Source organism: Hyperolius riggenbachi, chromosome 2 (assembly GCF_040937935.1).
Source record: "Hyperolius riggenbachi isolate aHypRig1 chromosome 2, aHypRig1.pri, whole genome shotgun sequence".
Taxonomy (NCBI): domain Eukaryota; kingdom Metazoa; phylum Chordata; class Amphibia; order Anura; family Hyperoliidae; genus Hyperolius; species Hyperolius riggenbachi.
This window is the reverse complement of record NC_090647.1, coordinates 226,604,521-226,748,699: the sequence shown is the minus strand read 5'-3', so window position 1 is coordinate 226,748,699 and position 144,179 is coordinate 226,604,521. Positions and strand designations below refer to the sequence as shown.

At 45.2% G+C, this 144,179-nt stretch overlaps 2 protein-coding genes and 1 long non-coding RNA gene across 4 annotated transcripts in view; 2 read left to right on the top strand and 1 right to left on the bottom strand.

Moving 5' to 3' along the window:
* The window catches only part of IL18RAP (interleukin 18 receptor accessory protein), a 23,885-nt gene extending 3,653 nt beyond the window's left edge, over positions 1 to 20,232 (top strand). The window contains exons 3-9 of the mRNA XM_068266020.1: positions 1,353 to 1,530; positions 4,403 to 4,471; positions 8,913 to 9,042; positions 9,189 to 9,343; positions 13,781 to 13,924; positions 17,933 to 18,121; positions 19,789 to 20,232. Coding sequence (XP_068122121.1) covers positions 1,353 to 1,530; positions 4,403 to 4,471; positions 8,913 to 9,042; positions 9,189 to 9,343; positions 13,781 to 13,924; positions 17,933 to 18,121; positions 19,789 to 20,126 — 1,203 coding nt within the window. The 3' untranslated portion in view covers positions 20,127 to 20,232. The remainder of the gene's footprint in view (positions 1 to 1,352; positions 1,531 to 4,402; positions 4,472 to 8,912; positions 9,043 to 9,188; positions 9,344 to 13,780; positions 13,925 to 17,932; positions 18,122 to 19,788) is intronic.
* Positions 20,233 to 29,024: 8,792 nt separating this feature from the next.
* On the top strand, positions 29,025 to 104,955 carry SLC9A4 (solute carrier family 9 member A4). Its single transcript, XM_068265287.1, has 12 exons — positions 29,025 to 29,360; positions 41,336 to 41,799; positions 66,368 to 66,627; positions 67,111 to 67,328; positions 68,033 to 68,235; positions 76,476 to 76,562; positions 79,485 to 79,555; positions 84,472 to 84,630; positions 89,771 to 89,870; positions 91,005 to 91,124; positions 93,121 to 93,202; positions 104,244 to 104,955. Exons 1-12 carry the CDS (start codon positions 29,162 to 29,164, stop codon positions 104,486 to 104,488), a joined length of 2,208 nt encoding a protein of 735 aa, XP_068121388.1. The 5' UTR covers positions 29,025 to 29,161; the 3' UTR covers positions 104,489 to 104,955.
* On the bottom strand, positions 65,890 to 143,978 carry LOC137544238 (uncharacterized). Of its 2 annotated transcripts, none has more exons than XR_011025792.1 (4): positions 143,918 to 143,978; positions 76,459 to 76,505; positions 66,409 to 66,687; positions 65,890 to 66,163 (listed from the first exon to the last, which is right to left on the bottom strand). It is a non-coding gene; the product is annotated as an uncharacterized lncRNA (long non-coding RNA). The 2 variants fall into 2 exon arrangements; XR_011025793.1 differs by lacking the exon at positions 143,918 to 143,978 and adding an exon at positions 94,522 to 94,606.
* Positions 143,979 to 144,179: the final 201 nt, after the last annotated feature.

Genomic DNA, 144,179 nt, shown 5'->3' with positions numbered 1-144,179 from the left:
CGCACACTCCCATACCTGGTGTTTGTAGATGTTATCAGCGGCAGAGCTCAGCAGAGAATGGCACTTTTGTTTACCATCCGTATAAGCACAGTGCACAGGTGGCCAAACACTTAGCGATTTTAGCGCCCGATCGATCTGTTGGCTGCCATAAGCCGCAGGCCGATTCCGGAATGATTTCAGCATGAAATCTTTCAGTAATCAACCATGTGAGGCTGCCTTGCTGCCCCCGGCTGCTGTTCCCCCCTAGTGTAAATGTAACCCCCCCCCCCCCTTCCCCCATGCCCCTGCATTAATACATTACCTCTCTGTCGCCCGCCAGACTCTTCTTCTTCTTCTGAATGGTCCAGGGTTTGTGCCCTGGACCATTCAGAGGCTTCCCACTACTGAGGTATCTAAACTTTACTCCCCCTCCCCATCACAGGCTCTCTTTAATGTTTGTAAACAGTTAAATGATAATTTATTTTCCTGGATAACAACAGCATAATATATAAATGAAAAGTACCCATATTTTCCCTGAAGCAAGACAAGATTATGATCATTGTAACCTTTTCCAATCACAGCATTTTTGTTAAGTCAGTAGTTTCTGCTTGGAGGTTTTGTTTACAGAAATTCTGTAAACAACAACATCTCTCTTCCAGTGTAACGAGCCTGAAAACCACCCATCGTATTTGTGTCCTGCACTGTTGGACATACGTCAGGAACAGAACATTTGCAAAAATGTCCCTGTGGGACATACGAAGGGCAATAAAATTTCATATTATGTCCTATGAATTGGAATGGATGTGGATATAGTATTATTTTTTATTATTATATAACATTTTGCACAGGCTCCATGCAACACATTGATGATTTTGAACCAAGACTATTCTGATGTGTTTACAGAGACTCTGTAACAAAATTTTCAGCCTTATTTCTTCTATCCTATAAGTTCCTATACCTGTTCTAATGTGGTCTGTCTTACTGCAACCTTTCCTAGTTGCACAGTGGCTGTATTATCTCTGTTATATAATCTAATCTTCTTTCCTCTGATGGCTTTGTCTGGCTCAGGCACTCAGGCAGGGATGTGCTGCTCTGCTGTGATAGGATAGAAGCTATATACATCCGCTTCACGCCCCCTGCAGGCTCTGTATGAGTCAAAGACTTAGCTCCTCTCAGCCTATCACATGCAGTTAGCAGCCATGTCTTTTGTTTGTAAACACGCATAAAACTGGCAATTACAAGCCAGGATTGCAGCAGGGAGTGGCAGAAACAGCACAGAGGGGCCAAGAGAACATAATGAATAGAATGGTATGCTTTTTATTGTAAGAATTTTAGCGTACAGATTCTCTTTAACATTTTTTTGTTCATTTTAGTCTGAAAATTTTTCAACTGTAATCAAACCATCCAGACCTTCTCTAAGCATAATTAATAATGTCATCCAGTTGAATTATACGTACATTCAAGATGCTGGAAATTATACTTGCGATTTTGATGTTTCTATTAATAGTAGCAAATGGACAGTAAGAGCAACTACTGAGGTGCTAGTTGATGGTAAGTGGTTTGTAAAAATGTAGAGCTTGTTTTTCTCTTTGCATAATAGTTACTGTAATAATATCAATTGACCGAATGTGGCAGTAGCCAGGAGTGAGACACACTGCAAAAGCTTTATCAGTGAAAGAACCAATAAAAGACAATTAGAACGACTTGTACAAAAATGGATGCGATATCCAGCTAAAGGATTCTGATTGGATGTTCTGAGCAACTGCTTCACTCCAGTTTTGCACTAGATTGACTCCTATTATCTTTACACTGGTTTTGATAATTGTATAACATTGTCTTAAAGTACCACTATCACGGAAATTATCGTAATACTTCTTATTTGTATGTGTCCGCATGCATTTTAAATTTTTTTTTTTGCGATAGTGGTCTTTTAACCATTTGTGCCCATAACCATTTAAGAGTACCAGTCTAAGGGTGACCATATACCATGCCATGTTTATTGTACAGTTATTGTATGTAGTATGATGGCCAACAGGTTGAAAAAACTTAGAATAGATTGCTTTGGTAAGTATATATTACATGAAAATGGTAAGGTTGTATATTGTACGTAGAGATGGGCCGAACGGTTCGCCGGCGAACGGTTCCCGGCGAACTTCGGTGGTTCGCGTTTGCCTCCCGCAGGCGAACGTTTCCGGAAGTTCGGTTCGCCCCACAATGCACTATGAGGGTCAACTTTGACCCTCTACATCACAGTCAGCAGGCCCAGTGTAGCCAATTAGGCTACACTAGCCCCTGGAGCCCCACCCCCCCTTATATAAGGCAGGCAGCGGCGGCCATTACGGCCACTCGTGTGCCTGCATTAGAGAGAGTAGGGCGAGCTGCTGACAGACAGCCTGTCTGTCTCTCATAGGGAAAGATTAGTTAGGCTTAGCTTTTCCTGGCTGCATACCTGTTCAGTGATCCTGCCACTGCATACCTGTTCAGTGATCCTGCCACTGCATACCTGTTCTGTGAACCCACCCACCACTGCATACCTGTTCAGTGATCCTGCCACTGCATACCTGTTCAGTGATCCTGCCACTGCATACCTGTTCTGTGAACCCACCCACCACTGCATACCTGTTCAGTGATCCTGCCACTGCATACCTGTTCTGTGAACCCACCACTGCATACCTGTTCTGTTCAGTGGACCCGCCACTGCATACCTGTTCTGTTCAGTGGACCCGCCACTGTATACCTGTTTAGTGAACCCGCCACTGCATACCTGTTCTGTTCAGTGAACCCGCCACTGTATACCTGTTCTGTTCAGTGAACCCGCCACTGCATACCTGTTCTGTTCAGTGAACCCGCCACTGTATACCTGTTCTGTTCAGTGAACCCGCCACTGCATACCTGTTCTGTTCAGTGAACAGTTTGGTGTGTCAGTGTGAAGCAGTACCTTAATTACACTCCCTGTTTGATGTATACACATGCAAGATGTTTTAAAGCACTTTAGGCCTGTCATTTAGCATTCAATATGATTTCTGCCCTTAAAACGCTGCTTTACGTCAAATCCAGATTTTTCCCAGGGACTTTTGGCGTGTATCCCACTCCGCCATGCCCCCCTCCAGGTGTTAGACCCCTTGAAACATCTTTTCCATCACTTTTGTGGCCAGCATAATTATTTTTTTTTCAAAGTTCGCATCCCCATTGAAGTCTATTGCGGTTCGCGAACTTTAACGCGAACCGAACCTTCCGCGGAAGTTCGCGAACCTAAAATCGGAGGTTCGGCCCATCTCTAATTGTATGACCAGCCTTGATAGGTATTTCATAGGACAAGAAACTGTGACTTGTCACCAAAATGGAGTAATGTCTGAAAAAAGGAAACGGAACTCACAAAAGGTGGGTTGAAGAAGGGGCCACCAACCTCTTTAGGCAGGTGGAGATTCACATACCCGACTTTACTTTAGTACAGTCAGTGGCGTAGCTAAGGAGCTATGGGCCCCGATGCAAGTTTTACATGGGGCCCCCCCCAAGCACTCTATACATAACAATTGATACGGCATGCCAAAACCTGCCAATGGCAACCACAGTGTCAGAGGTGCAAGAAGAGACTGGGAAACAGTTTGTTAGTGATTACTACTATTCACAGCATCTATAGATGTGATTATTATGAGCACAGGACAAATAGAGAGGTAATAATGTAGATGAGGGAGAGCCCTTCGGGGCCCCTCTGGCCCAAGGGCCCCGATGCGGTTGCTACCTCTGCACCCCCTATTGCTACGCCCCTGAGTACAGTATATCCGCTCCCAGGAGCAAACCAAGGATTTTTAAGGTCAGGGATTCTTGAAAGGCCTCCCTCAGCCACGCACAATACAGTATAATAATATTGTAGGACATCATGCTGGGTACACATAATGCAATTTCCTGTCCAACTGACAGGATCTGACAATTATTTCTTAAATGTCCGATCTGCTTCAGTTTGGATACAGATAATAATGAGGACAGCCGACGTTGCTAATGAAGGGGAAAGTGAATCATTTGCACAGCAGGGCACATGGCTGTGCTCATACCTGACTCTGTTAAGTTCCCCAGAGCTGATCCCTGCTCTTTACACACACTGCTGCTCCATCCAAAGTCACCTGTAGCAGGGAAAGAAGAAAGAAATGGGGCAGTGCTGTGAGCTGCAGGATGCCTGCAGATATTCTGATGTCTCAACTTGTGCCTGGCCCCACACAGTGGACTGGCCCTGGTCTGAGGGGGGATTCTGGGCAGCTGTAATTCCCCCCTGCGTTTGCCTATGGCTCCATTATATGCTAAACATTCATTTACTAATTAACATGGTGAATTTGTTAATTTTAGAGAAGATAACCTAAAAGCCTAATTCAGCAAACAATTTTCATGCTAACTTTGGAATGATTGATGATGTAACTTTATACTTTAGTTCCAGAACGACAACAGCCTCCAGAAATTTTGGGTCCTTCCAATGGAACAGAACTAAAAGTAGAGCTAGGTAAAGAAGCTTTCTTTACTTTTTTTTTTGTAGCTTTAGTTCTAATGCTTTGAGTTTAACAGAATATTTCCCTAATTTATTTTTGCTTATCAGTACTTTATTTTTATTTTGCTTTGGTTCTTTCCATGAGCGGGCTTATTAACCCTCTCCCAACCGCCTAACGCCGATCAGCGGTGGTAGAGTGGCACTCTCAGGTCCAACTAATGCCGCTCCTCGCGAGATTGGCAGTGAACGAGCGCTTGCTCACACACGTTTCCTGCTGTCAACAAAGTAGGGCTGCATCATCAGCCTGCCAGCCACAATCGGAGCTGGCAGGCTGTAATTGTTTTTAAAAAGGCAAACAAACATGTGTACAGTGCTGCGATCTAGCGCAGCTCTGTACAGGGGCCAGCCTTGTCACTTAACTGTCCCTCCAAACGGCTCACAATCTAATTCCTATCATAGGCATATTCCTATGTATCTGTAGTGTAGTGTAAGAATAGCAATCTAGGGCTGATTTGGGGGGAAGGGGAAAATAAAAAATAGGGGTTTTTATTTTTTTATCAATAAATTTTTATTGTAGTTTTGAACATACAGAAAGTTATGCATATAAGTAACTAGGTATTGTCTTATATTCATAGTAGTCGGGTTTTTATTTTTTAAAAAATCATTTTAATTAATTAAAAAAATAAATAAATTGCAGCAACAATCAGAGACCACCACAAGACTGCTCTATTAGTGGGAAGAAAGGGTGGTATAATTAATTTCATAAACTGTTAAAGCTGTGAAGTGCCGGATTGTAAAAAACTGTCTGGTCACTAGGGGGATATAAACCACTGGTCCTCAAGAGGTTAAATTGGTCTGAAGCTCAGCATTTTTAGCAGAACAGCATTTTAACAGTTAAACACAGTACTTAGGAGTTGATTCATTAAGCGGCACTGCTAAAGCAGCACAGCTTAATGAGAGGAGCGCGAGTTATGTACACGCCACGTGCGGTAGTGCAGTGTAGCGTGCACTGCTAACTTACTTGCTGTCAGGATCTCTACTGTAGCATGTTCTGTCGGTTGCGGTGGGACTGAAACCAGCCAGTTCTGACTTATCTGCTTGCATTCGGTTGCGCATTCGCAATAAGTCTCATTGTCATTTGCAATCACTCTGCACTTCAGAGCAGCTCAGGATGCTGCCATGACTCCTCCTATTGCTTGCTGCAGTTTAACTGCAGCCAGATATCCCTGGATTTCCTACATGCATGTTGTTGCATAATATTCCATGTATTTGTTATGAGAGTCCTTCAGCCAGCAGCTTGTTTTTTGATTTCACCATATTTTATGGTGAAATATTTTTTTATACAGATACTAAACATATCTGGTACAGCAAAGGCATAGCTTAGAACATATGCTCAATTCAAAATTAACATAATAACAAAACATGTGTTACAGATCATAACCTCGCTTACATTAGAAGCCATATATCGAGCCGTGTATGCCAACACTGTATCTTTCTTACTGAAGTAAACCCTTTTTCCTCCCCCCTAATTATACCCCATCCCCTGCACCCACCCACCCTTACTCTTCTCTTCAAGTGAACCACCTCTCATATATCTACCAATACCCAAGATAAATCAAACTCTATAAGACTCTTGGCCTCTATATCTACGTATTATCGTCATCCATCGGCGCCCAGCATCATTTGCCCTCTTCTGATTCTGTATATATGTGCCACTTTAACCAAGAATTAGCGTGTGACAGGGATTTACTATGAGACTCCTGCAATAATGTTTCCATATGCTCAATGTGATCTATTTCCACTCTCCATGCTTTAATTGGTGGTGTTTCATTGGATTTCCAGAACCTGGGGATAGTTAGTCTAGCTGCTGTTAAAATGTGTCTAAGCAGAGATTTTTTAAATTTCTTCATTGGCATAGGTATCATCAGGAGAATCAAGGATTCCGGGCTATCCTCTATCTGATAATAAAAACAGTCATTTTTGATTTTTCCGAATTTTATCCCAGAATGGTTTTATACGACAGCATGAATACCAAATATGTACCATTGAACCTTCCTCTACCCCACATCGCCAACACAGTGGGGGAACTTCAGGGTTTATCCTATGCAAAACTAAGGGTGTTCTGTACCATCTAGACATTATTTTAAAAGCATTTTCCTTTCCCCTTCCTGAGATAGATACCTTATTAGCAAAGATGAAAGCTTTGTCCCACTTTTCTTTAGAAAATTCCAAATTAAGTTCTGAATGCCATTTTTCAATATAGGTAGGAGTGGAGTCATAGACATTACTTAAGAGAATTTTATAATAAATCGATAGGGCTTGTTTCACTGGTGGATTTAAGGGGTTATCCCTCACCGTATAACCCTCTTTCAAACATTGCCTTAGAAAGTGTAATAACTGCAAGTAAGCAAATTGTGGGAACTCAGCACCCTCTAGTCTATCTATCAATTCCTGCCTAGTTGGAGGCTTACCCATGGGCAGGAGATCTCTGAGTGTAATATCTTCCCCAAGGACTTGTCGATTTGGAAATCCTTGACTGAGTCCTGTCTGGAATAGAAAATTGTTCCACACTGGCGTTAAGGGGCTAAAATAGGAAGCTATCCGATGCTGACTCAACAATCTATCCCACAGATTCAATGTCACCCTTGTGATTTGAGACCATCCAGTGTGAAATTTCTTTCTATCTATTCTATGGATCCAAACAGCCGCATAAAGTCCCCTTTGAGCCAGTTCGTCTTCCAGGATTGCCCATTGATGTGACTTAAATGCCCAGTCTTTCATTCTATTTAAATGAGAGGCAAGTCGATAAAGTTTAGGATCAGGTAATGCCAGTCCCCCATCTTCTTTAGCTCTATATAATACCCTTGCTGCCAATCTGGGTCGGCGACCCTTCCATATAAATTTAGACCACATAGTAGAGATCACCTTAAAACATTTAGATGGGATATGTATTGGCAATGTTTGAAGTGAATATAGCAAATGTGGCATTAGGTTCATTTTTAAAATGTTAATACGTCCTGTCCACAAGAGAAACATACCGTCCTATCTCTGTAAGTCCTCTGTGAATCTTTTAATAAGTGGAATGAAATTTTCTTTATAAAGTTTAGTGGGGTCCTTCAGCTAGCAGCTTGTAATCAAGCTGGCGCAGGATTGAGTAATTACCATTCAGCTGTGTGGGAATTTGCATGCCTGCATCCATTGGCTGATGTCGACATAAAAGTCTGCCTCCCACTTCAGACTCCACCCGACATAGCATACAGCTCCCTGAGTTGTTGCTGGGTCATTCATGTGAATTGTATATTGCATTGTTTAACCTTGTTTCTTGCTTGGACGTTTGCTGTATCCGCGGGGATATAGCTTGGATTCTGCCATCACCATGTTGGTGATTGGTATGTATTTCAATGCGACTGCCAGACTAACTTAGATACGACCTTAGCTTTACTGACCATTCTCTCGCCTAGTCCTTTGTACTGCAGCTATCTGATCTAACCTCACATGTATGACCTTAGCCTGTTATTGACTCTGATTCTGTCTAGTCCACTGTACCACTGCCATCTGATCTAACGTGTATGATCCTAGCCTGCTACCGACTACGTCTGTTGTGTATTGTATCACATAGCACCTAGCGTGATAGGCGGTATCGGAAGCCCAGAGCTGCAGTTGCTCTGGGCAATCTTGTTCCCTGGTTCATTACTCCTGTGGCCACCTGTGTAGCGCCTTCCATTACCCAGCTACATAGTCTTGAGCACACGTGCTGACCCAGAAAGTATGCCCTCCAAGCATTACACTTTCGCTCCTTCTAAGTTACGGCCGCTCCACTGAACACGCTCTTAGCCCCGGCGGGTCCAGTGACTTTACAGTAATGGACATGATCCCCGCACTTTGATTGGTCTGTCTGGACTGCCTGTCAAGTGAGGTCAAGTAGGTCTCCAAGTCTAACATGTAAAGAAGATATATTTAAATCTGTAAGATGTGTATGTAGTGTTCATTGCATATGGTGTATCTAAATGACTGAAATATGGCTATAAAAGTGACATAAGCATTACGAACGAGGTTGTCAAAGAACCAATATTCTCTTATTTATTTTTCATTTGAAAAATCTCTTGAAATTGCTGACAAGACGTGTGGATACAAGACCCGGCCTTCACTTCACTTAAAAAGACAGTCTTTTTATGTGACGTGAAGGCCGGATCTTGTATCCACATGTCTTGTTCGCAATTTCAAGAGATTTTCAAATAAAGAGTAAATAAGAGAATATTGTTTGTTTGAAAAACCCTTTTCTTTTGTCTGTTTGGAAAGTGTTGCTATATTAGGGGTGGAACCTCTCTATTTTTTTATCCTTGCCAATGATATAAGCTTGACGAAACCAAAACTTTTCACTGACCTAGTTTCTCAAAGCTAGTGCTGTGTGGTTGCATGACATATTTTATTATTATATTATTATTTTTGTGTACAGGAAAGCCATTTAATCTAACATGTAGACTACGATTTTGGTATCAGAGATTTTTCAACCCAGTTATTAAATGGATAATCCAGTATCCAGCTTCTGACCATGAGGTAACATACTCCGGAGGACAAGAACTTTGGTAAGAGAAATATGCAGGTATAAATAAACAATATGGCTGCAGACACAGTGCTACTGCTGGAAATCCCGTTTCTTTTCAAAATCATTCTGAGATTTGGCTCAGATTGCGCTGTTGTACTTTTGACGCTAAAGATTTTTTTTTTCCAGCCCAGATACCAAAAATTATAACGGAACTGAATGCTTCTACACCATTACTTTGAATGAAGTAACTGAGAATGACTTGCAAGCAAAATTTTACTGCTATGCCCAGAGTTCTATAGGCAATGTTACATCATTGGTAGTTTTATCAATGAAAGAAATAGGTAAATATTAGTTATAATATGTATCAGTATAATACTTATTATACTTATTTGATGTTGATGTTAGGACTGACAGTATTGTCATGACAGTTAAAAAGTTTGGGAATGGATAATGTATACTGTACTTTGAGTAATTTCAGAAATATAAACTAAGCATCTGGTAATAATCACATGGCCAGACTTACATGCCTAACTTTTCAAGAGTTCCTGAGACTGAAGCAGATGTAAGTGGAACTGAGAATAAAATGCCATTTATTATTTATTTATTTTATTTATAAACATGTTACGCAGCGCTGGACATTAGTTTAGGTTACAGACAATATTTAGAGGTGACATACAGCAATATGACTATACAGGAATATATGCAAACCAGATCACGCAGCACAGTACGAGTACAAGGTAATGCTTAGTCACTGGATGGGAGCATAGAGATTAGGCAAGTTGAGTTCACTCAAGAGTTTACTGAGAACCACAGGATGGGCCTTTTTCCACTGCACAGCTAAATCGCAAATCGCTAGTGATTTGTAAATCGCTAGGGTTGTTACTTTATCATAGAAATCATGAGAAGTATTTTCCACTATAGTGATTCGATTTGGAAATCGCAAATCGCTTTCTAGAGCGATTTTTTAGAGTGGTAATGCAATGCAAATGAAAAATCGCAATCGCATAACAGTATTAATGAAAAATTGCAATAGCTGGCATTTGTGATTGTGATTGCTAGTGGAAAAGGGCCCGATGGGTGTACGGTAGTGGAGGTGCATGAACAGGTAGAAGACATAAGGAGGAGGACCCTGCCCGAAAGCTTACAATCTTCAAACTCCCGTTACCACAGGATACAGTACAAGGACAAAAAAAAAATGAAAAAGGGGGGGCACTAAGTAAAGTATCAACCATGTAGTCACAGTATTCAGGTCACTCTCCAAGAACGTTCAGAACATTTGCCTCCTAAATTCACTGGCACTGTACTTGTACTGAGTACCGACCAAATCCAGAATTTTAGAAGCTCTTCAGCCAAAAGTCCCTCAAACTGAAACACATTCAAGCTACACTTGTTATGATTCAAAAGCATGTATAAGACTCTGGGCTTGATTCACAAAACGGTGCTAACTGTTAGCACCCTGTGAAAAGTGCTTTGCACGAAATTTCACGTGATAACGGTTATTGCGTGCAAAAATGTGCAAATTTTTCGTGCATTAACGGTCACGTTCGCACGTTAAATTCGCGTTATTGCACGAACGTGAATGTTAACGCCACGGAAAATTTATGTTAACGCACTAAAGTGAATTTTTGCGCGACATAACCGTTTATTGTGCGAAACATATTTTCACGCGAAAAACTTTTTCACGCACTAAAATGCGCGCAAAGCCGTGCTAACAGCTGTGCTAACAGTTAGCACCGTTTTGTGAATCAAGCCCTATGAATTGATAGGAAAACACACTATAGTAATTTTAGATAGGTCCAGTCAAAATCCTGTCTTGAGAGAAATGTTTGTAGTTCCTATAGCTAGTATTTGTTGCTGGAAAAAAATAAAACAAAAAACTTCTAGTGAAGAGAGAAGTAAGAAAAACGATATTAACAATGACGTAAAAACTGCTCTCAGATTATAAAACGAGTAATTATTGCCACCAAAGGTATCACAGTCATCTATGAATTGAAGGGAACAGTTTACATGGCATCTATGGACAATAGATACATTTTCTCCTAAAAGAGAACCTAAAGCAAGAGGGATATAGAGGCTGCCATATTTACTCCCTTTTAAAAATGCATATTGCCTGTCTGTCCTGCTGATCCTCTGTCTTTAATATGTTTAGCCATAGATTATTTATTTATTTTAAGTATTTATATAGCATCGACATACTATGCAGCGCTGTACAGAGTATATTGTCTTGGAACTAAGTGTCCCTCAGCCCCTCTGACACACACAATCTAGTCCCTACCTACCATAGTCATATGTCTATATACTGTATGTATTGTGTAGTGCATGTATTATAGTCTGGGGCCAATTTAGGGAGAAGCCAATTCATTTATCCGTATGTTTTTGGGATGTGGGAGGAAACCGGGTGCCCGGAGGAACCCCACACAGACACGGGGGAGAACATACAAACTCCTTACAGATGTTTACATGGCTGGGATTCGAAACCGGGATCCCTGCACTGCACGGCAAGAGCACTAAGCACTACACCACTGTGCTGAACAAGCATGCAGATCAAGTGCTCTGACTAAAGTCTGACTAGATTAGCTGCATGCTGGTTTTGGGTGTGTGATTCAGACACTATTGCAGCCAAATAGATCAGCAGGATAGCCAGGCAACTGGTATTACTTAAAAGGAAATAAATATGGTAGCCTCACTTTAGGTTTCCTTTAACTTTTATGGTATGTAATGACAAAATCAGAACAGTGCAGTCAATTCTTCATACCGCTGAAGTTATTTGTACAGTGCTATAAAAATTAAAGTGAATGGAAACTTGGCATTTCGACACTTTTACAGATATAATAATAGAAAAAAAGATTTATGCCATACATATCCTAAAATATCTAACTACTATTTTTTATTCACAGAGCCTAATTATTGATATTCCTTAAACTGAACCTTAACTGTGAAGGAAAAAAAGTTTTACTCACCTGGGGCTTCCCCAAGTCCCCTGCAGCTGCCCTGTGCCCTCGAAGCTTCGCGAGTATCCTCCGGTCCCCCGTCGTGGCTTAGTTTCATTTTCGGCCAACTAACAGTCGGCCCCCGGCAACGCATCCTCTTCTTTGCCTTCCCCGCCGTCAAGCACGCCATGCACAGGTGCAAGCATGCTGCGCCTGGTGGGGAAGGCGAAGAAGGGGACGCTTTGCCAGGGGCCGACTGTTAGTCAGATGAAAATGAAACTAAGCCACGACGGGGGACCGGAGGACTTTTTTGTCCCTCACATTTAAAGCGGATCCAAGATAAAAAACGAACTACAGTATAACAAGTAACTTGTCTCTATATCTTATCTAAAGTTTAGATAGTTTACACGGCAAATCTAGCTGCAAACAGCTTCAGCAGTTTATGATTATTTCTTCCTGTGATACAATGACAGCAGCCATGTTTTGTTTGTCACATTACACACAGGCAAGCTGATAGCATCTCCAGCCCTCAGCCTGTAACAAAAGCAGTCCCCTGTCCTCCTCCCTCCTCTCCTCTGCCTTTGAAATCTCTGGCTAGTAACCTCCTCCTCCTCCTGCTCAGACTGAGCTCCCATAAGCCCTTGCAACAGTGCCAAGGCACTCTGAAAAAGCTGTGGGCGGGGCGTGTTTAGTTTATAGGGAATTAGAGTATTAAAACAAAACAAAAAAAGTATTTGGCTTGAGGAGGAATGCCCTATAAACTATATGTAAGGAACACAATTATGCAATGAGTAAAAGTTTATCTCGGATCCACTTTAAGGTTACCTTTAAATAAATCTTTTAGATTTTTTTTTTTTATAGGTGCCATTGGAACATGTGTAAAGCTTTAACAACTATAATGGAAAACATGGAAGCCATTAGTAGACAATGGTCAATCTAAATTACAAGCTGATCAGATGATGAGCTAATTTTTTTTTTAGACCAAGTGGTAATGTTGATTTGGTCTGCATCATTTGAGCCTTAACCGCTTCCAGACTGGGCTAGCTGAGAGCTACGTCCTTTTTATGTCCGCTTATCCCTGCTAGGGCATGATTTCAACTCCCGCATTCGTGGCATACACGCCACTCCCATCGTCTGCCCCAATGCAGTGACGCTGTAACCCGCTCCGTATCTCGGTCAGGAGCCAATTTCATTGGCTCCCCGACTCCATGATCATTGTGAGCCAATCACAGTGATCACTGGTTGTATTTTTTAAAAAGTGTCTGTGTTTTTTTAGGGGCCAGAGATGCCAAGTACGTAAAAGGTTAAAGTGGAACTATAGTCAAAATATCTTTGCTACAATAGGTAAACCATAAAAACCTCTATAAATAAACAATTATTTGTTCGATAATTACTAAAAAGGTTAATAGACTGTGTTTCATTTTGCTCAGAAGCTTATTGGTAAGATGCTGCACTGCCGCACAGCTTCCCAGATTGTAATATGATTACTGATTGCAGGCGATAAAGATGAGCAGACATTTCAGAAAATATTTTTTTATTGCTTACAGTTCCCAGCCCTGCATATCCTATGAGAAGCTTGTGATTTGTACACAGATGTTAATATTTAGAGCCAAAATGAAATAGAATAACAATAAAGGTTAGGAAAGCAAGATATTATTTTATGCCATACTGTAATGTTTTTTGAAATAGTCAGGCAAAACCAAAGCTGCATCGATTCACGCGCTTTTATTATTGACATCTTCTAATAAAGCCAGTAATTTCACATTTGTACTATCTGTGTCAGTTTGTGTAAGCTGTACAATTGGTGTCAATAATTGATATATGTTTTTTTTTTTTTTTTTTTAATAGACATTGTTTTCCGGACATATATACTATGTGCATCAGTGCTACTCCTGATCATCATGCTGTTAGGGAGCGGAATGGTGTATTTTTACCGGATTGAAATAGTGTTACTTTATCGTAATTTTGTGACAAAAGATGAGACTATTGCAGGTAAAAATTCATGATTAGCAGTTTTTACATAATTGATCAGACTACATGAATAACAGTATTACATAAACAGAAAAATAGATAACATTTGCTGTCTTCCATGAACATCAACAACAAATCAATATTAACCACTTCACCTCCAAGGGTTTTTCCCCTTAAAAAAACTGAGCAATTTTCACCTGCCAGCGCTCCTTCCATTCATTCGCCTCTAACTTTATTACTACTTATTGTAACGATTGGTGTCAGCACACAGAGAGAATCTGATTGTTGATGATCTGCAGAATCATCAACAATACAGATGTATACTTGATTATGGATGATCTGCAGAATCACCAATAATACAAGTATGACTAACCTCTGGACACCTAATGAGTAAAGTGCTAGATGAACTGAAGGCTATCTCCCGAGGAGCGGGAGATGTAAATGGCTCGGCCACGAGCCACCTGAGGAGCAGGTGGCCCTGGGCAGTGCAGAAACTATCTCCTTGATAGTGAGGACCTGGTAACCAGGGATAATGATATCAGATGGTAAACTGTACTGCAGCCAGGGTAAAAGACCACTGGCTGCTAACAGGCCGTACTCTCTGAGGGGCGGGAGTCCTGGTTGCAGCTGACACCTGGTGGAATGGGGTTACTGCTAGTACAGTTAGACTGAGCACTCAGGGAGAGTGACAGCTTGAGTGGTCGGGCAGGCCAGATCGACAACACACGAGCAGATCAGGTACAGAGAGAGAGAGACTGATTCGGTAACCGGGTACAGGCGAGTCTGGCAACAGGTAGGCAGATATGCAGAGGTACCGAATCAGAAAGCAAGATAAAGGTCAACAGAGCAAATGGTCATAACATATAAGTATAACAAAGTCCTAGACTGGGGTGTGAGTTCCTTGGTCTCGACACCCTGGAACTAGTCTAGAGTATAACACAGAAATAGCACAATGTTCCTAAGCTGGAGTGTGTGGTCCTTGGTCACAACACCCTGGAACTGGTCTAAAGTATAACACAGCAATGACACCGTATCCCTAAGCTTGGGTGTGAGGTCCTTGGTCACAACACCCTGGAACTGGTTTAAATGATAACACAGCAATGACACAGTATCCCTAAGCTTGGGTGTGAGGTCCTTGGTCACAACACCCTGGAACTGGTCCAAATGATAACACAGCAATGACACAGTATCCCTAAGCTTGGGTGTGAGGTCCGTGGTCACAACACCCTGGAACTGGTCTAACATAACACAAACGTAATCTGGCTAAGTGTGAATTCCCAGGTCCTCCTGGTTTTAACACACTGTGAGATCTGACTGGTCTGAGTGCTCACACGTTAGTATTCGCAATGGCAGACAACCAGCAACTGACAGGCAAGAAGTATATATAGTGCAGCGCTCCTCAGCGCCGCCCAGTCCCACTCCAATCACCCACTGCGCTGGGATCAGCTGATCGTCCTGATCAGCTGATCCCTATCCTATTGGCATAATGGTCCTGCCTCCTAGCGCGCGCGCGTAGCTCTCCATCGGTGTGCACTATTAGGCTCAGACAAACCAGACGCATGCTGCTGTGCGGAAAACCGCCGGTCTGAATGCGGAGACAGCCAGACCGCGCGGCGGTGTCTCCGCAATCCATTACACTTATCACAACAAAACAATCTATATCTTGTTGTTTTTTTTCGCCACCAATTAAGCTTTCTTTTGGGGGTTCTTTTTGCTAAGAATTATTTTATTCCAACTGCGTTTTGACAGGAATAATACGAAAAATGGAAAAAAAATATTATTTATCAGTTTTTGGCCATTATAGTTTTAAAATACTACATGCTACTATTATCAAAATCCACACATTTTATTTGCCCATTTGTGCTGGTTATTACAACGTTTAACATTTTTCCCTAGTACAATGTATGGTGCCAATATTTTATTTGAAAATAAAAGTGCATTTTTTTCAGTTTTGTGTCCATCCCTATAAGCCCACAATTTATAAAGTAACAGTAATATACCCTCTTTATGCACATATTTAATAAGTTCAGTCCCTAAGGTAACTATTTATGTATTTTTTGTTATTTGTAAAAAAAAAAAAATATTTAAAAAAAAAAATTCTGGTAGCTAATGGGGAGTGTGGAAGGTCAGGGGTTAACTTTAAATGTAAACATAAGGGAAAAATATGTCCTTTATTGAAAAAAAAATGTACATGTAATTTTACTATTTGGGCACAAGATGTCCTCGTAGCTGACTTCAGTATGCGTAGTATTACTACGCAAACAGGAAGCAACACGTGGATGGTCTATATGAATGGCAGAGCCATCTCATAGACGGCTGCGGTCATTCACATGGGGACTTAGATGAACTGTGTTCCTATTCATTGATCTAGCCGCTAACGATCGTTGGCAGTAACGAACGTGGGGAGGTACGGGGGGGGGGGGGGGGGGGGCGAGCGGGAACGCACGGCGGGGAGGGATGTAGTAGCTACATTCCTGCACAGTGTTGCGGCATTTTGCAGGTATGTGGTTACTTGACCCGGGGGAGGGGAAGTGGTTAACCTCCCTGGCAGTCTATTAAGATCGCCAGGGCGGCTGCGGGAGGGTTTTTTTAATTAAAAAAAAACTGTTTCATGCAGCTAACTGAAAGTTGGCTGCATGAAAGCCCACTAGAGGGCGCTCCGGAGGCGTTCTTCCGATCGCCTCCGGCGCCCAGAATAAACAAGGAAGGCCGCAATGAGCAGCCTTCCTTGTTTTGCTTACATCGTCGCCATAGCGACGAGCGGAGTGACGTCATGGATGTCAGCCGACGTCCTGACGTCAGCCACCTCCAATCCAGCCCTTAGCGCTGGCCAGAACTTTTGATCCGGCTGCGCAGGGCTCGGGCGGCTGGGGGGACCCGCGAGCAGCGGCGATCAGGCAGCACACGCGGCTGGCAAAGTGCCGGCTGCGTGTGCTGCTTTTTATTTCGCTCAAATCGGCCCAGCAGGGCCTGAGCGGCGACCTCCGGCGGTGATGGACGTGTATAGTCGTCCATACCCCTGAGGAGGTTAAACACAGATTTGTTTCAATTTCGGCTTCATAGATCAAAACAGTGGCCAGTTCCACACACAATAGTGACATCTACAGATGTCAGGAAAACATTTCTCAGGGAATTGCTTACAAGTACAAGTGCAGAGAAACCTGGAGCAAATGTAGAGCAGTTTCCCCAGGCAGTCAGTCTGAACTTGCCTGATAAATGCCTGACTAGAGTGCCCAGGGGAAAATGTCAATAAAAAGAGGACTATGGGAAGTGCAGATTGTTCTACTGAATAGATGCAAGGTAATGAGAAGATTGCTGAAATGGTGTTGCTGTGGTAGTAATAGGCTTCAACCACTTCTGTGGTGACACTGCCTCCATAATATTGTGTGTTTACTGCAGTACTGTCCCCACAATAGTAGTGAAAGCCTATTACTACAATAGGATCACTACTGTGGTAGTTTGCACTATAGCTGTGCACTATAGTTGTGGCACACTCTGCCAGCAGTGTGGTTTTCCCACTACAATCTTAACAAATACATGCAAAATCAGCTGGGAAATTTGGGCCCAGGGTGAAGCCAAAAATAGATTACCCTGTGTTGGCGTTTATTGCTATTCCCCCTCCAGGCCACCATGGACTCAGGGGAAAGATGTAATTTGTCTGCCAGTTATTGGTGGCAGCAGCCAAACTCGCTGATTTTAAAGAAATTTGGATGCTGCCTTTTGACGGCGCCCAAATTACTGTCTCAGCGCAGCTATAGCCATAATTCACATTACGGCCTATGGTGAAGCATGGTGCACCCAAATGTCCTGCGCCGTTTCAAATTTTAACAGTTCCCATTCCAATGAACACATTTACTACAGAGTAGTTTCCAACAATAAGCTCCCACAGGCGGATGTTACTGTATTTATTGACCATACAGCACTACTTTCACGGCTGCACAGCAAGTACTGGAGAATGATGGTCGCATACCAGGAGCTAATATGTAAATGATTTTCTCAGAAATCAATTGTAACAACATTTTCCTTTAGATGGTAAAGACTTTGATGCTTTTATATCATATGCATCAATGAGCGCTGAGTTCAACATGGAGACTTTTGAAAGCTATTCAGATGAATATGATGATGTGAAATTTGCAACCCAAATGTTACCAGGTGTGCTGGAAAAAAAATATAATTACAAACTCTGCATTCGAGACAGAGACATTTTGCCTGGAGGAGGTGAGCCAATTAGGATGTTCTTAAACTGCTCAGCAACGTTGAATTTGTAATGTCCAAGTGATGAAACGCTTTGCATGATAATGAAATGATATGTGAACTCACAGCACAAGTATACTAAATAACCCACCAATTGACTCCTGAACAATAATAATATGCAGCCTACATAATACTATACCTGGCAGCCTACTGTTTGTGAGTACTCAGTGCCGTTTACTTACTGCCTTCTGGTTACCGGCCACACATTATACCTGAGGAACAGAGCTACACTGACCACATATACAACGGGGGTAGGGTGTGGCCACACTTGTTGTTGTTGTTTTTGGGTGGGGAAGCTAATCTAGACTTCAGTCAGAAACATGTGCTGCATGCTTGTTCAGGGTCTAGTCTGTTTTGAAAACTTCTCACAGTACTGTGCATTCATGTCACCATCTTCCTAAGGCTCAGTTCCCACTTGCACCTAGGGGGAGCGGATAATCTGCTCCGATGGTCCGGCTGTAGCCCAGGGCAGATGCGTTACCCCCATAGGCTATATGGCGAACACATCCACCTGCCCGGGATTATCGCAGACTGCAATCCCAAGGATCTGACAGAGTGACAAGTGGGAACGGCTCCTATTTATAACATAGGAGTCGTTCACTGTCCACTTAGCAATGAGCGGAGAATGCACAAAAAATGTCTGCTCTCCACTCAAGTGGGAACAGAGCTTAGTGTTCAGTGCTATAAAATGCATTGAATACATTTGCTTTCTCATTTTCCCCAGTGATCATCTCATTTTCATCATGTTAATGTGCCTATTCCTTCAAACCAAAAACAATAAACAAAAGGAGAAAAACATTTATGAAATACAAATCACATTTTATGTATGCAGCTCTTAATAAAGCCAGTCATTTAAACTTCCTGTTAATTCTCACTTGCCCAAGCTGCATACAGTTTGCATGACATTCCATTGAACGTCTCTGCAGATGACAAAGTTCCTATCTTAAATAAGCAACATCCACCCTCTAAGTTACAATTCAAAACATTCTATAACAAGTGATAAAAACAATATGCTATAATGTCTATCATCATAATTCATAATTTTGCTACCTTTTGTCTATAATAATACAGCAGGGTCATGGTTATCGGGAATTCAAGCAACCAGAAGTCGCAACTAACCGGAAGGCCTGATGGATAACAGGGATCTTTGTTTGGGATGTTCTTGGGGGCTTGCGCTGCCACAAAATATTCATTGAGCCTCCACTGATTCTCCAGTGATGTCCTGCATCACCTCCCGGGCTCCTAGCGGCTTCCAGCGTCCGTGCATGCAAGGCGGTGTGTCACGGTACCTATTGTGGGTCAGCTGACACTCTGGCTTCTGTGCATGGGGAAGCTGGAAAGCCACTAGTAGCCTGTGAGGTGATGCAGGACATCGCTGGAGGATCAGTGGAGGCTTGGTGAGTATTCTGCCTGCACCTGGGGGATATTTGTGCTTTTTTTGGCCAGTTGCTTAGGCAACTGGCAAGCACATGTATCCGGCATCAAGCGATCCCTGCCGGAGGCGGATACTGGTGACTGTGCTGTACTAACAAAATAATAAACTATTTTAATTGTCATTGTCAGATTGCTAATTTATTAGTACGGTATAACTTCTAAGAGTCCTACAAAATTTCATTTCTTTTATTTTGTAGCTTATGTTGAAGATATTGCCACGTTCATGAAGAGAAGCAGACGAGCTATCGTCATTCTGTCTGAGAAATACATAACAGGTCCCCACGTGTTTGAATTGCAAGCAGCTATTACTTGCTCACTAGAGGAACAGGAGTCCCTCAGGGTGATTCTTATTAAGTTAAAACCATTTAAAGAGACAGAGTGCTTGCCAAGCATAGTGAAAAAGGCTCTAAAAGCGCTGCCAATGGTCGTCTGGAAAGAAGATTTAGTAAGCAAGTCTTCTCATGCAATGAAATTCTGGAATAAGATCAGGTATTACATGCCAGTGAAGAGATTACAGAAAAATGACAAATTATAGCTTTCAGAAGACCAGTGATATTACTGATGGTGAGGCTTTCGTCACCTGTTACTATCTATCTAGTTGACATTGTTAAGAATACGTTGTTGCAAAGTTAATGTTAATTGAGAAGTGTATTAAAAGTGATATAGAAGCAAGATGTGGAATTGCACTGTCACTTGATTAAAAAATTATTCTTCCGTACGGCTCTATTTTTCAGTGTATTGTCCTCTAGATGTAATAAGATTTGCTATTGTAATGGCTAGGCTTAAATTTTTCACACCACTAAATCTTACAGAAAATCATTACAAAGGTTCTGATATAATTGATTTAACAGACTCCATCACATGCCCCCTGGTGGCCGGACCGCACAATGCCTTCCAATTGGTTTCAGCACACAGACCAGCCAATCTCGTTGACGCAATCGATGAGCTGAAACCGTTGGAATTTTAGCAGCAGACAGACCAGAAGGAGGCGTGCGAACTATAAAACACAAAATACTAGGCTGCCACCATCTCTGTTTAAATGGGACAGAGAAGCCCACTGACTGACTAGGACCTGCAGACCTAAAAAAAAAACAGTTAAAAGGCTATGCCAGCTAATAACACTTCTCAGTAGCGAATCTTCAGAAAGCTAGGTTTCGTTCTGTGTGGCTGAATAGTAGGTTTAGCCGAGAAATCAATAAATGACTTTAGAGTCTTTTATTATAAATACAATATAAATAATTAATATATACAGAAAATTATTAAAATCAACAATTATAGAGACAATAGTAGTGCAGTATAAAAATAAAAAGGGAAGAGGTAAACGAATACTTAAGTTCAGGTGAAAATGTTTGCTTGGAAAAGAAATGGCTAAGTCCTTGGTTTCAGAGTCAGGGGACTCAGCGTCAAAGTCCAAGCAAGACGGATGCCAGCATGTCCTCAAGCTGGCAAGGATATAATCGGGATGATGTTTCAAAGTGGAGGACGTCAATTGTGGGTCCACTGCCATTTTTATACTCCTGATACAGTAAGAAAGAGTTAGGGCAGGGACCACACACCCCCTTTAGAACCTGAGATGAGCCATCCCCCTTCTCCTGGGGACAGAAAATCATATCTAGCCATATATGGGCTCTATCTCGCAGAACCATACAGGTCAGGGCAGATTTAATAAAATTTTCAGGTCAGTCAGGATTTATCCCACACAATGATACCAAACATGAGAGGCAGGTCCCCTGTGGTATCAGCAGGGTACTTTGAATCTGTCTCACTGACAGCTCATAACTCGGATTGTTCTGGAATCTTCTCAGTACCGGAGCCAGATAAGGTCCGACACACTCTGCGAGTTTGAAGGGCCTGGCAGCTTTGCAACACAGGAAATATGACAAATATAGCAGTTTATGAATTATCTTATAAATAACAGTTCAGCAGGAGTTTAAAGTTGCCAGCTGAAGAGATTGCTGGTCCTTTGAACTTCTCAGCTCAGAGCTCACACGACAATTCCTGCTGGGAATGATGCCAGATCAGCTACACTAAGATCCGCTTTATGAGCTTCTGCCAGCCCGGTGGTGTGGAAACTTGATTTATGGGGCTCCTTAACCACTTCCCGACCGCCGTATGTACAATTGGCGGCCGGGAAGTGCACCCCGCAAGGACCGCCGTATAGACAAATGGCGGCGGTCCTTGTAGGGGCATGGGCGGAGCGATCGCGTCATCCGTGACGCGATCCTCTGCCTCCGCCTGGCGGAAGCGCCGGCGGGATGTTAACCCGACGATCGCCGCATACAAAGTGTATAATACACTTTGTAATGTTTACAAAGTGTATTATACAGGCTGCCTCCTGCCCTGGTGGTCCCAGTGTCCGAGGGACCACCAGGGCAGGCTGCAGCCACCCTATGTCGCACCAAGCACACTGATTTCCCCCCCCCGCCCCAGATCGCCCACAGCACCCATCAGACCCCCCCCTGCCCACCCCCCAGACCCATGTTTGCACCCAATCACCCCCCTAATTACCCATCAATCACTCCCTGTCACTAACTGTCAACGCAATTTTTTTTTATCCCCCCCCCTGCCCCCTGCTCCCTCCTGATCACCCCCCCACCCCTCAGATTCTCCCCAGACCCCCCCCCCCAGACCCCCCCCCCCATGTACTGTATGTATCTATCCCCCCTGATCACCTGTCAATCACCTGTCAATCACCTGTCAATCACCCGTCAATCACCCATCAATCACCCCCTGTCACTGCCACCCATCAATCAGCCCCTAACCTGCCCCTTGCGGGCAATCTGATCACCCCCCACACCAATAGATCGCCCGCAGATCCGACATCAGATCACCTCCCAAATCCATTGTTTACATCTATTCTCTCCTCTAAACACCCACTAATTACCCATCAATCACCCATCAATCACCCCCTATCACCACCTGTCACTTTTACCTATCAGATCAGACCCTAATCTGCCCCTTGCGGGCACCCAATCACCCGCCCACACGCTCAGATTGCCCTCTGACCCCCCCTTATCAATTCGCCAGTGCATTAATTACATCTGTTCTTTCCTGTAATAACCCACTGATCACCTGTCAATCACCTGCCAATCACCAATCACCCCCTGTCACCCCCTGTCACTGCCACCCATCAATCAGCCCCTAACCTGCCTCTTGCGGGCAATCTGATCACCCACCCACACCATTAGATCGCCCGCAAACCCGCCGTCAGATTACCTCCCAAATGTATTGTTTACATGTTATCTGGTGTAAACATCCACTAATTACCCATCAATCACCCATCAATCACCCCCTATCACCACCTGTCACTTTTACCTATCAGATCAGACCCTAATCTGCCCCTTGCGGGCACCCAATCACCCGCCCACACGCTCAGATTGCCCTCAGACCCCCCCTCCCCTTATCAATTCGCCAGTGCATTAATTACATCTGTTCTTCCCTGTAATAACCCACTGATCACCTGTCAATCACCTGCCAATCACCTATCACCCATCAATCACCCCCTGTCACTGCCACCCATCAATCAGCCCCTAACCTGCCCCTTGCGGGCAATCTGATCACCCACCCACACCAATAGATCGCCCGCAAACCCGCCGTCAGATTACCTCCCAAATGTATTGTTTACATGTTATCTGGTGTAAACATCCACTAATTACCCATCAATCACCCCCTATCACCACCTGTCACTGTTACCTATCAGATCAGACCCTAATCTGCCCCTTGCGGGCACCCAATCACCCGCCCACACGCTCAGATTGCCTTCAGACTTCATTGCCCCCCCCCCCCCTTATCAATTCGCTAGTGCATTAATTACATCTGTCCTTCCGTGTAATAACCCACTGATCACCTGTCAATCACCTGCCAATCACCTATCACCCATCAATCACCCCCTGTCACCCCCTGTCACTGCCACCCAACAATCAGCCCCTAACCTGCCCCTTGCGGGCAATCTGATCACCCACCCACACCAATAGATCGCCCGCAGATCCGACATCAGATCACCACCCAAGCGCAGCGTTTACATCTATTCTCTCCTCTAAACACCCACTAATTACCCATCAATCACCCATCAATCACCCCCTATCACCACCTGTCACTGTTACCCATCAGATCAGACCCTAATCTGCCCCTTGCGGGCACCCAATCACCCGCCTACACGCTCAGATTGCCCTCAGACCCCCCCTTATCAATTCGCCAGTGCAATATTTACATCTGTTCTCCCCTGTAATAACCCACTGATTACCTGTCAATCACCTATCAATCACCCATCAATCACCCCCTGTCACTGCCACCCATCAATCACCCCCTGTCACTGCCACCCATCAATCACCCCCTGTCACTGCCACCCATCAATCACCCACTGTCACTGCCACCCATCAATCAGCCCCTAACCTGCCCCTTGCGGGCAATCTGATCACCCACCCACACCAATAGATCGCCAGCAGATCCGACGTCCGATCACCTCCCAAGTGCAGTGTTCACATCTGTTCTCTACCCTAAACACCCACTAATTACCCATCAATCACCCCCTGTCACTGCTACCTATCAGATTAGACCCCTATCTGCCCCTAGGGCACTCAATCACCCGCTCACACCCTCAGAATGCCCTCAGACCCCAGCTCTGATCACCTCGCCAGTGCATTGCTTGCATCTATTCCCCCCTCTAATCACACCTTGAGACACCCATCAATCACCACCTGTCACCCCCTAGCACACCTACCCATCAGATCAGGCCCTAATTTGCCCCGTGTGGGCTCCTGATCACTCGGCCAAACCCTCAGATCCCCCTCAGACGCCCTTCCGTTCACCTCCCCAGTGCATTGATTGCATCTATTTTCCCCTCTAACCACCCCCTGAGACACCCATCAATCACCTCCTGTCACCCCCCTAGCACTCCTATCCATCAGATCAGGCCCAATACAACCTGTCATCTAAAAGGCCACCCTGCTTATGACCGGTTCCACAAAATTCGCCCCCTCATAGACCACCTGTCATCAAAATTTGCAGATGCTTATACCCCTGACCAGTCATTTTGAGACATTTGGTTTCCAGACTACTCACGGTTTTGGGCCCGTAAAATGCCAGGGCGGTATAGGAACCCCACAAGTGACCCCATTTTAGAAAAAAAGACACCCCAAGGTATTCTGTTAGGTGTATGATGAGTTCATAGAAGATTTTATTTTTTGTCAAAAGTTAGCGGAAATTGATTCTTATTGGTTTTTTTTCACAAAGTGTCATTTTCCACTAACTTGTGACAAAAAATAAAATCTTCTATGAACTCGCCATACACCTAACGGAATACCTTGGGGTGTCTTCTTTCTAAAATGGGGTCACTTGTGGGGTTCCTATACTGCCCTGGCATTTTAGGGGCCCTAAACCGCGAGGAGTAGTCTAGAAAACAAATGCCTCAAAATGACCTGTGAATAGGAAGTTGGGCCCCTTAGCGCACCTAGGCTGCAAAAAAGTGTCACACATGTGGTACCGCCGTACTCAGGAAAAGTAGTATAATGTGTTTTGGGGTGTATTTTTACACATACCCATGCTGGGTAGGAGAAATTTCTATGTAAATGGACAATTGTGTGTAAAAAAATCAAACAATTGTCATTTACAGAGATATTTCTCCCACTTAGCATGGGTATGTGTAAAAATACACCCCAAAACACATTATACTACTTCTCCTGAGTACGGCGGTACCACATGTGTGGCACTTTTTTACACCCTAAGTACGCTAAGGGGCCCAAAGTCCAATGAGTACCTTTAGGATTTCACAGGTCATTTTTCGACATTTGGTTTCAAGACTACTCCTCACGGTTTAGGGCCCCTAAAATGCCAGGGCAGTATAGGAACCCCACAAATGACCCCATTCTAGAAAGAAGACACCCAAAGGTATTCCGTTAGGAGTATGGTGAGTTCATAGAAGATTTTATTTTTTGTCACAAGTTAGCGGAAAATGACACTGTGAAAAAAAAACAATTAAAATCAATTTCCGCTAACTAGTGACAAAAAAATAAAAACTTCTATGAACTCACCATACTCCTAACGGAATACCTTGGGGTGTCTTCTTTCTAAAATGGGGTCATTAGTGGGGTTCCTATACTGCCCTGGCATTTTAGGGGCCCTAAACCGTGAGGAGTAGTCTTGAAACAAAAATGACCTGTGAAATCCTAAAGGTACTCATTGGACTTTGGGCCCCTTAGCACAGTTAGGGTGCAAAAAAGTGCCACACATGTGGTATCGCCGTACTCGGGAGAAGTAGTATAATGTGTTTTGAGGTGTATTTTTACACATACCCATGCTGGGTGGGAGAAATAACTCTGTAAATGGACAATTGTGTGTAAAAAAAATTAAAAAATTGTCATTTACAGAGATATTTCTCCCACCCAGCATGGGTATGTGTAAAAACACACCCCAAAACACATTATACTACTTCTCCTGAGTACGGCAATACCACATGTGTGGCACTTTTTTGCAGCCTAACTGCGCTAAAGGGGTCCAAAGTCCAATGAGCACCTTTAGGCTTTACAGGGGTGCTTACAATTTAGCACCCCCCAAAATGTCAGGACAGTAAACACACCCCACAAATGACCCCATTTTGGAAAGTAGACCCTTCAAGGTATCCAGAGAGGGGCATGGTGAGTCAGTGGCAGATTTCATTTTTTTTGTCGCAAGTTAGAAGAAATGGAAACTTTTTTTTTTTTGTCACAAAGTGTCATTTTCCGCTTACTTGTGACAAAAAATAATATCTTCTATGAACTCACCATGCCTCTCAGTGAATACTTTGGGATGTCTTCTTTCCAAAATGGGGTCATTTGGGGGGTATTTATACTATCCTGGAATTCTAGCCCCTCATGAAACATGACAGGGGGTCAGAAAAGTCATAGATGCTTGAAAATGGGAAAATTCACTTTTTGCACCATAGTTTGTAAACGCTATAACTTTTACCCACACCAATAAATATACGCTGAATGGGTTTTTTTTTTAATCAAAAACATGTTTGTCCACATTTTTCGCGCTGCATGTATACAGAAATTTTACTTTATTTGAAAACTGTCAGCACAGAAAGTTAAAAAAATCATTTTTTTGCCAAAATTCATGTCTTTTTTGCTGAATATAATAAAAAGTAAAAATCGCAGGAGCAATCAAATAGCACCAAAAGAAAGCTTTATTAGTGACAAGAAAAGGAGCCAAAATTCATTTAGGTGGTAGGTTGTATGAGCGAGCAATAAACCGTGAAAGCTGCAGTGGTCTGAATGGAAAAAAAGTGGCCGGTCCTTAAGGGGTAGAAAGCCCTAGGTCCTTAAGTGGTTAACACAGCTGGGTGCCTGGGAACCTTCTCTGAGGTGTCTGAATGGCCCTGGCCATTTCTTTTAAAAGAAACCCCCCAAAAAATGTCATTCTGATCGCTGCAATTACTGCACAATCTAACCAGGAAGCGAACAGAAAACCAATTGCGCGGTTCTTCCCGAGTCACCTGCGTTTCTCACGGCTTTTCCGTGACAGACCCATCCTGTGTTTTAATGATGTATTTATTGTTAAACACATCTCATTCATGCATGTAGCATTTACACGTTTCATATTAAATGTAAAAAATGTTATGTAATTGATAAGTTGTAGACTTTACTGTAAGGTAAGTGCCAGTTCATCAATATGCAGGGTTAGGTGATTTTGATCAGTTACATGACATGTAAATAAAATGATTTACAAACTATTGTTTGACATTTTCCTGTTCCCCAGATTAAAATACATTTTTTATTTCATTTAATTTATTAAAATAAATAGAATTATTTAAAAAAAAATCTCTTATATGTATTTTTTTTTCATCTGTAGCATTCTTTCTTCACATTTGTACTTCCTTAAGTTTATCTTCTTCTGTGATTTTCTTTTCTATAAGTCTTTCTTCTCCTTCAAATCACTTGTAGTTCTTCACCAATTCTTCAATCAAATCCTGTCCTAATACTAATCAGTAACCCTATAGGCAGCTCATTTGAATTTCTCTATTGTTCATTTATGTGGACCAATTCCAGGCATGACAGTGCTTGGCAAATACAGTTTTTCTGATTCTGTTTTCAGATTCTGATCTTTAGTTGAGTAACCAAGCAGCTATGGGTGACCTAAAACCACTAGGAAAGTATAGGGGAGTAAAAGAGGCCAAAAAGCCACCCCACTAAAAAGCAATGCTTAGCGTGCTTTGCCATCTTAAAACAGAAGGAATTTGCGATAATTCAGTTTTAAATGAACATGAGCCATAGAGCCATGTGTGCTTGGTGTGGCTCTGTAAAATTTAAAGCTATAGGCTGGGGTCACAATGCCGGAAGCTCTGCTCTGTGTGTCTCACACAGCAGCAGAGTGCAGGGAGGCGGGAGAGCAGCTGTGGAGAGGCAGAGCTGCCCAGTGGCAGCTGGGGATGGGCTTCAGGAATGCCCCCAGTGGGCATTTAGCAGGGAATACCTCTCCTCCTTTCCCCTCAAGGTTGTCGACATGCTGCATGTCGCCAATTTCAGGAATTGATAGCATGGTGCTGGAGGGGGAGGGGTGTATTGGGGAGGTGAGGCAGACAGCAATGTGGGATGACACAGAGGCATGTCACGCTGCAGGGAACATGCCTCTGTTTCCCATCTACCACCTCCTGCGCCACTTTGGGTATACTTGAATAAGCCCCGGACAGTGTGAGTTTATAATTAAAAACTACTGACTACAGCTGTACAACAACTAACTAAAGTGTACCTGAGTGTACCTAATACATAGATTTATACATAATACATGGATACCCGGGGCTTCCTCCAGCCCCATGAGCACCGATGCGTCCCTCGCTGTCCACACGAGTGCCTCTGTTCAGCCACAATCAGTCCCGGTAATCTGGCTCAGTCGAGCCAGATTACCAGGACTGACTGCGGCCAAATGGAGGCACTCGGGAGGACGGCGAGGGACACATTGGTGTTCATGGGGCTGGAGGAAGCCCCAGGTGAGTATCAAATCTTTGTATTACAGCAGAGTTTGCTGTATCACTTATGTTACCACAGAGTTACATTACACAATTATAGTGGATCAACTCCTGCATGTGTCGAAAAACTGCACAATACTTTTTTTGTTACTTTATATGAAGAGTAACATCAAACAGAAGTTTACACAGCTGATCAGCAGGTGGCAATATTATTATGTGTATGGGCACAGGCATCAGACCTGGCCATGGCATGCTGCTTCTGATGTCAGAGTGTGTATCTGTGTCAGATTTCACAATCACACCGAGCCAGTAGGTAACAACTGGGCGGACTAACTCGACGAGAACTAAATGTGGCTTTCATTCTAAGAATATGAATCCTATCTTAAACAAATATTCTCAGCAGGTGACTCCTTCTACAAATAGGAAGACTTGATTTCCAGCACTAGATCGGGCATCTAACGCTCCTTTCACATTTGTTTTTATTAACAAAAACGTAGAGTATTTGTCTTTGGTAATTCATTGCTGAAACTTACTATTTAAATGTGGCAAGATGGTGTTTCATAAAATGCTTCATTACTACATCATGCGGTGATCATTAGACAACCAGAGCTGAAAGGAACTACTGCAAAATGGAATTATTTCATTTTTTTACTGTGCTGATAATATTGAAGCATGCAGGTGGGAGCTCAGGTATGACTACAGGCATCCCAGTACCTGAAAATGCAAACACAGAGGAAAGAATACATGCCATTACTGTGGATTACAACATGGTCCAAATCCCTTATGAAATCACCCTATGGATTATTCTCGCGTCCTACGCAAAAATTGGTAAGTTGTTACTGTGCAAAGCATGCAGTTTTGCAACGTTTTGTACCTCTATTCTTGTCATATATTATGTTCACCTGTAGTTCGCTGAAATAGTTGTTTTAAGGATCTCATTCACAGTTTAATCTACATAAGTTCTTTGATATCAAATGAAATTGATTTTGATATCAAATCAAATTGATCTTTACCCTTACTTATTTTAATATGCACTGTATGTTATAATTATGTTATAAAAATGACACCAGAGCAAGACAATGAATTCTTTATTAAAGAAAAATTCCAGCCAATATAAAATTGTAAAAATAGCCACACACTCGCATCTCTAACTTTTGGAAATATAGCTTAGATAAGAAGGTACAAATACCTTTTCTTTTGTGTTTACAGAAACAGTGGTCACATGACAGCTTTGCCTTAAAGAGGAACTCCAGTGAAAATAATGTAATAATGTCATTTTTACAATAATTATGTATAAATGATTTAGATAGTGTTTGCCCATTGTAAAATATTTTAAATCCCTGATTTATATTCTGACATTTATCACATGGTGACATTTTTACTGCTGGCAAGTGATGTAGCTGCTGCTTGCTGTTTTGCCAGTTGGCAACAGCTGTAAACAGCTATTTCCCACAATGTAACAGGGTTCACAGACAGTAAACTGCCAGAAGTACCTCGGTACTCAGAGCTTCTTGTGGGAGGGGTTTAACCACAATATCAGTCATACAGCGCCCCCTGATGGTCTGTTTGTGAAAAGGAATAGATTTCTCATGTAAAAGGGGGTATCAGCTACTGATTGGGATAAAGTTCAAATCTTGGTCGGAGTTTCTCTTTAACCACATAACGACCGCCCCCAGCCGATGGGCGGCGGCAAAGTCTGGGCCCAAACGACCGCAATACGCCCATCGGCGGGGGCGGCTGCGGGAGTGGCTATGCGGCGATCGCGTCATTCGTGACGCGATCAGCCGCCGGGGACTGGCTCCGCCCCCCGTTCGCCGAAACCCGCCGGCCGTTCGGAAGCGCCGGCGGGTTACTGGCATCCGGATCGCCGCTGCAACAGTGTATAATAGGCTTTGTAATGTATACAAAGCCTATTATACTGGCTGCCTCCTGCCCTGGTGGTCCCAGTGTCCGAGGGACCACCAGGGCAGGCTGCAGCCACCCTAGTCTGCACCAAACACACTGATTTCCCCCCCCCCTGCCCCCTGATCGCCCACAGCACCCCTCAGACCCCCCCCTGCCCACCCCCCAGACCACTGTTTGCACCCAGTCACCCTCCTAATCACCCATCAATCACTCCCTGTCACTATCTGTCAACGCTATTTTTTTTTTAAGTCCCTAATCTGCCCCCTACTCCCTCCTGATCACCCCCCCACCCCTCAGATTCTCCCCAGACCCCCCCCCCCCCCGTGTACTGTATGCATCTATCCCCCCTGATCACCTGTCAATCACCTGTCAATCACCTGTCAATCACCTGTCAATCACCCGTCAATCACCCCCTGTCACTGCCACCCATCAATCAGCCCCTGATCTGCCCCTTGCGGGCAATCTGATCACCCCCCCACACCAATAGATCGCCCGCAGATCCGACATCAGATCACCTCCCAAATCCATTGTTTACATCTATTCTCTCCTCTAAACACCCACTAATTACCCATCAATCACCCCCTATCACCACCTGTCACTGTTACCCATCAGATTAGACCCTAATCTGCCCCTTGCGGGCACCCAATCACCTGCCCACACGCTCAGATTGCCCTCAGACCCCCCCCTTATCAATTCGCCCGTGCAATATTTACATCTGTTCTCCCCTGTAATAACCCACTGATTACCTGTCAATCACCCATCAATCACCCCCTGTCACTGCCACCCATCAATCACCCCCTGTCACTGCCACCCATCAATCAGCCCCTAACCTGCCCCTTGCGGGCAATCTGATCACCCACCCACACCAATAGATCGCCCGCAGATCCGACATCAGATCACCTCCCAAATCCATTGTTTACATCTATTCTCTCCTCTAAACACCCACTAATTACCCATCAATCACCCCCTATCACCACCTGTCACTGTTACCCATCAGATTAGACCCTAATCTGCCCCTTGCGGGCACCCAATCACCTGCCCACACGCTCAGATTGCCCTCAGACCCCCCCCTTATCAATTCGCCCGTGCAATATTTACATCTGTTCTCCCCTGTAATAACCCACTGATTACCTGTCAATCACCCATCAATCACCCCCTGTCACTGCCACCCATCAATCACCCCCTGTCACTGCCACCCATCAATCAGCCCCTAACCTGCCCCTTGCGGGCAATCTGATCACCCACCCACACCAATAGATCGCCCGCAGATCCGACATCAGATCACCTCCCAAATCCATTGTTTACATCTATTCTCTCCTCTAAACACCCACTAATTACCCATCAATCACCCCCTATCACCACCTGTCACTGTTACCCATCAGATTAGACCCTAATCTGCCCCTTGCGGGCACCCAATCACCCGCCCACACCTCAGAACGCCCTCAGACCCCAGCCCTGATCACCTCGCCAGTGCATTGCTTGCATCTATTTCCCCCCTCTAATCACACCTTGAGACACCCATCAATCACCTCCTGTCACCCCCTAGCACACCTACCCATCAGATCAGGCCCTAATTTGCCCCGTGTGGGCTCCTGATCACTCGGCCAAACCCTCAGATCCCCCTCAGACCCCCTTCCGATCACCTCCCCAGTGCATTGATTGCATCTATTTTCCCCTCTAACCGCCCCCTGAGACACCCATCAATCACCTCCTGTCACCCCCCTAGCACTCCTATCCATCAGATCAGGCCCAATACATCCTGTCATCTAAGAGGCCACCCTGCTTATGACCGATTCCACAAAATTTGCCCCCTCATAGACCACCTGTCATCAAAATTTGCAGATGCTTATACCCCTGAACAGTCATTTTGAGAAATTTGGTTTCCAGACTACTCACAGTTTTGGGCCCGTAAAATGCCAGGGCAGTATAGGAACCCCACAAGTGACCCCATTTTAGAAAGAAGACACCCCAAGGTATTCTGTTAGGTGTATGATGAGTTCATAGAATATTTTATTTTTTGTCAAAAGTTAGCGGAAATTGGATTGTTATTGTTTTTTTCACAAAGTGTCATTTTTCACTAACTTGTGAGAAAAAATAAAATCTTCTATGAACTCACCATACCCCTAACGGAATACCTTGGGGTGTCTTCTTTCTAAAATGGGGTCACTTGTGGGGTTCCTATACTGCCCTGGCATTTTAGGGGCCCTAAACCGTGAGGAGTAGTCTAGAAAACAAATGCCTCAAAATGACCTGTGAATAGGACGTTGGGCCCCTTAGCGCACCTAGGCTGCAAAAAAGTGTCACACATGTGGTATCGCCATACTCAGGAGAAGTAGTATAATGTGTTTTGTGGTGTATTTTTACACATACCCATGCTGGGTGGGAGAAATCTCTCTGTAAATGGACAATTGTGTGTAAAAAAAATCAAAAATGTGTCATTTACAGAGATATTTCTCCCACCCAGCATGGTTATATGTAAAAATACACCACAAAACACATTATACTACTTCTTCTGAGTACGGCGATACCACATGTGTGACACTTTTTTGCAGCCTAACTGTGCTAAGGGGCCCAAAGTCCAATGAGTACCTTTAGGATTTCACAGGTCATTTTGAGACATTTGGGTTCAAGACTACTCCTCACGGTTTAGGGCCCCTAAAATGCCAGGGCAGTATAGGAACCCCACAAGTGACCCCATTTTAGAAAGAAGACACCCCAAGGTATTCTTTTAGGTGTATGATGAGTTCATAGAAGATTTTATTTTTTGTCACAAGTTAGCGGAAATTGATATGTATTGTTTTTTTTTTCACAAAGTGTCATTTTCCGCTAACTTGTGACAAAAAAAAAATCTTCTATGAACTCACCATACTCCTAACAGAATACCTTGGGGTGTCTTCTTTCTAAAATGGGGTCACTTGTGGGGTTCCTATACTGCCCTGGCATTTTAGGGGCCCTAAACCGTGAGGAGTAGTCTAGAATCCAAATGCCTCAAAATGACCTGTGAATAGGACGTTAGGCCCCTTAGCGCACCTAGGTTGCAAAAAAGTGTCACACATGTGGTATCGCCGTACTCAGAAGAAGTAGTATAATGTGTTTTGGGGTGTATTTTTATACATACCCATGCTGGGTGGGAGAAATCTCTCTGTAAATGGACAATTGTGTGTAAAAAAAATCAAATAATTGTCATTTACAGAGATATTTCTCCCACCCAGCATGGGTATGTGTAAAAATACACCCCAAAACACATTATACTACTTCTCCTGAGTACGGCGGTACCACATGTGTGGCACTTTTTTGCACCCTAAGTGCGCTAAGGGGCCCAAAGTCCAATGAGTACCTTTAGGATTTCACAGGTCATTTTGCCACATTTGGTTTCAAGACTACTCCTCACGGTTTAGGGCCCCTAAAATGCCAGGGCAGTATAGGAACCCCACAAATGACTCCATTTTAGAAAGAAGACACCCCAAGGTATTCCGTTAGGAGAATGGCGAGTTCATAGAAGATTTTATTTTTTGTCACAAGTTAGCGGAAAATGACACTTTGTGAAAAAAAACAATTACAATCAATTTCCGCTAACTTGTGACAAAAAAAAAAAATCTTCTATGAACTCACCATACATCTAACGGAATACCTTGGGGTGTCTTCTTTCTAAAATGGGGTAATTTGTGGGGTTCCTATACTGTCCTGGCATTTTAGGGGCCCTAAACCGTGAGGAGTAGTCTTGAAACGAAATTTCTCAAAATGACCTGTGAAATCCTAAAGGTACTCATTGGACTTTGGGCCCCTTAGCGCAGTTAGGGTGCAAAAAAGTGCCACACATGTGGTATCGCCGTACTCAGGAGAAGTAGTATAATGTGTTTTGGGGTGTATTTTTCCACATACCCATGCTGAGTGGGAGAAATATCTCTATAAATAGACAATTGTGTGTAAAAAAAATAAAAAAATTGTCATTTACGGAGATATTTCTCCCACCCAGCATGTGTATGTGTAAAAATACACCCCAAAACACATTATACTACTTTTCCTGAGTACGGCAATACCACATGTGTGGCACTTTTTTGCGGCCTAACTGCGCTAAGGGGCCCAAAGTCCAATGAGCATCTTTAGGCTTTACAGGGGTGCTTACAATTAGGCACCCCCCAAATGCCAGGACAGTAAACACACCCCACAAATGACCCCATTCTGGAAAGTAGACACTTCAAGGTATTCAGAGAGGAGCATAGTGAGTCCGTGGCAGATTTCATTTTTTTTTGTCGCAAGTTAGAAGAAATGGAAACTTTTTTTTTTTTTTTTTTTTGTCACAAACTGTCATTTTCCGCTAACTTGTGACAAAAAATAAAATCTTCTATGAACTCACCATGCCTCTCACTGAATACTTTGGGATGTCTTCTTTCCAAAATGGGGTCATTTGGGGGGTATTTGTACTATCCTGGAATTTTAGCCCCTCATGAAACATGACAGGTGCGCAGAAAAGTCAGAGATGCTTGAAAATGGGAAAATTCACTTTTGGCACCATAGTTTGTAAACGCTATAACTTTTACCCAATCCAATAAATATACACTGAATGTTTTTTTTTTTATCAAAGACATGTAGCAGAATAACTTTCGCGCTCAAATGTATAGGAAATTTTACTTTATTTGAAAAATGTCAGCACAGAAAGTTAAAAAAGTCATTTTTTTGACAAAATTCATGTCTTTTTTGATGAATATAATAAAAAGTAAAACTCGCAGCAGCAATCAAATAGCATCAAAAGAAAGCTGTATTAGTGACAAGAAAAGGAGGTAAAATTCATTTAGGTGGTAGGTTTTATGACCGAGCAATAAACCGTGAAAGCTGCAGTGGTCTGAATGGAGAAAAAGGCTCTGGTCCTTAAGGGGCGAAAAGACTGTGGTCCCGAAGTGGTTAAAGGACAACTGTAGGGAGGCTGCCAAGTTTTTTTTTTACTTTTGTGCAATACCAGTTACCTGACTGTCCTGCTGATCCTTTGCCTCTAATACTTTTAGCCTTAGACCCTGAACAAGCATGCAGCAGATCAGGTGTTTCCGACATTAATGTCGGAACTGACAAGATTAGCTGCATGCTTGTTTCTCGTGTTATTCAGACACTTCTACAGCCAAATAGATCAGCAGGGCTGCCAGGTAACTGGTATTGCACAAAAGAGGAAAAAAATGGCAGCCTCCCTACAGTTGTCCTTTAAAGCAGACCTGAGCTCAGAACTTCCTCTCTGCTCTAAAAGATGAGCAACAGCATAGCAACCTTTAAATAAAAACATTTCTTTTTTACAGCTGATACAAATGCTGCAATATATCTGCAGTGTTTCTACTTCCTGCTTTCATTGAAGCAGACATAGGGTTAGCATCCTGTGTTTACAATTTAGTTGGTCTGCTCAGGCTGCTGAGATTCCTGTGCTGACACAGCTGAGAGATCAACTTACAGTGGTGATTAGTCACAGATGAGGGGGAAATAGACAGGCTAAACTCTCTAAATACACACAGGGTATATTTCTATGTTTTTCTTTTGTCCTTTGCAAGAAATCAGGTCCTCTCAGTCCTGGACTGCCAGGTAAAATCTTGCACTCTAGACTAGAAGTTAAGGTGCCCATTAATGGTATACTTTTTAGAGAACAATCATCTTTTTAATCAGATTATCCTGATTGTATTGTATGAAAACAGAAGCTGCTGAGCCCAATCGATCCTGAGCGACCGCATTATCAATTATTTCCTTAAAGAAATTATCGTTTTGCATGGTGGAATTTTTTCATAGATATGATCATAACTGAAGTTGAATTATTCAGTGGTGTGGATGGATAAAATATGATCTTTTCTTTTAATCTGAATTACCTTATTGAAAATATGATTGATTGCTGAAAATTGTACCATTAATTGGCACCTTTAGTGGTATACTAAGGTCTTGCTTTCTGGCAGTCAGTTTGGCAGTACAGCATCACCAGATGCAGTGTCTCCCTTCAGCGTTTCAGAGACAGGTTGAAGAAAATCACAGTTGAGTGGTCAATTGATTGCTCTCTCTGTCTCTGAGAAAAGTTTTTATAACATTATTCCTGTATGATTGCCTAATGCAGCTTGCCTGGGATTTAGACAACTGTTCTGCAGCGTCCCCAAACAACAAGCAGCTGCCAGTGTTTTTTTAACAAGTATGAAATAACTTTTTAGGGGTACTTTTTGTTGAAGTAGGTAATTTGGGTGCCATTTGGCACTTATTTGTAGGTCTCAAGCCAACTTTACTGGTTTATGTTCATTACACAGACTTACAGGAAAGGACAGTCAACTTTAGCAGTCCAGGGAAACACACCTCCTCTCATGTGCTGTATGGTGACTTGCGCCATACATTTTAGATGGAGTGCCTACTCCTAGAACCAAAAAAAGGTGGCACATGAAGGAGGAGCGGATTGTCATGTGATCCAAACTCTTTCACTTAGTACAAAAATGAAATCATTTTTACAGGCAGTATAAGGGTCTGTTGACATTGGAGCAGCTAATTGTAGTGCAACAAAAAAATGGGTGCTGCGCATTATGTGAACCGCGGCTACCAAAAGCGGCAGCCACAGTTTGCCCGGGGAAGGGGTTTTAGTTTCCCCAGGGAGGGCTATTAGTTGTCAAAGGGGAGGGTTATTGGTTGCAGGGGGGTTATTAGTTGGCGGGGGAGGGAGGTTAGGTCATAGTGAAATATCTGCAAACATTACAGAAATTTCACTATATTAATTAAGTTGTAGAATATTGGTACATTTACCGACATTCTACTTCTACAATAAAATGCTCCCATAACCAGTTTTTTTTTTCTTTAATTTACTCTGCATGCTACCTTGGGTTTTGGGTACAATTTGGGCTTTGCAATGTAAGCATTGACATGGGTGTTCTAACTATGATTGAATTGCTACTCTATCATCCCATATAACATTTGGGCAGGAGAGTGGCATTGTTCCACCAGTACAAATATCCATTCGCTTCCAGATTACAGCTGGAGCAATGCCTATGTTCTAATCCTATTCTTTCCACTGCAAAGGTAGTGGCAGACATTGTTATTGTCTTTGTAATGAGAGGTAGAAACAGTTAACTAATCAGTAGGTATGACTGACTCGCCACAGATGCAGCCCCATCAAGACTGCAGGGTTTAAAAAAAAAAGTTTTTGAACTTCTAAAGTAGGGATTTTTTGAGCCTTAGGGTCTAAATATACAAGTAAAATATTTATATAACCATATATCAACCTGTGGGGTTTTTTTTAGGGTAGGGGGTAATTAGGAATATAATTAGGGAGACATTTACGGTATAAGCATCTTGGTTGTACAGTGGGTTTCAACATATCAGTTGGTGAGCTATTTTTCACATCAGATGGTGAAAATGTACAGATTGAACTGAGAGTACACTGTGAATAAAACTGATAAATTGTCTTGGCCTCCCCTTCCCCAGGAGGTTTCAACATCACCCTCAATTAGTTCAACTTTGGTCAGCTATTGTCAAGGTATAAAGGAATTTTCCCAACTTCGATTTTCCCATTAGTTAAGAAAGAGGTGTTTAAGTGCTATAAGAAAGGGATAAAACAGCTACTGCCATCCAGCTGAATAAATAAAAAAGTCTTATAACAGTCTCCTTCACTTCAACAAATTGTAAAAAAATGGTTCACCCACTGTGCCTCCTGTTCCACATTTCCTGGTCAGCGCCCTATGATTTGGACATACTGCGCTGTGCATGCACAGTATGTCCTATTGGGCTCTCTGTGACGGCACTCACCGGTGGAGCGCGCGCATGACGGGTATGTCCTCATGCCGGACATCCACCGGCAAGCAATGTCATAGTAATCAAAATAGGATATACTGTGCATGTGCAGTGCAGTATAGAGTTGGGCCGAACGGTTCGCCGGCGAACGTGGTTCGCGCGAACTTAGGTGGTTCGCGTGCGGGTGTCGCACGCGAACGTTTTGCGGCAAAAGTTCGCAAAAAATCGGTTCGCCCCATAATGCACCTGAGGGTCAACTTTGACCCTCTACATCACAGTCAGCAGGCCCAGTGTAGCCAATTAGGCTACACTAGCCCCTGGAGCCCCACCCCCCCTTATATAAGGCAGGCAGCGGCGGCCGTTATGGCCACTCGTGTGCCTGCATTAGTGAGAGTAGGGCGAGCTGCTGCAGTCTCTCATAGGGAAAGATTAGTTAGGCTTAACTTCTTCCTGGCTGCATACCTGTTCTGTTCAGTGAGCCCTCAGCCCACTGCATACCTGTACTGTGATCCTGCCACTGCATACCTGTTCAGTGATCCTGCCACTGCATACCTGTACTGTGATCCTGCCACTGCATACCTGTTCAGTGATCCTGCCAGTGCATACCTGTTCATTGATCCTGCCACTGCATACCTGTTCAGTGATCCTGCCAGTGCATACCTGTTCATTGATCCTGCCACTGCATACCTGTTCAGTGATCCTGCCAGTGCATACCTGTTCATTGATCCTGCCACTGCATACCTGTTCAGTGATCCTGCCAGTGCATACCTGTTCATTGATCCTGCCACTGCATACCTGTTCAGTGATCCTGCCAGTGCATACCTGTTCATTGATCCTGCCACTGCATACCTGTTCATTGATCCTGCCACTGCATACCTGTTCATTGATCCTGCCACTGCATACCTGTTCAGTGATCCTGCCAGTGCATACCTGTTCATTGATCCTGCCACTGCATACCTGTTCAGTGATCCTGCCACTGCGTACCTGTTCAGTGATCCTGCCACTGCATACCTGTTCAGTGATCCTGCCAGTGCATACCTGTTCATTGATCCTGCCACTGCATACCTGTTCAGTGATCCTGCCAGTGCATACCTGTTCATTGATCCTGCCACTGCATACCTGTTCATTGATCCTGCCACTGCATACCTGTTCAGTGATCCTGCCAGTGCATACCTGTTCATTGATCCTGCCACTGCATACCTGTTCAGTGATCCTGCCACTGCGTACCTGTTCAGTGATCCTGCCACTGCATACCTGTTCATTGATCCTGCCACTGCATACCTGTTCAGTGAACCCGCCACTGCATACCTGTTCTGTTCAGTGAACAGTTTGGTGTGTCAGTGTGAAGCAGTACCTTAATTACACTACCTGATTGATGTATACACATGCAAGATGTTTTAAAGCACTTTAGGCCTGTCATTTAGCATTCAATGTGATTTCTGCCCTTAAAACGCTGCTTTGCGTCAAATCCAGATTTTTCTCGGGGACTTTTGGCATCTATCCCACTCCGCCATGCCCCCCTCCAGGTGTTAGACCCCTTGAAACATCTTTTCCATCACTTTTGTGGCCAGCATAATTTTTTTTTTTTTTCAAAGTTCGCATCCCCATTGAAGTCTATTGCGGTTCGCGAACTTTAACGCGAACCGAACCTTCCGCGAAAGTTCGCGAACCCGGTTCGCGAACCTAAAATCGGAGGTTCGGCCCAACTCTAGGTATGAACAAGTAAAATGACCAGGAAATGAGGAACGGGAGGCACAGCAGGCAAAGCAGGTGAAGCGTAAAAGACACCGGGCCATGGGAGGTGCGGTAAGCCTATGCGCACCTCCCCCCACACACAAAGGGCGACATTTAAATTTAAGTTAGGACTAAGGTATCCTTTAACTTACCCTTGTCACTGCCTATAGCTGATGAGCTTCACATTGCGTTCCATGTCCCTTCAATACTTCCACCTTCTGGATTTGAAGGATGAAGCATTGGAGAGACGGAACATAATCGAATGCGGTGTGGAGCGCATCAGTTATAGGCGGCGACAAAGTTATGTTAATTGCCCCCCTTCCGCAGCCCGAAATCTTAAATTGGAATCTGAACGCCGGAAAACATAATTCAAGAGTGCTTATGAACCTCTTTTTCATGTGTATTGTATGTCTTATTAAGGTTGCATGGTTCTCTGTATTTTAGAGTATAGGGGATTGCAAGATTTCTATTTCTATTTGTAATTGATAGAATTGCTTTTACTAATATGGTTTCGGGCAATCTCAATTAGAAGTTTTCACCAGTCGTACAATGTTATAACAACCACAGCCTGAGGTGGAAAGTTAATCTTTACCAGGGCGTAACAAAGTCCCCCACGAATCGCAGTCTCGGGGTTAGCACAGGGGGCTGAGAGGCCCAGGCTTAGGGTGCAGAGTAGTGCCGCAGAGTAGATTCATACTGTACCTCATTCTGGTGGTGGGACATGTCCTCTTCACTCTCTCTTCAGGATAGCCACCATGCAGCCAATCTGGAGCCACGAGGTGATTGGTGGCATGGTGGCTACAAAGAAGAGGAAGGAAAGGGGACCTGTTCCACTGCCAAGGTACCGTAGGAAGCTCCGCTGCCACGCTACTCTGCAAGATCTGTGGTGGTGGGGGAGGAATCATGTGAGCTGCACACACTGGAGGGGGGATGGGGTGTCAGCACACACACAGCACCAGGTGGGGTGAAGAGGAGTTCTGTAATCTACACTGCCAAAGTAATGTCTGTTTTGCAGAATAACAACTACACTATACTGGAGGGCAGTATCCCCAAATGAAACTAGTAAACAGGAACTAGCCACAGACTTCCTGCCTTGTTTGTTGTTTATTAGATTGCAGGTCTGCTTGAGATACTTACTGAAATCATGGCAGACAGAAAAGTGACTGAGCACAATGAGGCATGTTCACTACAGGTCGATAAACTTTACAGGTGTAGGCAGCGTATGTACAGTTTATTGGGCATTACGCAAATTATGTAGCACGTTACACAATTTGTGTAAGGCCTGGTAAACTTAACGTGTGCTGCCTAAACACACCAATTTACCAACCTATAGCAAATATACCCCAATGTCACAAGTGTGGTACAATTAGCACTGTGTTCTATCACTACTGTGATTATGTGACATTACTAATTACAATTCTATTATTTGGCAGGTTTCCACCTATACCATAAATTGCCAGCGATAATGCCAGAGAGCTGCATTCTTATAGCTATTGGGGTGTTACTTGGAGCAATCATATTTGGAACAGATCACAAAGCTCCACCTGCGATGAGGACCGACATATATTTCCTTTATCTTTTGCCTCCAATTGTCCTGGAAGGAGGATACTTTCTACCTACCCGACCTTTTTTTGACAACATTGGATCAATTATTTGGTGGGCTGTGATGGGAACACTTATTAATGCCTTTGGTATTGGCCTTTCTCTATATGCCATTTGTCAGATTGAAGTCTTTGGATTAACAGATGTAAATCTGCTGCAAAATTTGTTGTTTGGAAGCTTGATATCGGCAGTGGATCCAGTGGCTGCTCTTGCCATCTTTGAGGAGATATCTGTTAATGAACAACTACATATGATGATCTTTGGAGAATCTTTGCTAAATGATGGAATAACTGTGGTAAGACATGTTCTACTATATATAAGTGAACTGCTCACCGATCAACCAGACTAAGCAATTTCCTACAGGGTTATACCATCATGGCACTGTAACAACTTTTGCCAGGAAGTGATCCATAGTTACTGTAAGCCACAATTGTCCTAATCCTTTATTATAAAACCCCTGTGTCTCTGCATCCCGTGTCTGTGTGTATGTGTGTCCCTGCATTTGCGCTACTGCACATGTGCTGCAGGGCCACCCTTAGGACAGGGAGCAGGACAGCCAGAGGGCGGCCAGCCGGGCGAACTTGTGTGCGTGCCTGGCGGACGCGTGCTGGCAGGTGGCGGCAGTGATGGACCTAGCCTGTTTTTAAATGGGCTAAGGTCACTAGTATTTCATAAAGTGATAAAGGGATGAGTAGTGCTCTGATTACATTCAAACCTGAACTAAAATGTAAAGTAAAATAATCAAACTTAATTTGGAAAAGGAGCCCATACAACCCGCTACCAGGCTCTAAAAGTGGACTTTAGTGTGCTGTACTAGAGTGCAGGTTCTACCTGCCCATTAGTGGATCAGACCTACTAAGTATTATTTTGAAAGGGCATAAAGTAGTAGACTGCATAAAGGCTGATAATATTTCACTGGAATGTAAACACTGAAACAAGTTGAAAGGAACCACTTGCAGAAAACAGCAGTGTGCCACAATCCCTGTCCCTGTATCCCAAGTGGCATACACCAGTGATACAGCACAAATGGATCAGCACCACTTCCAGCTTCAGTAATTATGCTCTGTTATTACATGTGGAAGACAGCAGCAATAACAGATGCTGTTTCAGGCAGCATGCCCTTTCTCAAATTGCATAAGCCATGGCCTAACCCTAAGACCACCATGGTGGTGACTAACCTTAACCCACTCTAGTGAGAGCCTAACCTCAAACCCCCCTTGAGGTGCCAAACTTTAACTCCCCCCACCACCATCAATACTTTCCGTATCACCACCGCCAGTGTCTTGTTGAAAAGGACACTTGTTATGCAAACTACCACTACAATTAGAGGGCATACTTTTCAAAAGAATGCGTCTCGAACCCTTTGCAACTGTTCCATTTTTAGGTGCCATCTACACTGAGGGAAAGCTGTTCAGTCTGGAAGATGTAGTTTTTTGCTAGTATAATGAACCGAACGTGACATTGTTATGCAAGATGGACGCATCAAACCCATTTTGTTTTAATTGTGTTTAATTTTAGGCTGTAATTCTACTTCAATGAACCAATAGACAGGCTTACATTTTCAAATGGGAGGGATCTCCTACAGACATTGGGAGCCTTTCTCCAGTCTCTAACAGTATTGGTATTTTCATATATTTCTCCACGGCATAGTTTTGGAGCATAAAAAAAAAATGTTTTGACATGTCATTTTTCAAAAACTGTTAATTCTTTATATGAACTTTATCATCACATGCTCAGTTTATATTACTAAGGTTTTCTTCATGATATTTTACATCCTGCGCTAACATGTTGAAAGCATATAGGTTCAACTTTTTACATCTGCTGCTGTTGGCAATTGCAGTTAAGGGCATAGAGTAGGCACAGGCAAACCAAGCAGATGCCTAGGATGATACCTGTAGAAGAGGGCACCACATAGCTATTCTTAGAACACTGTGTTTTATGAAATTCTTACACACAAGTGCTAGTTGGATTATAATTTTAACACCTAAAATGGGCACTGTTGATTAGCATAGCAAAGAAGACTTGAATACCATACCAATGAATGATATGGGGGTGTTATTGATGTTCTAAGTAAGTTGGAATTGTTTTAGATTTGGTCTGAATTGATTGTGCAAATTTTCTGAATTGTCAGGACAATATTCTGATTTGTAAAAACCCAGGCTGTACATAAACAGTAATATATTTCTTATAAAGTGGTTACACGCCCCTTATAACAATTATAGGAAGGATTTATTATGTGGGTTCGGAGAGTTTAAGCAGGTGAGGTTTCTGGCTTGCTACCAATTTGTGCATTCTTTACAGACTAATTTTGTGAAACAAAATCCTTCATGCATGTAATCTAGTGTAGGTGTCAGTGGTGTAGCTAGGAGCTATAGGCCCCAGTGAAAGTTGACATGGACCACCAACACCCACCATGGACAGCTGTAGCATCAGAAAGTTTGAAACAGGAAGGGAACAGTTTGTTAATGATAACCACTATTGTAAATGCATATAGAGATGATCATTCATCAGGACACCACCAATGATGAGCTAATATGGCAGATGACAGAAGGCCCCTAATGAGCCCCTCTGGTCCAGGGGCCCTGGTGCCGGAGCTACCTCTGCATCCTCTATCCCTAGGGGAACTAAAGGGGTATAAAACTCAGTATTTCCTCTTCACTCTAAAAGATTATGTACAGCATAAAATGTACTATCACAAAAATGTATCAGAACAGCATTCAAACACTTAGGGCCTGTTTCCACCACACGCAGATTGCATTAAAATAAACAGACTCCAATGAATGCCTATGGGCCTGTTTCCACTAAATGCGATTTTTCTGCTGCAGATTTTCCCATAGGCATTCATTTGAGTCCGTTTTTCTGTATCCAATCTGCGTGTAGTGGAAACAGGCCCTTAGGGCCTATTTCCACTACATGCAGGTTGGATGCAGAATTGATGCAGAATGGATGCAGAAAAACTGACTCGAATGAATGCCTATGGGAAAATCTGCATCAGAAGAATTGCGTTTAGTGGAAACAGGCTTGGAGGCTTTCATTGGAGTCAGTTTTTCTGCATCCATTCTGCATCCAATCTGCGTGTAGTGGAAATAGGCCCTTAAGCACAGCACTTTGTTCATCAGTGGATAGCTCCTTTCTTCAGTGGGCAGCTTCTGCCCGCATCCAAAGAGGTGATATTATCTTTTGTTTACATTCCTTTGTCAGATATATTTAGTAAACATTAGCAAACTGAGCTTTACTGAGCTGAGAAGAAGAAAGAGCTGAGAAGTGATCACTAGATAGATTTTGATATATAAATACAGCAGCTGTGCAACAAAATGCAATGTCAGCTTTCAGAGCAAATAAACTGTAGTTTGGGAAAGTGTCATAGTTACATAGTTACATAGTTATTTGGGTTGAAAACAGATATACGTCCATCAAGTTCAAACAGAACACAAAGTACAACACCATCCTGCTCCCTCACATATCCCTGTTGATCCAGAGGAAGGCAAAAAAACCCTTACAAGGCATGGTCCAATTAGCCCCAAAAGGGAAAAAAATTCTTCCCGACTCCAGATGGCAATCAGATAAAATCCCTGGAGCAACACCACTGGGCATTACCTAGTAATTGTAGCCATGGATGTCTTTCAGCGCAAGGAAAGCATCTAAGCCCCCTTTAAATGCAGATATTGAACTTGCCATAGCTACCTCCTGTGGCAATGCATTCCAGATCTTAATCACTCTTACTGTAAAGTACCCTTTCCTAAATAAATGGCTAAAATGTTTTTCCTCCATGTGCAGATCATGTCCTCTAGTCCTTTGAGAAGGCCTAGGGACAAAAAGCTCATCCGCCAAGCTTTTATATTGCACTCTGAGGTATTTATACATGTTAATTAGATCCCTTCTAAGGCGTCTTTTCTCTAGACTAAATATTGTAGACAGACAATATTACTTGAGCACAGAAGAAACATGATAACTGTATGGGTAATATAATGTAGGAAAACACATTTTTATTAAATGTCATGTCAGAGTTTTATATCACTTTAAATTTGGGAGATTGGGCTTGGAAATCCAAGGATTTTTTAAAAGTGTTCTATTTGAACAATGTTTTCCAGTACTTTTCATGTCTGTCTAGTAGAGAATGGATAACACACATATTTATCAAGTCTGGCTGCAATAGGCTTCAGTGATTTCTTTTGTGTAGTTATAAACCACAGTCCTTCCATCATAAACGAACAAAGTGTGTGTGTGTACTTAGTCCAGTTACCTATTGCACTGAAAGAAAACAGACTGAGTGCGCTACCAATGTTAGCTTTACTGCATATAATGAACAGAGTAAGTAATGGTCTCTAGAAACATCACGGTTCTTTTTTGAGTTAGGTGGCTTCTACAGTATATCCACACTTTATTTGTGTTATGTAATTTCTAACTCTTCCGTTAAAGCCTTTGACTTGCCGTGTTTTTATTCATGACTCGTTTTACATTCACAACCCCATCGCGGTACAACAGACGTGAAGGAAAAAAAAATCATTAGGTTAGTTGCAAATAGCGAATGCAAACAGTGAAACTGGCCTATGGCTGTGCCATTATGTGATAACATGATTGTGTGCAGTGTTGTTATCCATTAGTAGTGTTTCTGTTTGATGTGGAGTACCACAATGAAAAGGTCATATACTTTTATCCTTCCTGACGGCTGGTTGGAGCAAGATGTATTCATTCAGTTCAATGTGCACAAATGTCTGCGAAGTTCCAAAGCTCTTAAGGTATTTTTTTAATTAGATATTTATATTTGAAGTAAAGATACAAACAAAACATATTTACTGATAAGGAAATAGTTGGCTTACATTGCAGCCACCTTATTCCTTACCACAAGGATGTTTAGCAGGACCTAAATCCCTCTTTGCTCTCACACTTTCATAATATCTTTGTTTCAGATGCTCTTCTTCTGTACACCTAAACATGCATTTGATTTCACAGATGCCCATAGTCAATGATTAAGACGACTTGACTGGCAGTTCAACATAGGGGAGAGGGATTCCCTGTTTAAAACGCCTGCCAGGGGCATTCCTGCAGGGTTTCCAGAGCTGCCATTGGGTAGCTCTCTCCCTGGCCACGCCCCCTGCTGCTTCCCCGCCTCCCTGCATGCTGGCTAGATAAGAGACAGTCTCTCATTCCAGCGTCGTGACCCAGAGGTCACAAAAGTGAAAGTGGGCTAGTGCAGCCCACAGAAGCTGTGGTTTGGCGGCCGCCTGATCCGCTGAGCCCCCTGGATCAAATAGCCCACGTTTTTTTAAATCTATGAGCCCACCGTGGGCTCTCTTTAAGGTGGCCACACACCAGTGCGTAATTACAAATCATGGCCCCCCAGCAAAACTTTGATGGGGCCCCCAATATTCACACTTTTTCCCTCGCCTGCCCCTGCTGACCCTCACAGTCTGGGATTCATCTTACAAGGGTCATAAAACAAGTGTGGACATCATAATCCTCGTGCCCATAAGAAGTGTAGCCACAAAAACGCCTGATCTGAAGGATTGACCCCTTTATCAGAGGGAGTAAATTTGTAATTGGAGCCCCCCACAGCGCTGGGCTCCCCTGCATTCGCAAGGGCTGCTCCCTTGTAGTTCTGCTCATGCTACACACCATACAATAAAAAGACCAGTTTTATACCCAATCTATAAAAATGATTGGTTGTATAAAAAAAAAATCGAACTTTTTTTTCTATTTGAGCAAGAAATCTGATAGAATTTCCCAATTTTTTCTATATAAGTTAATCGGGAGTGGTGGATTTTTCCAAACATTTTTTCAGAAAATTGAATGGTGTCAGTCAGTTTATTGAAGTATAGTCCCATGCAAGTTTTTCAGCGTTTCCAATCATTTTGTATCATAATTGGGTAAAAATTTAACACGTGTGTGATACACTGATATTGTTATAATCAATCAGAAACATTTATTGGAATTCTCAAATTGAGACACAGTGTTGAGAAACAAATCCAAACCTTTATTTTTATTATAATAATATTTTTCACAAGTAGCTAATCTTTTAGTTTTCTAACAAAATACAACGTTTTCTATCAAAATACATATACAGAGGTGGAAAACAATCCAACAAAAATAATGATCGTTTTGCAAATATCTCACTGTGTGCTTCTCTGATGAAATACAAAGCCAGAATAGTGAAACAAGCCAAAATAATTATTGTTTTACAAGTGCCTTGTTGTTTGCTTCTCTGACAAAATGTAGCAAAAAGTGTGAAACCAACCCAATTTAAAAAAAAAAAATTAATTTTTGTTTGAGTTTTGATGAAACGGGTCCATTTTAAAAAGATAATGCTGCAGTGCTAAATATGTACTAGTTAGGGTGGTATAATAAAAAGAAGATGCTCTGAACAAGACATGAGCATTTAATGTGGAAAACACAAAGTAGTGATCATGTCACTTTCTGTGCAATATACATTATTCTTGCAGCTCTCTGTACTTAGCGTGGGTAGCTAAAATTGTCAGATTGTCTGGTACATATGAGATCAATTACTGTCTTCCTGAATTTGCTATAAAATAAGCTATTATTCCATCAATTAAAACCCGGAGGTTATTTCCAAAATGCATATAGAACTTGGCATGCTTTGAATTGCTAATGTGTTTACAGTACAAAGAATGATTATCCTACTGAATCTTCTCTAATTCAATGAGCACTCTTTTTAAAACAGTATCTGTTGCCCATAGTAACTTCTGAGCGCATTTTTAAACGCTTGCGCTTTGAAAAACGCTTGGCTAATGTATTTGAATGTGATGGAGCGCACCAGAGCGACGAGCTTTTTCCCCATACGCAAACACAGGTCCTGCAGCATTTTTGCTGATTTCTGAGGCTATTCAGCCTCAATGTTAAAGAGAATCTGTACTGTGAAAATCTTACATAAATAAACGTACCAGCCTGTTGTCTTCTCCTAGCCCCCTCTGGGACATTTTCGCAGCTCCCGCTGCTTTCCTGGTGATAAAATCACTGTTTTATTCATTGTTTTTGTAAACAATCAAGATGGCCACCAAACAGGAAATACATCATCAGAGCAGGTCCCCATCTGCAGAAGCTCCTCTAAAATGTGACTTGATTGCTGGAATGTTACTCCCATGCTACATGTTACTCCAATCAGCGGGGAGGGAAGGGACGCAGGCGGGGAGCGGCACTATGGAGGAGGCAGAGGAGCGGTGAGAGTTACACTTCAGAGGTAAACAGCCGGCTGGTGACACACTGCGTGTTGCCAGCACTAGGGATGATCGGAACCAGAAAATTCCGTTCCGCCGGAAATCACGGATTCCATCAGTGTTAAATTCCGTCACTATGAAAATTCCACCGAATTTGTACGAAATTCCGCGGAATTCCAGATTCCGTCAGAAAAAAATTCATTTTCTCTCTCTCCTCCCAGAGGGAGGAGGGTCTCATCTTCCAGGAAATTGTAGTTTTTCAAAAGCCAGCTTACATACCATGTCTCAGTGTGTGGTAGGCAACTGACTTAACCGCTATACCACCAACAACACTACATGCTGAAGCCAGCCTGGCATGTACCATTGTGATATACCCAAGAGAAAAATTAGCTCTCTCTCTCTCTCTCTCTCTAGGACTTAATGCCATTGAACTGAACGTTCAGCTTAAAACCATCAACGGATACCTGCAGAATTTCACAGGCATTTTCGGAATTCTGCCAGATTGAAAAAGCAATTCCATTCCAACCAAACGGAACGGAATGAGCAATTTCCGCCTAAAAATTCTGGAAAATACAATTCCGCGGAAAGCGGTGACCATCCCTACTAGAGAGAGAGAGAGAGATGAATCTACACGGCTATCTGGGGTTCTCTTCGGACAACTGTTGAACACAAAAGGCAAGGCCATGCCTGGCTACAAATCCTTAAGCAAGCTAATTTTTCTCTTGGATTGATCATAATGGTACATGCTAGGCTGGCTTCAGCATGTAGTTTGTTGGTGGTATAGCGGTTAAGTCAGTTACCTACCACACACTGAGACCTGGGTTCAATTCCCAGCCATGGTGAGTTGGCTTTTGACATGCTACAAATCCTTAAGAACGCTACTTTTTCTCTTGGCTTGATCATAATGGTACATGCTAGGCTGGCTTCAGCATGTAGTGTTGTTGGTGGTATAGCGGTTAAGTCGGTTGCCTACCACACACTGGGACCTTGGTTCAATCCCCAGCCTGGGTTAAATTCCCACCCATGGTATGTAAGCTGGCTGTTGAAAAACTACAATTCCCTGGGAGATTAGAGAGAGGGAGTGAGAGAGAGTGAGAGTGAGTTTTAATTCTGGAAAATAAAACAATTTCTGCGGAATTCCGTTTTAGAGGTTTAGCAATTGACCTATTTCCGGCCGGAATCCAGCGAGCATCCCTAGCCAGCACAGCATTTTATTCATGGGGCACAGCAGAGCGCAGGGGGGAGACTGGGGGAAACAGTATAGCAACAGAGGCTGGGTATTATATGCAGACCCAGCCTCTGTGTGCTAATTGGATTCTTAGAACCCACCTTGGGTTCTCTTTAAAAGTTATTTTAAAGAGAATATGACAATTACCTCCTAGGAGATAACTCAGGAGAAAAAGTTAATTGCATATGGGCCCCAGGTCCTTATACACTTTTTCTCTCATTTTTTTCCCTAGGAGATACATTTTCATCTTCTATTTAAATTAAGTTTTCAGCCCTCTGCAATTTAAAAAGTACCAAAAATTAGGTGAAAATGTACTGTCAAATTTATTCTGTAATCTTTCCCATATTCTGTCATCTTTTATAAGGACATGTCATAACAATGCAATTGGATCACGTTTCAAGATTGGCAGGTTAAACAACTGTTGAGACAGATGACGAGGAAGTGGCAACTAGTTTGTTTGTGAACATGATCAGCCCATGATTGTGAATTACGAATTTAGTATGTGGGCTATGGAATCCACCAGCCAGTATATTGCTGTATATTCGAAGATTTCTGCTTTATCTAAAAACAAAGGTGTCTACACACTGACACCAATGTAGGTGGTCCTTGTAATTCAGTATCAGTAATGAAGTTGTTGAGGAGAATAGATGTAAACAAAGCGAGGCAAGTGTTGTAATCGTTTGTAATCTTTTGCCAAGCCACCTAATAGGAATTGCTTTTAAAGGGGTTCTGTGTGTGTGTGTGTGTGTGTGTGTGTGTGTGTGTGTGTGTGTGTGTGTGTGTGGGGGTGTGTGTTTAGGGGTTGAAAATAAAAATGGACACTTACCTGGGGCTTCTAATGGCCCCCTGCAGCTGTAATGTCCCATGCTGTCCTCCAACGAGCGGGGTTCTTCGGCCGCCAGTCCCGGTCTAAATCGTCGTCTGATCCAACTGCAGCAGCACATGGGAGCGAGCAAGAAAACTTCGTACTGCACCTGCGCAGTAAGCTCCCGATGATGCGGGAGTGAGCACTATACATCTTGTTAGACGAATATGGGACAGGCGGCAGGGAACCGAGGGTCGTAGGAGGATGGTGCGGGACATTACAGCTGCAGGGGGACGGTAGAAGCCCCAGGTAAGTGTCCGTTTTTATTTTCAACCCCCCCCCCCCACACACACACACACACACAGAACCCCTTTAAGGTAAGAAATAAGTAAGCATTGGGAATGAAAGTGTGAAGCGGAACTTATAGCGTTGCAAAGCTAGCGAAACAGTGATAAGATCTGCATAGTGGCACGCAGAATACAAATGAGAACTTGTATTTCTATTTTCCACCTGCAGTGCAGGGATGGGTTATCCAAAACAAGATCTGATCCCTAATTAAAATTCAGGTTACACGATGCGTAATATTTTAAACGTAGCCTGGCTTCACCCCGCCTCTATAATTATGTTTGTCATTTCAGTAATTAATTCTACATTAATCAGCATAAATTTATATTTATAAATCAAACTTTATTTTGTCAATAATGATACTCCAAATACTTATAACTTATTATAAGTATTTTGTTCGATAAATTGTCCCCCATGCACTGGCTTACACATGGTAACACAATCTTGACATACAGTATAATAAATCAGTTTTCATGCTGTTGATTAGCACACTAATATTTGAATTAGCTAGGCACTTCCTGTTGGATTGCAGCTCCACAAGGCGCTGTTTTGCATGGTACAGTCTTTTTAGTCTGTTTCATTTGCAAACACACAAGGACAGAATATTGATTTTGGGAAAGTACAGCTATTAGAAGTACAGCTATAATGAACAATTGCTAAGCAATAGCTTTGAGATATAATGAAATAGAAGAAGGAAATATCATCTGGGATTAGCTTGCTACTTAGTGAGTACAGACAGGGTTGGACTGGGACACTAAAGGCCCACAAGGAAAGCTTTAGCCTGGGGCCCGCTGCCCCCCCCATTTTGGGCTCACATATGCGTGTACTCTAGAAATGTTGCACTATATATATATATATATATATATATATATATATATATATACACCGTCTTTCCCTGAAAATAAGACAGTGTCTTATATTAATTTTTGCTCTAAAAGATGTGCTAGGGCTTATTTCAGGGGATGTCTTATATTTCTATTAGGAAGTGTCTCTCAGGAGAACATTTCCTGTTCCTTTGTACTGTCATGTTCACGGATTTGAAAGTATGCTACTGTAATGATCAGGCGCCTACTCTGTCATCCCTGCACACAGCTGATAACCTTGCTGTGTGCTGGGATGACAGATTCAGTGCCCGATTGGCACTGCACCACTGTGTCCCCACTTACTGTCTGCCTCTTCCTCCTCTTTAACTTCCACTAGGGCTTATTTTCGGGGTAGGGCTTATATTTTAAGCATGCTCAAAATTCCAGCTAGGGCTTATTTTCAGGGTAGGTCTTATTTTCAGGGAAAGAGGATAGATATATATATATATATATATATATATATATATATATATATATATATATATATACTGTATATGTATATATAAAAACACATGATTTTGTAGGACATTAGATTATGGTAGAGAATAGATTGTGAGCACTTCTGAGGACAGTCCCCAACAGGGAAATGTCCACATGTGGCGCGCGCAGTGCACCACAGCAAAAATAAATGGGTGTCACCACGCACTGGAACATGGACGTAGTCATGATGGGTCATGAGCAGACTTAAAAATACACAAAATAACAAAAAAAATACACAAAATAAGTAGCGGTGTTATTCACAGAGAGTAAGTCCGACCAGATACATTTTAGATAAAATAATCAAGTAGCTACATGCCTCATGATAATTCATCAAGTAGTCAAATGCCGCAAAAAAAAATTATTAAGTAGTCCAGTGCTGTCCAACTTCATGGGCATGGAGGGCCATTTTTTTTCCAGACCACATGGTGGAGGGCCGACCCACCAAAGAAAAAAAAATCTAGCAGCAGTTTCCCCACAAAATGTAACCAGATTGTCGGCAGATTTCCCCTCAAAATGCAACCAGATTGTCGGCAGATTTCCCCTCAAAATGCAACCAGATTGTCGGGTGATTTCCCCTCAAAATGCAACCATATTGTCAGCAGATTTCCCCTCAAAATTCAACCAGATTGTCGGCAGATTTCCCATCAAAATGCAACTAGATTGTCGGCAGATTTCCCCTCAAAATGCAACCAGATTGTTGGCAGATTTCCCCTCAAAATGCAACCAGATTGTCGGCAGATTTCCCTACAGAATGCAACTAGATTGTTGTCAGATTTCCCCTCAAAATGCAACCAGATTGTCGGCAGATTTCTCCTCAAAATGCAACCAGATTGTTGGTAGATTTCCCCTCAAAATGCAACCAGATTGTCGGCAGATTTCCCCTCAAAATGCAACCAGATTGTCGGGTGATTTCCCCTCAAAATGCAACCAGATTGTCGGGTGATTTCCCCTCAAAATGCAACCAGATTGTCGGCAGATTTCCCCACAAAATGGCAGATTGAAGAGCAGCACGGAGGGGGCAGTCTCCCCCCCTCCCTCTCTCACCTAGGGGCCCCCCCTTTCGCCGCTCCTCCCTCCAGGCTAGAATGTGCAGCGGGCGGCAGCGAGCGGGCAAAAACAGGTCTACTCACTATCTGTGGGGAAATCTGCCGACAATCTGCAAAGAGTTTGTATGTTCTCTCCATGTCTGCGTGGGTTTCCTCTGGGCACTCTGGTTTCCTCCCACATTCCAAAAACATACGGATAAGTTAATTGGCTCCCCCTAAAAAATTGGCCCTAGACTACAGTACTTACACTACATAATATAGACATATGGCAATTGTAGGGATTAGATTGTGAGCTCCTTTGAGGGACAGTTAGTGACAAGACAATATATATATATACACTGTACAGCGCTGCGTAATATGTCGGCGCAATATAAATACTAAATAATAATAATAATAATATTTCCTGCATCCCGCTCTGCCTTCCACTGCTCTGGTCTGGTCTTGTCTGCTGTCCAATCACGCTCTCACAGGAAGCACAGTGAGAGCGTGATTGGACAGTACAGCAGAGAAGACGAGACCAGAGCAGTGGCATGCAGAGCGGGAACCAGGAAGTAGTAAGTGGATTGGTTCCCCGCTCGCTGCCGCTCTGGTCTGCCGCCCGGGGGGATGCGTGGAAGGGGGGGCCCCCAGGTGAGGGAGCGGGGAGACTGCCCCCTCCCTGCTGCTCTGTGCCCGCCGCTGCTCCTCCTTCCTGCGCTGTGCCCCCTCCTGCAGTGCTCGGGGCCCCTGGGGGCCACAAAAAGGGAGGCCTACCGAGTACAGATGGATAGTTCTCCTAGCAGGATATAAGTAATTTCATGGATGAGTATGTGATCAGTTTGATCAGGAGTTCAGTCATCATCGCATAAATCTATATATTGCAAGTACTTATGGCAAACCTTATTTCAGCTCGCTAAATGTGTTTTATGTACACATAAACACACCACTTCACAGGGTTTCTAAAGGTGGCCATACACTTATAGATTTGCAGCTGATTCGACCATCAGATAGATTTCGACCTGGATCTTCCATCCTGTCAGATAGATCAAATCCATCGAAATCGAAATCCATCGAAATCGGCCACAAATCAATCGATCGATAGAAAGAATCAATTCTATAGAATTGATCGATCAAAGGCTGAAATCGACCAGTGTATGGGCCCCTTAACAGAAACTGGTAAACAGACATGTGACAGGCTGCTGCCAGTCAATAGATTAGGGTAGGTGATGAAAATGAAAAACAATGGCTGCTTCTCTGTGCCACAAATTACAGGAGCAGCAAGGTAGGGTTTCTGGGCATGCTGTTTTCCAAAGAGAGGTTAGTTCAATTTGAGCTAATTTTTATAGTTTGCTGTTTTAGAAATTCATAAATGGCCGCAATGGAAAATGTTCATAGCATTCACTTAAAAAAAAATTCTGCCATATTTATGGAAGAGGAATCTCCATTTTAAAGTTGTTTCCTTTAAGGTACATTCATAATGAATCTGTTGAGACGTGTATTGAAACCAAAATTTGTATCTTCCAATAAGGCACCCACCACAGCACCTCATCACCAGTCATTTGTGATGGGGCAGAATGTCTGGTAGCACAAAGTTTGCATTATTATGATGGAACTTGATGCACCGAGGCGCTAACGCGACAATGTGAATGGGCACATAGTGAAACCATTGCAGTGCATTGCTGTGCAATTAAAGCTTTGTTATATAACACACTGCAATGTGCAAAGTGTGAACACATTCTTTAAAGAGGAATTGTAACCAAGTATTGAACTTCATCCCAATCAGTAGCTGATACCCAATTTCCCATGAGAAATCTTCACCTTTTCTCAAATATATAATCTGTATGGCTGATATTGTAGTGAAACCCCTCCCACAGTATGATGTTATGGCCTAGTCATGACAGTTTCCTGTCTGTGAACCTTGTTGCATTGTGGGAAATAATTGCTTTTTTCCACTGCCAAGCAAGCAGTATCTTCCTCTGTGTATACATACATATATTTAAAAAACAACCTTCAAGCCTATCTCATTGTTAGTGGGTGTGTTTATAGATAATGGCAGTTGGTGTTGTCCATTTTGTTTTTTGTTTTCTTGTCTGCCATTAGTAAAGATGATGAAGTGCATGCTCATTGTGGAACACACAACATAAACAAATTACATGGCGAATATCAATCATTTACGATTACGAAGCCGGTAAAAAGAGTTATACAAAAGAAATGGATAGTTCAACCTTACCCAAAGTTCATAGTTCTTCGTATAAAACAAAGGGTGCTGCTAAAGGGAAGCCATTACCAAAGCCATTTTAGGTACGACTAAGGACCCAGTAGGGTCAGAAATGCATCAGATCCTGTGCTGCCATGCTCGGTGCTGTATTTTAATGGATGTCTAAAAAGGAGAATTAATTTTTTTCCAATGGAAGGAATGCAGAAAATTGTTTATGGATTCAAACGTTGGGCCAGTAAAAGGAAGGGCGATGCAAAAGGGCCCTTCATAAAAGCCTCGATTAGCAGCTTTGGGAGGAGATTTGAGCGGCCGGAGTCACCTGATAACATACCAGGCGCTGAGGTTTTCCACTATGCAAACTATGGCATTACATAGTGGGTGCGGAGTGCTCACTATATAATACTGCAATTTGCATATCAGGAAGCCTCCTCACCCACTATTTTATCAGGCAACTCCGGGTGGTATGGAGGTAAAGGCTTAGGCTTTGCGGTGGTAGTTAAGGGTTACGCGCCACCCGGGGGGTGTTAAGGGTTAGGCAACATCATGGGGGTTAAAGTGAACCAGAGCTGTCATGTAAAAAAGATTTGATACTCACCTGCGGCTTCCTCCAGCAGCATATGCACGTCTGAGTCCCTCACCATCCTCCCGCAGTCTGACATCAGCTCTGGTTTCCTTTAAGTGTTAAGCATAGGTAGGGAGAGGGTTAAGTGGTAGGCATCATTAGAGGGAGGTTTCTGTGTGAAAGTAGGTTTAGGTTAGCTCATGGTAAAATATTGGTAAAGATTACTGATATTTTACTATTGGAAGTAGAAGAATATTGGTAATTTTACTATATTCTATTAGTGGCAATCCCCTGCATCCTTTTTTCCAGGCACCTTTATTACATGTATGCATCATTTCTTGATCTAGTGTCTATTTTTTTACTTTTCACTTTGCAATTAAAGATGGCCTCAACTGTTCGTCTGCGGACAGTTCCCAGCGAATTTCCGCTGTTCACGTTCTTGGCAAACTGCAAACATATTGCTTGTTAGACCCACCCCCTATACATCATCTTGGAGCCAAACTTTGACCCCTTACCTCACAGTCAGCAGACACATGGCAGCCAATCAGTTAGCACCCCCTCCTTGATAGAGTTGGGTCGAACGGTTCGCCTGCGAACGGTTCCATGCGAACTTCAGTGGTTCGCGTTCGCGTCCCGCAGGCGAAGTTTTGCGGAAGTTCGGTTCGCCCCATAATGCACCATGAGGGTCAACTTTGACCCTCTACATCACAGTCAGCAGGCCCAGTGTAGCCAATTAGGCTACACTAGCCCCTGGAGCCACTCCCATCCTAATAAAAGGCAGGCAGCGGCAGCCATTAAGCTCACTCGTGTGCCTGCGTTAGTGAGAGCAGGGCGAGCTGCTGCAGACTGTCTCTCATAGGGAAATATTAGTTAGGCTTAGCTTGTTCCTGGCTGCATACCTGTTCTGTTCAGTGAGCCCACCATACCTGTTCTGTTCAGTGAGCCCACTGGATACCTGCATACCTGTTCAGTGAACCTGCCACTGCATACCTGTTCTGTGAACCCACCACTGCATACCTGTACTGTGAACCCACCACTGCATACCTGTTCAGTGAACCCACCACTGCATACCTGTTCAGTGAACCCACCACTGCATACCTGTTCAGTGAACCTGCCACTGCATACCTGTACAGTTCAGTGAACCCGCCACTGCATACCTGTTCTGTTCAGTGAACCCGCCACTGTATACCTGTTCTGTGAACCTGCCACTGCATACCTGCTCTGTGAACCCACCACTGCATACCTGTTCTGTTCAGTGAACTCGCCACTGCATACCTGTTGTGTTCAGTGAACCCGCCACTGTATACCTGTTCAGTTAACCCGCCACTGCATACCTGTTGTGTTCAGTGAACCCGCCACTGTATACCTGTTCTGTTCAGTGAACCTGCCACTGTATACCTGTTCTGTTCAGTGAACCCGCCACTGCATACCTGTACTGTTCAGTGAACCCGCCACTGTATTCCTGTTTAGTGAACCCACCACTGCATACCTGTTCTGTTCAGTGAACCCGCCACTGCATACCTGTTGTGTTCAGTGAACCCGCCACTGTATACCTGTTCTGTTCAGTGAACCTGCCACTGTATACCTGTTCTGTTCAGTGAACCCGCCACTGTATACCTGTTCTGTGAACCTGCCACTGCATACCTGTTCTGTGAACCCACCACTGCATACCTGTTCTGTTCAGTGAACCCACCACTTTATACCTGTTCTGTTCAGTGAACCCGCCACTGCATACCTGTACTGTTCAGTGAACCCGCCACTGCATACCTGTTCTGTGAACCCGCCACTGCATACCTGTTGTGTTCAGTGAACCCGCCACTGTATACCTGTTCAGTGAACCTGCCACTGCATACCTGTTCTGTGAACCCGCCACTGCATACCTGTTGTGTTCAGTGAACCCGCCACTGCATACCTGTTCAGTGAACCCGCCACTGCATACCTGTTCTGTTCAGTGAACCTGCCACTGTATACCTGTTCTGCTCAGTGAACCCGCCACTGCATACCTGTTGTGTTCAGTGAACCCGCCACTGTATACCTGTTCTGTTCAGTGAACCTGCCACTGTATACCTGTTCTGTTCAGTGAACCCGCCACTGCATACTTGTTGTGTTCAGTGAACCCACCACTGCATACCTGTTCAGTGAACCCGCCACTGCATACCTGTTGTGTTCAGTGAACCCGCCACTGCATACCTGTTCTGTTCAGTGAACCCACCGCATCAGTGCGCATACCTGTGCAGTTAAGTGAACCCACCTACCTACGTGAGTGATATACCACTCCGTGCATACCCGATATGGACAAAACAGGTAGAGGAAGAGGTAGTGCCAGAGCCAGAGGAAGGCCACCCGGCAGATCTGTGCGAGGTTGTGTAAATGTAATTTCGTGTGGACCTGGCCCACAGTACAGTGCTCGGAAGAAGGCACGTCCCATCACCTCCCAAGATTGTCAGGACGTGGTTGAGTATTTAGCGACACAGAACACCTCATCTTGCTCAGCCACCAGCTCTACTACTAGCACCACTTCCAGTGCATTTGACACTTCGCAAGAATTATTTAGTGGTGAAATCACTGATGCACAGCCATTGTTGTTACAGCCAGATGAATTTTCACCAGCTCATATGTCTGAGTTACGCAGCAACACTATGGATGTAACGTGTAAGGAGGATGAAGGACCTACTGATGGTGCATGTTTGGATTTTTCTGAGGCAAGCGAAACTGGGCAGGATGATTATGATGATGATGATGATGATACGGATCCTCTGTATGTTCCCAATAGAGGAGATGAAGAGGGGGACAGTTCAGAGGGGGAGTCAGAGAGTAGTAGGAGGAGAGAAGTTGCTGAAAGAAGCTGGGGCAGCTCTTCGTCAGAAACAGCTGGTGGCAGTGTCCTGCACCATGTATCGCCACCTATGTACAGCCAGCCAACTTGCCCTTCAGCATCAGCTGCTGAGGTCCCCATAGTGCCCACATCCCAGGGTGGCTCAGCGGTGTGGAAATTTTTTAATGTGTGTGTCTCAGATTGGAGCAAAGCCATCTGTTCGCTCTGCCAACAAAAATTGAGCCGTGGAAAGGCCAACACTCACGTAGGGACAAGTGCCTTACGAAGGCACCTGGAGAAAAGGCACAAAGAGCAATGGGATGGCCACTTGAGCAAAAGCAGCAGCAGCACACAAAAGAAAAGTCACCCTCCTTCTCCTCTTCCTCCTTCAGGTGCATCATCTGCTTCTGACGCTTTCTCCCTTGCACCTTCACAGGCACCCTCCTCCACTTCGCCTCTGCCCTTGAGCGCTTCCTGCTCCTCTACCCACAGCAGCAGTCAGGTGTCCGTGAAGGAAATGTTTGAGCGGAAGAAGCCAATTTCGGCCAGTCACCCCCTTGCCCGGCATCTGACAGCTGGCGTGATGGAACTGTTAGCTCGCCAGCTGTTACCATACCGGCTGGTGGACTCTGAGGCCCTCCATAAATTTGTGGCCATCGGGACACCGCAGTGGAAGATGCCAGGCCGCACAATTTTTCTAGAAAGGCCATAGCCCAACTGCACCGTGAAGTTGAGAGGCAAGTGGTGTCATCTCTTGCGAAGAGCGTTGGGTCAAGGGTACACCTGACCATGGATGCCTGGTCTGCCAAGCACGGGCAGGGCCGCTACATTACGAACACAGCACATTGGGTCAACCTGGTGAACGATGGCAAGCAGGGCGCAGCGGACCAAATTGTGACACCTCCACGGCTTGCAGGCAGGCCTCCTGCCACCTCCTCTCCTCCTGCTACATGCTCTTCGCTGTCCTCCTCCTCCTTGGCTGAGTGGCAGTTCTCCTCTCCAGCTACACAGCCCCAGCTCCGCAGGGCCTATGCTGCATGCCAGGTACGACGGTGTCACGCCATCTTAGACATGTCTTGCCTCAAAGCGGAGAGTCACACTGGAGCAGCTCTCCTGGCTGCTCTTAAGAAACAGGTGGATGAGTGGCTGACCCCGCACCACCTGGAGATAGGCAACGTGGTGTGCGACAACGGCAGCAATCTGCTTGCCGCTTTGCATATGGGGAAGCTGACACACATACCCTGCATGGCACATGTCATGAATCTAGTTGTTCAAAGATTTGTGTCAAAGTACCCTGGCTTAGCGGATGTCCTGAAGCAGGCCAGGAAGTTCTGTGGGCATTTGAGGCGGTCTTACACAGCCATGGCACGCTTTGCGGAAATTCAGCGGAAAAATAACTTGCCGGTGAGACGCCTGATTTGCGATAGCCCGACTCGCTGGAATTCGACCCTGCTCATGTTCTCCCGCCTGCTAGAACAGAAGAAAGCCGTCACCCAGTACCTCTACAACTACAGTAGAATGAAACAGTCTGGGAAGATGGGGATGTTCTGGCCCGACAACTGGACACTGATGAGAAATGCATGCAGGCTCATGCGGCCGTGCACCATCAGCGACTTGATTCCCTACGCTTACTTCTTGGAGCGTGCTGTGCGTAGAGTGGCGGATGAAGCTGCGAATGAGCGTGACCAGGAACAGTTAGGGCAGGAACAGGCATGGGACCAATTTTCATCAGACCCAGCTGTTTCCTCAACACCTGCGGTAGTACAGAGGGGGGAGGAGGAGGAGGAAGAGAAGTCGTGTGCAGAAGACGAGTCAGACTCAGAGGATGATGAGCAAGGTGTTTCTTTGGGGGAGGAGGAGGAGGGGACGGCGGCAGGAGAACAAACGCAGCAGGCGTCGCAGGGGGCTTGTGCTGCTCAACCTTCCCGTGGTATTGTTCGCGGCTGGGGGGAGGAGGTTGACTTACGTGACGTCACTGAGGAAGAGCAAGAGGAGATGGATGGTACATCTGGATCTGACTTTGTGCAGATGTCGTCTTTTATGCTGTCCTGCCTGTTGAGGGACCCCCGTATAAAAAACCTCAAGGGGAATGAGCTGTACTGGGTGGCCACACTACTAGACCCTCGGTACAGGCACAAAGTGGCGGACCTGTTACCAACTCACCTGAAGGTGGAAAGGATGCAGCACATGCAGAACAAGCTGTCAACTATGCTTTACAATGCCTTTAAGGGTGATGTGACAGCACAACGCCAGCAAGGTACCACTGCCACTAATCCTCCTCCCGTGTCCACGCTGTCAAAGACAGGACGCTCCAGCGATCTCATGGTGATGTCGGACATGCGGACGTTCTTTAGTCCAACGCCTCGCCGTAGCCCTTCCGGATCCACCCTCCACCAACGCCTGGAACGGCAGGTAGCCGACTACCTGGCCTTAAGTGTGGATGTAGGCACTGCTGTGAACAGCGATGAGGAACCCTTGAACTACTGGGTGCACAGGCTTGACCTGTGGCCAGAGCTGTCCCAATTTGCCATCCAACTTCTCTCCTGCCCTGCCGCAAGCGTCCTGTCAGAAAGGACCTTCAGCGCAGCTGGAGGCATTGTCACTGAGAAGAGAAGTCGCCTAAGTCACAAAAGTATTAAGTACCTCACCTTTATCAAAATGAATGAGGCATGGATCCCGGAGGGCTGCTGCCCGCCCCAAGACTAAGTCAGTCCCCGCACACACAGCATCTCTGCCTGCACGCCGTGTGACTGGCTGCCTGGCCTGCCCCAAGAAGACTAAGTCGCTCCCAGTCCCTCCACACAGCATGTCTGCCTGCAGGCCGCTTGACTACCTTCTCCGCCACCACCAACAGGGTCCGGGACTCCAGGCGGATTGCTGAATTTTTTAGGCTGCTGCTAGCAGCGGCCGCTATACTAATTTTTCTGGTGCGTGTACATGACTGCCTAATTTTTCTGGCTGCACTGCGGGCAGCTGCAACAACAAAAGAAAAGGCATGTACATGCGCCCATTCCCCCTCGTGATCATTACCTTGCCGTGGTGAAGGGGCTTGCGTATCACAATGAAGCAATGACCGGCGCCTAGATGAGTGTCTCGGGGGGCACACCCACGATAATAAGGTTGTTGCCTCATTGTGGTCAGACCAAATTTGATCAGCTGGACAGTCACTGTTCTGTCATTCAGCTACATCAGCCAGGCGACCATATGGGCTGTAAAGCCACCAAAACCTGCACTCTCGCCATGGTGCGAACCAGTCCAGCACGGCCGGCACTACACAAACAGCTGTTTGCGGTGCGTTACACGGTGAGTTTGGTGTGTCAGTGTGAAGCAGTACCTTAATTACACTACCTGATTGATGTATACACATGCAAGATGTTTTAAAGCACTTTAGGCCTGTCATTTAGCATTCAATGTGATTTCTGCCCTTAAAACGCTGCTTTGCGTCAAATCCAGACTTTTCCCTGGGACTTTTGCCATGTATCCCACTCCTCCACCTGGGGGTCCAGGTGTTAGACCCCTTGAAACATCTTTTCCATCACTTTTGTGTCCAGCATAATTTTTTTTTTTCAAAGTTCGCATCCCCATTGAAGTCTATTGCGGTTCGCGAACTTTTACGCAAACCGAACCTTACGCGGAAGTTCGCGAACCCGGTTCGCGAACGTCAAATCAGAGGTTCGGCCCCACTCTACTCCTTGACCCCCACCCCCTATTAAAAAGCAGTTGTGGTGACCATATTGGAGTCATTCTCTGCTGGCTCCTGACTGTTAGTGAGAGCAGGGTCAGGCTTGGTGCAGATAAATAGGGAAAGCATTAGCTAGCCTTGTGTTCTTGTTACTCACTTGCTGTGAAAGCACCTTAAACAGCCCTTTTGAGGGCCAGTACATCGGTCTCCTGTGTTTTTCTTTGTGTGTGACACTCCACAGCCCACTGGCACCCAGAGCTGTATACAATTAAAAACATTCATAAATAGTTACCTTAGGGACTGAACTTTTTTTAATATGTATGTCAAGAGGGTATATTACTGTTACTTTATAAATTATGGGCTTGTAATTAGGGATGGATGCAAAACTGAAAAAAATGCACCTTTATTTCCAAATAAAATATTGGCGCCATACATTGTACTAAGGAAAAATTGTAAGTGTTGCAATAATCAGGACAAATGGACATTAAAATGCGCATTAAAATGCGTGGGTTTTAATTATGGCAGCATGTATTATTTTAAAATTGTAATGGCCAAAAACTGAAAAATAATGAATATTTTCTATTTTTTTCTCATTTTTCCTGTTAAAACACAGATAAATAAAATAATTCTTAGCAAAAAGTAACCCAGAAAGCCTAATTAGTGGTGAAAAAAACAAGATATAGATTGTTTCGTTGTGATAAGTAGTAATAAAGTTATAGGCGAATGAATGGAAGGAATGCTAACAGGTGAAAATTGCTCTTTTGTTTTTGTTGTTTTTTTAACCACATGAGGACCACGGATTTACACCCCCCTAGTGACCAGGCAATTTTTCACAATTCAGCACATTGCAGCTTTAACAGTGTATTGCACAGCCATACAACTTAATACCCAAATGAATCTCACCGCCTACTCTTGTCACTAGTAGGGCTTTCTTTTGGTGGTCTTTTTTCTTTTGGGGTTTTTTTTAATAATTACTATAGTTTTCCCTCCCCCCCCCCCCCCCCTAAATTGACCCTAGGCTGCGATCCATAATTGTCCCTCTGTCAGGCTTGTCTGGCTAATAGCTATTGGTCAGACTGTATGTTCATATGACTGACCTATAACCCAGCCCTAACACCTGCATACACTCCTGCCTAACAAAAACTACACAACCCTGCAGGTAGATGTAGCATACAACCTGGCATATAGCTTTCACCAAAAACACAGCAAGGAATTGCAGATACAGTATAACTGAATAGTCACCTGAGGCCTATGGGCTGAGGCATTTCAGATGAAAGTATAATTACAATACAGGTGCAAGGTCAGACAGTCTGGGATCAGGGCAGGCAGCGTTCATGTGAGGTCCTTAAAGCGGATCTGAGATGAAAAACTAACTATAACAAGTAACTTGTCTATATATCTTATCTAAAGTTTAGATAGTTTACACAGCAAATCTAGCTGCAAACAGCTTTAATAGAAAATTATTATTTCTTCCTGTGATACAATGACAGCAGCCATGTTGTTTTTTAAACATTACACAGAGGCAGGCTTATCTGTATCTTGAGCACTCAGCCTGGGAAAAAACCTGATCCCCCCTCCTCCCTTCTCCCCTCTGCCTCTGAAATCAATGGCTAATAACACCTCCTCCTCCTCCAGCCCAGACTGAGCTCCCATGAGCCCTTGCTACTGCCAAAGCTCTCTGAAAACCCGTGGGCATGGTTTATTTAGTTTATAGGGAGTTAGAGCATTAAAACAAAACAAAAAAAAGTATTTGGCTTGAGGAATGCCCTATAAACAATAGGAAAGGAACACAATTATGCAATGAGTAAAAGTTCACCTCGGATCCCCGTTAAACAATCCGAGGTTTGGCAACAGGGAATCCAGTAGATGCAGGGTCAGGGACAAGCCAGGTCAATACCAGAAGATCAGAAGAAGAGTATTCAGGTTCAATCCGGGTCGGCAACAAAGTTTCAGATCTGCAAGAAGCTTGGTCAAGAAGAGACAGAATATCTGCAGCAAGACAAGACACTTGGTGTGAGTACAATCTCAGCTACAAGCCCAGCATAGGCTATCATGGGCCAAGACTGAGTGCGCTCACCAGATACAATTTGTTTTGTTAACAGCCTGCCAGCCGGGATCAGGGGCTGACAGGCTGATCATGGAGCTCTGCTAAACCCTATTTAAACGACCTGACACCGATCGACATTACGCGGTACTGTAGCTGCCTCCCGCCGCCGATCAACGTTAGTCGGTCGGGAGGGGGTTAAAGAGAGTCTGAAGCGAGAATAAATCTCGCTTCAAAGCTCATAGTCAGCAGGGGCATGTGTGCCCCTGCTAAAACGCCGCTATTCAGCGGCTAAACGGGGGTCCCTTACCCCCCGAAATCCACTCCGAGCAGCGGGGGATCTCTTCCGGATTGAGGCAGGGCTAACCGCCGCAGCCCTGCCTCACGCGCGTCTGTCAGCGCGTATCTCCGCCTCTCCCCCGCACCTCTCAGTCTTCCTTCACTGAGAGGGGCAGGGGAGAGGCGGCGATGCGCCGCTGATAGACGCGCTGTGAGGCAGGGCTGCAGCCGTTAGCCCTGCCTCCAGCAGCAGCAAAATCTACGACCAAGTTGGTCATAGATTTTGCAGAGGGGGATTTGGGGGGTCAGGGACCCCCGTTTAGCCGCGGGATAGCGGCGTTTTAGCAGGGGCACACATGCCCTTGCTGACTATGAGACAAGAAGTGAGATTTATTCTCGCTTCAGTGTCTCTGTAAGAAGAAAAATCCTTGGAGGTGAAGTGGTTAACATTGCTTTGCAAAACAAGCACAATTTTTAATGAAATTTTGACTTGATAAGCAAGCAACATCTTGATATAAAAGCACAGAACATATGCGTGTGGCACGTCATCGCAAATGAGCCAATGGCTCTTCTCCCTTTGACTCTGCAGCATTGTACTTAGAGTGTAGGGACTGTACAATGACACATTTCCATGAAATCCTCAAAAGTAGACAAAAGCAATTGTCATTGGATAAGTTCTTTGTTAAAGCCACACAAAAAATAATAGATTGGGGTGAGCCAACACATAGGAATGATTCTATTGGTTATAGAGAAAGTCTTTTTTAAAATGTTTACTTTATATAATACAGTACTTTATATTAAATATTTTTCTATAATGTTTTGGATTGTGGAACGAATTATCTGATTTCCATTTTTCCTTATGGGGAAATTTGCTTTGATGTATGAGTGCTTTGGATTAGAACCATGGTACTGGAACTTATAATACTTGCAAACAAAGGTACCACTGTAGTTCCATTTCTCTCTGCAGTGAGTTTCATTCATGTAGCTAGAACTAGGCAGATTTCCAGGGAATTATCAATGCCAGACGTCTGATTACAGTCCATGTTCAGCCACACCCAGTTGCAACTTCCTGCAGCAAGCCTCTGAGCTAAGAGATGATCAGCCAGGGAGGAGGTACACTTGTAGTAATAATTGCAGCAATCTATGCAAAATAAATCAGTAAGATAAAAAATAAATAAAAAAATAGAAAAAACAAGCACATAAACACAGGTAGGTACGGTAAGTGTTTTCAGGAAAATGGAAGTATACTTCAAACACGTATTTATGTTTTGATTGATGCAACTGGTACAAAATAATAATGTTTTAATAAAAAATAGGATTTATTTGATTTTTGTCTCTTTTGTAGGTGCTGTATAATATTTTTATATCCTTCACACAAATGCTTACCTATGAAACCATCGAGTTAGTAGACGTTTTTGCTGGAGTAGGGCGTTTCTTCATGGTTGGCATTGGTGGTGTGTTCTTTGGGATCATATTTGGATTCTTGGCTGCTTTCATCACACGATTCACCAAGAACATAACGTCTATTGAGCCTCTTCTTGTTTTCATGTTCAGTTATCTGTCCTACCTGACTGCAGAGGCCTTCTACCTCTCCGGCATCTTGGCGTAAGTACCTCTCGGCAATTTGTATTCCAGGTATTATTTCCACATTATTTATTCTAGACACTAACAGAAACAAACACACAAACATGTTTTATTTAGTGCAGGCTGCATAATGTCTTGTGCCCTAAACATAATTGGTTTTTATTTTTCTCTCTTACTTTTTTTTAATAACTTTACTACCACCAGACAGCGGTGATTGAAAATCTATGCCGTTTGTTCTGCTCGGTCTCACCATTCCCACCTGTCCTCATCGCTGCACCCGCTCATTCTGCTGTCACGCTGACAGCAGAGCTTCCATATATCGGGCAGGAGCCAATTTAATTGGTTCCTGACTCCGTGATTGCTGTGAGCCAAACACAGCAGTCGCAGTTCTTAAAAGGGCATAGATGGCTCTGGTCTTAAAGTGGTTAAGCAATTTTTCATATTTCATATTTATCTTCATGGGCATCAGCATCTGGAGTCATTATATTTATGTATTTAACACAGCATGACAGCTTGTGCCATGACTATGAAGAAATATATAGAAGAAAACATCTCCAAGAATTCAAGCACCACCATTAAATACTTTATGAAGATGATGAGCAGCGTGAGCGAGACCCTCATATTTATTTTCATGGGCGTCAGCACAGTTGGGAAAAACCATGAATGGAATTGGGCTTTTGTCAGCTTCACTTTACTATTTTGTCTGATCTGGAGAACTCTGAGTAAGATGTTTATATCAATACAAATATTATCAGAAAATGCAAAATACAAGGCTGTTAGGCTCTACTATGGTGTATATACTGTACAGTAACCAAGAAAAACAGGAAGGAAAATGAGCTTGTACCATTGTTTATTTCATAATTTTATGACTGATTTACTAAATCATCCCAGGGTCAGATAATTTGGGCAGATACACAGGGTTCAGCAAGAAAAGAGTATTTATTAGTACAAGTGAAACTCAAAAAATGAGAATATTGTGCAAAAGTCCATTTATTTCAGTAATTCAACGTAAAAGGTGAAGCTAAACTAGGTGAAATAGGAATCCATTGCAGGTGTTTTGGATTCATTAGCTGATCAGAGTCTGACACTTTGAGCCTAGAATATTGAACATTTTCACAATATTTTTATGGTCTTAGATTTTGATTTTGGGGTTTTCATAAGCTGTAAGCCATAATCATCAGAATTATACCAAATAAAGGTATTTTTCATATATTACCTTGTAGTGCCCAGGGTGTACTTTGGGTGTCGGAGTTCTGCTACAGTACAGGTGAACTCCACCTATTGGCCTAGTGATGAGGTAACTGAAATTGGCGTGGGGGTTGGGGTGGCAGAAGGTTTTTGTATAGGTGTAGGGCTAGTAATATGTACAAACAGAATAATAAGGTAGTAGCTGATCACATTTAATGCTATTTTTCTTACAATGCAGGTGTTTTTCTTCTATTCCCGATCTTAAACCGTTTTCGGACGTACCCGTTTACGTTAAAAGACCAAATCATCATTGCGTACAGTGGTTTACGAGGTGCCAGCAGCTTCTCACTTGTATTTTTGTTGCCTATTCTTTTATTTCCAAGAAAGAAAATGTTCATCACTTCAACAATAGTAGTTATATACTTTACAGTGTTTATTAAGGTAAATTACTATTGGGGATATCCTTGCTTTAACATATGGGCTTTAGTATGTTTTTGGGATGTGAATGGAAACTTGGAGTGCCTGGCAATAACCTACACAAACATGGGGAGAACATACAAACTCCATATCCAGTAGATCATGTCTTGGCCTCAGGCCTGGATTTACATCACAGGAGCTTTTAGGCACAGATGTCCTGGCACCTTAGATTTTGCCATCCATGAACCTAAAACCTCCCACCAAACTGCACCACAAGTGTGCTGGCTGTCCCAACCGTCACTTCTCCCTTACTTCCCTTGCCGGTCATAGGTAGCTAAGGTGCCCCTTAGTATTATGTAGCCAAAGGTACCCTCAGTATTAAACGGGAACTTCAGCCTAAACAAACATACTGCCATTAAGTTACATTAGTTATGTTAATTAGAATAGATAGGTAATATCATTTTTTACCCACCCTGTTTTAAAAGAACAGGCAAATGTTTGTGATTCATTGGGGCTGCCATCTTTGTCATGGGGGCAGCCATCTTTTTGGTTGAAAGGAGGTGACAGGGAGCATGAGACACAGTTCCAACTGTCCTGTGTCCTGATAACCCCTCCCAGCTGCACGCGCTAGGCTTCAAATGTCAAATTCAAAATGTAAACAAAAAAAAAATTGCACCAAAACAGCAGAACGAGAACAACAACATCAGAAATCCCATCATGCTTTGCACAGCATCAGGGAAAAAATGCCCGGGCAGTTTTCTTTTGTGCAGCTAAAAATGATACTTGTATAAGAGAAACAAAGTTCTGATGCTGTGAAACTGTTAAAGAAAACACCAAGCCTTTTCAGTGCTGCTGAGTTGATTTTTAGTCTGGAGGTTCACTTTAAGTGGCCAGAGATGTCCCTAAGTATAAGGTAACTAGAAGAAACTCAGTATTAAGTAGCTGGAGGTGCATCTGAAGCGAGATGTCAGTGGAATGCAGAGAGCTAGGAGGTGAATAACCTCTCATTTATACTCTCATCAGGACTCTGCATTGGGAAGGAGAGAGGGAGGCACTCGCGGAGGGGAATGAGTCGCCTTTCCATCATCAGGGGCCTGTAGGCATGTGTCTACAGTGCCTTATGGTAAATCTGGCACTGCCTGGCCTGGACTTTAACTAGGATTTCTAGCTCTGCAAGGCAAGGGAGCCATTCACTACACTCTCATATTCTGAACAAATATTGCCTGTCTACGTGTAGATTGACTGACACTGTCAGACAGGAATGCCAAAGTTTCCTGCCAGTCAATAGATCAGTGCAGAGAGTTTAACTGCAAACTCTGTTTGGTGTACTGTTGCAAATAGAGGCAAACTGAGCTTAGTGTTAATCTTAGAAATTCTCAGCTGGCTTTAAATTGAAATGGAAAGATCATTTTTAACCACTTGCCGACCGCACACTCATACCGTGCGGCGGCAAAGTGGTAGCTGGAGGACCAGCGACGCAGATCTGCGTCGCCAGGTGCCTCCCTAATTAATCAGGAAAGGCCGGTCACGCGAACGGCTGTTTCCTGTTAGATGACGGAGCGCATGTCTCCTTTGTGTACATTGAACGGCGCTGCTGCGCAGCAGCGCCGTAAGGCACATCGGCGATCCCCGGCCAATCAGCGGCCGGGGATCGCCGCCATGTGACAGGGGACATCCTGCCACAGGCTGCACAGGATGAATAGCGTCCTGTGCAGCGCGGATCACCAGGGGGGAGAGGTAGGAGAGGGAGGGGGGAATTTTGCCGCGGAGGGGGGCTTTGAGGTGCCCCCCCCCCGCAACATGCCTGCCGACCGGAGCGATCAGACCCCCCCTGCACATCATCCCCATAGGGGGGAAAAAAGGGGGCGATCTGATCGCTCTGCATGCCACCTGATCTATGCTGGGGGCTGCAGAGCCCACCCAGCACAGATCACAAAAAACAGCGATGGTCCTTAAGGGGGGGTAAAGGCTGGGTCCTCAAGTGGTTAATAACAGTAAACCATGAAAACATTTTTTAAAACATTTTGCCGCACCCATCTACAGTGGGATGCGAAAGTTTGGGCAACGTTGTTAATCGTCATGATTTTCCTGTATAAATCGTTGGTTCTTATGATAAAAAATGTCAGTTAAATATAACATATAGGAGACACACACAGGGATATTTGAGAAGTGAAATGAAGTTTATTGCATTTACAGAAAGTGTGCAATAATTGTTTAAATAAAATAAGGCAGGTGCATAAATGTGGGCACAGTTGTCATTTTATTGATTCCAAAACCTTTAAAACTAATTATTGGAACTCAAATTGACTTGATAAGCTCAGTGACCCCTGACCTACATACACAGGTGAATCCAATTATAAGAAAGAGTATTTAAGGGGGTCAATAATAAGTTCTCCTCCTCTTTTAAATTTCTCTGAAGAGTAGCAACACGGGGGTCTCAAAACAACTCTCAAATGACCTGAAGACAAAGATTGTTCACCATCAAGGTTTAGGAGAAGGATAAAGAAAGCTGTCTCAGAGATTTCAGGTGTCTGTTTCCACAGTTAGGAACATATTGAGGAAATGGAAGCCAAAGGCTCAGTTCAAGTTAAAGCTCAAAGTGGCAGACCAAGACAAATCTTGGATAAACAGAAGCGATGAATGGTGAGAACAGTCAGAGTCAACCCACAGACCAGCACCAAAAACCTACAACATCATCTTGCTGCAGATGGAGTCACTGTGCATCGTTCAACCATTCGACACACTTTACACAAGGAGATGCTGTATGCAGAGGAAGCCTTTTCACCACCCACAGCACAAACAGAGCCGCTTGAGAAATGCTAAAGCCCATTAGGACAAGCCAGCTTCATTTTGGAATAAGGTGCTGTGGACTGCAGAAACTAAAATTGAGTTATTTGGGCATAACAAGGGGCTTGCATGGAGTAAAAACAACACAGAATTTCAAGAAAAACACCTGCTACCTACAGTAAAATGTGGTGGTGGTTTTATCATGCTGTGGGGCTGTGTGGCCAGTGCAGGGACTGGGAATCTTGTCAAAGTTGAGGGACGCATGGATTCCACTCAGTATCAGCAGATTATGGAGACCAATGTCCAAGGAATCAGTAACAAAGGTGAAGCTGCGCTGGGGCTGGATCTTTCAACAAGACAACGACACTAAACACTACTCAAAATCCACTAAGGCATTCATGCAGAGGAACAAGTACAATGTTCTGGAATGGCCATCTCAGTCCCCAGAACTGAATATAATCGAAAATCTGTGGTGTGAGTGAAAGAGAGCTGTCCATGCTCGGAAGCCATCAAACCTGAATGATCTAGAGATGTTTTGTAAAGAGGAATTGCCCAAAATACCTTCAACCAGAATCCAGACTCTTATTGGAACCTACAGGAAGTGTTTAGAGGTTGTAATTTCTGCAAAAAGGAGGATTGACTAAATATTGATTTAATTTCTTTTTTGTGGTGCCCACATTTATGCACCTGCCTAATTTTGTTTAATTTTATTGCACACTTTCTGTAAATCCAATAAACTTCCTTTTACTTCTCAAAATATCACTGTGTGTGTCTCCTATATGGTATATTTAACTGACATTTTTTATCGTAAGAACCAACGATTTATACAGGAAAATCATGACGATTAAACAACATTGCCCAAACTTTTGCATCTCACTGTATGTTTATTAGAGTTGTCGCGAACCCGTGGATTTTGTTTTGCAACGCGAACCGCAATAGACTTCAATGGGCAGGCAAACTTTCAAAACTACAAACACAAATTCTGGCCACAAAAGTGATGAAAAAGATGTTTCAAGGGGTCTAACACCTGGAGGCGGGCGTGGCTGAGTGGGATACATGCCAAAAGTCCCGGGGAAAAATCCAGATTTGACGCATAGCAGGGTTATAATCCCTAAAGGGCAGAAATCACATTGCATTCCTAAATTGGAGGCTTAAAGTGCTTGAAAACTTCTTGCGTGTGTAAACATGGGTCAGGTAGTGTAAGTAGTGTACTGCGTCACAGACCAAACTCACTGTGTAACGTACCGCAAACAGATGGCCGTGCTGGTGCGCACGTTGGCGAGAGTGCAGGCAATTGCGGCTTTCCAGACCACATGGCCGGGCTGAGGTAGCTCAATGACAGAACAACAGTGACTGTCCATCTGATCGAATTTGGTCTGTCCACAATGAAGCAACAACCTTATTATCTTCTTGGGTGTGTCCCCAAACACCCTCATATAGCCGGTCATTGCTCCATTGTGATACGCAAGCCCCTTCACCGTGACAACGTAAAGATCACAAAGAGGAATTGACACATGTTCATGCCTTTTGATTTGTTGTTGCAGCCGCAGTGCAGCCAGAAAAATTAGGCAGGCATGTACACGCAGGCATGTACACGCACCGGAAAAATTATTATAGTGGTTGCTGCTAGCAGTGGCCTTAAATTCAGGAATCCACCTGGAGTCCTGGACCCTGTTGGTGGTGGCGGAGAAGGCAGTCAAGCGGCCTGCAGGCAGAGATGCTGTGTGGGGACCGACTTAGTCTTGGGGCAGGCAGTCACACGGCGTGCAGGCAAAGATGCTGTGTGTGGGGACTGACTTAGCCTTCAGGGAGGCCTGACCGTGCTTTGCAGACCAAGCATCCGTGGTCAGATGGACCCTTGACCCAACGCTGTGTGCCAGAGATGACACCACTTGCCTTTCAACATCACGGTACAGTTTGGGTTTTGCCTTTTTTGAGACATAAGTGCAGCCTGGTATCTTCCACTGTGGTGTGTGGGTTTACTTTTGTGTGATGCTTTTCCTCAGGTGGTCAACCCATTGCAGTTTGTGCTTTGTAATCATGTGCCTTCGTAAGGTAGTTGTCCCTACGCGGGTCTTGGTCTTTCCACAGCTCAATTTTCAGTGGCAGAGAGTACAGATGGCTTTGCTCTCATCTGAGGCAGACACACACAAAAGATGTCCACACCGCTGAGCCCTGGGTTTATGGCACTTTGATAATGGCTGCCGACTGAGTGTTAAGTGGGGTGCCAGAATCAGAGCAGGAGGAGAAAGATATGTCATGCTTCTGTGCGGAAGCTGAGGAAGATGAGGTGTTCTGTGTTAAATATTCAACTACGTCCTGACAATATTGGGGGTTGATGGCACGTGCCTTCTTCTGAACACTGTACTTTGGTCGAGGGCCGCACAAAATCACAACAGCATGATCTCAAACAAACCTGCTGGGTGGCCTGCCTCTGCCTGTTGTTTTGTCCATATTGGGGGGGAATGAAGTGAAAGGTAGTCACTGACTTGACTAATACAATGTGCAGTCACACAGATGCAGTGAAAGGTATACACTGACTGCTGTATAGTGATGAGACGAATACACTTGAAATCCTATAACGAGAATCTGTTATGGAGGGCAAGTCTGCCATCCATTCAAGTGAAAGGTATGCACTGACTGGTATAATGCAATGTGCAGTCACACAGGTTCAGTAAAAAGGTATGCACGGACTGGTATATAAAACAGCGTGCGGCCACACAGGTGCAGTGAACAGGTATGCAGTGACTGGTATACAAAACTGCATGCTGTCACACAGGTGCAGTGAACAGGTATACAGTGACTGCTATTACAATACAATGTGCAGCTGTCACACAGGTGTAGTTAGCAGGTATGCACGGACTGGTATATAAAGCAGCGTGCGGTCACACAGAGGTGCAGTGAACAGGTATGCAGTGACTGGTATATAAAACTGAGTGCTGTCACACGCAGGTGTAGTGAAAGGTATACAGTGACTGCTATTATAATACAATGTGCAGCTGTCACACAGGTGCAGTTAACAGGTATGCACGGACTGGTATATAAAACAGCGTGCGGTCACACAAAGGTGCAGTGAACAGGTATGCAGTGACTGGTATATAAAACTGCGTGCTGTCACACACAGGTGCAGTGAAAGGTATACAGTGACTGGTATTACAATACAATGTGCAGCTGTCACACGCACAGGTGCAGTGAAAAGGTAGGCACTGAATGTGCTGAGCCTGGCACAGTATAGCAATTAGCAAGAACCAGCTGCGACAGACAGGGCTGTATATGCAGTGTTAGTGGGCCACACACAAAAAAACACATCACAAGAACATTAGCTCTCAAAAGAGCTGTTTTGGTGGTGCTTTTCAGCAACAAATATCAGCAAGGAGCAATCTAACAGATGACCTAACTAAGCTTTCCCTATCTCTCCAAATGTTTCTCCCTTCTCTCACCAATACTGCAGCACACAAAGTGAGAACATGGCCGACGCTGCTGCTTTATAGGGGGGTGGTCTCCAGGAGGGAGTGCAGCCTGATTGGCTGCCACGTGTCTGCTGACTGTGATGTAAAGGGTCAAAGTTTAGACCAATGATGTAGTATAGGGGCCGGGTCGAACTGCCATAAAATTCGCATTTCACCGCAAATGCAAATCTGCGATGTTCGCGCGAATAAGTTTGCGTACAAACTGTTCGGGACAATTCTACTGTTTATGGAAAGGTTGTAATGAAGGTGGAGTGTCCATTTAAGCTGGCTACTATTTGCAGCTGCCTCTTTGGGTCTTTTGCAGCAATTTTAACAAAAAAACTAAACACAAAACCTTATATTGCAAGTACTGCACACGACCGAAATTGTACAATTGCATGAACATTCTATCACTACCTTCTCACTGTGTTCTGATATGACTCAAGTGAGGGCTGCAAATGTTTGCCACTTAGTAGCAGACAATATTTATAAGAATCCAGTCCAAGTGTCCCACTCTGGTGCCTGCCAGCCTCCTAAAGTTAGGGTCACACCGTTTTGTTACACGTTCCCTTTTTAGACACAACAGTAATATCCTGAGCTTGAGCTTTAGGCACACAGGCTATACTAGTATTTATAGTGTATGTCCTCTTATGAATGGACATTTTTCTAGATCATGTGACATAACCATGAACTAAACATGGAAATATACACGGAAATACAGGTGAAACTCGAAAAATTCGAATATCATGCAAAAGTCCATTTATTTCAGAATCCAACTTAAAAGGTAATACTAATATATGAAATAGGAAGCCTTTGCAGATGTTTTGGATGAATTAGCTAATTAGACTTTGACACTTTGAGCCTAGAATATTGAACATTTTACAGTATTCTAATGTTCTGAGATTTTGATTTTGGGGTTTTTATCAGCTGTAAGCCATATTCATCAAAATTATAACAAATAAAGGCTTTACCTATCTTGCTTTGCATGTAATGAGTCTATTGTACCTTTTAAGATGAATTAATGAAATAACTGGACTTTTGCACACTATTCTAATTTTTCAAGTTTCACCTGTATACACCAGCAATTGCTATCAACATCGGAAATGCTACAAGACACTCCATTAACCTCCTTGCCGGTCTAAAAAATCCGGCAAGGAGGCAGCGCCACACTTTTTTTTAATTTTTATTTTTTTTAAATCATGTAGCGAGCCCAGGGCTCGCTACATGATAGCCGCTGAGCGGCGGCATCCCCCCACCCACTCCGATCGCCTTCGGCGATCAGAGTATGCAGGAAATCCCGTTGAGAACGGGATTTCCTGAAGGGCTTCCCCGGTCGCCATGGCGACGGGGCGGGATGACGTCACCGACGTCATAGGGAATCCCGATCCGCCCCTCAGCGCTGCCTGGCACTGATTGGCCAGGCAGCGCAGGGCTCTGGGGCGGGGGGGAGCGACTCGGCGTGGCGGATTGCGGCGGATCGGCGGTGAGCGGCGGCGAGCGGAAGTTACAAGCAGCTAGCAAAGTGCTAGCTGCTTGTAACAAAAAAAAATTATGCAAATCGGCCCAGCGGGGCCTGAGATATCCTCCTGCGCAGGTTACCCCGAGCTGAGCTCGGGATAACCGGCAAGGAGGTTAAGCACTTTTTACGATTCAGTAAGTTTATCAGCCATAAGCCTAAACCAGTAACACTTCTAATTGCTTCTAAAACCATCTAGCATTGCTCTTTAGATAAAGAGTATTATGACACAGCTAATTAATATTACAGCTGTAAAATGAAACAGATTGTCCTAAATTTTCTTTGGGATGAATTTGAGAATTTCCAGTGAGATGAATGGTTAGTGTATGTTAGTGGTTCTTTCCCACATGAAGTTGCATACTAGCGCAGCCACGGCAGGCACAGCGTCACCTGGCTCTAATCTCCAGCATAAATTAAATCTATTGGTTTTATATCCAATTAAGACATGTAGATAGTATTTATTTTTATTACAAATTTGTATTTAATAATACCTACCATATTTTCAAATTAAGGGTTTGACAATTGGACCGCTGGTTAGATGTCTGAATGTGAAAAAAACACACAGGGAAGAAACAATTAATCAGGAGATTCATACACGGGTAAGAATATGGAAATTATATCTGTGTATTAGTTATAATTATATATAAGTATGTGTAAAATATAGATACTCGTGTCTTAAAGCATAAAATTAGGTTATTATTAATGCTATCCTAATCATACAGTATAAAAGTATACATTATCTTTTGTACAATAAACAATAGGGTGTGCTGCAATTGGGAAACTTACATGTATGACAAATCCAAACTATGACAGAGGAGGCGAGCTGGACCCTGCCCAGTTAGGCTTAAAATATACATGAGGGAACACAGGATACCATAAGCAGATAGAGCTGGTTTATGGACTAGCAATAAAAAGATAGAGACCAAAGCCAGATGACTGAGTTATTTAGAAGAGTTGAATTTTGAGGACCTGTACACAAGTGTTAATAGTAGGGCATGTCTAATAGAATCTAGATGAGGCTTAGCCATGTATGGAAAGAAACTAAGGCCCATATGCAATTCCCTTTTTTTCCCCTTAGTTTTCTCCTAGGTGATATTTTCAAAATTGTCAATAAAATGCCTTTTTAACCACCAGCAAGCAAGAAAATACTCCGAATAATTTTAACTTTTTCAACTACTTTTTGGTACTTTTTCAGTTGCAAAGTGGTGAAAAGTTGTTTTAAATAGAAGATGAAAAATTAAAACTAAAAATAATTTAGTATTCACTACGCAATTTACCTCATGCAATTCATAAATTAAAGATTCTGTCTTTGGGTTAAAGGGACTCCGAGCTCTAACTAAAATCAAAATCTGAACTTACCTGGGGCTTTCTCTAGCCCACCATAGGTCGGGAGGTCCATCTGGCTCTTCTCCCAGGCTATGGTCAGAAATGGCTTCCTGGCGGCTCCCGGCGACACTGGGCCCGAGTGTCGGGCTCCTTCTTCATTAAAGCTGACGTCTGTCGTCACCACGCCGGCCGGCTCAAAACTGGATGAATCGGTGCCCATTAAACTGTTTCGTGCCTATTGTTGTTTTATCATTTTTACAATACTAAAACAAAGAATATCGTTATAAAAATTTTTTCACAATTATCTTTTTGGTAAAGTATCTTTTTAACTTTTCATTATTTTGATATTCTAGTTTTTTTAAAATCAATTTTACATCTGTTTTCAGAATTATAATTACATGAATTATCATTTTTAAATGTAATTTTACTTTTTATCATTTTTACACTTTTTCAGAATTATATTTTCGGGGTTAATTATAGTTTTGAAATATAATTTTACTTTTTTTTAATCATTTTTATATTCTTTTTCAGAATTATTATTTCGCTAGGTCTTAGGGTTAGGCACCATCAGAGGTGGTTAGGGTTAGGCACCACCAGGGGGTGGTTAGGGTTAGGCACCACCAGGGGTGGTTTAGGGTTAGGCACCACCAGGGGGGTGGTTAGGCACCACCAGGGGGTCTTAGGTTTAGGCACCACCAGGGGGTCTTAAGGTTAGGCAACACCAGGGGGGGGGGGGGGGGGCGGTCTTAGGTTAGGTATCAGTGGAGGGAGGGTTCTGTGTGAGAGTCTGGTTAGGTTTAGTAGTAATAAGACAAACTATAACTATTTTTTTTTCCATTCACCTAAATCACTAAAATACAGTTTGATTGATGGAAAGATGATATATTGGACTTAAAAAAATCGTCCACTAAATTTTTCTGTAATAAAAATATATGATTAAGATTTCAAGTAATGTTTTGTACCATTTAATTTGTACTTTACATGTATCTTTATGGTAACATGCTATTTACAGTTTCTGCTAAATGTCAGACGTAAACATAACATATACTACAGTATTTGTCTCTGGAAAAATTACAATTATTAAAAATTAAATTGAAACAAGGTGATAATTTGAAATGAAATGTATTTGTAAACTGCTATTTTTATACATATTACTGGAAAATAAGGAATTTGGCTGTATGTTGCGCTTTTTTTTCATAGCGCCTCTATTTCATGCACACACCATAGACAGGATCCTCCTGCAGGCTGACTAATCTCCCTGACAGATGAGTCAACAGGAGGGGTGGAGCTACATGCTGCCTTCATGTGTTCCCCCCTATCTACTGCATCTACTTCATGTAATTATAACTACACAGGTGATAACTTAAGGACCCGAGTGATAATTATTATCATTATTAATAAGGCAAGCTTCTTTAGTGAATTAACACTTAAAATACCAATTAACCACCCTGGCGTTCTGATAAGATCGCCAGGGAGGCTGCGGGAGGGTTTTTTTTTAATAAAAAAAAAACTATTTCATGCAGCCAACTGAAAGTTGGCTGCATGAAAGCCCACTAGATGGCGCTCCGGAGGCGTTCTTCCGATCGCCTCCGGCGCCCAGAATAAACAAGGAAGGCCGCAATGAGCGGCGTTCCTTGTTTTGCTTAGATCGTCGCCATAGCGACGAGCGGAGTGACGTCATCGACGTCAGCCGACGTCCTGACGTCTGCCGCCTCCGATCCAGCCCTTAGCGCTGGCCGGAACTATTTGTTCCGGCTGCGCAGGGCTCGGGCGGCTGGGGGGACCCTCTTTCGCCGGGCAGCACACGCGGCTGGCAAAGTGCCGGCTGCGTGTGCTGCACTTTATTTCATGCAAATCGGCCCAGCAGGGCCTGAGCGGCAGCCTCCGGCGGTGATGGACGAGCTGAGCTCGTCCATACCGCCAGGCTGGTTAATGTGTCGATAAGTTTTTACTTGCCTAATTATCGCTAGCATGATCTTAGTGAATTGAGGCCAGTGTTTCGTGAGTCTTGGCAGCAGCATATCTGTGGTAGACACCTTCCAGCTCCTGGCTGGACTGCACAGACCACAGCTACAATTAGGCTATGCTTGGGCACTGCATGAGCACCTGTCTACCCTAACCTTACTTTTTTGCTAGGTAGATTTGTTTCCTAAAGCACATTTTAATTAATATTCATATGTAACATTTCCATTCAGCTAATGGATCACCTGAAGTCCGGAATAGCAGATGTATGTGGACATTGGGGACACTATCAGATGAAGGAAAAGTAAGTACATTTTCATGAGTGTCACAAACATTTTGTATTCTCTTTAATTTATGGTAGTTTAATTACATTAAAAGGTGTGGCTGTGAAAATCAACTTATTCTGTTGGTGTGGTTGGTTGGGGGATAGCGCGGATGCAAAGCAAGAGCAACTGCCATTCACTAAGTGCATTTTGAAAATAAAGAAATCCCTGTGAACCCCCATGGGGAGATGGGCTAGTCCAAAACCTGTCGGTTCTGTCAGATTTCTACTACCTACTGTAAGTAACAGCAACATAGGAGAGAAGTAATGTATAGCTCATTTTACTCAAAAAGAAACATACTTCTTAATTGTATATGTTTACATATATTTAACATTTTAAGATTTTTTCGACAGTCATCGCAAGGTCCTTTAAACAGTCACACTTGTGCACTAATATAATTGGTTATTGCTCAGCAGTACACATTTTGGAGAGAAATGCAGTGTTACTTCAGTGTAATTGAATAATGCTGCACTGGATATCTGATCATAAGCATGAATAAGCCCTTAGTATTTCCAAACAGTCTAAACTTCTTGGCAACACTTTTAAATGCCATTGGTCACTTTTTTTGTATTTACCTGTAGAGATTCCATTCACCTCAGTAAAATACAATGCCCTCTTCTAGCCAGCTGTTATCTGATGCACAGAGATGTGCAGCCCCAGTTGGTTAATGTCTGTGGCAAAGCATTGTATAGCTGAGTTCCCACCGACAGCAAAAACAATCCATTTATTAGGTTGGAAGCCAGCGGATCAATGGACACGTTAATGGATCCTACTCTAAGCATAGGATCTGTTGAGATAACTCCATTGCCAACAGATCCGTTGCTTCAGTTTAGGGATTCTCACCGCGTTCCGTGGAATTCTTTTACCGCGATTCCGGCCGGAATTTAATGATCCTGTTCCGTCGCATCGGAATGGAATCGCCTTAGCGCTATAGCGGAAATTCCGCGGAATGATGCATAATTCTGGCGGAATGCGGAATTTTGTTAGCCAATCACAAGGAAGCATACATACAGACTGGTGACAGCGCTCATGGATGCATCCGTTTGCAAACCTACAAAGGCAATGCAAAGCCCCTCTGGACTAAATACACGCCCTGAATGCAAAGCAGACGCAAATTGTGTGCTAATTCTAATCTAAAGCTTTGTGAATAATTGTGGATCAGTGAATGCAGCTAGCCCCTAGTATACACACATTCAATTCATACAGCAAAAGGAATGGCAGCGCTTTCAAAAACTCATACCTGAATATTTTAATAGCATAAGATGTGCAGAGCTCCAATAACTACTGGACAAAAATACACACCAACACTCATTGCAGGCACAAAAAGTGGGGGAACATGACTTCAGTGAGGGGTAAATACATACCTGAATGAATTATCTGCCATAATGTGCAGAGCTCCAATCACTACTGGACTAAAATACACACCTAGCTTCACTTCAGGCAAAGGGGGGTGTTAGCTTCAGAGATAATATGTGCACAAATTATGCCTACTTAGAATTAGCACACAATTTGCATCTGCTTTGCATTCAGGGCGTGTATTTAGTCAAGAGGGGCTTTGCATTGCCTTTGTAGGTTTGCAAACGAATACATCCATGAGCGCTGTCACCAGTCTGTATGTATGTTTTATCAAATGTGTATACCATTTGTCTGATTAGCTGCACTGGAAATGTTGTGTTTTTATCGCTAGATTAGCGTTAGGTCTTCCCCAAGGGGGTCCGTCACAGCCGTGGGGAAGTCTAGTAGGCATAATTTGTGCACATATTATCTCTGAAGCTAACACCCCCCTTTGCCTGAAGTGAAGCTAGGTGTGTATTTTAGTCCAGTAGTGATTGGAGCTCTGCACATTATGGCAGATAATTGATTCAGGTATGTATTTACCCCTTACTGAAGTCATGTTCCCCCACTTTTGGTGCCTGCAATGAGTGTTGGTGTGTATTTTAGTCCAGTAGTTATTGGAGCTCTGCACATCTTATGCTATTAAAACATTCAGGTATGAGTTTTTGAAAGCGCTGCCATTCCTTTTGCTGTATGAATCACAAGGTAGCCCCTAGAAGAAGTTTAAAGTGAAAACAACAGGATTTCTTCATGAAAATCGGAATTTCTGCACCAATCAGAGGCTTACAAAAACCACCCAAATGGATTTCTGCATGAAAATCGGAATTATTTTAGCACCAATTACAGTGTTAACAAAACCAATCAATCCTATGTTAGCAAACAGCTCCCTAGCTATCTCACCTATCCCAACCATTTTGTATAGGTCCCACAGCTTACGCGACACCTCCTGCGGAGCAAAAACCACCGCCATGGAACCACCGTCAGGTCCCATAGCTTATGCGACACCTCCTGCGGCACAAAAACCACCGCCATGGAACCACCACCAGGTCCCAAAGCTTACGCGACACCTCCTGTGGCGCCAAAACCCCCGCCATGGGACCACCGCCAGGTCCAAAAGCTTATGCGACACCTCCTGCAGCGCCAAAACCACCGCCATGGAACCACCGCCAGGTCCCATAGCTTAAGCGACACCTCCTGCGGCGCCAAAATGACCGCCATGGAACCACCGCCAGGTCCCATAGCTTACGCGACACCTCCTGCGGCGCCAAAATGACCGCCATGGAACCACCGCCAGGTCCCACAGCTTACGCAACACCTCCAGCGGCGCCAAAATGACCACCATGGAACCACCACCAGGTCCCATAGCTTATGCGACACCTCCTGTGGCACCAAAATGACTGCCATGGGACCACCGCAAGGTCCCATGGCGTAAGCAACACCTCCAGCGGTGGCAAAACCACCACCATGGGACCACCGCTAGGTCCCATGGCGTAAGCGACACCTCCTGCGGTGCCAAAACCACCGCCATGGGACCACTGCTAGGACCCATGGCTTAAGCGACACCTCCTGTGGCGCCAAAATGACCACCATGGGAGCACCGCTAGGTCCCATGGCGTAAGCGACATCTCCTGCGGTGCCAAAACGACCGCCATGGGACCACCGCTAGGTCCCATGGCTTAAGCGACACCTCCTGCTGCAAAAAAAAAAAAAAAAAAAAAAAAAAAAATGATTGGGGGAACGGCCACTAGGTCCCATGGGCTACCATTTAGCATAAACAAGGTTTTATTTGCGATTACTTAAATTGTTCTGCCGGAATGCGGAATTCCGCAGAAATTCACAAAATTCCGCAGAAATGTAATGGCGACAGAATTTAGCGCTGGCGGAATTCCTCAATTCCGGCGGAACGGAATTTGCTCATTACGATCATCCCTACTTCAGTTCTGATGAGCAAACCGCAGGCTTGTGCGGTACGCGTTAATTCTGGACACCGCATATGCTTTAGGATGCCGATGGAAACAGTGAAAGCCTATGGGAAAGGGACAGTGTCCTTTCTCACTAGGCTGTTTGCTGTATACATTAATTTACTTCTTCTCTTATCTTTTGTCTTCGGTCACCTTCACCTTATGTCTACTTCCCTCACCTAGTGTCTGTCACCATCTGCCTTGTCATCATTTGTCTTCCTTTGTCACTGTCTGCCTGGTCACCTTCTGTCTTGTGGCTTCTGTGTTGGGCCCACCGCTGCTGCTGCCAGGCACAAGTGTCGAAACACCGATATGAGCCCTATTGGATCAAAACAAACCAATAGGATTCCTCCAACCCTAGGGAGGATTTTCATTGTTCCACCATACTGACTGACCAACTGTGACGGACACTGGGACGGACACATTGTATGCACAAAAGACTAGCAGGAAATGCATCAATATGTATTTGTCATAATGTGGATTTAGGCTTGTGCAGCATGTTACATAATTTGTATATTAAGAACATGTTCAAACTCAGTTATTTGAAACTGACTAGATGTTCAAAAGTCATTTAACACCCAACTCTAGCTAAAACATATTTTCAGTGCTGGAAGGGCTAGAACCCTCATCCCATTATTATAGTATTTGACCTCATAGAAGAGTTTGTTTCGTCATATCTAATTGGGTATTGAAGACAGGATAAAGGGGGCATTTCTCCAAATGAGACACAAACAAAAACAGTCAGTTGTCATAAGGTCTCAAGCCTCGTACACACACTAAAATGTGCTCAGCTGGTTGGGTCATCTCGTGCAAGAATCTAGCATTTGTACAGCTGTTTCCCAGTGATGTCTTCTAAGGCTGTTTTAATAACCTGGCACGCTGGATCTTTAAGTGACAATCAACTCCTGAGTCCATAGTCCCCCCCCTTACCCAGCCTCCAGAAGCCACTCTGTCGTTCCTAGCACCGTTGTCCTTTCTTACGACTTGGTAGACAAAGAATGTGTTGCCCTGCTGTTGCCTAGCAATGGGTCTGTACAGGATTTGGGCCCATCACCCACTGGATCGCGTTTGATCCAGGCAAGCAACACAAATTGAGGGGAAATTGTGCATGCACACACTTCAATAACCTGAGCCCACTAACGCAGTTGTGTCTGCTTCTGTCTGCTTTTCAGCATCTGTAACATTGATGTGAAGCTGAAAAGCGGACTGCATTAGTGGGTTCAGGCCCTCAGTGTTCTTAACTCTATTTGAAGGGAAAAAAATCCTTTCGATATTGTCTGTGCTCTGATTATAGAGCTTGGTCCACGTTCTGTTGCCAGTAACCCCACAAGGAGTTAGCACTGATCTCACAAAAAGGGACATAGTAGGAAGGAAAAATAGACATTTTTTTCTCACTCTTTGTACTGTACAGGATAAAGAATATTGGCAGGAGAAATGTTTCAAAACATTATTTTAAATATCTAAAAAATTTGACTCACTTTCAGAAAAAAAGTAAACGTTGTACAGTCTAGATGAACACAGTAATATGTTTCTAATTGATTTGTACAATGTGTGCACTTTAAAAACATTAATTAGAAAACTACATATGTGTTTTGTTTTAGATTTAAGCAGGTTGACAACAAATTTCTCAAGAAAGTGCTTGTTCGTGACCGTCAGACAAAATCCGGTATAGTCTCTCTTCATAAAAAGCTGGAGATAAAACAGGCCATTGAAATGACCAATACTGGAATAAGCAGAGATACATCCTCATCCTCTCTACAGTAGGTTTCTTTTTTTCTGCTGGTCTGTCAATGTTCATCCTGCCACAGTGGACTATAACCTTTGTTCATCAGCTTCTGGTAATGGTTGATCTACTGGAGGATATGGCATGTAAGTGAGCACTCTTCAGTTCTAGAAAATAGAGGCTCATGCCACTTAACAAGTTCAAACTGCATACACATGTTTTAACAAAGTGAAAATGTAATTCTAGTTACTGGAAAAAGACCAACATTTAGGTCTTGTTCACATCATACGCGCTTTTGGAAGCGCGTATGATGTGCTGAAACGCAAGAACGGCAGAAGGGCATAGACAGTCCTTCTACCGTTCACATCTACTGTGCTGCGTAGTGCTGCTTGCATTTTGCCTACAAGCGCAGAGCTGATCCCATCACTGTCAATGGATGGGATCAGCGGCGCAGTGGGCAGCGGCGCAGATGGCGTGCGATCGTACGCGTTACGTTCCAATCCCACGGCCTTCTGCGCTGAAGAGATGTGAACGAGGCCTTAATTGTTTTAATGTGATCCAGCAATTATTCTCTAAAAACTGTTTACTAATTCTTGTTATGGTCTCTATTCCTTACTGTTGAGTATATGGCTTCAGTATGAGCAATTTTTTTTAAATGGATTATTGCTTCATCTTATCTACACTATGGCTTTATCTTAGCCGCTTGTATATGGTTGTATAAAGAGTGAAAAGTTTGCTTTGGCTTTCATTGATCCTCCTATGAACTACCAGTCAAGTGGACTGACACAGCAGTCTGGGGTAGGGAATTATACAACACAGCAGAAGTCTGAATAAATGGAGGAATGTACCATGCAGTTTGCTAGACACCTAAATATAACTCGTAAGCAGTGTTTTTAAAAGATGGTTATAGGTAACATAACCAATATTTAAAAATGAATACATAAGTATTTTGGCTTAAGTAAAAATAGAAAATAATGTGTTCTATTTACCATGTGTAGTAGTGGGGGAAAGGATGGCTGTTCACGTAAATTAAAGCGACATGTAGCTTGATGAGATATTGGGCATGACTCACAAAGCTTTTTCACCTGTTTTCACCTTATCTGTTACATTTGTAAGCTTCCAAAGAGCAAAAATATAATATAATTAAGGTAAGAAAAGTATTACTGAAATGAAGTTAATCAGGAACAACTTTGAGTGATTATTTTGCTTGTAAAATGTTAAAAAAAAAGTTATTTTTATCAATTAGGTGATAGATAAGTAATTTATGAGAAGTTTTGTGAATAGAGCCAGTGACTATAAACAGTACCAATCACAGTTTCTCTGTATGTAAAACAGAAATGTGACTTGCGATCATTGAGGTTGTAGTGAGCATATAATGTTTCCCACATGCATCGTTGAACCACAAACAAACAAAAGTAGGACAAGCACCATCTATAGACCATAAAAGTGTTACTCTACATCATACATGTCAAACTCCGGCCTGCGGGCCATAACTGGCCCTCAGAGCCATTACATTTGGCCCTCAAGTGGTTTCCCCACTTTGCATTATATTTGGCCCACTCTAGATCACCAGGGAAGCTATATTGGAGGTGAAGCCCTAGAGCACCAGAGATGCCTTATGGGGGAGGTAGGGAAAAGCATTTAACACCAGGGAACTGTATGGGGAGGCTGGGGTCTCTAGACACCAGGGAACTGTATAGGGGAGAGAGGACCACTATACACCAGAAAACTATTTAGGGGTTGGAGGGGGGCCATAAGACACCTGAGATATTTATAAGGGAGGAAGGTGGGCAGTACAACACCAATTAGGAAGGGACAATTAATAGTGGATGGTATGGATCACAAAAAAACCAAAAACAAACAATTAATGAAAAACTGTATAAATTTTATTATTAATAGAAAAACCTGTAAAATAGTTATTCATAAAAACCACTGAGATACCTATTCCTGATCACTAAACCCGCAGTCACTGCCTCAACTAGCCCCTCAAATCACTAGACCGGTCATCCACTCAAACAAGCACACCAAACATATACACACATAGGTTTGGACAAGGCCTTGTCCGTATCACCCTCCTGAATCAACTCGTGGGAGCTGTTATATATAGCACTTTTGTCCAAGAGCTTGTGCGTTTACAAATCCAAGCAATCGGTTGATATAGTTCCACACTGTCCAGTAAGATCAAGCAGAAGATGCGTGAGCTAAATGCGGTATAAAGCCATGCAAAGCAGAAATGCAGACTTCCCTCAGAGTTCCAGCATACTCATATTCCAAGCAGCAGTGTGGCAGAAGCAGCATCAGCCAAGTAAGCAAGCATGCACGCAGAGCATAAGGGCCAATCCTGGCTTGCACAGATATGCACCACCTGTATGTGCAATTGCAGTCACAATGTTCCGACTAGGATACTGTGAGCCGGCCATGGGAACACATTGTTGACAGCGTCAATGCTGTAATCTTATACTGGATTTGCTCACCCGCAAGCCCTCGCACTGTTGGCGGTGTTCAGCCAGGCGTGGACGAGAAGCAGGTCAGGAGGTCCCCAAGTCCGCTTAAGAGATCCGGGGGTCATGCAGTGGGGCTGGAGGCACAGAAGCTCTGGTGCTGCGGGGGTGATCAGGCGGCTCGGCAGGCAAGCGGTGACGCCACTGGTAGCATCTACATGTTTCACGAGCGTCTACTCGTTTCCTCAGTAGGCGTGGCTCACCGCGTAACATCCGCATGACGTTTTTATACATTTGCCCAATCAGGGCACATCGAGCTGGCCCCACCCACACTCAACCCCGCCGGCCAACGGCAGCGTGCGTCAACCCCCTCACACACTCCAACCCCGCCCACGGCAATCCGGTAGGCCGGGGAGGAGAGGGGAGGCGCGCACAGCCGTCAGCAGCGTCCATCCACCACCAGGTCTCCCAGGCAACCAACCAGGAAGTACAATGGGGGAGAACGGACAACAACATGCGGGGAATTGCGCACGCGGGGGACAGCATCATAAAACATTCATCCATGCATTATATAATTACATTTAATCTAAACTCTACACTTCTCCAGATTACTGCAAAGTTAGAACATCTAGTCAATCGGAATACCCACGTGCATAAATATATGCAGTATCCCGTTAATGGCAGGCATTGCCTGCACATACACCTATACAAAAAGAGGGGAAAAAACATGGTTCTGGGAATCAATGCGGGCATGCAGCAGCAGGATGCACCGGCCACAGACGAAAGCAGGGCACGTGCATCAAGCACACATGGAAAGCAGCAGGTCACATCGGTAGGAATGCAGCGAAGCCCTCCATCTCGTTTAAACCCGGGGGTGAAGTGGCCTTTAAGTTAAAAATCCACCGGCACTCCCTTTGCATCAATAGACTATCCGGGTTTCCACCCCTTATAGACCCATGGATGCGATCAATGCCAATGAACTTGAGACCCCTCGGGTCTCCATCATGGTACCGTCTGAAGTGCACCCCAACTGGGGCAGTGGAGCTCACACTCTTTATGCTTTTAACGTGCTCAGAGATGCGCTCGCTAAGTTCACGTGTAGTTTTACCAACATAGAAAGCACCACAAGGGCATTTCAGTAAATAAACGACAAACTTCGTTGCACAATTAACATTGTGTGAAAGACTCCACTGCTTCCCGTCAGGGAGCAAGACAGAGGCACCAACATGCATAAACCTGCAGAAGGTGCACCCACCACACGTGTATGTCCCTAGGACACGACAATGTGGTCTTGGGGCACCCAGCCCCTCAAAATGGCCCCTAACAAGGGTGTCCCTCAAGGAGGGGGCTCTCCTGAAAGTAATGTTGGGTCTTGGTGGAACCAACGAGGACAACCGCGAATCGTTAACCAAGGTGGGCAAGGTGGGCAGTAGACACTAAGGTTGGCCCGCGACTAGGTCCTAGTGTACAATTTCGGCCCACTTTGTATTTGAGTTTGACACCCCTGCTCTACATGGAAATAATTGACTGCATTGTGCAGAACGGCAAACATCATACCATAGTAAAATCAAAAAGCAGAAAGTGCCTCAAAACACCCCACCTGTCCAGTAATTTATAAAGTATGCAAAATCATTTTTATTGAACAACCATAAAACATTATTAAAAACAATTAACAGACATAGACCTGATAATGCGAGGTATAAATATCACATAATCATAATATAGTATAAATAATCATAGTGACGAATAATCCAGTAGAAAACCAATAAAGTGCTAGTACTATTAATGCAAAAATAAGACTAAAAGAAACACAGAATGCAATAAAGTGCCAATGATATCAATGCAAGAAATGTGCAATGCAGATATTACAACGAGGAGAAGACACAAAATGCACTGCTGTGTAAATATAGATGTTGAAATGAACCACCAGAAAAACAAATTAGAAGAAAGCTGCCAAAGTGTACAGAATGCAAAGGGGGAAGCGAAGACAACTAGAAGTGACTGGTTGATGAGAGTGAGAGGTGCCACTGAGAGGTTTCTACCGGGAAACAACATGAAGTCCGTCATGGAACTGCCGCTGATCCCTCGCGATTCGCCCAACAGAACCTTGTCAAGGAAGATGCATTATTGCTGATTATGTAAATCATAGGCAAATATGCAAACTCTGGGTGTTTTTAAGTCCTACCCCATTAAGGTTTATTAATCCAGGACATGTACTGATGTGGATTAACCAATCTGAAACAGTCTGTATGCATGTTGTATTATTGTGGTTCTGTGCAATTAACAAGCTGGCACATCACTGCATTCCAGCAGTTCTGGAGGTGTGGCTAGCTTGCAGGGACAACAAAGGGATGATTAGCATATTCAGAAGTGATGCACTGTAGGAGGCCTCATATACTCAACCTCATATATCCAACCTTAATAATCGCAAATACCTTCTGTTTTAAGAAGGCAAATTTCTGTTTTGCATAGCATTTTAGTAAGAGAGCTTTTTAGTAATTTTTAGCCCCTTACTTACTCCTAGGAGTTCAAGTTCACCATGAGCTTGATGGGCAATGTAGAAAAAGACCTTTATTTTCACTTTAGGTTCATTTTCAAGAATGATATAGGTCCTTTGGGCACTTTTGTTAAGTTATAAAATACACCATGCTTATTTTACATTTAAAGCTTCTGCTATTGCAAGCATTCAGCTAATCAATATGAAAAGTAATTTTTTTCTTTACATTTTATCTGCAGATCTTACAAAAAAAGAAAAGCTACAAAGTCATTTTCCACTGACGATGTTCAGCAGATGAAGAGCATGTTGCAGAATAGTCTGTATCACGTCCGCAGAAGGGTAATAGGCATTTAGAGGCATGAAATTATCAATAAATCGAGGAGTATTATTTTTTCTATATAGAATTGAACACGATTGCACTGATGCCGATGGGAGTGCGAAGGGGCGCACATGTGTGGCCGGGCCACGCATGCACAGTAAGCCCCGACTCCCAAAGTTACTGGGCCAGATTGCAGAGGAACGAGGCGGTGGAGGAGGAAACCGAGGGATGGATTAGCGTGAAGGCCCCTTTCATGCTGATCCGTTGCTCGCCATCCTCCTCCCCAGGTATGTATAAAACTTATTTTATCTGTCCTCTCAGGTTTACTTTAAACTGAACCTCCAGACTAAAAATCTACTCAGCAGCACTGAAAAGGCTTGGTGTTTCTTTAACAGTTTCACAGCATCAGAACTTTCGTTTTTTTACCCAAGCCTCATTTTTAGTTGCACAGAAGCTAAGCTCCACCCCATCAAAGAATTATGCCTGGGTATTTTTCCCCTGATGCTGTGCAAAGCATGATGGGATTTCTGATGTTGTTGTTCTTGTTGGGAGCGGTGATCAGGACACAGGACAGTTGGAACTGTGTCTCATGCTCCCTGTTACCTCCTTTCAACCAAAAGGATGGCTGCCCCTCATAAAAATCATAAACATTTGCCTGTTCTTTTTAAACAGGGTGGATAAGAGATTATATTACCTATCTATTTTATTTAACATAACTATTGTAACTTAAAGGGGAACTGAAGAGAGAGGTATATGGAGGCTGTCATGTTTATTTCCTTTTAATCAATACCAGTTGCCTGGCAGCCCTGCTGGTCTATTTCTCTGCAGTAGTATCTGATTAAACCCAGAAACAAGCATGCAGCTAGTCATGTCAGATCAGACTTATAAGTCTGAACCACTGAAACACCTGATCTGCTGCATGCTTGTTCAGGGGCTATGGCTAATAGTATTAGAGGCAGAGGATCAGCAGGGCTGCCAGGCAACTGGTATTGTCTAAAAGGAAATAAACATGACAGCCTCCATATACCTCTTTCTTCAGTTCCCCTTTAATGACAGTATGCTTGTTTAGGCTGAAGTTCCTCTTTAAGGTCATAATTAATCATATCATTATAGTGTTATCTTTTATTTTACCTAATTCTCATCTGCTCTTTCAGTCATCTTCATATGTAAAGTATAATTTACCAGAGGACTATAATGAAACACAAAGCAGAGAAATCCTCATACGTCGCTATTCAAGCTCGAGAAAAGGAAATAGTCTGCCATGGGGAGGACAGGTAAAGACAAAATATTTCAAAATATAAACACAAATGACTTAAAGAGGTACAGTAGTGATGTATGGTAAAATGCAGTAAATTATTCAGGATACCCACTTTTAAATTAGTTGAAAAATTATCTCCCAGGAGAAAACTCAGGAGAAAAAGTGAATTGCATATGGCCCCTGGTCTCTCAGCATGCTCTAAGAGGAGATTTCTGCATAACTAAATAGCCCAGGGAGTGTAGAGTTACATATATATATATATATATATATATATATATATATATATATATATATATATATATATATATATATATATATATATATATATATATATATATATATATATATACAATATAAAGCAATATGGAGATATAAAAAGTGTTTCTCCCCGTTTTTTTTTTTGCATATTAAAAAAATGACATTTAAAAACAAATACAGAAATAGTTACCTTAGGGACTCAATTTTTTTTTAAATGTATGTAATGAGGGTATATTACTATTACCTTTGCAAATAAGGGCTTGTAATTAGTTATGGATACAAAACTGAAAAATGCACCTTTATTTCCAAATAAAATATTGTCACCATACATTGTGATACGAACATAATTTAAATGGTGTAATGACCAGGACAAATGGGCAAATAAAATACATGGGTCTTAATTACAGTAACATGTATTATTTTAAAACTATAATGGCCAAAAACTATGATTTTTTTCTAATTTTTTCCTTATTATTGCTGTTGAAATGCATTTAGAATAAAATAAATCTTTTCAAAATGTACCACCCAAAGAAAGCCTAATTGGTGGAAAAAAACAGGATATAGATCATTGCGTTGTGATAAGTAGTGATAAAATTATTGGCAAACGAAAGGGAGGACTGCTGAAAGGTGAAAATTGCTCTGGTCCATAAGGGGAAAAACCTCTTAGTGGTGAACTGGTTAACTGTATTATTATGCTGGCACATTACTTGGCAAAGGTTTATGTACATGACTAGTTTAAGCAAGCATTAATACATTGATTACCATAATGTACAGTGACATGAGATGTTATTTTGTGCATCATTTGTTACATTTTATGAGATGGTAAATGTAGATACAATGGTCTTGTTGGATGAAATCCAATGTGTAAAGTCTTTTTTTCTTAAATGACAAGAATTTTCAGATATTATTATTATTATTATTTATTGTATTTATAAAGCGCCAACATCTTACGCAGCGCTGCACAATAGATAAATGGGTTAACATACAGGTAGAGCATACGGAAACTCACAACAAAACAAGATCATGCAAATGATTTGATAACAATACAGTGTCATAGGTCAAAATAGAGACTGTTCGAGTCTACAAGAGGGGTGGTTGCGAGTAAGATTGCATAATCAAGCTGGATACATTAGGGAGGAGAGCACTGCCGGAGGCTTACAATCTAAAGGGTGGGGTGGAGACAATAGGTGCGTCTTTTGAGAGGGGGTCTAACAGAACATATTATGGTGCTGGTGTAAGGGGGTATGCGAGCGTGAAGAGGTGAGATATTGTTTTTTTTAGGTGATCATGCCCATTACAGTTATTCTCTACTGCTCCTGGATCTCGGTCAGCTGCTACCTGGGTTTTGCCGTTATTAACCCAAGAATGTGTCCCAGGATAATCCTTATCGATAACTCTTCCTAGCCATTGTTAGCTTTTATTATCTATGTGTCATTCATTTTACATAACCCCAGTCATGTCTATATCAGTTATTCATGCACTGGACATTTCTGTTGGAAGTTTCACTTACAACTTTACAATATGTAGTAATACAGCAGTAACTTCCTATGGGTATTATTTCTGCCACGGCCACAGAACTTTTGAGTAGAATCTATTTTTTATAATATGCTCTAATACTGTAAGGCTTTGAGTTGACTATCTGCAAAACAATTTGTTGTGGATAAGTTAGTTCAACTTTAAGAAAATAAATAACTATTTCACTTAGATTCTCTTCAAACCATGAACATTCTTACAGCTTTTTTTTTTTTCAACAGACCAATATCCAGGATGTACGTTATTTATCACTTCCTTATGACAATTATAAAGGAAGGGGAGACAGAATGGGATCTTTTCAAGGTAATGTTTATGATAACGATAGTAAAATACGTATGTATTGTTGAAGGATGTTAAAGGAAGCTGAAAGCAGAAATGGGATGAATCTCATTGATATTGCAACAGGTTACTTTTCAGGTGTTGAAATAAGAGAGTGTCTGACAATATCAATATATAGGCCATTAAAGAGACTCTAAAGTCTAATTTTTTACCTAGTTTTCTTATATAATCCTCTTCAGCATTAATGCCCTACTAGAATCGCTGCATCCCTGCCGCAGGTGGCTGATTTATTACAGAAAAACCGACCTGCAACGTTCCACGACTTTGCAGGTCGCAGATCTTGCTGCCCTGGAGAGGCAGAGCTTTGAGCTGTAGCTCTGCCTCTCCACAATCAGTCTCCACGGATCTCTGCCTCCTCCCCGCCCCTCTCAGTGAAAGAAGACTGAGAGGGGTGGGGGGAGGCGGCGATCAGCAGAGATTGATTGTGGAGGAGGCAGAGCTTTAGGCTGAAGCTTTAGGCTTCTAGGAAGTAAAGCCCTGCGAGCCCGGGAGCTTTGCAGGGCTTATTCTTTGTAATAAATCATTCATCTGCCGCAGGGATGCGGCGATTCTACTAGGGCATTAATGCTGAAGAGGATTATATAACAAAAGCAGGTAAAAAATGAGACTTCAGAGTCTCTTTAATGGAGCCAGCTAGAGAATTACTAGAACATACTGCTAATACATGAATGGTGCGAATGCCAAAATCTTGTGTGTGTACGTTTGCTAAGAAAAATTCACGGTCATGTGGCTGTATAGGAATTCCTGAATCTTGACAATAGTGCAACACCTGCCAGCAGGTGAGGCTGTTCCTCTGAGTTGATGCATGAAGTTGTATTTTAAGCATTTGCACTGACAAAAAAAGTTTATAAACTATCTCACAAAGTTTAAATTTTTTGTTAATTTTTGTAAATAAAAGTTTTTTTTAAAAAAAATATTTTTTTAATGAAAATAATAATAAAATAAAAAAATGTGGAGACCACCAGCATGTGTGGAGACCACTACTCCTGGAGCAATATCTGCCAACATGGTTCATAACATTGGGGCATTCCGCTAAAGGCAATGACAAATCCTACCCTACCTCCCTTCCTTTTTCATATGGCTTTGTTATCCAATGTTACTGACAAGGTTCTCATCTCATTTTAAGGGATGTTGTGGTAAACTATGTGTGCGTGTGTGTGTGTGTGTGTGGGGGGGGGGGGGGGACAAAGTTTAAGTTGTTGCTCCTGTAAATTGGCTGGATTCAGTTCCTGAACTGGCAAAACTGGGCACAAATATTTCATAAAGTTGTGTTTGGTGCTTACTTCTCCCCGATCACTACAAGTCAGCTGATTGGCACTCTCCCAAGCAGCCCATTCTGTGCTCTGGACGGAGGAGGAAGAAAAATGATGGTCAGTTGAGTAGGCTGTAAGTCAGCTTATCTCCGGAGAGGAGGCCACCACGTACCCACACTTTGGATTTTCACCTGCATAATGATCACAAGTGATTTGTATTGGTGACAAAAATCTAGTGTGTGTATGCAGTTTTACTTTAACATTTACACCATACACCCTCAGACACACCTCTACATTATTGTTATGACCTGTCAACTCCCCATACTCCTTCACAAGAAGGTGAAAAAGTACAAATGTAAAACAGTAGTGCAAAGCCTTAGGCTCGGTCACATGTAAAAAAACATGGTTCAATCTGGTTTTTGTATTTCAAAGAGTGTTTCTGCTTTGTGATGACACTTTGATAACTCATTGGCATTGAGGTTTAATTTAGTTTAACCTCCTTGCCGGTTACCCCGAGCTCAGCTCGGGGTAACCTGCGCAGGAGGATTTCTCAGGCCCCGCTGGGCCGATTTGCATAATTTTTTTTCCCTACACGCAGCTAGCACTTTGCTAGCTGCGTGTAGTACGCGATCGCCACCGCTCGCCGCCGATTCGCCGCTACCCGCCGAGCCGAGCCGCCCCCCCGCCCCAGACCCCTGCGCAGCCTGGCCAATCAGTGCCAGGCAGCGCTAAGGGGCGGTGACGTCGGTGGCGTCATCCCGCCCGGTAGCCATGGCGACCGGGGAAGCCCTGCAGGAAATCCCGTTCTCAACGGGATTCCCTGCATACTCTGATCGCCGAAGGCGATCGGAGTGGGTGGGGGGATGCCGCCGCTTAGCGGCTATCATGTAGCGAGCCCTGGGCTCGCTACATGATTTAAAAAAAAAAATTAAAAAAAAGTGCGGCGCTGCCTCCTTGCCGGATTTTTTAGACCTGCAAGGAGGTTAAGGAGGAGCTTTCAGCAATACTATCTCAGGAAAAAAGCACACACTTATATAAGTAGCTAAATACTTGCTCTACTCACATAACATATGCATTGCACTGTACACATTTTTATTTTAGTGATTTTTCTATAGTAAAAAAGAGAACATGCTTCTTAGGATTTTCCATTTTCACTGTTTATCTTTGATGCCAATCCTGACATCATTTCCTCCCTTAATCTGTCTGTGCATGCTTTGCCCACCCTCCTCCCAGTCTTCAGACACTCCCACCCAGCTCTCCAATAGAAAGTGCATTATCATTGTGTGACTGTAGAACTGGTTTATTTTACTTTTCTCAGCTTCTCAGCATGGGAAACATTGGCCAAGCTCATTTTTCTTTTGGATATATCACGATGGTACATGCTAGGCTGGCTTCAGCATGTAGCATTGTAGTGTGTTGTGTTGGTGGTATAATGGTTAGGATAGCAGCCTACAGAGCGGTAGGCCTGGGTTCTATTCCTGGCCAATGTGAGTTGGCTTTTGACATGCTACAAATCCTTAAGCAAGCTCATTTTTCTCTTGGATATATCATAATGGTACATGCTAGGCTGGCTTCAGCATGTAGCATTGTAGTGTGTTGTGTTGGTGGTATAATGGTTAGGATAGCAGCCTACTGAGCACTAGACCTGGGTTCGTTTCCCAGCCAATGTGAGTTGGCTTTTGACATGCTACAAATCCTTAAGCAAGCTCATTTTTTGGGTTCAATTCCCGGCCAAGGTATGTAAGCTGGCTTTTGAAATACTACAATTCCCTGGAAGTTGAGACCCTCCTCCCTCCGGGATGAGGGAGAAAAAGGACTATGGGAACAGTTAATAGGGTCTATGGGCTACCATATAGGATAAACAAGGTTGCTTTTGCGATTATTTCAATTTTTCCAGCGGAATCCAGAATTCCGCGGAATTTCGTAAAAATCCGGCTGAATTTTCATAGCGACGGAATTTAACGCTGGCGGAATCCGCAAATTCCGCCGGAATCCGCAAATTCCGGCGGAACGGAATTTGCTCTTTCCGATCATCCCTACCAGCCACACAAAGAAATTTGCAGGGCATGCTGGGTTTTCTTTTTTTCTTCTTTACTTCCCCTCAGACATAACTAATACAGCCTGATTAGCTGAAGCCTCTTTCCCACCCTATTCCTCCCTGATTGGCCAATGTTTCTCATGCTGAGAAGCTGAGAAAAGTAGGAGGAGGGAATAGAAATAGTTGTTATCAGGTAGAAATCAGTTTGGTGGAGAAACAAATTTGAATTCCGTAAAATTCCATGGAATTATAAAATTTTCCACGGAATTCTGTTTTAGTGCTATAGCAATTCCGTTCCGTCATATCAGAACCAGAATCACCAAATTCTTCTTCTTCTTCTTCTTTTTTTTTTTTTAAAGAAATGCAGCTATTTTTGAGCGTAACAAATAGCTGGTGGCGCACGCATGTTGGAAGCGCCATTGTATGTGCTCCCTGGCAGTGGAAACACACAGACAGCAGGAGGTAAATTCAGCAGCAGGAGGAGGAGGATGAGTGTGTGGCAGCAGGCAGTCAATGAGGCAGGCAGCGTGACATAATAGCCCTGGTACCTAGCGGTGATACCAGGGCTGTAAATAAACACAGCAGGCAGGAGGTCCCAGACAGCGGTCGTGCAGCCCACATTGTGTCCAATACACAACTGGGACAACACAGTTTTCAACCCGGGCACCTCAGAAAAATTAAACCTCTTTTTTTTTGGTTTTTTTTGTTTTGTTTTTACAACAAATTACACAGATATAGCTATTTTTTGACGTAATAGCTGGTGGCAGAGTGGCAGCAGAAGGTAAATCTGTGTACCCTGGCAGTGGGAAACACAGACAGACAGCAGCAGCAGCAGGAGGAATGGAGGAGTAATTATGTGTGCAGCTATTGTTTGACGTAATAGCTGGTGGCAAAGTGGCAGCAGAAGGTAAATCTGTGTACCCTGGCAGTGGGAAACACAGACAGACAGCAGCAGCAGCAGGAGGAATGGAGGAGTAATGTGAGCAGCTATTGTTTGACGTAATAGCTGGTGGCAGAGTGGCAGCAGAAGCTAATTCTGTGTACCCTGGCAGTGGGAAACACAGACAGACAGCAGCATCAGCAGGAGGAATGGAGGAGTAGTGTGAGTGTGGCAGCAGGTAGGCAGCGTGACATAATAGCCCTGGTACCTAGCGGTGATACCAGGCCGTAAATGAACACAACAGGAGGTCCCAGACAGCGGTCGTGCAGCCCACATCGTGTCCAATACACAACTGGGACAACACAGTTTTCAACCCGGGCACCTCAGAAAAATTAAACCTTTTTTTTTGTAATGGTTTTGTAGTTTTGGTTTTACAACCAATTACACAGATATAGCTATTTTTTGACGTAATAGCTGGTGGCAGAGTGGCAGCAGAAGGTAAATCTGTGTACCCTGGCGTTGGGAAACACAGACAGACAGACAGCAGCAGCAGCAGGAGGAATGGAGGAGTAATTATGTGTGCAGCTATTGTTTGACGTAATAGCTGGTGGCAGACTGGCAGCAGAAGGTAATTCTGTGTACCCTGGCAGTGGGAAACACAGACAGACAGCAGCAGCAGGAGGAATGGAGGAGTAGTGTGAGTGTGGCAGCAGGCAGGCAGTGTGACATAATAGCCCTGGTACCTAGCGGTGATACCAGGCCGTAAATGAACACAACAGGAGGTCCCAGACAGCGGTCGTGAAGCCCACATCGTGTCCAATACACAACTGGGACAACACAGTTTTCAACCCGGGCACCTCAGAAAAATTAAACCTTTTTTTTTTTTTAATGGTTTTTTGGTTTTGTTTGTAAAACAAATTACACAGATATATAGCTATTGTTTGACGTAATAGCTGGTGGCAGAGTGGCAGCAGAAGGTAAATCTGTGTACCCTGGCAGTGGGAAACACAGACAGACAGCAGAAGGGCAGTACACAGCAGCCCACTGTAGGTGTAAAATGTGTGGCTGCAGGCGACGTAATAGTCAAAGTGAACCAGGCTGGCTTAGTGAGCAGGAGCCAGGAGGTGGTAAAGGGTGGTAAGGCACATTAACGATGGTTCTTAGCCAGTTCATGTCCCATTCTCGCCGACAACAGGGGCCAGGAACTCGCCTTCCACCCACGCCTGGTTCATCTTGAGAAACGTCAGTCTGTCCACAGACTTGTGAGACAGACGTGAGCGTTTCTCGGTGACCACACCACCAGCTGCACTGAAGCAGCGCTCGGACAGCACGCTGGAAGGGGGGCAGGACAGCACTTCCAGGGCGTACTGCGCCAGCTCGCTCCAGATCTCCAGGCGCTTGACCCAATACTCCATGGGATCAACAGGGGCATCGCTGTCAAGCCCGCTGTAGGACCCCATGTAGTCAGCCACCATGCGGGTCAGGCGCTGGCTGTGACCGGTGGAGGATGCTGCTGCATGCACCTCCTCTCTAGTCACTGCTGCCGGAGCCTCTACAGTCCTGTAGAGCTCTTGGCTGAGAGACAGCAGGTCTGTGGGGCGCTTGCTGCTGGATGCAGGCACCTGCTGCTGCCTCTGTGCTGGCTGCTGGACAGTGGGGGTGGAAGGCTGGGAGAAGGCTTCCTCCAAGCGCTCAACAAGGGCCTGCTGCAAGCTCCTTATTTGTTGCGCTGGGTCTCCTCCTGCAGGCGGCAGGAACTGGCTCAACTTCCCCTTGAGGCGTGGGTCCAACATCATGCTGATCCAGATGTCCTCCCTCTGCTTCATCTGGATCACCCTGGGGTCTCTGCGCAGGCACGTCAGCATGTGCGCTGCCATTGGGAAGAGGCGGGCCACGTCTGCTGGCACATCGACGGCAGTGCTGCTGTCCTCATCCTCCTCCTCTGCCTCGTCAGCCTCATCCTCTCTCCACCCCCGCACCAACTCAGCTGCACTGTGCTGCTCCCCCTCATCAGCAGCAAGGTCAGGGACCTCCACCAAGTCCTCCTCCTCCTCCCCCTCAGAGGTGGACTGTGCAGCTGCTTGCCGCTCCTGCTGGTCCAAGGCTGCCGCTCCCTGTTCCAGCAAAGCATCGAGGGCCCTGTTCAGCAGACAAACCAGGGGCACCCACTCGCAGACCATAGCATGGTCCCTGCTCACCATGTTAGTGGCCTGCAGAAAGGGAGCCAGCACTAAGCACACCTGCTGCATGTGCCTCCAGTCATCATCGGGGACGATGGACGGGATGTTGCTGGTCTTGTCCCTTCTCTGAGCGGCGGAAACAGTGGCCAGGGCAAGGTACTGTTTGACAGCGCGCTTCTGTTCAACCAGACGCTCCAACATCGCCAGGGTGGAGTTCCAGCGAGTCGGAACGTCAAGGATCAGCCGATGGCGTGGCAGATCCAGCTCCTTTTGCACGTCTTCCAGGCTCGCACAGGCTGCAGCCGAGCGCCGGAAGTGACGCACAACGTTCCTTGCCATTTCCAGCAGTTCGCCCATTCCCTGGTAGGTGCGCAAGAACTTCTGCACCACCAGGTTCAGCACGTGGGCAAGACAGGGGATGTGGGTCAGGTTTCCCCTGTCTATTGCGGCAACCAGATTGGCCCCATTGTCGGCCACCACCTCTCCGACTCTGAGGCCTCTGGGGGTCAGCCAAATCCTCTCCTGCTCCTGGAGTTTGGCCAACACATGGGTTGCCGTCAGCTTGGTCTTCCCAAGGCTGACCAAGTGTGCAGCAGCGCTTGGCAGTGGCGGGCCTTCACGCTGCTGCTGAGGCGGGGGGTTTGGCCAGGTGTGCCGGAGGATGGCAAAGGATCGGAGGAACCTGCTGCAGTTCCCCTGACCCTGCGGGTGGCACCACCCACTGTGTTGCTGCTGCTGCTGTGCCCGCTGCTGCTCTCCCATCCTCACCCCCTTCCACCAAGCTGACCCAGTGGACAGTGAAGGACAGGTAGCGGCCTGTCCCGAAGCGGCTGCTCCAGGAGTCCATGGTGACGTGGACCCTTTCACCAACCGCGTGCTCCAGCCCTCGCTCCACATTGGCCATCACAAAGCGGTGCAGTGCAGGAATGGCCTTGCGGGAGAAAAAGTGTCTGCTGGGGAGCTGCCAGTCTGGGGCTGCGCAAGCAAGCAGCGCACGAATGTCGCTCCCCTCCTGCACGAGCGTGTACGGCAGGAGTTGGGAGCACATGGCCCGTGCCAGCAAGCCGTTCAGCTGCCGCACGCGACGGCTGCTGGGAGGCAGAGCCCTAACCACCCCCTGGAAGGACTCGCTCAAAAGGCTCTGGCGTGGCCTTTTGCTGGCACGGGAATCAGCAGACACAGCAGAGGAGGCCACTGAGGACTGGCTGCCAGAACAGGCCTCAGTGTCGGCGGCAGGAGTTGCAGAGGGGGGAGGAGCAGTGCGTTTCCGCACTCCTGCTGGTGCTGCTGGAGGAGCAGGAGGGCGGGTGGCTGCTGTTGCTGCTGCTGCTGCTGAAGGCTGTGCAGTGATGGGTGTGGTGCCACTGCCAGCACCAGATGCCTTCAGCCTCTGGAACTCCTCATGCTGGTGGAAATGTTTCGCAGCAAGGTGGTTGATGAGCGAGCTGGTGCTGAACTTTAAGGGGTCTGCACCTCTGCTCAACTTCCGCTGACAGTGGTTGCAAGTGGCGTACTTGCTGTACACAGTGGGCATGGTGAAATATCGCCAGATTGGTGACAGAAACATCCCCCTACGGCATGGAAGCGCTGCTGCCTGTCTCCCTGTGGTGGTTGGGGGGGGGGCTTGGGTGCGGCTGGTGGTGGTACTGGCAGATGCTGCTGCTGCTGCTGCTGAGCCTGAGACACCAGCAGGCTGTGGGACCTGCCTACTGCTGCCAATGCTTGCAATGATGCGCCTCCTTGCAAGGCCCACAAGCGCATCCTCCTCCTCCTCCTCAGAGCTGCTGAGGACGACATCCCCTGGAGGTGGTGGCACCCAGTCTCTGTCTGTCACCGGGTCATCATCATCCTCCCCCTCCTGAAACATGTCCTGCTGGGATGATGACCCCCCAAACTCCTCTCCTGATGCATGGATGGGCTGCTTGACTGTCGCCACAGTCTTGCTGTCCAATCCCTCATCCCCCAAAGTGCCCATCAGCATCTCCTCCTCAAGATCGCCAACAACAGCAGACAATTTACTCATGATGCCTGGGGTCAAAAGACTGCTGAATGACAGGTCGGCGAGTGACGGTGAACTGGCCTCCTCCCCAGACCCTGCGGGCGGCTGCTGCGAACAGGGGTGGTGGTGGTGGTGGTGAGGGTGGAGGCCTCGGATGCAGAGCTGATGGCGGGCTGCTCATCCTCCGTCATGAGTTGCACCACAGTGTCTGCATGCTTTTCCTCAATGGGACGTTTCCGACCCGGCTGGAGGAAAAACGGAGCAGGTGCTACACGCTGCTGCTGCTGTGTCTCTGCAGCGTGAGTTGCAGATGTTCCTGCTGGGCGGCGCCCAAGGCGTCCACGGCCAGTGGCTATGGGAGGAATGTTAGCCACTGACGCTGCTGCTGCGGAACTGTGCATGGTGGCGCGGCCGCGGCCTGCCACAATGCTGCTCCCTCTCCTCCTGATTCCCTTGCTGCCCTTCCCCTTGCCCAAACCGCGCTGGCTGCCACTTCCAGACATCTTCGATGTTTTGGGCGTATAGACAAAAGTTTTTTAAAAGGGCGGGTGAAAAGTGGGGTACTTTAATGGAGTGGGTTGGTGGGTGAGGTGACTGAGTGAGTGTCCCTAGTACAGTAAGTAAGTAGTAACAGTCAGGAAGTACAACTAGCAGTTACAATAATCAGTAGTAATCACAAGTAAATTTAGTGTGTGTACACTACAGACAGTGAGTGCACGCACGCGCAAACACGCGCAGGAGCTAGCCTATGAACAGTGACTGAGTGAGTGTCCCTAGTACAGTAAGTAAGTAAGTAGTAACAGTCAGTAAGTACAACTAACTAATTACAATAATCAATCAGTAATCAGAAGGAAATAGAGTGTGTGTAGTGTGTGTACACAGACAGTGAGTGCACACACGCAGGAGCTAGTAGCCTATGAACAGTGACTGAGTGTCCTAGACTCCTAGTACAGTAAGAGTAAGTAGTAACAGTAAGTACAACTAACTAATTACAATAAGCAATCAGTTATCAGAAGGAAATAGAGTGTGTGTAGTGTGTGTACACAGACAGTGAGTGCACACACGCAGGAGCTAGTAGCCTATGAACAGTGACTGAGTGTCCTAGACTCCTAGTACAGTAAGAGTAAGTAGTAACAGTAAGTACAACTAACTAATTACAATAAGCAATCAGTTATCAGAAGGAAATAGAGTGTGTGTAGTGTGTGTACACAGACAGTGAGTGCACACACGCAGGAGCTAGTAGCCTATGAACAGTGACTGAGTGTCCTAGACTCCTAGTACAGTAAGAGTAAGTAGTAACAGTAAGTACAACTAACTAATTACAATAAGCAATCAGTTATCAGAAGGAAATAGAGTGTGTGTAGTGTGTGTACACAGACAGTGAGTGCACACACGCAGGAGCTAGTAGCCTATGAACAGTGACTGAGTGTCCTAGACTCCTAGTACAGTAAGAGTAAGTAGTAACAGTAAGTACAAACAACTAACTAATTACAATAATCAATCAGTTATCAGAAGGAAATAGAGTGTGTGTAGTGTGTGTACACAGACAGTGAGTGCACACACGCAGGAGCTAGTAGCCTATGAACAGTGACTGAGTGTCCTAGACTCCTAGTACAGTAAGTAGTAACAGTAAGTACAACTAACTAATTACAATAATCAATTACAATAATCAATCAGTTATCAGAAGGAAATAGAGTGTGTGTAGTGTGTACACAGAAAGTGAGTGCACACACGCAGGAGCAGCTAGTAGCCTATGAACAGTGACAGTGAGTGTCCTAGTACAGTTACAGTATATAACTACAATACTAATACAATCAGTAGTAAAGGACAGCAGAAATACTGGTATAGAATAGAGAGAAATAAACAGAGGACAGAAGGACAGCTGCCCACACAGGCAAGGCCCTGAGGCCTAAAGCTGTAAGCCTGCAGCAGCTGGCCTGTCTCTATGTAACACAAAAGCTACTAACTAAAATACAATGTCTAACTAACTAACAACAATATAGGTGTGTATAGGAGGTGTATGTGAGCAAAAACGCTAGGTAAATGACCACAATAGAGCTCTTGCTAAGCCAAAGCACAAAGGAGCAACTCTCTCTCTGTACAAGTCTCAGGCAAGCACGGAGAAACCTAACATGGCGGCCGCTATTTATAGGGTAGGGGCTGGCCAGGGTCCCCCTCTGTGATTGGCTGCCGTCAGAGGGCCTGGGAGCCCTCTGATTGGCTCTAAGGACATCAATCTGGGCTATGACGCTATTCGAGCTCGGTACCGAGCTCGAATAGCGCCGTTTTGCTCGAATAGCTCGAATAGTGAATGGGCTATTCGAGTGTACTCGAATAGCCCATTCGAATAGCTACAGCTATTCGGAGCTCGAATACCGAGCTCGAATAGCTGGAAAAGAGCTCGAATATTCGAGCTCTGCTGAGCACCACTGCTGGGGAATGATCTTTTATGGACAAGAAAAGTAAGAGTGATTTTTAACTTTTGGATTTCCTTGTTAGCATCCTTATTACTTGTTTACCAGAAAGAAAGAAAGAATTGATTTTTGATTTCATGCCTGACAGTTACACTATAATGGTGTTTTATTCTAACAGTGTACTTGTGCGCATTCTTAGGTCTTTCAGATGATGACAATGACTCTGTTTTCACTGAGACAGGAGGGATATCACCCAGAGCTGCTTTTGAATCAACAAATACTGCATCCCATTACCTTCAAAGAAATAAAGGTATGAAGAACACAAGGACTACAATTGGATCAGGAAATTGGTCAGCCAAGAATAAGCCCCAAAAACACTTGAGAGCAAGATCACTATACCAGCCAGCTAAAAACAATCCTTCTTTTGACATAGTGCTTGAGGAAGAAGAAGAACATGAGTTGGACAGTGATGAGGACATTGTGTAGAACTGGTTCCAGGTGAAAAAATGGACTGATGCTTGGCGAATGCGATAAGAAATCAACTTCTTTCCCATTTCTGAAATGTCAGAGACTACATGTTTTGCTTGAAACACCAGCAGGAAATGCTAACAAATGTTTCTCTGCAACGGGTGTAGATGAAATTACGGTGACTGTGCTGCATAGCAAGCATGGCAATAACTTAAACTGAGCTTGCCAGGAAATGTTGGCATCGTCCTGATGATTTTATCAGTTGCTAATTTCTTTTTGATCAAGATCATCTTGTGGTTATACCAGTTGGTTTGTCAGTAAATCACAACAAGAGTTCAGTCAGTGAAGTCAGACAGACGAACTTGAAGTTATTTTGGGTCACTAAGTAAAATAACTGGTAAAGTCAATCAGTGTGTCAGATAAGTAACAATTCACTTTTATACATGGGTCACCTAAAGCAGCTTTTATTTTTTTTGCCACGTCGTCTGAACCTTAAGTGTTTGTGTATGTACATATTGTATTTATTAGTTAGTTGTTTGACTACAAATAATAAAGAATATTTGTGGACAGTATTGTAAGTGAGAAGTATAGTTAAAGTAGAGTGAGGTCATACACTGGGTAACTTTAGGATCCCAGAAAGTTGTATATGCATGTTTACATGGTCACACATGAAGATAATATAGGAGCATGCAAGAACCAACACCAGCAGCCCCAAGAATCAAAATATGATGAGGTTGATCAGATTGGTCAAATCAATACATAAAGAATAAATACATATTTAACCACTTCCGGATTCTCGGAGCGTATATACACGACCCTGAATCCTGAAGTGTATACCGTTCCATGTCAGTTCACGGAGGGTGTCTCCGTGAACACCCTGCGAGCCGATCGGCGGCTCGCAGGGTAAATGTAAACACACGGGGATGATCTTCTCCGGTGTTTACATGTATACGGCGCTGCTGCGCAGCAGCGCCGTAGAGGAGATCGGCGATCCCCGGCCTCTGATTGGCCGGGGATCACCGGCATCTGATAGGCTAAAGCCTATCCCATCAGGCGCAGGACAGAAATCCGTCCTGCGCCGCTCACAGGGGGAGGGAGAGGGAGGGAAGGGGAAGGAGGCCAGGAAGCGCTGCGGAGGGGGGCTTTGAAGAGCCCCCCCCCGCAAGCGCAAGCAGCCGGCGGCGATCAGACCCCCCCAGCAGGACATCCCCCCAGTGGGGAAAAAAGGGGGGAAGTCTGATCGCCCTGGCTGCTAGCTGATCTGTGCTGTGGGCTGGAGAGCCCACGCAGCACAGATCAGCACAAAATTTCATGGTGTGGAAGTGGTTAAACCAATGCTTCCTATGTCAAGGTAGGTGTGAGTTCTCCCATGTCACAGAATCTAATTGGCTAATCGTCCTGAAAGGGTCACTAGGCTGCCATTCCTTCTAGGCAATGGACTGTTTTGCTGCAAAAAGCCACCAGGTTCCACCCCCCTGGTATTGTCTTTTCAGTAACCGAGAGAACGGGTGACTCTGCATTGGAGAAGAACTAGTAGTACAAGAAGAGAATTGAGACATTTTGGCAGACTGAACAGGGTTAGTAAACATGCCAAATGTCAAGACATGCAGCAGTCAAGCAAAGTCTGTATCCAGGCATAAGTCAGTGCAGGTGGTGAGAATGTAAAAGTCAATATCCAGGCAGGGTCAGCAACAAACACAATAGGCAGGACAAGGTCATTCAGGCTGATGTCAAGATGGGTAATCAGGCAGGAATACTAGCACCAGTGCATTTTCTGTATATTACATTTTTTTCTCGAAGGCAGATGTTCTGATTTTGGCTACATGCTTGTTTCAGAAGTATGGCTATAAATTGAAAACTTCTCAAATCAAAAGATCAAAAAGTTAGTCAGCCCTTATGTATAGGAGACAAACTTGATGTGTGGCCTATCGGGCACTTCCGGTGTGACAACGTAAGTGTGCTAGGCCACATTGCCGCTGCGTTACCCTGCAGTAAAACACAACACAGGTTTGCAAGGCAAGTGTAAAAGGGGTCCATATTATTATAATGTTGCTTATTCTTTAGTGCACAGAGGAAGTTCTGAGTTACTTCCACTCCCCGGGGCTAACCTTAACACCATCCCCAACGGCCAATTTGCTGCAAAATTGTAAAACTCAAAAAGAAACAGTGTTTTTAGGCTGCATGGGCACCAAAATTTCCTCTTAATGCCAATATTTTAATGGGCACCTATGGTTCCCGTAATTAGGTGCCCACATTTCTGTGATCTGTTTAACCACTTGAGGACCACTGTGGTAAACCTCCCTAAAAACCAGGCTGTGTTTTGCATAATTGGCTACTGCAGCTTTTAGGCCAAGCTGCAGGACCGCACAACACAGCACATGAGTGATTCCCCCCCCCCCCCCTTTTCTCCCCACCAACAGAGCTCTCTGTTGGTGGGGTCTGATCGCCCCCCCGAGTGTTTATTTTTTTTTATAAATATTTGTGTGTTTTTTTTATTATTTTTTACGATTTTTTTTATATATTTATTTATTTAAAACCCTCCCTCCCCCCTGCCAGCCAATCATAGCGATCAGCTCTCATAGGCTTCACCCTATGAGGGCCGATCGCTCTCTTGTCCCCCAGGGGGAAAGCCGTGTCACACTGCTGTCCGCAGTACAACGCTGCTGCCGATCGCAGCGCTGTACATGTAAATAGACGGCGACCACGCAAAATCATGCAAAATGCAGCCCCAGGACTTGACGCCAATTGACGTTAGGCAGTCCTGGGGCTGCCGCTGCGACCATGCCCGTTGACGTGGGGCGGTCTTTAAGTAGTTAAAGAACTGTCAACCAGTGGTGCTCAGCAGAGCTCGAATATTCGAGTAGCTCGAATATTCGAGCTCTTTTTCAGCTATTCGAGCTCGGTATTCGAGCTCCGAATAGCTGGAGCTATTCGAATGGGCTATCCGAGTACACTCGAATAGCCCATTCACTATTCGAGCTATTCGAGCAACCCGGCGCTATTCGAGCTCGGTACCGAGCTCGAATAGCGTCATAGCCCAGATTGATGTCCTTAGAGCCAATCAGAGGGCTCCCAGGCCCTCTGACGGCAGCCAATCACAGAGGGGGACCCTGGCCAGCCCCTACCCTATAAATAGCGGCCGCCATGTTCCGTTTCTCCGTGCTTGCCTGAGACTTGTACAGAGAGAGAGTTGCTCCTTTGTGCTTTGGCTTAGCAAGAGCTCTATTGTGGTCATTTACCTAGCGTTTTTGCTCACATACACCTCCTATACACACCTATATTGTTGTTAGTTATTTAGACATTGTATTTTAGTTAGTAGCTTGTGTGTTACATTAGAGACAGGCAGCTGCTGCAAGCTTACAGGTTTAGGCCTCAGGGGGGCCTTGCCTCTGTGGGCAGCTGTCCTCTGTTTATTTCTCTCATCTATACCAGTATTTCTGCTGTCCTTTACTAATAGTATTGTAGTTATACTGTACTAGGAGTAGGACACTCACTGACTGTCACTGTTTATAGGCTACTAGCTAGCTCCTGCGTGTGTGCACTCACTCACTGTCTGTGTGTACACACACTCTATTTCCTTCTGATTACTGATAGATTGTTGTTAGTTAGTTGTACTTACTTACTACTTACTCTTACTGTACCCGTAGGGACACTCACTGTCACTGTTCATATAGGCTACTAGCTCCTGCGTGTGCGCACTGCACTCACTGTCTGAGTGTACACACACAACACACACTCTATTTCCTTCTGATCGCTGATTGATTATCGTAATTAGTTAGTTGTACTTACTGTTACTACTTACTCTTACTGTACTAGGAGTCTAGGACACTCAGTCACTGTCCATAGGCTACTAGCTCCTGCGTGCGTGCACTCACTGTCTGAGTGTACACACACCCACACTCCATTTCCTTCTGATCGCTGATTGATTATCGTAATTAGTTAGTTGTACTTACTGTTACTACTTACTCTTACTGTACTAGGAGTCTAGGACACTCAGTCACTGTCCATAGGCTACTAGCTCCTGCGTGCGTGCACTCACTGTCTGAGTGTACACACACCACCCACACTCTATTTCCTTCTGATCGCTGATTGATTATTGTAATTAGTTAGTTCTACTTACTGTTACTACTTACTCTTACTGTACTAGGAGTCTAGGACACTCAGTCACTGTGTTCATAGGCTACTAGCTCCTGCGTGCGTGCACTCACTGTCTGAGTGTACACACACAACACACACTCCATTTCCTTCTGATCGCTGATTGATTATCGTAATTAGTTAGTTGTACTTACTGTTACTACTTACTCTTACTGTACTAGGAGTCTAGGACACTCAGTCACTGTCCATAGGCTACTAGCTCCTGCGTGCGTGCACTCACTGTCTGAGTGTACACACACCACCCACACTCTATTTCCTTCTGATCGCTGATTGATTATTGTAATTAGTTAGTTCTACTTACTGTTACTACTTACTCTTACTGTACTAGGAGTCTAGGACACTCAGTCACTGTGTTCATAGGCTACTAGCTCCTGCGTGCGTGCACTCACTGTCTGAGTGTACACACACAACACACACTCTATTTCCTTCTGATCGCTGATTGATTATCGTAATTAGTTAGTTGTACTTACTGTTACTACTTACTCTTACTGTACTAGGAGTCTAGGACACTCAGTCACTGTCCATAGGCTACTAGCTCCTGCGTGCGTGCACTCACTGTCTGAGTGTACACACACCACCCACACTCTATTTCCTTCTGATCGCTGATTGATTATTGTAATTAGTTAGTTCTACTTACTGTTACTACTTACTCTTACTGTACTAGGAGTCTAGGACACTCAGTCACTGTGTTCATAGGCTACTAGCTCCTGCGTGCGTGCACTCACTGTCTGAGTGTACACACACCCACACTCCATTTCCTTCTGATCGCTGATTGATTATTGTAATTAGTTAGTTCTACTTACTGTTACTACTTACTCTTACTGTACTAGGAGTCTAGGACACTCAGTCACTGTGTTCATAGGCTACTAGCTCCTGCGTGCGTGCACTCACTGTCTGAGTGTACACACACTAAATTTACTTGTGATTACTACTGATTATTGTAACTGCTAGTTGTACTTCCTGACTGTTACTACTTACTTACTGTACTAGGGGACACTCACTCAGTCACCTCACCAACCAACCCACTCCATTAAAGTACCCCACTTTTCACCCGCCCTTTTAAAAAACTTTTGTCTATACGCCCAAAACATTGAAGATGTCTGGAAGTGGCAGCCAGCGCGGTTTGGGCAAGGGGAAGGGCAGCAAGGGAATCAGGAGGAGAGGGAGCAGCATTGTGGCAAGCCGCGGCCGCGGGCGCGCCACCATGCACAGTTCCGCAGCAGCAGCAGCAGCGTCAGTGGCTAACATTCCTCCCATAGCCACTGGCCGTGGACGCCTTGGGCGCCGCCCAGCAGGAGCATCTGCAACTCACGCTGCAGAGACACAGCAGCAGCAGCGTGTAGCACCTGCTCCCATTTTCCTCCAGCCGGGTCGGAAACGTCCCATTGAGGAAAAGGATGCAGACACTGTGGTGCAACTCATGACGGAGGATGAGCAGCCCGCCATCAGCTCTGCATCCGAGGCCTCCACCCTCACCACCACCACCACCCCTGTTTGCAGCAGCCGCCCAGCAGGGCCTGGGGAGGAGGCCAGTTCACCATCAGTCGCCGACCTGTCATTTAGCAGTCTTTTTACCCCAGGCACCATCAGGGTATTGTCTGCTGTTGTTGGCGATTTTGAGGAGGAGATGCTGATGGGCACTTTGGGGGAGGAGGGATTGGACAGCAAGACTGTGGCGACAGTCAAGCGTCCCATCCATGCATCAGGAGAGGAGTTTGGGGGGTCATCATCCCAGCAGGACATGTTTCAGGAGGGGCATGATGATGATGACCCGGTGACAGACAGAGACTGGGTGCCACCACCTCCAGGGGATGTCGTCCTCAGCAGCTCTGAGGAGGAGGAGGAGGATGCGCTTGTGGGCCTTGCAAGGAGGCGCATCATTGCAAGCATTGGCAGCGTCCCACAGCCTGCTGGTGTCTCAGGCTCAGCAGCAGCAGCAGCAGCATCTGCCAGTACCACCACCAGCCGCACCCAAGCCCCCCCCCCCCCAACCACCACAGGGAGACAGGCAGCAGCGCTTCCATGCCGTAGGGGGATGTTTCTGTCACCAATCTGGCGGTTTTTCACCATGCCCACTGTGTACAGCAAGTACGCCACTTGCAACCACTGTCAGCGGAAGTTGAGCAGAGGTGCAGACCCCTTAAAGTTCAGCACCAGCTCGCTCATCAACCACCTTGTGGCTAAACATTTCCACCAGCATGAGGAGTTCCAGAGGCTGAAGGCATCTGGTGCTGGCAGTGGCACCACACCCATCACTGCACAGCCTTCAGCAGCAGCAGCAGCAACAGCAGCCACCCGCCCTCCTGCTCCTCCAGCAGCACCAGCAGGAGTGCGGAAACGCACTGCTCCTCCCCCCTCTGCAACTCCTGCCGCCGACACTGAGGCCTGTTCTGGCAGCCAGTCCTCAGTGGCCTCCTCTGCTGTGTCTGCTGATTCCCGTGTCAGCAAAAGGCCACGCCAGAGCCTTTTGAGCGAGTCCTTCCAGGGGGTGGTTAGGGCTCTGCCTCCCAGCAGCCGTCGCGTGCGGCAGCTGAACGGCTTGCTGGCACGGGCCATGTGCTCCCAACTCCTGCCGTACACGCTCGTGCAGGAGGGGAGCGACATTCGTGCGCTGCTTGCTTTCGCAGCCCCAGACTGGCAGCTCCCCAGCAGACACTTCTTTGCCCGCAAGGCCATTCCTGCACTGCACCGCTTTGTGATGGCCAATGTGGAGCGAGGGCTGGAGCACGCGGTTGGTGAAAGGGTCCACGTCACCATGGACTCCTGGAGCAGCCGCTTCGGGACAGGCCGCTACCTGTCCTTCACTGTCCACTGGGTCAGCTTGGTGGAATGGGGTGAGGATGGGAGAGCAGCAGCGGGCACAGCAGCAGCAGCAACACAGTGGGTGGTGCCACCCCGCAGGGTCAGGGGAACTGCAGCAGGTTCCTCCGATCCTCTGCCATCCTCCGGCACACCTGGCCAAACCCCCCGCCTCAGCAGCAGCGTGAAGGCCCGCCACTGCCAAGCGCTGCTGCACTTGGTCAGCCTTGGGAAGACCAAGCTGACGGCAATCCATGTGTTGGCCAAACTCCAGGAGCAGGAGAGGATTTGGCTGACCCCCAGAGGCCTCAGAGTCGGAGAGGTGGTGGCCGACAATGGGGCCAATCTGGTTGCCGCAATAGACAGGGGAAACCTGACCCACATCCCCTGTCTTGCCCACGTGCTGAACCTGGTGGTGCAGAAGTTCCTGCGCACCTACCAGGGGATGGGCGAACTGCTGGAAACGGCAAGGAATGTTGTGCGTCACTTCCGGCGCTCGGCTGCAGCCTGTGCAAGCCTGGAAGACGTGCAAAAGGAGCTGGATCTGCCACGCCATCGGCTGATCCTTGACGTTCCGACTCGCTGGAACTCCACCCTGGCGATGTTGGAGCGTCTGGTTGAACAGAGGCACGCTGTCAACCAGTACCTTGCCCTGGCCACTGTTTCCGCAGCTCAGAGAAGGGACAAGACCAGCAACATCCCGTCCATCGTCCCCGATGATGACTGGAGGCACATGCAGCAGGTGTGCTTTGTGCTGGCTCCCTTCCTGCAGGCCACAAACATGGTGAGCAGGGACCATGCTATGGTCTGCGAGTGGGTGCCCCTGGTTTCTCTGCTGAACAGGGCCCTCGATGCTTTGCTGGAACAGGGAGCGGCAGCCTTGGACCAGCAGGAGCGGCAACCAGCTGCGCAGTCCACCTCTGAGGGGGAGGAGGAGGAGGACTTGGTGGAGGTCCCTGACCTGGCTGCTGATGAGGGGGATCAGCACAGCGCAGCTGAGTTGGTGCGGGGGTGGAGAGAGGATGAGGCGGCAGAGGAGGAGGATGAGGACAGCACTGACGTCGATGTGCCAGCAGACGTGGCCCGCCTCTTCCCAATGGCAGCGCACATGCTGACGTGCCTGCGCAGGGACCCCAGGGTGATCCAGATGAAGCAGAGGGAGGACATCTGGATCAGCATGATGTTGGACCCACGCCTCAAGGGGAAGTTGAGCCAGTTCCTGCCGCCTGCAGGAGGAGACCCAGCGCAACAAATAAGGAGCTTGCAGCAGGCCCTTGTTGAGCGCTTGGAGGAAGCCTTCCCCCAGCCTTCCACCCCCACTGTCCAGCAGCCAGCACAGAGGCAGCAGCAGGTGCCTGCATCCAGCAGCAGCAAGCGCCCCACAGACCTGCTGTCTCTCAGCCACGAGCTCTACAGGACTGTAGAGGCTCCGGCAGCAGTGACTAGAGAGGAGATGCATGCAGCAGCATCCTCCTCCGGTCACAGCCAGCGCCTGACCCGCATGGTGGCTGACTACATGGGGTCGTACAGCGGGCTTGACAGCGATGCCCCTGTTGATCCCATGGAGTATTGGGTCAAGCGCATGGAGATCTGGAGCGAGCTGGCGCAGTACGCCCTGGAAGTGCTGTCCTGCCCCCCTTCCAGCGTGCTGTCCGAGCGCTGCTTCAGTGCAGCTGGTGGCGTGGTCACCGAGAAACGCTCACGTCTGTCTCACAAGTCTGTGGACAGACTGACGTTTCTCAAGATGAACCAGGCGTGGGTGGAAGGCGAGTTCCTGGCCCCTGTTGTCGGCGAGAGGGGGACATGAACTGGCTGCCGGAACCATCGTTAATGTGCCTTACCACCCTTTACCACCTCCTGGCTCCTGCTCACTAAGCCAGCCTGGTTCACTTTGACTATTACGTCGCCTGCAGCCACACATTTTACACCTACAGTGGGCTGCTGTGTACTGCCCTTCTGCTGTCTGTCTGTGTTTCCCACTGCCAGGGTACACAGAATTACCTTCTTCTGCTGCCACTCTGCCACCAGCTATTACGTCAAACAATAGCTATATGGGTTGCAAAACCAAAACCAAACAAACCATTAAAAAAAAAAAAGGTTTAATTTTTCTGAGGTGCCCGGGTTGAAAACTGTGTTGTCCCAGTTGTGTATTGGACACAATGTGGGCTGCACGACCGCTGTCTGGGACCTCCTGTTGTGTTTATTTACAGCCCTGGTATCACCGCTAGGTACCAGGGCTATTATGTCACGCTGCCTACCTGCTGCCACACTCACACTGCTCCTCCATACCTCCTCCTGCTGCTGCTGCTGCTGTCTGTCTGTGTTTCCCACTGCCAGGGTACACAGATGATTTACCTTCTGCTGCCACTCTGCCACCAGCTATTACGTCAAACAATAGCTGCTCGCCTACTCCTCCATTCCTCCTCCTGCTGCTGCTGTCTGTCTGTGTTTCCCACTGCCAGGGTACACAGAATTACCTTCTTCTGCTGCCACTCTGCCACCAGCTATTACGTCAAACAATAGCTATATTGGTTGTAAAACCAAAAACCAAAAAACCATAAAAAAAAAAAAAGGTTTAATTTTTCTGAGGTGCCCGGGTTGAAAACTGTGTTGTCCCAGTTGTGTATTGGACACAATGTGGGCTGCACGACCGCTGTCTGGGACCTCCTGTTGTGTTTATTTACAGCCCTGGTATCACCGCTAGGTACCAGGGCTATTATGTCACGCTGCCTACCTGCTGCCACACTCACACTGCTCCTCCATACCTCCTCCTTCTGCTGCTGCTGCTGTCTGTCTGTGTTTCCCACTGCCAGGGTACACAGATGATTTACCTTCTGCTGCCACTCTGCCACCAGCTATTACGTCAAACAATAGCTGCTTGCCTACTCCTCCATTCCTCCTCCTGCTGCTGCTGTCTGTCTGTGTTTCCCACTGCCAGGGTACACAGAATTACCTTCTTCTGCTGCCACTCTGCCACCAGCTATTACGTCAAACAATAGCTATATTGGTTGTAAAACCAAAAACCAAAAAACCATAAAAAAAAAAAAGGTTTAATTTTTCTGAGGTGCCCGGGTTGAAAACTGTGTTGTCCCAGTTGTGTATTGGACACAATGTGGGCTGCACGACCGCTGTCTGGGACCTCCTGTTGTGTTTATTTACAGCCCTGGTATCACCGCTAGGTACCAGGGCTATTATGTCACGCTGCCTACCTGCTGCCACACTCACACTGCTCCTCCATACCTCCTCCTGCTGCTGCTGCTGCTGTCTGTCTGTGTTTCCCACTGCCAGGGTACACAGATGATTTACCTTCTGCTGCCACTCTGCCACCAGCTATTACGTCAAACAATAGCTGCTCGCCTACTCCTCCATTCCTCCTCCTGCTGCTGCTGTCTGTCTGTGTTTCCCACTGCCAGGGTACACAGAATTACCTTCTTCTGCTGCCACTCTGCCACCAGCTATTACGTCAAACAATAGCTATATTGGTTGTAAAACCAAAATCCAAAAAACCATAAAAAAAAAAAAAGGTTTAATTTTTCTGAGGTGCCCGGGTTGAAAACTGTGTTGTCCCAGTTGTGTATTGGACACAATGTGGGCTGCACGACCGCTGTCTGGGACCTCCTGTTGTGTTTATTTACAGCCCTGGTATCACCGCTAGGTACCAGGGCTATTATGTCACGCTGCCTACCTGCTGCCACACTCACACTGCTCCTCCATACCTCCTCCTGCTGCTGCTGCTGCTGTCTGTCTGTGTTTCCCACTGCCAGGGTACACAGATGATTTACCTTCTGCTGCCACTCTGCCACCAGCTATTACGTCAAACAATAGCTGCTCGCCTACTCCTCCATTCCTCCTCCTGCTGCTGCTGTCTGTCTGTGTTTCCCACTGCCAGGGTACACAGAATTACCTTCTTCTGCTGCCACTCTGCCACCAGCTATTACGTCAAACAATAGCTATATTGGTTGCAAAACCAAAACCAAACAAACCATTAAAAAAAAAAAAGGTTTAATTTTTCTGAGGTGCCCGGGTTGAAAACTGTGTTGTCCCAGTTGTGTATTGGACACAATGTGGGCTGCACGACCGCTGTCTGGGACCTCCTGTTGTGTTTATTTACAGCCCTGGTATCACCGCTAGGTACCAGGGCTATTATGTCACGCTGCCTACCTGCTGCCACACTCACACTACTCCTCCATACCTCCTCCTGCTGCTGCTGCTGCTGCTGTCTGTCTGTGTTTCCCACTGCCAGGGTACACAGAATTACCTTCTGCTGCCACTCTGCCACCAGCTATTACGTCAAACAATAGCTATATTGGTTGCAAAACCAAAACCAAACAAACCATTAAAAAAAAAAAAAGGTTTAATTTTTCTGAGGTGCCCGGGTTGAAAACTGTGTTGTCCCAGTTGTGTATTGGACACAATGTGGGCTGCACGACCGCTGTCTGGGACCTCCTGTTGTGTTTATTTACAGCCCTGGTATCACCGCTAGGTACCAGGGCTATTATGTCACGGCGAGCTGCCTGCCTCATTGACTGCCTGCTGCCACACACTCATCCTCCTCCTCCTGCTGCTGAATTTACCTCCTGCTGTCTTTGTGTTTCCACTGCCAGGGAGCACATACAATGGCGCTTCCAACATGCGTGCGCCCACCAGCTATTTGTTACGCTCAAAAATAGCTGCATTTCTTTAAAAAAAAAATTGAAAAGAGAAATACGTGAAGAAGAAGAAGACGATATTGAAAAAGAAGGAGAAGGAGAAGATGAAGATGAAGATGAAGATGAAGATGAAGATGAAGATGAAGATGAAGATGAAGATGAAGATGAAGATGAAGATGAAGATGAAGATGAAGATGAAGATGAAGATGAAGATGAAGATGAAGATGAAGATGAAGATGAAGATGAAGATGAAGATGAAGATGAAGATGAAGATGAAGATGAAGAAGAAGAAGAAGAAGAAGAAGAAGAAGAAGAAGAAGATGAAGAAGAAGAAGAAGAAGAAGAAGAAGATGATGAAGAAGAAGAAGAAGAAGAAGAAGATGATGAAGAAGAAGAAGAGGAAGATGATGAAGAAGAAGATGAAGAAGAAGAAGAAGAAGAAGAAGAAGAAGAAGAAGAAGATGAAGAAGAAGATGAAGAAGAAGATGATGAAGAAGAAGAAGATGATGAAGAAGAAGAAGAAGAAGAAGAAGAAGAAGAAGATGATGAAGAAGAAGAAGAAGATGATGAAGAAGAAGAAGATGATGATCAAGAAGAAGAAGAAGAAGAAGAAGACAATATAGAAGAAGAAGAAGAAGATATAGAAGAAGAAGATCTAGAAGAAGAAGAAGAAAGATAAAGAAGAAGAAGAACAAGTATATACAGTAACACTACTGAACAAAATTAAGGACACAACTTCTCTTTCCACATTTTTTTTTAAAGGAACATCCCCACATAATCACTTGCTGTTGTTACTTGGAAAAAAAGATGTTTCTTGCATCATTCACCCTCAAAACAAGTGTTGGAAGCTATTTAAGGCCAATTCGAATAGTCAGCTCGAATAGTGAGCTCGAATACCGACTCGAATAGTGAGCTCGAAGTCCGAGGTCGAATCGAATAGTAAAAATTATTCGACTCGAATATTCGACTGACCTCGAATAATTTACTATTCGAATTCGACCAAACTCGAATTTTAAAAAGGGGTATTTGAGCACCACTACTGTCAACAACTTAATACCCGAATCGGAGACCTTTGCTTGATACAATGCAAACTTCAGTTTCGATATACAAATCTGTTTATGCCTAGTTATTGTCAAAAGCAGCAGTTTTTCTAGCATGAAAAAAAAATAGGAGGGCAGCATTGGTTTTGCATAACTTCCAAACTTACATCCACTTATGGAAGTGATGCAGAATGACAGCAGCTACATAAAGCAAGCCTGTATTTAATGCACATTTAATACAATGCATACCACAGTCCAAGCCCGGATTTACGTCACAGGAGCCTATAGGCACAGATATCCTTGCACCCTAGTCTTTGCCCTCCATGAGCCTACAAACCCCCGCCGAACCACACTGCAAGTGTGCTGGATGGTTCAGTTGTCACTCCTCCCTTACTTCCCTTGCCCATCATAGGTAGCTACAGCAGCTCCTTAGTATTACGTAGCCAGAGGTACCCTCAGTATTAAGTTGCATAGGGAAGGAGGGAGGAAGGCACTTGAGGAGCAGTGTGAGCCGCCTTCCTATCATCAGGTTCCTGTAGGAATGTGTCTACAGTGCCTTATGGTAAATTTGGCCCTGCCACAGTCAATTAGTAAAAATATGTATTATTATTATTATTATTTATATAGCACTGACATCTTTCCTAGGGCTTTGCAGAGTATATAGTCATGTCACCAACTGTCCCTCGGGGTGCTCACAATCTAATCCTTACTATAAATATATGTCCAAAATAGTCTAAGGCCAAATTAGGGAAAATCCAATTAACTTATCAATGTATTTTTGGGGATGTGGGAGGATACTTGAGTGCCTGGGTGAAACCCACATAGTCACCGCCAGAACACACATACTCCACGCAGATAGTGCTCTGATTGGAATTCGAATCAGGGACCCAGTGCTGCAAGGCAAGAGTGGTATCTGTCACAGGGCCCCTAGTGGCCGGACCGCACAATGCCTTCCAATCGGTTTCAGCACAAAGACCATGCAATCTGTGGTCACAATCGGTGCGCGCAAACCACTGGAATTTTGGCAGCAGACCGACTAAAAGGGAGCCTGTGAGTTACTGTAATACAATTTACACACTATTTCAGGGTATAACTGCCACCACCTCTGTTACCATGGGACAGAGGAGCCCACTGACTGGCTGATTCTAGACCTGCAAATAAAACGGTTAAACACACTCTATTCTGTCTAGCTAGCATCAATAGTAGCGACTCTTCAGAGACCAGGGTTCAGTTTGTGCGGCTGAATAATAGGGTAGCTGAACGAATAAATGATGGTAGCGTTGTTTATTACAAATGCAACATAAATAATTAATATACACAGAAAATAATTAAAATCAACAATTATAGAGACAAATAGCACAGTATAAAAAATAAAAGGGAAGAAAAACGAATATTTAAAGTTCGTGGAAATGTGTCCTTTCTGGGAATCCAGTAGGAGGGAGTGAGGGCGGGAACCACACACCCCCTTAGAACATGAGATGAGTCCTCCCCTTCTGCTGGGGACTAAAAATCATATCTAGCCATATGTGGGCTCTATCTCACAGAACCGTACAGGTCAGGGCAGATTTACTAACATTTTCAGATCTGTCTCAATTTACCCAGCACCCTGATACCAAACATGGTATCAGGGTGCTGGGTAGGACCTCTGTGGTATCACCAGGTCACTTTCGAACTGCCTAACTGACAGCCCTTACTTCAGAATGTTCTGAAACTTTCTCAATACCAGCGTCAGGCAAAGCCCAGCACGTGCTGTGAGTTTGGAGGGCCTGCCAGCCTTGTAACACAGGAAATATGACAAATATAGCAGTTTATAGATTATTATATACATCTAGGAGTTACATCAGGTCAGCTCTAGGTGAAGGGCTCTTTGAAGCTCGGACAGCAGGCTTTGAAGCTCGGACAGCAGGCTTCCCTGCTGAGATTGGGGCCGAGGAATCTCACTCTCTCTCCATTAAATTGGTTCTGTCAGGCTACTTATCTGACTTCATCTGCTGGGTGCCTGGGACACTCTGCTGAAAGCTTCCTGCCATTTGGTAAAAGGAAAAAAAACTGTCTTTTAAAAGAAGGAATGTCATTCTGTTCACTGCAATGACTGCGCATATCTAACCAGGAAGCGATCAGAAAATTGACTGCGCGAATTCTCCCGATTCGTCTGCGTCTCTCACAGCTCTTCAGTGACAGCTCCCCCAGGGGTGAAGGCATATAGACATGCATCCACAAGATGTTGCGTTGCCGCTAACCTGCGATATCTGGTCTAGTTCCCCATTGCAACGGGATAGCCCGTCGGTGTTCTGGTGTTGGCTGCCTGCCTTGTGTTGCGTGCTATCCACTACACCACCATGCTGTAAGAGTGCTATCCACTACGCCACCATGCTGTAAGAGTGCCATCCACTAGGCCACCATGCTGTAAGAGTGCTATCCACTACGCCACCATGCTTTAAGAGTGCTGTCCACTAGGCCACCATGCTGTAAGAGTCCTATCCACTAGGCCACCATGCTGTAAGAGTGCTATCCACTATGCCACCATGATTTAAGAGTGTCATCCACTATGCCACTGTGCTGTAAGAGTGCTATCCACTATGCCACCATGCTGTAAGAGTGCCATCCACTATGCCACCATGCTGTAAGAGTGCTATCCACTATGCCACCATGCTGTAAGAGTGCCATCCACTATTCCACTATGCTGTAAGAGTGCCATCCACTAGGCCACCATGCTGTAAGAGTGCTATCCACTATGCCACCATGCTGGAAGAGTGCTGTCCACTATGCCACTATGCTGTAAGAGTGCTATCCACTAGGCCACCATGCTGTAAGAGTGCCATCCACTATGCCACTATGATGTAAGAGTTCTGGCAGCGCTTTCAAACAGACCTCATACCTGAATGGTTTAACTGCAATGGTGAGCAGAGCTCCAGAAACTGGACTATATTACACACCCTGCATCACTATAGACCAAGGGGGGGTGTTAGCTTCAGTGATAATTAGTGCACAAATTATGACCTAATAGACTTCCCCACGGCGGTGACGTACCCCCTTGGGGAAGACCTACCTCTAACCTAGCGATAAAAACATAATTCCTCATGCTGCTATTCATAAATGGTATACACATTTCATAAGACAAGCAAAACAGACAAATGATAAGCGCTCAAGGATGCACCTGAATTGTAAGCCATCAGCGGCAATGCAGAGCCCCCTAGGGCTGAATACATGCCTCTAATGCAAAACAGATGCAAAATTATGTGCTAAACTCTAATCTAAAAATTTGAGAGTGAATTTAAAACAGTGAAGGCAGCTAGCCACTAGTATACTTACATTTAATTTTGCACAGTGGGAGATATGGCAGCGCTTTCAAACAGACCTCATACCTGAATGGTTTAACTGCAATGGTGAGCAGAGCTCCAGAAACTGGACTATATTACACACCCAGCATACACTGCAGGCAAAGAGAGGGAGGGGGAATTAGTAATTAAGCTGCATCAGTGGGCAGAGCTCCAGAACCTGGACTATATTACACACCCTGCATCACTATAGACCAAGGGGGGTGTTAGCTTCAGTGATAATTAGTGCACAAATTATGACCTAATAGACTGGAGCTCTGCTCACCATTGCAGTTAAACCATTCAGGTATGAGGTCTGTTTGAAAGCGCTGCCATATCTCCCACTGTGCAAAATTAAATGTAAGTATACTAGTGGCTAGCTGCCTTCACTGTTTTAAATTCACTCTCAAATTTTTAGATGAGAGTTTAGCACATAATTTTGCATCTGTTTTGCATTAGAGGCATGTATTCAGCCCTAGGGGGCTCTGCATTGCCGCTGATGGCTTACAATTCAGGTGCATCCTTGAGCGCTTATCATTTGTCTGTTTTGCTTGTCTTATGAAATGTGTATACCATTTATGAATAGCAGCACGAGGAATTATGTTTTTATCGCTAGGTTAGAGGTAGGTCTTCCCCAAGGGGGTACGTCACCGCCGTGGGGAAGTCTATTAGGTCATAATTTGTGCACTAATTATCACTGAAGCTAACACCCCCCCTTGGTCTATAGTGATGCAGGGTGTGTAATATAGTCCAGGTTCTGGAGCTCTGCCCACTGATGCAGCTTAACCATTTATTGGTTTTGATACAGTATATCTACTCCCCTGAAATACTTCATCTAAGCCTCAGGGGCGGAGATATACGTATCTGTCTTTCCCCTGCTGCTGCGCGTACTCGTGCGCGCGTCCGCGCGCGCCACCCGCACTGCCAGTTCACCCGGTAATTAGGTAATGGGAACTCACGTTCCCAATCCTAATTACATTGCCCGATTGCTTATAGTCATTCATTTAAATGAATGAATGGCTATAACCCGGATATCCGGCCGCGTCCTCCATGTGCTGAGAAGGAATCGCGCCGCCGCGAGCGATCGTGCGCGTGCACGGTCGCGTGCACGCTGCCCGCCGTCTGCCGCTGTCTGTCCGGTGATTGGGGACTGGGAACTTACGTTCCTAGACCCCAATCAGAGTGTTCAGATTGCTTGAATGACTGTCATTCAGTCATTCAGCAATCATAAAAAAGTAAATAAAGTAAATAAAGTCCTCCCCCCCACGTGCACAACACTCCCCCCCACGTGCACAATGCCCCCCTGACTGCCCAGTGATTGATGAGAAGGAACTGGTGTTCCTTCAACCAATCACAGAGCCTGATTGCCTGAATGACTATTGCTATAGGCCAATGGCAATAGTCATTCATAGAATATTTGTAAATAAAGTAACAGAGTTACTTTACTGTTACTACTTCACCTCAGATAAGCAGTTCTGCTCATCTGAAGTGACAGAAGCACTGGCAGGCCTGTGAGTAGTGTGGAACTCTGTGGATCTTCTTTTTTTTATTAACCACTTGAGGACCTAGGGCTTTCTACCCCTTAAGGACCGGCCACTTTTTTTCCATTCAGACCACTGCAGCTTTCACGGTTTATTGCTCGCTCATACAACCTACCACCTAAATGAATTTTGGCTCCTTTTCTTGTCACTAATAAAGCTTTCTTTTGGTGCTATTTGATTGCTCCTGCGATTTTTACTTGTTATTATATTCATCAAAAAAGACATGAATTTTGGCAAAAAAATGTTTTTTTAACTTTCTGTGCTGACATTTTTCAAATAAAGTAAAATTTCTGTATACATGCAGCGCGAAAAATGTGGACAAACATGTTTTTGATAAAAAAAAACCCCTTCAGTGTATATTTATTGGTTTGGGTAAAAGTTATAGCGTTTACAAACTATGGTGCAAAAAGTGAATTTTCCCATTTTCAAGCATCTCTGACTTTTCTGACCCCCTGTCATGTTTCATGAGGGGCTAGAATTCCAGGATAGTATAAATACCCCAAATGACCCCATTTTGGAAAGAAGACATCCCAAAGTATTCACTGAGAGGCATAGTGAGTTCATAGAATATATTATTTTTTGTCACAAGTAAGCGGAAAATGACACTTTGTGAGAAAAAAAAAAAAAAAAAAAGTTTCCATTTCTTCTAACTTGCGACAAAAAAAAAAATGAAATCTGCCACGGACTCACCATGCCCCTCTCTGAATACCTTGAAGGGTCTACTTTCCAAAATGGGGTCATTTGTGGGGTGTGTTTACTGTCCTGACATTTTGGTGGGTGCTAAATTGTAAGCACCTCTGTAAAGCCTAAAGGTGCTCATTGGACTTTGGACCCCTTAGCGCAGTTAGGCTGCAAAAAAGTGCCACACATGTGGTATTGCCATACTCAGGAGAAGTAGTATAATGTGTTTTGGGGTGTATTTTTACACATACCCATGCTGGGTGGGAGAAATATCTCTGTAAATGACAATTTGTTAATTTTTATAACACACAATTGTCCATTTACAGAGATCTTTCTCCCACTCAGCATGGGTATGTGTAAAAATACACCACAAAACACATTATACTACTTCTCCTGAGTACGGTGATACCACATGTGTGGCACTTTTTTGCACCCTAACTGCGCTAAAGGGCCCAAAGTCCAATGAGTACCTTTAGGATTTCACAGGTCATTTTGAGAAATTTCGTTTCAAGACTACTCCTCACGGTTTAGGGCCCCTAAAATGCCAGGGCAGTATAGGAACCCCACAAATGACCCCATTTTAGAAAGAAGACACCCCAAGGTATTCCGTTAGGAGTATGGAGAGTTCATAGAAGATTTTATTTTTTGTCAAAAGTTAGCGGAAAATGACACTTTGTGAAAAAACACAATTAAAATCAATTTCCGCTAACTTGTGACAAAAAATAAAATCTTCTATGAACTCGCCATACTACTAACGGAATACCTTGGGGTGTCTTCTTTCTAAAATGGGGTCATTTGTTGGGTTCCTATACTGCCCTGGCATTTTAGGGGCCCTAAACCGTGAGGAGTAGTCTTGAAACGAAATTTCTCAAAATGACCTGTGAAATCCTAAAGGTACTCATTGGACTTTGGGCCCTTTAGCGCAGTTAGGGTGCAAAAAAGTGCCACACATGTGGTATCGCCATACTCGGGAGAAGTAGTACAATGTGTTTTGGGGTGTATTTTTACACATACCCATGCTGGGTGGGAGAAATACCTCTGTAAATAGACAATTGTGTGTAAAAAAATCAAAAGATTGTCATTTACAGAGGTATTTCTCCCACCCAGCATGGGTATGTGTAAAAATACACCCCAAAACACATTATACTACTTCTCCCGAGTACGGCGATACCACATGTGTGGCACTTTTTTGCAGCCTAACTGCACTAAGGGGCCCAAAGTCCAATGAGTAACTTTAGGATTTCACAGGTCATTTTTGTTTCAAGACTACTCCTCGCGGTTTAGGGCCCCTAAAATGCCAGGGCAGTATAGGAACCCCACTAATGACCCCATTTTAGAAAGAAGACACCCCAAGGTATTCCGTTAGGAGTATGGTGAGTTCATAGAAGTTTTTATTTTTTTGTCACAAGTTAGCGGACATTGATTTTAATAGTTTTTTTTCACAAAGTGTCATTTTCCGCTAACTTGTGACAAAAAATAAAATCTTCTATGAACTCACCATACTCCGTACGGAATACCTTTGGGTGTCTTCTTTCTAGAATGGGGTCATTTGTGGGGTTCCTATACTGCCCTGGCATTTTAGGGGCCCTAAACCGTGAGGAGTAGTCTTGAAACCAAATGTCGCAAAATGACCTGTGAAATCCTAAAGGTACTCATTGGACTTTGGGCCCCTTAGCGTACTTAGGGTGTAAAAAAGTGCCACACATGTGGTACCGCCGTACTCAGGAGAAGTAGTATAATGCGTTTTGGGGTGTATTTTTACACATACCCATGCTAAGTGGGAGAAATATCTCTGTAAATGACAATTGTTTGATTTTTTTACACACAATTGTCCATTTACATAGAAATTTCTCCCACCCAGCATGGGTATGTGTAAAAATACACCCCAAAACACATTATACTACTTTTCCTGAGTACGGCGGTACCACATGTGTGACACTTTTTTGCAGCCTAGGTGCGCTAAGGGGCCCAACGTCCTATTCACAGATCATTTTGAAGCATTTGTTTTCTAGACTACTCCTCGCTGTTTAGGGGCCCTAAAATGCCAGGGCAGTATAGGAACCCCACAAGTGACCCCATTTTAGAAAGAAGACACCCCAAGGTATTCTGTTAGGTGTATGGCGAGTTCATAGAAGATTTTATTTTTTGTCACAAGTTAGTGAAAAATGACACTTTGGGAAAAAAAACCAATAAAAATTAATTTCCGCTAACTTTTGACAAAAAATAAAATTTTCTATGAACTCGTCATACACCTAACAAAATACCTTGGGGTGTCTTTTTTTCTAAAATGGGGTCACTTGTGGGGTTCCTATACCGCCCTGGCATTTTACAGGCCCAAAACCGTGAGTAGTCTGGAAACCAAATGTCTCAAAATGACTGTTCAGGGGTATAAGCATCTGCAAATTTTGATGACAGGTGGTCTATGAGGGGGCGAATTTTGTGGAACCGGTCATAAGCAGGGTGGCCTTTTAGATGACAGGTTGTATTGGGCCTGATCTGATGGATAGGAGTGCTAGGGGGGGTGACAGGAGGTGATTGATGGGTGTCTCAGGGGGTGGTTAGAGGGGAAAATAGATGCAATCAATGCACTGGGGAGGTGATCGGAAGGGGGTCTGAGGGGGATCTGAGGGTTTGGCCGAGTGATCAGGAGCCCACACGGGGCAAATTGGGGCCTGATCTGATGGGTAGGTGTGCTAGGGGGTGACAGGAGGTGATTGATGGGTGTCTCAAGGTGTGATTAGAGGGGGGAATAGATGCAAGCAATGCACTGGCGAGGTGATCAGGGCTGGGGTCTGAGGGCATTCTGAGGGTGTGGGCGGGTGATTGAGTGCCCTAGGGGCAGATAGGGGTCTAATCTGATAGGTAGCATTGACAGGGGGTGATTGATGGGTAATTAGTGGGTGTTTAGGGTAGAGAATAGATGGAAACACTGCGCTTGGGTGGTGATCTGCCACCCATCAATCACCCCCTGTCACTGCCACCCATCAATCACCCGCTGTCACTGCCACCCATCAATCAGCCCCTAACCTGCCCCTTGCGGGCAAACTGATCACCCACCCACACCAATAGATCGCCCACAGATCCGACATCAGCAGTGACAGGGGGTGATTGATGGGTGATAGGTGATTGGCAGGTGATTGACAGGTGATCAGTGGGTTATTACAGGGAAGGACAGATGTAAATATTGCACTGGCGAATTGATAAGGGGGGGTCTGAGGGCAATCTGAGCGTGTAGGCGGGTGATTGGGTGCCCGCAAGGGGCAGATTAGGGTCTGATCTGATGGGTAACAGTGACAGGTGGTGATAGGGGGTGATTGATGGGTAATTAGTGGGTGTTTAGAGGAGAGAATAGATGTAAACGCTGCGCTTGGGTGGTGATCTGATGTCGGATCTGCGGGCGATCTATTTGTGTGGGTGGGTGATCAGATTGCCCGCAAGGGGCAGGTTAGGGGCTGATTGTTGGGTGGCAGTGACAGGGGGTGATTGATGGGTGATAGGTGATTGGCAGGTGATTGACAGGTGATCAGTGGGTTATTACAGGGAAGGACAGATGTAATTAATGCACTGGCGAATTGATAAGGGGGGGGGTCTGAGGGCAATCTGAGCGTGTGGGCGGGTGATTGGGTGCCCGCAAGGGGCAGATTAGGGTCTGATCTGATAGGTAACAGTGACAGGTGGTGATAGGGGGTGATTGATGGGTGATTGATGGGTAATTAGTGGGTGTTTAGAGAAGATAACAGATGTAAACGATACATTTGGGAGGTAATCTGACGGCGGGTTTGCGGGCGATCTAATGGTGTGGGTGGGTGATCAGATTGCCCGCAAGGGGCAGGTTAGGGGCTGATTGATGGGTGGCAGTGACAGGGGGTGACAGGGGGTGATTGATGGGTGATAGGTGATTGGCAGGTGATTGACAGGTGATCAGTGGGTTATTACAGGGAAGAACAGATGTAATTAATGCACTGGTGAATTGATAAGGGGGGGTCAGAGGGCAATCTGAGCGTGTGGGCAGGTGATTGGGTGCCCGCAAGGGGCAGATTAGGGTCTGATCTGATAGGTAAAAGTGACAGGTGGTGATAGGGGGTTATTGATGGGTGATTGATGGGTAATTAGTGGGTGTTTAGAGGAGAGAATAGATGTAAACAATGGATTTGGGAGGTGATCTGATGTCGGATCTGCGGGCGATCTATTGGTGTGGGGGGGTGATCAGATTGCCCGCAAGGGGCAGGTTAGGGGCTGATTGATGGGTGGCAGTGACAGGGGGTGATTGATGGGTGATTGACAGGCGATTGACAGGTGATTGACAGGTGATTGACAGGTGATTGACAGGTGATCAGGGGGGATAGATGCATACAGTACATGGGGGGGGGGTCTGGGGGGGGGGGTCTGGGGAGAATCTGAGGGGTGGGGGGGTGATCAGGAGGGAGCAGTGGGCAGGAGGGGGGATAAAAAAAAAATAGCGTTGACAGATAGTGACAGGGAGTGATTGATGGGTGATTAGGGGGGTGATTGGGTGCAAACAGGGGTCTGGGGGGTGGGCAGGGGGGGGTCTGATGGGTGCTGTGGGCGATCTGGGGCAGGGGGGGTAAAAAATCAGTGTGCTTGGTGCAGACTAGGGTGGCTGCAGCCTGCCCTGGTGGTCCCTCGGACACTGGGACCACCAGGGCAGGAGGCAGCCTGTATAATACACTTTGTAAACATTACAAAGTGTATTATACACTTTGTATGCGGCGATCGTCGGGTTAACATCCCGCCGGCGCTTCCGTATGGCCGGCGGGATGTTGCGGCGGGTGAGCGGCGCCAGGCGGAGGCGGAGGATCGCGTCACGGATGACGCGATCGCTCCGCCCATGCCCCTACAAGGACCGCCGCCAATTGTCAATACGGCGGTCCTTGCGGGGTGTACTTCCCGGCCGCCAATTGTCAATACGGCGGTCGGGAAGTGGTTAATCACTAATTCCCCCTCCCTCTCTTTGCCTGCAGTGTATGCTGGGTGTGTAATATAGTCCAGTTTCTGGAGCTCTGCTCACCATTGCAGTTAAACCATTCAGGTATGAGGTCTGTTTGAAAGCGCTGCCATATCTCCCACTGTGCAAAGTATGATGTAAGAGTGTCATCCACTATGCCACTGTGCTGTAAGCGTGTCATCCACTATGCCACTGTTCTGTAAGAGTGCCACCCACTATGCCACCATGCTGTAAGAGTGCCATCCACTATGCCACCATGCTGTAAGAGTGCTGTCCACTATGCCACTATGCTGTAAGAGTGCTATCCACTAGGCCACCATGCTGTAAGAGTGCTGTCCACTAGGCCACCATGCTGTAAGAGTCCTATCCACTAGGCCACCATGCTGTAAGAGTGCTATCCACTATGCCACCATGATTTAAGAGTGTCATCCACTATGCCACTGTGCTGTAAGAGTGCTATCCACTATGCCACCATGCTGTAAGATTGCCATCCACTATGCCACCATGCTGTAAGAGTGCCATCCACTATGCCACCATGCTGTAAGAGTGCTATCCACTATGCCACCATGCTGTAAGAGTGCCATCCACTATTCCACTATGCTGTAAGAGTGCTGTCCACTATGCCACTATGCTGTAAGAGTGCCATCCACTATGCCACTATCATGTAAGAGTGTCATCCACTATGCCACCATGCTGTAAGAGTGCCATCCACTATTCCACTATGCTGTAAGAGTGCTATCCACTAGGCCACCATGCTGTAAGAGTGCTATCCACTATGCCACCATGCTGTAAGAGTGCCATCCACTATTCCACTATGATGTAAGAGTGCTGTCCACTAGGCCACCATGATGTAAGAGTGCCATCCACTATGCCACCATGCTGTAAGAGTGCTGTCCACTATGCCACCATGCTGTAAGAGTGCTGTGTCCACTATGCCACTATGCTGTAAGAGTGCCATCCACTATGCCACTATCATGTAAGAGTGTCATCCACTATGCCACCATGCTGTAAGAGTGCCATCCACTATTCCACTATGCTGTAAGAGTGCCACCATGCTGTAAGAGTGCTATCCACTATGCCACCATGCTGTAAGAGTGCCATCCACTATTCCACTATGCTGTAAGAGTGCTGTCCACTAGGCCACCATGCTGTAAGAGTGCTATCCACTATGCCACCATGCTGTAAGAGTGCTGTCCACTATGCCACTATGCTGTAAGAGTGCTATCCACTATGCCACCATGCTGTAAGAGTGCCATCCACTATTCCACTATGCTGTAAGAGTCCTATCCACTAGGCCACCATGCTGTAAGAGTGCTATCCACTATGCCACCATGATTGACGGTATGGACGAGTATACCCGTCCATTACCGCCGGAGGTCGCCGCTCAGGCCCTGCTGGGCCGATTTTTATGAAATAAAAAGCAGCACACGATCCGCCGCGAGCAGCGGCGAAAGAGGGTCCCCCTAGCTGCCCGAGCCCTGCGCAGCCGGAACATATAGTTCCGGCCAGCGCTAAGGGCTGGATCGAAGGCGGCTGACGTCAGGACGTCGGCTGACGTCGATGACGTCACTCCGCTCGTCGCTATGGCGACGATATAAGCAAAACAAGGAAGGCTGCTCATTGCAGCCTTCCTTGTTTATTCTGGGCGCCGGAGGTGATCGAAAGAACGCCTCCGGAGCGCCCTCTAGTGGGCTTTCATGCAGCCAACTTTCAGTTGGCTGCATGAAATAGTTTTTTTTTATAAGAAAAAAACCCTCCCGCAGCCTCCCTGGCGATTTTAATAGAACGCCAGGGAGGTTAAGAGTGTCATCCAATATGCCACTGTGCTGTAAGAGTGCTATCCACTAGGCCACCATGCTGTAAGAGTCCTATCCACTAGGCCACCATGCTGTAAGAGTGCTATCCACTATGCCACCATGATTTAAGAGTGTCATCCACTATGCCACTGTGTTGTAAGAGTGCTATCCACTAGGCCACCATGCTGTAAGAGTGCTGTCCACTAGGCCACCATGCTGTAAGAGTCCTATCCACTAGGCCACCATGCTGTAAGAGTGCTATCCACTATGCCACCATAATTTAAGAGTGTCATCCACTATGCCACTGTGCTGTAAGAGTGCTATCCACTATGCCACCATGCTGTAAGAGTGCTATCCACTATGCCACCATGCTGTAAGAGTGCCATCCACTATTCCACTATGCTGTAAGAGTGCTGTCCACTATGCCACCATGCTGTAAGAGTGCTGTCCACTATGCCACTATGCTGTAAGAGTGCCATCCACTATGCCACTATCATGTAAGAGTGTCATCCACTATGCCACCATGCTGTAAGAGTGCCATCCACTATTCCACTATGCTGTAAGAGTGCTGTCCACTAGGCCACCATGCTGTAAGAGTGCTATCCACCATGCCACCATGCTGTAAGAGTGCCATCCACTATTCCACTATGATGTAAGAGTGCTGTCCACTAGGCCACCATGCTGTAAGAGTGCTGTCCACTATGCCACCATGCTGTAAGAGTGCTGTCCACTATGCCACTATGCTGTAAGAGTGCCATGCACTATGCCACTATCATGTAAGAGTGTCATCCACTATGCCACCATGCTGTAAGAGTGCCATCCACTATTCCACTATGCTGTTAGAGTGCTGTCCACTAGGCCACCATGCTGTAAGAGTGCTATCCACTATGCCACCATGCTGTAAAAGTGCCATCCACTATTCCACTATGCTGTAAGAGTGCTGTCCACTAGGCCACCATGCTGTAAGAGTGCTATCCACTATGCCACCATGCTGTAAGAGTGCTGTCCACTATGCCACTATGCTGTAAGAGTGCTATCCACTAGGCCACCATGCTGTAAGAGTGCCATCCACTATGCCACTATGATGTAAGAGTGTCATCCACTATGCCACTGTGCTGTAAGCGTGTCATCCACTATGCCACTGTTCTGTAAGAGTGCCATCCACTATGCCACCATGCTGTAAGAGTGCTATCCACTATGCCACCATGCTGTAAGAGTGCTGTCCACTATGCCACTATGCTGTAAGAGTGCTATCCACTATGCCACCATGCTGTAAGAGTGCCATCCACTATTCCACTATGCTGTAAGAGTCCTATCCACTAGGCCACCATGCTGTAAGAGTGCTACCCACTATGCCACCATGATTTAAGAGTGTCATCCACTATGCCACTGTGCTGTAAGAGTGCTATCCACTAGGCCACCATGCTGTAAGAGTCCTATCCACTAGGCCACCATGCTGTAAGAGTGCTATCCACTATGCCACCATGATTTAAGAGTGTCATCCACTATGTCACTGTGCTGTAAGAGTGCTATCCACTAGGCCACCATGCTGTAAGAGTGCTGTCCACTAGGCCACCATGCTGTAAGAGTCCTATCCACTAGGCCACCATGCTGTAAGAGTGCTATCCACTATGCCACCATGATTTAAGAGTGTCATCCACTATGCCACTGTGCTGTAAGAGTGCTATCCACTATGCCACCATGCTGTAAGAGTGCCATCTACTATGTCACCATGCTGTAAGAGTGCCATCCACTATGCCACCATGCTGTAAGAGTGCTATCCACTATGCCACCATGCTGTAAGAGTGCCATCCACTATTCCACTATGCTGTAAGAGTGCTGTCCACTATGCCACCATGCTGTAAGAGTGCTGTCCACTATGCCACTATGCTGTAAGAGTGCCATCCGCTATGCCACTATCATGTAAGAGTGTCATCCACTATGCCACCATGCTGTAAGAGTGCCATCCACTATTCCACTATGCTGTAAGAGTGCTGTCCACTAGGCCACCATGCTGTAAGAGTGCTATCCACTATGCCACCATGCTGTAAGAGTGCTGTCCACTATGCCACTATGCTGTAAGAGTGCTATCCACTATGCCACTGTGCTGTAAGAGTGCTATCCACTAGGCCACCATGCTGTAAGAGTCCTATCCACTAGGCCACCATGCTGTAAGAGTGCTATCCACTATGCCACCATGATTTAAGAGTGTCATCCACTATGCCACCATGCTGTAAGAGTGCCATCCACTATTCCACTATGCTGTAAGAGTGCTGTCCACTAGGCCACCATGCTGTAAGAGTGCTATCCACTATGCCACCATGCTGTAAGAGTGCTATCCACTATGCCACCATGCTGTAAGAGTGCCATCCACTATTCCACTATGATGTAAGAGTGCTGTCCACTAGGCCACCATGATGTAAGAGTGCCATCCACTATGCCACCATGCTGTAAGAGTGCTGTCCACTATGCCACCATGCTGTAAGAGTGCTGTCCACTATGCCACTATGCTGTAAGAGTGCCATCCACTATGCCACTATCATGTAAGAGTGTCATCCACTATGCCACCATGCTGTAAGAGTGCCATCCACTATTCCACTATGATGTAAGAGTGCTGTCCACTAGGCCACCATGATGTAAGAGTGCCATCCACTATGCCACCATGCTGTAAGAGTGCTGTCCACTATGCCACCATGCTGTAAGAGTGCTGTCCACTGTGCCACTATGCTGTAAGAGTGCCATCCACTATGCCACTATCATGTAAGAGTGTCATCCACTATGCCACCATGCTGTAAGAGTGCCATCCACTATTCCACTATGCTGTAAGAGTGCTGTCCACTAGGCCACCATGCTGTAAGAGTGCTATCCACTATGCCACCATGCTGTAAGAGTGCCATCCACTATTCCACCATGCTGTAAGAGTGCTATCCACTATGCCACCATGCTGTAAGAGTGCCATCCACTATTCCACCATGCTGTAAGAGTGCTGTCCACTATGCCACTATGCTGTAAGAGTGCTATCCACTAGGCCACCATGCTGTAAGAGTGCCATCCACTATGCCACCATGCTGTAAGAGTGCTGTCCACTATTCCACTATGCTGTAAGAGTGCCATCCACTAGGCCACCATGCTGTAAGAGTGCTATCCACTATGCCACTATGATGTAAGAGTGTCATCCACTATGCCACTGTTCTGTAAGAGTGCCATCCACTATGCCACCATGCTGTAAGAGTGCTATCCACTATGCCACCATGCTGTAAGAGTGCTGTCCACTATGCCACCATGCTGTAAGAATGCCATCCACTATTCCACTATGCTGTAAGAGTGCTGTCCACTAGGCCACCATGCTGTAAGAGTGCTATCCACTATGCCACCATGCTGTAAGAGTGCCATCCACTATTCCACTATGCTGTAAGAGTGCTGTCCACTAGGCCACCATGCTGTAAGAGTGCTATCCACTATGCCACCATGCTGTAAGAGTGCTGTCCACTATGCCACTATGCTGTAAGAGTGCTATCCACTAGGCCACCATGCTGTAAGAGTGCCATCCACTATGCCACCATGCTGTAAGAGTGCTGTCCACTATGCCACCATGCTGTAAGAGTGCCATCCACTATGCCACCATGCTGTAAGAGTGCCATCCACTATGCCACCATGCTGTAAGAGTGCTGTCCACTATGCCACTATGCTGTAAGAGTGCTGTCCACTATTCCACTATGCTGTAAGAGTGCTATCCACTATGCCACCATGCTGTAAGAGTGCTGTCCACTATGCCACCATGCTGTAAGAGTGCCATCCACTATGCCACCATGCTGTAAGAGTGCTGTCCACTATGCCACTATGCTGTAAGAGTGCTGTCCACTATTCCACTATGCTGTAAGAGTGCTATCCACTATGCCACCATGCTGTAAGAGTGCTATCCACTATGCCACCATGCTGTAAGAGTGCCATCCACTATGCCACCATGCTGTAAGAGTGCCATCCACTATGCCACTATGATGTAAGAGTGTCATCCACTATGCCACCATGCTGTAAGAGTGCCATCCACTATGCCACCATGCTGTAAGAGTGCCATCCACTATGCCACCATGCTGTAAGAGTGCTATCCACTATGCCACCATGCTGTAAGAGTGATATCCACTATGCCACCATGCTGTAAGAGTGCTATCCACTAGGCCACCATGCTGTAAGAGTGCTATCCACTATGCCACTATGATGTAAGAGTGTCATCCACTATGCCACTGTGCTGTAAGCGTGTCATCCACTATGCCACCATGCTGTAAACTGAAAGACAAGACTAAGAAACATGTTTATCTACTTAGCTGCACCTATGAGGAACATTGTACAGTACCGCCACTGTATGTATTGACACAGTCAGAGTGCTGTGAACTAAGAACTGCAGATGAGATAAATAAACACCGGTTGTTTGACAAATATGAGCTGACCTCAATAAGTGTGAAAAAACAGAATGGTCACTTAATGTCCTGACACACACTCTGCAAGTTGTTTTGATAACTGTAAGCAACTTCTGTGTTCTGCGCCCATAAACCCCTGGCTACAGCTTGTGAGGCTTCCACCTCATGTTCTATAATTAAGACTTGGCCCATCCGCCACCACAGCCTATTTAATAATGGGCCACAAACTGCCATTAAATATATCCACTGGTTTGTCATATAGGTGCCCCTAATATGATCTAAATAAACTTGGAACAAAACCCTCCAATTCTGAATGGTGACAAGATAATCCACCAAGGACTGGGAAAACTTCGCCATGGCCGTGTTAATGCATTTTTGAATTCACATTCTAAATTTACCTGCAGGATATGACAAAAGATTTATGAAGACAATTTAAGAGAAAGATAATACGGAAAGACATAAGAAATCATATTTAATTATGTGTATTAAAGCGGAATATAACCCTGCATTTCAACTTTGCTCTAAAACATTATTTACAGCATATTATATGCAACCAGCATTTTTTTTTTTACTAGACCAGCATTGGAAGGGTTAAACACAGAGGTTTTAAGTTCCGTGCAGACGTTCAGATAGTTACATTCTATTTAGTTATATGTATCTATTGAGAAATGTTACACACTCTTTGGCTGTCCTCCAACTCCTTCTCAGTGAGAGAGATGAGTCACAATAAACACTTACATACATTTATGTAAACAAAAAGTATCTAACTCAAGTTCGGATGCGTCTGCAGAAATCTCCAGGGACTTTAAAGCCCTGTGTAACCCTTCCAATGCTGGTCTAGTAAAAAAAAAATGCTGGTTGCATATAATATACTGTAAATAATGTTTTAGAGCAAAGTTGAAATGCAGGGTTATATTCCGCTTTAAAGGATAACTTAAGCTAGATGGATATGGAGGCTGCCATATTTATTTCTTATTAAGGGATACCAGTTTCCTGGCTTCCTGTTAATCCCCTGCCTCTAATACTTTTAGCCATAGACCCTGAACAAGCATGCAGCAGATCAGGTGTTTCGGACATTATTTTCAGATCTGATAAGATTAGCTGCATGCTTGTTTCTGCTAATCTTGCAATGGACGAGTGGATGTATGCCTGATCTACAGCGGGATCATCCACTGAAATTTGTTTATATGCCCTGAAGATAGTCCCGAAATGTTGGCTATATTTTTTGAGAAATACATTAATATTTGGATGTGCCAGCTTGTGTTCTGTTTGAAGATTTTAAATACCAGGGGAGCTGTCATTAGTCTGGATTGAGTTTAGGCACTCAGCTCTTTATTGGACTTAGTTAAAGGTGTGCGGGACACTCGGTAGTTATTATGCCATACAGTACATAAGGGGCTTGATTCACAAAGCGGTGCTAACCTACTTAGCACGTCTAAAGTCTTTAGACGCGCTAACCAGGGTGCTAAGTAGGTTAGCACCGGATTTCTCAATCAGATCGCGCGCTAACTTTGCGCGCGTAAAGTTTTACGCGTGCAAAGTTTTACGCGCGCTAAGTCCCATAGGCTTTAATGGGCACTTCGCGCGGTGCGCCCTGCGCTCTGTGCAGTACGCGCGTAAAGTTTTACGCGCATAAAGTTTTGCGCGCGTAAAGTTTTATGCGCGAAATGCTTGTTTAGACGTGCTAAGGGGGTTTTCACAGGCGTGCTAACAGTTAGCACCGCTTTGTGAATCAAGCCCATAATCTGAAAAGTGAAGATCTGCATCTGTCAATCTGACAAATGGAATTCACTATTAAACCAAGTCAGTCAGGCAGCCTTATTGGGTACCTCAATTCTAAAGGATTGTGTAATACAGCAGGCCAAAGACTTTTAAAATAGCCTTCAAAATCACATTGAATTGAAATGTTAATAAAAAGATGTCATAAAAGAGACTGAGAACCACCCCTGACCCATCAATTCAGAATAAAAGTAAAGTGGACATCCCAGAAAACTAGGCAGCGGAGACAGTGTATCCTATCTATCTCAAATCCATTAGTCCATTTGAGCTACTCAGTCAAGTATATGAACAATTTCCCTTGTACCAACCTAGCATCAGAAAATATTAACCCAGCCAAACTAAACACCGGTTTAAAGGTGAATCCCATAATGATTTATGCAAATGTAAGGAAAGGCTTTGGGCAAATCCTATAGCAATGCAAAGGAAATGGGCTGTCTATTTTCAACAGAATATGTATTTTTAAAACTCCTTAGAAAATGATCACAAAATAGGGAAGTCAAGCAGCAGCCACTAGAGTTGGGCCGAACCTCCGATTTTAGGTTCGCGAACTTCCGCGGAAGGTTCGGTTCGCGTTAAAGTTCGCGAACCGCAATAGACTTCAATGGGGATGCGAACTTTGAAAGAAAAAAATAATTATGCTGGCCACAAAAGTGATGGAAAAGATGTTTCAAGGGGTCTAACACCTGGAGGGGGGCATGGCGGAGTGGGATACATGCCAAAAGTCCCAGGGAAAAATCTGGATTTGACGCAAAGCAGCGTTTTAAGGGCAGAAATCACATTGAATGCTAAATGACAGGCCTAAAGTGCTTTCAAACATCTTGCATGTGTATACATCAATCAGGTAGTGTAATTAAGGTACTGCTTCACACTGACACACCAAACTCACCGTGTAACGCACCGCAAACAGCTGTTTGTGTAGTGACGGCCGTGCTGGACTGGTGCGCACCATGGCGAGAGTGCAGGTTTTGGTGGCTTTACAGCCCATATGGTCGCCTGGCTGATGTAGCTGAATGACAGAACAGTGACTGTCCAGCTGATCAAATTTGGTCTGACCACAATGAGGCAACGACCTTATTATCGTGGGTGTGCCCCCCGAGACACTCATCTAGGCGCCGGTCATTGCTTCATTGTGATACGCAAGCCCCTTCACCACGGCAAGGTAATGATCACGAAGGGGAATGGGCGCATGTACATGCCTTTTCTTTTGTTGTTGCAGCTGCCCGCAGTGCAGCCAGAAAAATTAGGCAGTCATGTACACGCACCAGAAAAATTATTACAGCGGCCGCTGCTAGCAGCGGCCTAAAAAATTCAGCAATCCGCCTGGAGTCCCGGACCCTGTTGGTGGTGGCGGAGAAGGTAGTCAAGCGGCCTGCAGGCAGACATGCTGTGTGGAGGGACTGGGAGCGACTTAGTCTTCTTGGAGCAGGCCAGGCAGCCAGTCACACGGCGTGCAGGCAGAGATGCTGTGTGTGCGGGGACTGACTTAGTCTTGGGGCGGGCAGCAGCCCTCCGGGATCCATGCCTCATTCATTTTGATAAAGGTGAGGTACTTAACACTTTTGTGACTTAGGCGACTTCTCTTCTCTGTGACAATGCCTCCAGCTGCGCTGAAGGTCCTTTCTGACAGGACGCTTGCGGCAGAGCAGGAGAGAAGTTGGACAGCAAATTGGGACAGCTCTGGCCACAGGTCAAGCCTGCGCACCCAGTAGTTCAAGGGTTCCTCATCGCTGTTCACAGCAGTGTCTACATCCACACTTAAGGCCAGGTAGTCGGCTACCTGCCGTTCCAGGCGTTGGTGGAGGGTGGATCCGGAAGGGCTACGGCGAGGCATTGGACTAAAGAACGTCCGCATGTCCGACATCATCATGAGATCGCTGGAGCGTCCTGTCTTTGACTGCGTGGACACGGGAGGAGGATTAGTGGCAGTGGTACCTTGCTGGCGTTGTGCCGTCACATCACCCTTAAAGGCATTGTAAAGCATAGTTGACAGCTGGTTCTGCATGTGCTTTATCCTTTCCACCTTCTGGTGAGTTGGTAACAGGTCCGCCACTTTGTGCCTGTACCGAGGGTCTAGTAGTGTGGCCACCCAGTACTGGTCATTCCCCTTGAGGTTTTTTATACGGGGGTCCCTCAACAGGCAGGACAGGATAAAAGACGACATCTGCACAAAGTCGGATCCAGTACCCTCCATCTCCTCTTGCTCTTCCTCAGTGACGTCAGGTAAGTCAACCTCCTCCCCCCAGCCGCGAACAATACCACGGGAAGGTTGAGCAGCACAAGCCCCTTGCGATGCCTCCTCCCCCTACTCCTCCTCCTCCCCCAAAGAAACACCTTGCTCATCATCCTCTGAGTCTGACTCGTCTTCTGCACACGACTTATCTTCTTCCTCCTCCTCCCCCCTCTGTGCTGCCGCAGGTGTTGAGGAAACAGCTGGGTCTGATGAAAATTGGTCCCATGCCTGTTCCTTCCGTAACGGTTCCTGGTCACGCTCATTCACAGCTTTATCCGCCACTCTACGCACAGCACGCTCCAAGAAGTAAGCGTAGGGAATTAAGTCGCTGATGGTGCCCTCACTGCGGCTCACCAGGTTGGTCACCTCCTCAAACGGCCGCATGAGCCTGCATGCATTTTTCATCAGTGTCCAGTTGTCGGGCCAGAACATCCCCATCTTCCCAGACTGTTTCATTCTACTGTAGTTGTAGAGGTAGTGGGTCACGGCTTTCTTCTGTTCTAGCAGGCGGGAGAACATGAGCAGGGTCGAGTTCCAGCGAGTCGGGCTATCGCAAATGAGGCGTCTCACCGGCATGTTGTTTTTGCGCTGAATTTCCGCAAAGCGTGCCATGGCTGTGTAAGACCGCCTCAAATGCCCACAGAACTTCCTGGCCTGCTTCAGGACATTCGCTAAGCCAGGGTACTTTGCCACAAATCTTTGAACCACTAGATTCATGACATGTGCCATGCAGGGTATGTGTGTCAGCTTCCCCATATGCAAAGCGGCAAGCAGATTGCTGCCGTTGTCGCACACCACGTTGCCTATCTCCAGGTGGTGCGGGGTCAGCCACTCATCCACCTGTTTCTTAAGAGCAGCCAGGAGAGCTGCTCCAGTGTGACTCTCCGCTTTGAGACAAGACATGTCTAAGATGGCGTGACACCGTCTTACCTGGCATGCAGCATAAGCCCTGCGGAGCTGGGGCTGTGTAGCTGGAGAGGAGAACTGCCACTCAGCCAAGGAGGAGGAGGACAGCGAAGAGCATGTAGCAGGAGGAGAGGAGGTGGCAGGAGGCCTGCCTGCAAGCCGTGGAGGTGTCACAATTTGGTCCGCTGCGCCCTGCTTGCCATCGTTCACCACCAGGTTCACCCAATGGGCTGTGTAGGTAATGTAGCGGCCCTGCCCGTGCTTGGCAGACCAGGCATCCGTGGTCAGGTGTACCCTTGACCCAACGCTCTTCGCAAGAGATGACACCACTTGCCTCTCAACTTCACGGTGCAGTTGGGGTATGGCCTTTCTCGAAAAATAAGTGCGGCCTGGCATCTTCCACTGCGGTGTTCCGATGGCCACAAATTTACGGAAGGCCTCAGAGTCCACCAGCCGGTATGGTAACAGCTGCCGAGCTAACAGTTCCGCCACGCCAGCTGTCAGACGCCGGGCAAGGGGGTGACTGGCCGAAATTGGCTTCTTCCGCTCAAACATTTCCTTCACGGACACCTGACTGCTGCTGTGGGCAGAGGAGCAGGAAGCGCTCAAGGGCAGAGGCGGAGTGGAGGAGGGTGCCTGTGAAGGTGGAAGGGAGAAAGCGGCAGAAGCAGATAATGCACCTGATGGAGGAGGAAGAGGAGAAGGAGGGTGGCTTTGCTTTTGTGTGCTGCTGCTGCTTTTGCTCAGGTGGCCATCCCATTGCTGTTTGTGCCTTTTCTCCAGGTGCCTTCGTAAGGCACTTGTCCCTACGTGAGTGTTGGCCTTTCCACGGCTCAATTTTTGTTGGCAGAGCGAACAGATGGCTTTGGTCCGATCTGAGGCACACACATTAAAAAATTTCCACACCGCTGAGCCACCCTGGGATGTGGGCACTATGGGGACCTCAGCAGCTGATGCTGAAGGGCAAGTTGGCTGGCTGTACATAGGTGGCGATACATGGTGCCAGACTCTGCCACCAGCTGTTTCTGACGAAGAGCTGCCCCAGCTTCTTTCAGCAACTTCTCTCCTCCTACTACTCTCTGACTCCCCCTCTGAACTGTCCCCCTCTTCATCTCTATTGGGAACATACAGAGGATCCCTATTACCGTCATCATCGTAGTCATCCTGCCCAGCTTCGCTTGCCTCAGACAAATCCAAACTTGCACCATCAGTAGGTCCTTCATCCTCCTGACACGTTACATCCATAGTGTTGCCGCGTAACTCAGACATATGAGCTGGTGAAAATTCATCTGGCTGTAACAACAATGGCTGTGCATCAGTGATTTCACCACTAAATAATTCTTGCGAAGTGTCAAATGCAGCGGAAGTGGTGCTAGTAGTAGCGCTGGTGGCTGAGCAAGATGAGGTGTTCTGTGTCGCTAAATACTCAACCACGTCCTGACAATCTTGGGAGGTGATGGGACGTGCCTTCTTCCGAGCACTGTACTGTGGGCCAGGTCCACACGAAATTACATTTACACGACCTCGCGCAGACCTGCCGGGTGGCCTTCCTCTGGCTCTGGCACTACCTCTTCCTCTACCTGTTTTGTCCATATCGGGTATGCATGGAGTGGTATATCACACTGCGTGCACTCACGTAGGTAGGTGGGTTCACTTAACTGCACAGGTATGCGCACTGATGCGGTGGGGTCACTGAACAGAACAGGTATACAGTGGCGGGTCCACTGAACAGAACAGGTATGCAGTGGCGGGTTCACTAAACAGAACAGGTATACAGTGGCGGGTTCACAGAACAGGTATGCAGTGGCAGGTTCACTGAACACAGCAGGTATGCAGTGGCGGGTTCACTGAACAGGTATACAGTGGCGGGTCCACTGAACAGAACAGGTATGCAGTGGCGGGTTCACTAAACAGAACAGGTATACAGTGGCGGGTTCACTAAACAGAACAGGTATACAGTGGCGGGTTCACAGAACAGGTATGCAGTGGCAGGTTCACTGAACACAACAGGTATGCAGTGGCGGGTTCACTGAACAGGTATACAGTGGCGGGTCCACTGAACAGAACAGGTATGCAGTGGCGGGTTCACTAAACAGAACAGGTATACAGTGGCGGGTTCACTAAACAGAACAGGTATACAGTGGCGGGTTCACAGAACAGGTATGCAGTGGCAGGTTCACTGAACACAACAGGTATGCAGTGGCGGGTTCACTGAACAGGTATACAGTGGCGGGTCCACTGAACAGAACAGGTATGCAGTGGCGGGTTCAATGAACAGGTATACAGTGGCGGGTCCACTGAACAGAACAGGTATGCAGTGGCAGGTTCACTGAACAGGTATGCAGTGGTAGGTTCACTGAACAGGTATGCAGTGGTGGGTTCACTGAACAGGTATGCAGTGGTGGGTTCACTGAACAGGTATGCAGTGGTGGGTTCACAGCACAGGTATGCAGTGGTGGGTTCACAGCACAGGTATGCAGTGGTGGGTTCACAGCACAGGTATGCAGTGGTGGGTTCACAGCACAGGTATGCAGTGGTGGGTTCACAGCACAGGTATGCAGTGGTGGGTTCACAGAACAGGTATGCAGCCAGACAGGAACAAGTTAAGCCTAACCAATCTTTCCCTGAGAGACAGTCTGCAGCAGCTCGCCCTACTCTCACTAACGCAGGCAGCACACGAGTGACCGTAATGGCCGCCGCTGCCTGCCTTATATAAGGGGGGGTGGGGCTCCAGGGGCTAGTGTAGCCTAATTGGCTACACTGGGCCTGCTGACTGTGATGTAGAGGGTCAAAGTAGACCCTCCATGTGCATTATGGGGCGAACCGAACTTCCGCAAAGGTTCGCCTGCGGGACGCGAACGCGAACCACTGAAGTTCGCATGGAACCGTTCGCAGGCGAACCGTTCGGCCCAACTCTAGCAGCCACTTAAATTTTCCTAAACAAATGATTTCTACTAAATACCTACAACAAAAGTTGTAAGAACAACGTTCTTTAACTAAATAAGAAAGAAACATTAAAATGAAGTCCTGGGAATCTGTTAGTGGAGAGGCCTGTAGTCCCTCCATAAAAACAGTCCACGAGTGCCATGCAGCTACGTAAGAAGCCCACGTTTATTGTGAAACTGAGCTTTGCATTGTCTCATACATCACCCACCAGGTCTGCCTCTGGCATCAGCTATGTGAAGACATTCATCTGCACAGACAGAACATCAACAACTGCGTTTTGTTTACCTGGAAGGAACAGTATTTGGCCTTAAGCCACATATTACCTTTGAGAATTACAATACTAATTATCTTAGAAAGGAATAACTATTATAAACTACACAAAAAATATCAATGGTTTCACTGTCCACCCCTAGTAAACAATATCTCTGAACACAACCAAAGCAAAGCATGAGGCTTAAATTGGACAAAATCTAACCTAGTACAAAACAGCACATGCTGTGTATTCATAGAAGAAAAAAAATCACCTTTACTTTAAAAAAAAAAAAAAAGATATACAGCAAGATTCACGGTATCTAGCGTTGTCTGATGCCGTATACATGTGCTTGCCGATTGCGTGAAGTGGCGTTAAAAGCACTGTAAGTGTCCCTGTGTCCATGGCATAACCCCGATATAACTGTTCAATGCTTAACCACTTGAGGACTGCAGTGTTAAACCCCCCTAAAGACCAGGCTATTTTTTTCCTAATTGGCCACTGCAGCTTTAAGGCCAAGCTGCAGGGCTGCACAACACAGTACACGAGTGACCTCCTCCCCTTTTCCCCCCACCAACAGAGCTCTCTGTTGGTGGGGTCTGATCGCTCCAAAGTTGTTTATTTTTTTAATATAAATATTTATTTCATTTATTTTTGAATAAAAATGCCTTTTTTTTATTTGTATTCCCCTGCTCCCTCCCTCCCCCCGCCAGCCAATCAAGGTGATCAGCTGTCATAGGCTTCAGCCTATGACAACCGATCACTGCCTAGCCTATGGAGGGGACAGCCCTGTCACATGGCTGTCCCCAGTATAGCGCTGCTGCCAATCGCAGCGCTGTACATGTAAATAGATGGCGATTACGCCGAATTAACATTCTCCCTAGTGGCCGCTCAGAGACTGAAGGTGGGGCAGAGCTCCGCTCCCGAGAAGGAGATGCGCACGCAGCCTGCGCGCGATCTCCTTCAGTAGCCGGCTCCAGGACCTGACGCCAATTGGCGTTAGGTGGTCCTGGGGCTGTCGCCGCGGTCACGCCCATTGGCGTGAGGCGGTCATAGAATAGTTAATATGTGAGCTCCATTTACTGAAGGTTAGGGACTCTAAAGTATGCTCTCAACAGAATATGATGTCCAGGATGCCTAGTGATATACTGCATATGGCACATGGTTATTGTGGGAACTGATCAGGGAAGAGGTGCAGTAACAGGGATGATCAGCCTAATCATGACTTCTTATTTTAAACTACGCTAGCAGTGTTTTAGTTTCTCTCTGTGAAAAGTCATTGGCCTCGATTCACAAAGCGGTGATAACCCAGTTATCACGCCTAAAAGACTTTAGGCGTGATGACCTTTTCACCACTGAGTTATCACCGCTTTTTCCTGCTCTTCGCGCGAAGTTACCGCGCGTACGCGCGTTCGCGCGTGAGAGCGCGCGCAAAGTCCCATAGGGCTTAATGGGAGCTTCGCGCGAAGCGTCGGGTGCTGCGCGCGGTAACTTCGCGCGAGTTTCTTCTTATCATGCCTAAAGTGAGTTTAGGCGTAATAAGGGCCTTTTCACCACGGTGCTAACACTTTGCACCGCTTGGTGAATCGAGCCCATTGTATGTTTGGATTTGAGTATGCAGAGCATTAATATGGATATGTACTGTTTGGAGTTATCTTATCTTCACTATGCTGCAGGAAGACCAGGCCTTTCTCCTACAAAGCTTCTCAGCCACACCATAACTTGGAGTTCTAATAATACATCACATTTTCATTTCACTATAATTATTTAAGATTTACTTGATTGCAGTAATACTATCTAGCAATTTTAGTAAAGCAGAAATTAAAAGAACTAATCACTGTGACTTCCCTTTAAAGTGATTTATTTCATATCACTCAATCAGAAAATGTATACACTGGTCAGAACAATCTCTGACTGCCTAGACAAGACAAATAAAGGTGTGTGCACACACACACACACACACACACACACATTTACTGCTGACTCATGACTCGACTCCTTGGGCACCAGTCTGGGGCTGAGTGCGGTACATGCATTGTCAGTTTGTAGGCTGTTGCTATGGAGGGAGGAGGAGGGACAACGGCACAGTGTAAAGAGCTTCCAGTGAGAAGGGCAACAATGCAGTTGGGCATCATTGTCATGAAAGATCCAGCATGCAGGCTCTTTAGACACTTTCTGACGAAAACTGTGCAGTATATAAGCTAGTTTCTTGACTGAGGCTGTCCTAATGGGCAGCCTC

Coding starts and splice junctions, on each gene's coding strand:
- SLC9A4 (XM_068265287.1), top strand. CDS start 29,162: ATGGAATTATTTCATTTTTTTACTGTGCTGATAATATTGAAGCATGCA. Junction 66,628..67,110: donor TACCTCTCCGGCATCTTGGC/GTAAGTACCTCT, acceptor TATTTAACACAG/CATGACAGCTTGTGCCATGA. Junction 91,125..93,120: donor GTCTGCCATGGGGAGGACAG/GTAAAGACAAAA, acceptor TTTTTTCAACAG/ACCAATATCCAGGATGTACG.